At 45.7% G+C, this 144,179-nt stretch overlaps 3 protein-coding genes across 3 annotated transcripts; all 3 read right to left on the bottom strand.

Annotated features, from left to right (window-relative positions):
• Nucleotides 1–38,987: 38,987 nt before the first annotated feature.
• Lpcat2 (lysophosphatidylcholine acyltransferase 2) lies at nt 38,988–97,989 on the bottom strand. The gene is made up of 14 exons (XM_026392279.2): nt 97,736–97,989; nt 91,073–91,212; nt 87,556–87,773; nt 86,037–86,149; nt 83,843–83,903; nt 82,893–82,951; nt 80,027–80,061; nt 77,926–77,980; nt 71,023–71,105; nt 68,365–68,490; nt 66,544–66,697; nt 46,740–46,838; nt 42,530–42,665; nt 38,988–39,527 (listed from the first exon to the last, which is right to left on the bottom strand). Exons 1-14 carry the CDS (start codon nt 97,904–97,906, stop codon nt 39,343–39,345), a joined length of 1,635 nt encoding a protein of 544 aa, XP_026248064.2. The 5' UTR covers nt 97,907–97,989; the 3' UTR covers nt 38,988–39,342.
• On the bottom strand, nt 53,368–54,126 carry Capns2 (calpain small subunit 2). The gene has a single exon (XM_026392278.2). It carries the CDS (start codon nt 54,124–54,126, stop codon nt 53,368–53,370), a length of 759 nt encoding a protein of 252 aa, XP_026248063.2.
• Nucleotides 97,990–102,755: 4,766 nt separating the features above from the next.
• On the bottom strand, nt 102,756–126,985 carry Mmp2 (matrix metallopeptidase 2). Its single transcript, XM_026392280.2, has 13 exons — nt 126,525–126,985; nt 123,526–123,752; nt 122,548–122,696; nt 121,478–121,606; nt 121,073–121,246; nt 118,194–118,367; nt 117,351–117,524; nt 115,602–115,757; nt 114,061–114,202; nt 110,084–110,220; nt 108,785–108,944; nt 105,047–105,156; nt 102,756–103,618 (listed from the first exon to the last, which is right to left on the bottom strand). Exons 1-13 carry the CDS (start codon nt 126,675–126,677, stop codon nt 103,515–103,517), a joined length of 1,989 nt encoding a protein of 662 aa, XP_026248065.2. The 5' UTR covers nt 126,678–126,985; the 3' UTR covers nt 102,756–103,514.
• Nucleotides 126,986–144,179: the final 17,194 nt, after the last annotated feature.

Here is a 144,179-nt window from a genome sequence, read left to right as displayed (position 1 = left end):
TTTTTTTTTTTTTTTTTTTTTTTTTGCTGTTGAATCGATTGTGTTAGAATGAAGCCAGAAGTTGGGGGCGATGCTGAGTTCGGGGGACCCACCGAGGCCGCTTGTCCAGTTTCCCAAGTTATGACAAGGCTTCCACTCGGCAGCCCACCTCGGTGACCTATATTTTAATGTGCACTATTAGATTATTGCTAATGAGACATCTTAGGGATAAAAGAATTATGCTCGCTGCCCAGGCTATGGCAAAAGTACAATTGAATTAAAGGCTGAAATCGTTTAGGACTCTGAGAGACAACCTGTCCCCCAGGCTGGGCCCGAATGGAGATATTAAGCTTTGGAAATTACACAGGAAAAATAAGTATAATTGATCTAAGGTAACTTCACTCGTCTAAATTAAATAATGTGATTGTTAGAGGCAGAAAGGCTCGGGATGAGGAGCCGGACGGAAAAGGCCCACTATCTGCAAACAAAGTTACAAGCCAAAGCCCTGGGGAATTGACTTTTCCCTGCTGCGCTGAACACCCTCCTGAGGCTTCTGAGGGTTCACTTGGGCACCAGCAGGAAATGCACCCAGTCTGACAGCCACAGGATCGGAGGTCGCCCGGGACCCCGACCACCACCTCATCTTCCTCTTCCTCTGCCCAAGCCAGCTCATGCCCCAGGCTGGGTTGGCACAGCTCATGCCTGTCTGTGTTAGGATGGAAGGAATAAGGAACAGGTAGAAAGCAGACCACAGGAAGGACAAGGAGGGAAGATATCACTTCAGAAGTTCCGCACTCTGATCCAGGCCTATGACTCCTTAAGCCAGTCTCTTTCCCAGGCCTAAGACTCCGGAATCCTGGGAAATCTATGACTCTACGTGAGCACAGTCAAATAGCACGCCCTCCCAGACAAATAGGTAGTAAAGAGAGAGATGATGATGATGAGGAGGAGGAGGAGGAGGAGGAGTGTGTGTGTGTGTGTGTGTGTATATATTTTTTTTTTTTGTACTGGGAATTGAACTCAGGGCCACTCAACCTGAGCCACATCCCCATCCCTATTTTGTATTTTATTTGCAGACAGGGTCTCGCTGAGTTGCTGAGTGCCTTGCCCTTGCTGAGGCTGGCTTTGAACTCACGATCCTCCTGCCTCAGCCTCCTGAGCCTCTAACAATCACATTATTTCATTTAGATGAGTGAAGTTACCTTAGATCAATTACACTTATTTTCTCTGTGTAATTTCCAAAGCATGCACCACCGTCTCCAGAAAGAGAAAGATAATATTTTGAAAAACTTAGTATAAGTTAGGGGCCTCTCTAGCACTATCTACTGATAAAATGACAGAGACCAGGTCTACCCAAGAATCCAGAGATTGACCAGACCACCAGACTGCTGTTGTTCCTACATAGCTTCCTGAACCTACCTCCCACCTGATTTCCCTTAAAAGCAAGGCTGGGAATCCCCCACATGCACCTCTGGCTCTCCAGGGGGCCCACCTCCTCCCTGGAGTGCATCTCCCTTGCTTTCTCTTGGAGTGCATCTCTCTCTCGAGATGGCCCACATTTCTCTCGAGCGTGTACAAGTTTTCTTCAAAAAATCTCTGTCCATGCCTCTGAGTGGTGCCTGCTGAAATGCTTTTCCATCATGCTCGCCCAGGATGCTGCTGGTCTTGAGTCGAGTTCCCCCTTCTCTTCTAAGAACTCCTGGGACCTCTTTTTCCATGACACACCAATCTGCGTCCTGCCCAGGGTCAATGCCATCCCACTTCCCTGGAGCAACGTCCCCCTCTCCCGTGCCATCAATTGTCATTGAACCACTATGCGCAGGGTGTCCACCTAAGGCCAGCTCTTGAGAGAAGACAGTGCCGCTCTCAGAGCTGTGCGAGACTCCAGCTCCATCTCGGAGGAGCTCCTTTCTCTGGGCCCAGTGTGCACCCCACTCTTCCTTTCTGCCTCTGTCTGGGTTCTTCAAGGACGATGTTGACCTGATGTGGTTGGTCAAATGGCGGACGCTGGCCTCAGACGTCTCCCAGGCCAGACCTCGGCCTGCACAGCTGTGAGGGCTGAGATTTCTCACCTCCTGCACGTGTGCCTCCATCCCCACACTCCCCGTCGCCCCTGGCCTCTGTCTGTCCTGCCTCTGGGCACCTTAGCCAGTTGCCTGTAAGGTAAGGTGTGGGGGCTCCCCAGCTGCTCTTACCCTGCCCCCAGACATGGCTGCTCTAATGCCTCCAAGCCATGGTTAAGCCTTTCAACCCTGGCTCTCTCCTGACTGCCATCCAACTAGAACATCTAGATACAAGAGATTCCCTTTCTCCCTCCATCCTCACCTTTCCCTCCCTCCCTCCCTCCCTCCCTCCCTTCCTTCCTTCCTTCCTTCCATCCTTCCTCCCTCCTTCCCTTCCTTCCCACAAGTATCACCCTACTATGTGACAGTATCCTCTACTATGTGACAGTATCCTCTACTATGTGACAGTATCCTCTACTATGTGACAGGAACAATTCTGTAAGGGAGGACTACAGTGGCAAAAGAGCTGAGGTCCCTCCCTAAACTTGGAAGAAAAGTCTAGAAATAAGCAAACAGATATAAAAGAAGTATTAGTAAGTGCTTTGAAGGAAACACCTAGGTGGCCGGTTGGACCCGGAGAGCTGGGCTGCTCTGGGATGTCACTTCAAGGGCTCTGAGTTGAAAGACAGTGGGACTCAGCCCTGCAGGGAGCCAGGAAGGACAGACCTAGGCAGAGGGGGCGGGGCGTGGGCTGGGGGAGGGAGAGCAGCCAGAGGGGCAGGGCGGTCCCAGGGTGTGGGCACAGGGATCCCTGTGCCGGGAAGAGGCAGGCAGTGTGCCCGACTTGAGGCATCCTTTGGCCACTCTGGTGGTGGCTTTCCCTCTCCACGCAATGAGAAGGCCCTCGAGGGCCCTGAGTGGCTGGTTCAGTTTGCATTTTAAAGGGTCTGCTGCCTTCAGGCAGCTGGGGCCCAGACAGGGGGCTCCGGAGTCTCCCGGGAAAGAAGAGGAGGAGGAAAGAGAGGAGGAAGATGGGCAGGAAATAGAGGGTGCTTCTCATGACATTCTAGAGCCCACTGCCCAAGGACAGTCTGGGGACATTGTTCTGATTCTGCAAGTTTATAAAGAAATACACAAAAGCCAAATGAACATGCTCCACGTTTTTTCTTTTCGGAAGTGCTTGCCCCTGCTCCTCCACTCCTGCCTGGAAGCCCTCCTGGGGCCTCTCTGAGTTTCAGGTGGACACACAGGGTCCATCTGGGGGCTGCAGGTCCCTTGATCAGTCTGTGAACAGAACACAAGTAGCCACTGCTGTTGAGCACACCCCAAAACTCACTCTGTAAAACAAAACAAAACAAAACAAAAACAAAGTTCCTTTGAGGGTGTAGAACAGGAGAAGCTCTTCCTCAAGATCCAGTTACTCACCTGGAGAGACTTTACATATTGATTCCAGGGGCGATGATTTCTAAAGCAGAAGCGCAAGATCCGGGTTTCCCAGGACCGACTTCTTTTTGTGTGAACTCAGCAGAGAAGGTGACGTGACTGTGGCACCCCTCCACCTCCCCCATGGCTCTTGGCCCAGGATCCACTCTTTGGGCCTCAGTTTTCCCTTCTATGTAAATGGGTGAAGGATCTCAGCGTCCACTTCTGTCCTGATTCCCCATGTTCTTTCCAAGAGGGGCAGACGGAATGACGGACTTACTGGTCCTGGGACAGGGGGTGATGGGGACCACTTTGAGCAAATGGTGAGCCCCTCCCTTGCCCCTCCAGTTGGGTCCTGGCAGGAAGCAGGTGAGAGAGGAGGGCCAGGGGCGAGGGAATCGGCTCCCACCAGGGACTCCCTCTCCACTGTGAGTAATTACATTCTCCTGGCTTCTCCCGTTGTCTTGGGCACCTGGGGTCTTTGCAAAGCATTTATTACTTTCCAATTCTCTGATTTCCTGTTCTTTATTTTTTTAAAAATTTCTTCTTTGTTAAATTTTTTTTCTATTACTTTCAGACTTTGAAATGAGTGCAGTGACTCAGATGTCCCACCTGCCCATTCCAACAGAAGCTCGGCTTGGACATGAACGCTTCCAGGGCAGCCACACGTCAACCCCTGTCCATTCCCAGCCTGTGCCTCTGAGGACTGTGATTCTGGATCCTTCCATTGACCATGTCCCTCTGTTGAGAGCTCCCAATTCCCATTTCCACAGTAAAAAGAGAAATCTGAAGTTTCTGAACATTTTCTCTTTTTTAAAATTTTTTATTGGTGCATTATAGTTGAACATATTGATGGGATCTATTGTTTCTAATTCATACGTGCTCACAATATAACAGTGTCACTCTCTGACATTCCGCCAGCCTCCCGCCCAACCCTGGGTCCTTCCTCTGCTGATCTTCCTTTGATTTTAGGAGATCCACCCCCACCTTTGTCTTCTTTGTCCCTCTGTAGCTTCCACACAGGAGAGAAAACAGTGGACACTTATCCTTCTGAGTTTGACTTAATGACACTCAACATGATGGTCTCTAGTCCCATCCGTTTTCCTGCAAATGCCATTATTTCCTTTTCCTTTATGGCCGAATAAAACCCCATTATGGATATATACACCATATTTTTAAAATCCATTGATCTGTGGATGGATCCCTAGGCCAGTTCCGTCGATTGGCTATGGTGAATTGCGCTGCTATAAACAATGTGTGCATGTATCACTGCAGGAAGATGACGTCAGTTCTTCAGGGTGAATACCGAGGAGTGAGCATTTGCATATATCTATATGATCATGACCACAGATAAAGCAGGTGACTGAACATCACAAGTTGTTGCTATTAAGATAAACCACAAAATTCCTGGGGTGGAAGGGACTTCAGAATTCATCCAAAGCAGCCCTTCTCTCCATGGCCAAAGAGTGGTCATTTACCATGTTCTTGAATGTCTCCAAAGACAGAGCGCTTGCTGCTCCTGAAGGAACCGATTGCGCCCTTAGACGTGTGAGATTGTTAGCAAGTTCTCCAGGTCTTTCTCCCTCCAGAGTCTACTTTCTGGTCCCAGGTTTAGCAAGGCCTTGGATCTCCCCACAAAGAAAAGTTTTGATCCCTACCCTGCGGATACCTGGAGATGAGAAGAACTGCTCCCTCCCCATCAGCTCCACCCCCTGCCTGTGTTTTCTGCTCTCTGGGACCCGCTGCTTCTAGGGATGTCTTAATAAGACACTGGTTCCAAACCAGAGCTCCTGCCATTGCCTTTGGAATTCAGCAGCTGCCAGGGCCATCAAGGCTAATTGCTGAGGAGGCCACGGGGACACATTTCGTCTTGCCTCAGCCACTCACTTCCTGGGGTCTCCTGGATCTGCTTTGCATGGACTGCGATCCCGGGAAATGCGAACATCTGCGTCCCTTCACCGCCTTGAGAGATGTGCCTCTTCTCTCTCACCAGGGACAGCCCATCAGCCTTGGGGATCACTGGGGAAGGTGCCTGGGAGTCCCTAAGGCAGCTGTGGCATGGCCCAGCCAGATGTTCAGGGTGGATTGCGGAAGGAGTTACCTCTGTTCCAGGGAATCACCAGCCAGCGCCTGCGGCCAACTGGAGCCCGCTTCCTGTTGTATCTGGTCTGCTCGCTGCTGGGCACGTCAGGAAGATCGACATCAAATGCCAAGTTTCTGGCTTCTCCCAAAGCATCAGAAGTCCTGCCTGGAGCCTGAGTTTGGAAAGAGCCTGAGTCTTTCCCGTCGACCCTGGACTTCTTACTCCTGCCTGCCTCTGGGTGTTTGAGACCTTGCACCCACTGCCCTTGACACTTCTCCCACTTTGCATCCCACTTCCCTGAGAAACTTAGCACTTGGCCCTTCCGTGAGCATCCGGGACTTTCCACGCCACCCACTTAGCCATGGCTGGCCGTCCACCTGAGCTCCGACCTACTTGAGTAGGAGCCGCTGTTTCATGAAGTTCCTGCTCCTGGCCTCTCCCTGCCTTTGCACATGCCCCTCTGTCTCCTGAGGCACCCTCTCCTGCCCACCACTTTCTTGTCTGCTAAACAAACATCCCTCCCGCATCACCAGCTTCCTGTCCTTCCTCAGGGAACAGGGCTGACCTTTCCTGCCTTGGGCTGCCCCATAGCAATGTTTTTTCTATCTCTTTCTTTCTTGTTGGCTTTTGCATCTTTTCCACAGAAGATAAGAAGAAGCAAAGCTCCCGCTGAGAGCAGGGGTTGCTATCTAGTTAGGGATCTCCGATCTACACAGGCAAAACAAGAAAAGCATCTGATAAAACAATCTCTGTTAAAGGGACTCTTAAAGGACTTTGGGGTTTCCATGTGGGCTCACGTTCATGGTGACCTTTAGGTAAAGGACAGAGGTAAAATTGGGAGGCAAATGATAAAAAAGTGAGACCGGCTGGACAAACCAGAACTGGACACTAGAGTGACCACTTGGGAGGGGACATTGCACCTCTTGTGGCTGGGCTCCGTGTTGGGAGCTTGTGCAGCTAGATTGGGGCTGGCCCAGCTCAGTGCACCCTGAGGCTGAAAAGCCTGGCCCTAGTGACCCTAGTGACCTGGACAGAATGCACTGAGTTCTCTCCAGGGCCCAGCCCAGGATCTGAGACAGCTACACTTTGGGGCCCAGAACAACTTTGAAAACTTAAGCCCCAGGGTATCCAGGGGGTTCTGAGTCACAGACAGTTTCTCCACTGTCACAGGCTAGACTCCAGCCAGAGACTGGGGACAAGCTCAAACGGATCAGTGGTCTCTTCGTGTTGGTAGAGGAGGAAAGGGGTCCCCTGAAACCACAGCCTTCACCACTTTGGGGGAGCAGTAGTTCTGAGCCCAGGCTGGAGTTGGCATTGCTGCCTCCCCGTGACCCACCTCTGTTCTAAGAGGGAAGACTTTGGTCTTATTTCTAAATCTTACAGACATCAAGCAAGTCCTTACCCTTTGTTTGGGGAGTGAACCCGTGAAAACTTCAAATGCAGATACAAATGAGCATATCTTGACCAGATCTTGCCCAGTAGAAGGACCGTTTTCCCCAAAAATATGGAAGAAGAGAAGCTGCTGCTTTTGAAACATGTTTTCTTCCTTTGATCTTCCCTCCCTCCCTCCTTGTCCTTCTTTCTTTCTTTCTTTCTTTCTTTCCTTCTTTCTCTTTCTTCCGTTCTCTCTTTCATTTGCCTACCATGGATCATAACCTTAGAAAATATCTCTCCCATACAGCCTCTTGTTAGTCCGTTCACTCTTGCTATAGCAAAATACCTGAGGCTTGATACTTCGTTTAGAAATGAGGTGTACTCAGTTTACTTTTGGAGACTGGACATTCAAGATCCGCTGGCCCCATCTGTTCTGTCTCTGGGGAGGGCCTCCTGGTGGCTTCATGGAAGGAGCCTTGGTAGCAGGTCAAGGTCTTCCTGAGGTGGCTCCGTCGCTTTGAGGCACAGGCTAGTGGAGAAGCTCTTCCTGATTTATCTGAAGCTGGGGTACCTGAGCCGTAGAGGGCGGGGTGATGCGGGTGATGACTGAGGAGGGTTTGGGGTTTGATCAGAGCAAGAGGAAGCCTGAAGAACAAAATCTTGATCATCCGGAAAATATGGGCAGAAATAGGCACCTCCTTCCTCCTGGTCAAAACCCCGGACAGAGGTCAAAGTCATGAGCGGCGGGTTCTCCCAGGGTCTGCGTTCTTCACTGTGGAGAACGTGAAAGCTCTTCGTCTGTGGGGTCAAGGCTGGAGCTGTCCACCTGGCCGCGAGCCTCCTTCAGGTCAGGCCCGGCATGGTTTCCAGGTGCTTCTCTCCCCTTCCGCCTGCCCACGGCCCTCATCCCGCCGAGCTGGTCCTCCCGACCCCCCACCAGGCCCAGGCTGGCTCTGCCACCAAAAGTCTTTCTCCTCTGCTTGGAGGATCCCACTTCCTCAGGTCTCAGTCCCGTGCCTCTGCCCAACAGACTGGATGAGAAGCCCTGGCACGTGTCCCCATGGCACTCGGGAATTCTAGTCCCAGGCTCATCCACGTGTCATTAGGGCCAGATCACCACACACTCCCGGCTGCCAGCCCCCGTCTCTGGGCTTGACTGTCCGCTGGGCGTTCAGGTGTGACCAGAGGTGGTACTAAACAGGAGGACGGAGTAGGGATGGACGCCCTGGGTTACCTGGTCCACCTGCACCTTGCCCAGTTGCCCCGAGACAGCAGGGGCACTCACTTCTCCAGGATCCTGAGGACCTGGAGGGCCATGGCTGAAGCTGGTTGCTCTGTTTGGAAATAAAACACTTACTAAAAGTCTGCGCGATCCCTCAGGCTGTTAGAACAGAGCACCACGAGCCAGCGGCTTCAAACAATGGCAATGTGTTCCAGAGGCCAAAAGTCTGAAATCAAGGTGTTGGCAGGCCATGCGCCTCCGAGACCTGTAGGTGAGCCCTTCCTGGCCTCCTCCAGCCTCTAGGTGGAAGGAAATCTTGGGTTTTCTTTGGCTCATGGCTGCGCTGCTCCAATCTCGCCCTCCATCACCACGTGGCCATTTCATGCCTGTGTGGACCTGCGTCAGGATTTCTCTTTTGATGAAGGCTCCTCTTATGTGACACAAATAGAATCCTTATTTCCAAATAAGGTCCCTTTCCTGAGGTGCTGGGGGTTAGGACTTCAACATCACTTTTTGGAGGATACATTTTCACCCAGACCCAGGACCAGGATCTCTTTCGCTTCCAGCTATCGCTGTCTCCTAGCCGATGGCCAAAGGTGGACCTCAACAACAAAAATCATCCAAGCTGTTGCCACGAACGGACCAAGGCCAGCAGGGCCCCCAGACCCTTCCGGTCCACCCAGAGGTCCATTAAGGGAGGGCTTGACGTGCCGTCCGTGCCATCTGCTAATCCTGTTTACCGTGCCAGCTCGACTCTGGCCAGGATGCCCTAGTACACCAGACCTCCTGGTCCCGGGGGCTGAAAGAGGCTGGGCAGAATCGTTTCAGGGTGCCACATTCTCTTCCCCCCTTAAGGAAGAGTCACTGGTTCAAGTTGTTCCAAGTGTGAGCCAGAAGCTGTCTGGTAGCTCCTCCTGAGCTCAGCTGAAGGACCCTTGACTCGGATGATGTCCTCAGGTGTGGTCACTTCTCACCGGACCCAGCTTCAGCCTGAGACCCCATCCCTTCTGTTCAAGTCATACTGTGACATTTAATTTTTCTAATAGACTAGTTGTGAGGTGCAGGGCAACAAGTTGATTCCTATTGCATTGGATAGATTCGTGGATAAGCCAAACGCTAAAATTTAGGTTTGCTTTGTAACTCAAGGGGAAAAATCCTAACTGGTTCAATTCAAGCTCTAGAAAATGAGCTCGATCCCCCACTCCCCCACCACCAGCCCCGGTTTGGAGCTAGAACTTGCTTCACTGAAGTATTCGTGTGCCCAAGATTCAACAGCATATGATTTTCAGACTCCTTAGGATTTGTCAGTAGGATGCTGAGCACCTAGAACATGGTAAGCACCCAGTACGCCCCACCCCACCCACTGTCCACACTGCATTAGGGCTATCATTTGACTATCCCAAGATCAATCCGAGGGCCTTCCTTTGTTCCTTTTCTCTGTGGCTGCCGGTTGGAGTTGGGTGAATGAGCACCCATCTCTCCCAGTCTCCTGGTCTCTCCTCTGCTCCTCTCCACACATCTATAAAATGGGTATTCCAACCCAGGCAAGGTCGCCTCTGAGCCCAGAGACCCTCGGGAGAAAACTATCACATTATTTCCAAAGCTTAGACAAGGATGTCGGCTTTAAAGGAGAGATTTCACCACGGTGAAGGGTGCTCACACCCTCCGCTTTTCTCTCATCGTCTCTTCATTCTCCTCTGTTTCTGATTCTCTGTTTTGTAAGCTGGCTGTGTGTGCGTGCACATGCGTGCACGCGCGCACACACACACACACAAACACACACACATACACACACGCTTGATCTCAAATAACACTCATGAAATTTCAGTAGCGTATGTGGAAAAAGTCATATCCCCCATACAGATGGGGAAACTGAGTCCCAGGGAGGGAAGGAGAGGATGAATCAGTGGGTGAACGCAGGGACCAGCACCTCCGGGTCCTGGGCTTTTCTCTGCATCCTGGTCTGCTTAGAGGAAGCCGAGCAGAGGTGCAGTGGGATGGGGGACAGCACAGCTGGGGACCCACTTGCAGCCCTTTTGGGTGCAACCCTACTTCCCAATGTGCACCACGTCCTGGCCCCAAGCCTGGTGATCAGGCTCTCTGGGATAAACAAGGCTTTTCCTCCTCCCCCAGAACACTCCTCTCCCCTCTCTGACCCTTGGTGCTAGCCCCACCCGGGGAGCCTGGCGTCACCGAAGTCAGGGCGCTGGGCTGGTGACCTCCGCAGGAACTCATCCATAAACGTGCAGACAATGGCTCAGGAAGTGCAGCCCTTTGAAGGGCCCACGGGACTGGACTGGGGGCTCCTTTACAGTCAGATGGCCCCTTCTCCCCTCCTGAGGGCTTCAGAGCCCTGACCGACCTCAGCTCTCGGGTCTCTCCGAGGCCCTGCGGTGGGTAAACCATGGTCATCATTTCCTTTGAGAGATGTAGAAACAGACTCAAGTGGCTCTGTGGTGGCTGCTGCTGACCTAGGAATTAGGGACTTGGCCTCCTCAGCCAGCTGTCTCTGGGGCTGTGGAACCTCTGTCCCCATAGTTGGGACCCAACAATCACTCTGTCTCACTGGGCTTCGGTTTCCTCATTTGAAGAAGCTATTGCTTCTCGTGAGACACGTGAGGATCCAGAAAGGTCAACCTCTTTCCAATGGCACTTTGAGAACCGTTCAAACAAAACAGAATGAAGCCAACTTTTGGCCCCATTATTCCAATGACCCAGTAAGTTAATGCATGAAAGAAGACAAAGCCCAGGTGTATTCCTAGCTATTTTGAATGAGCCTGAGCTTGCCCATAAAATCCTTCTCCTCTGAGGAGCAGGGACCGTAGAACTGAGCAGAGGACCCACTATTTGTTTCCCTCTCTTCTGAGTCACTCCTGGGTGGTGTTTAAATATTCCACAACTGCTCTCTTTGCCAAGCTTGTCAATGAGGTCCTCAAGGTGGGCATTACAAGAGGGACTCAGTCCTGGTAGTTTCAAAGGCAGCCTGCCCCAAGATTGGCTTTCTATTTCTGTACCATTTAAACAAACAGCCAAGTTGACATCGGGGAAAGTGACAACATCATTTTTCCTTAACTATTTTTAGTGTTTTGTCTTTCCGCAGTTTTTATGATAAAATATTTGGTTACTGATTTGTACAGACCGTGGGTAGGTAAGTTGAGGCCTACAGATTGACAGAATTTGGATAAGAAGGACATGTAATCTGTAAAGACAAAATCAATGTAGCGTAATAGGGTTGATGGATTGTGGAATAAATGTTATATTTTGTTGCAGTGTATTAATCAGTTCTTCCTTACTATGACAAACTACCTGAGAAAATCAACTTACAAGAAAAAAAATTTTATTTTGGTCATGTTACAGAAATTTCAGTCCATGGCTGCTTGACTCTGTTGTTGCTTTTGGGCCTGGGGTGAGTAGCACATCATGACAGAGGCTCATGACAGAGGAAAACAATATACCCCACGGTGGCCAGGAAACAGAGTGAGTGTCAGAAAGGGGCCAGGCTGCATCCCAATAGTGCCAAACTGAGGACCAAGCCTTTAACCAAGGGTCTTTGAGGGGAACTCCATAGCCAAACTCTAACAATCAGGTGGAATCTATTTCCTGAGAAAACACCTATTTTCAGAGAAATCAGCTACACCAGAAATTTCTTATAGCCTTCCATACTTTTCTATCTTCGTTTTATTGGAGCTTTGACGGGTCGTCTGCTTTTCTCCTGCTTGTGAATTTGAAAGTAATTCTGAGTAAAATGAAAAATGATTTCGACCCCATCCATGCTGTTCACAGGGCCTGTGTTAATGACTTAAAAGAAATGGAGGCAACTTCTCCTTCTCCTTCTCCTTCTTCTTTTATTTTTCTAAAAGTTACACTAAGCACAGAGACATTTTGCTCCAACAATCTCAACTTAAATAGAGCACCCTCCAGCTCGAAGTACCAACAAAGCAGATTATGGAGTCCAAGAAATCTAGAAAAATTTTCAAGTTTTTTTATTGACAAAAACTTTATGTATATAGGTGTATAAAATGAATTTAGGGGGAATTTTTACCATGGAGAAATGGATTGAAATTTTGTAGTAGGAATTCAAACAAGTCCTCAGCAAGGGGTCCTGGCCTCTCTCAACTCCAGCTCCCTAAATTTATCTTTCTTTGGGGCCCATATCATGTGCAACGATTTAGGAAGCTACCTCACTTTTGGAGACTGAGCTCCTACAGTAAGCCCCAGCCAACCAGACCCAAAGGGAACCACTCATGATACACACCGTGGCACCAAACTAAAACCTTAAGGAAGTAAAGACATCCTCAAACAGATCAGTGCTTCCTCAAAACAGGAGATTCACAGCAACCAATCCAAAGGGGCCCAGACGACCCAGGTTGGCATATTAGTGAAGTTCCCTCTACTTTAATCCTTACAAAGAGAGTTACCTGAAGAAACCTGATATTAACCAATCATTTTATTTTTATATTATTCTGTTTCCTTATTCCTGCTCAATCTACCATATAAACACCAACTTCTGTGGTGCCCAAGAGAATGTCTTTCTGTTTTTGTTTTTAATAGACAGGGTGCTGCTGCCTGATTCATGAGTCATTAAGAAAAACCAGTTAGAGATTTGAAGTCAGGTTGTTGAAATCTTTCCTTTCAATAGAAATGAAGAAAGACTTAAAAATCAAGACATTAAATGACCAGATGAAGTAGCTAGAAAAACTGTAAGCAAATGAAAACCCAAACCGGAAGAAATATAGCACAAACAGCACAAATCAATGGGAAAGGGAAAATAAGCAACAGTTATAACTAACAAAGGCAAAAGTTTCATTGAAATAACAAAATGAATAAAGCTATTGATTTTACCTCTTAACAAAAAAATATTCATTAATAAAAACCTGATAAGACCAACAGAGAATGGGAAAACAGATTGCCAACGTTAGGAATAAAAGGCGATCGCTAAGACTACACAGAAATCAAAAGGATAAAATCGGAATATTAATGAACATCGTTGCAATAAATTCAACCTCTTAGATGAAACTGACAAATTCCTTGAGAAACATGACATATTAAGTTAAAAATACTAACATCACCAGATATTAATGAGACTTTAGAGCAATCAGTGATCTTATCCACGACTGATGGGAACATGCCTCAATATGGCTACTTTGGGGAAAAGTTTGGCAGTTTCTTATAAAACAAAACCTACAGCTACTCCATACCCAGCAATTCTGCTTCTCGATATTTGTTAAATTCATGAATATTCAGAGCATGTTTATTTATCATGGTAAAAATTCAGAACAATGTAACCATCTCTCATCAGGAGAATGGATGAACAACTTGAAGTTTACTTGTGGCGTGCTACTCTGCAATAGAGGTATTCATCACTGTGCACGAATCCCACACATCATGCAAAAGAAGCTGGACGACAAAGAGGATCTTTATGTGTCTAATGTATTACTTTATAATTTCATTGATATGAATTTCTAAAACAGGCAAAGTTGATCTGTGGTGATAGACATTAAAACAGTGGTTCTCTCTGTGGTGATGGGGACTGTGGAATGCAAAGGGACTTGAGGGAAATTGTGGGGGTGTGGTTCTGTAATGTCCACAGCCCACTTAGGCTAGGGCGGCATGATCGAGGGCCAAGAGACCAGAGAAGACCCCTGGGGATGGGGGATGAGATAGGAGGCTTACTGAGAAATGCTCACTGGGGGGATCCCTGGGTAACAGGCTGGACAGGTATTTCACCAGAAAGTCCAGTGGCGATGGACTGGAGAGGTCCGCCTCCATTTCACACAGTGCCTCCATGCCGCCATGATGCTTTGTCCAGGGGCAGTAGGGGGAGCACTTCTGCCTCCTTGATGTTCTGATCTGCACCATAGGGGGGCTTTGTAGGTTAGGTTTCAGAAGCAGCACCAGCCAGGCTGGCTTGGTCCCCCCCAAGGATGTCAGCCTGCATGTAAGAAAGTAGGTGTCCACAGATGGCCCTCACTCGCCCTGATTCCCAGCACACAGTGTCCTTCATGATCATGTGCGTCTGGACATTCCGTCCCAGACTCCCTCTCACTGTTCCCTTAAGTTGGCTGGAAATTTGAGAACAGAAAAGGGCATTTTAGAACATAGTGTTTCATGGTCCTCCTGGTCTTCAAGGAGGACACAAGTTTACATGAGTGCGTCCCGCTAGAGTTGTACATTTCAGTGACTAGAAACTTCTACTTAAAAGAACTATAAAATGAACAAAAAAGCATGAGCAAACTTTTCATTCAGGGTCAAATTTTATAGCATTCCCCTTTGTCTTCATATTTCTATTTCCTAAGTTCATGCTTAAAAACCTTTTATTAACCACCCCGCCACAACGTTGTTTTTCGAGACTTAAAGCTGTGTTAAAAATGTTTTCTCTATTGAGTGTGTTGAATCGAATGTATCATAAATTTTTTACTAATATCAAATATGAAGGTAAACTTTCATTGGAAATGTGTCTTTTAATGAGATGGTCAGGATTTCTTTCTAATCAACTCACCTATCTCTTCATGAGCATCCCTTATTGCTAAAAAAAAGACTGAAGGCCCCTCATCAATAAATATATTTTTATTCATATAGATGTAAACCCTGAACAAAATATTTCCTTGTGTAAGAGATGGGAATGGAAGGATGTGTTGTAGGAAAAAAAATTAATAACTACCAAATTATTTGCCAAAAAATCATGCCGTGATCTACTATTTGTAATGACCTACCAGCTACCAAGTTTGTCTGTTCTCCTTTAATTTTATTGGAAAGAATCAGAACAATATAATTCACACACACACACAAAAATTGTTCCTTTGTTCCATGCCTAGGAAATTCTTATGCCCCAAGGTAAGGTATGATCTTAGGCTTCAGGGTAGTTGTGAGGTGTGCTTCTTTTTCTATAAAGAATTCACAGGAGACATAAATGTGAAAAGGGTCTTTCTTTGAGACCCCCTGAAAGCAAGGCAGATTAATTTTAAGAGGTCACACTCTCCCTTATCTCTCTTCCCCAACCAAGCTAGATTTCTGCTGGCTTCATGGCTAAGGCTTGCTTTTTCCTGAATAATTTTGTTCAACCTCAAGAAATGCTCTTCTCCACTCTGGCGGGTATGCATTTCTCCTGCCTCACAGCACAGAGGACACTTCCTCACTTGGCATCAGGCACAGATCCCTTTTTACATCTTAGTACAAAGTGCATCTTATTTTTTTTTTAAATTCATCATTATTTATCATTACAGGTTGAGTATCCTTGATGCAAAATGCTTGGGAAAGAAGTGTTTCTGGATGCTGGATCTTTTTTTTTTTTTTTTTCAGATTTTGAAATATTTGCACATTATACATAATCAGATCTCTTAGGGACGGGGACCTCAGTCTAAATGCCACATTTGTTTATGCCAAATTAACCCAAAGGTAATTTTATCCAATAGCTTTAGTAAGCCTGCATTGTGACTGTGACCCATGACGTGAGATCAGGTGGGAAATTTCCTACCTGTGGCAGTGTCCCCATCCCCTGTTGAATGCCGGCCCTGACTTCCCTGGTCCCTCCTCAGGTGGGCTGGTGGAGACCGGCTGGGCCTAAGGTGGCTGCCATAAGAGAACAGACACCTCTGACTGCGTCCTGATAAAACACAGGGACATTCTTCCTCTTCCTTAGCCTGTCCCCGCCCCACCCCTTCTCTTATCCTGAATCTGTGACCTCCTGGCCCCCACCTGGTGGGAAGAGGATTGGCTAGTTCTTGGCCAAGAACCTCCCTCCCTCACTGCCCAACCGGTGCTCAGTCTCCTTCCTGGTCCCACAGTCCTGAGAGGGGACAAAGGACCCAGCCTTTGGGGCCTTGGTAACAGCCCATGGTGGGTGGTCGAAGAGCTTCCCATTTTGGAGAATTTGGGACTTCAAGTTTTGGGGTTAGGGATGCTCATTCTGCACTGCTTTTTAGGCACCCCCCTTCTCCACTGGCCTCCGTCCTGTGAGGCCCTTGTCACCATGGACTTCAAATACTCGTTGAATGAACGGCTGAAAGTGAATGAAGGAGGTCAGAAGAGCCTGTCCAACATCTCCCCCATCCTTCCACAATTCCCTCTGTGACTACGAGTCCTGTGGCTTTATAATAAAGCTTTACATCTGATGTGGCAAGTGGCCCCGAATCATGCACTTGCAATGAATGTGGTCGCTGTTTTTCCATAATCTCTGCGATGTGTAGCACTTTTCAATTCCATAGATACTTTATAATCATGTTTTTAGACTAAGCTGATCAGTAGAACACACACACACATACACACACACACACACACACACACATCACAGAGGGAGCTTTATTGTAATTGCCCGCCATTTATAACATACCGAGGAGGAATTCCCATGTATGTCATATGAGGTCAGCTTGTAAATTTAATGATCTCCCTACTTTTTCCTCCTAGCTTTTACTGAATGTGTTTTAATTGTGTTTCATCATTTTCTCAATAAAATTATTGTAAACGTGTTTTAGATGTACTCTTTCTTTTAAACATTTCATTTCCCAGTGGTTGACTGCAAGTGTATACAGAAGTCATTCACGGACAGTAGGCTTGCTAACTCGTGTTGTTTCGAATAGTTTGTCTGTAGATTCCCTTAACCTTTGTTTATGCCTTTTTTTTTTATTGTTGGTCGTTCAAAACATTACATAGTTCTTAATACATCATATTTCACAGTTTGATTCAAGTGGGTTATGAACTCTCAATTTTACCCCGTATACAGATCGCTGTATCACATCAGTTTCCCTTCCATTGATTGACAAATTGCCTTTCTAGTGTCTGATGTATTCTGCTGTCTGTCCTATTCTCTACTATCCCCCCTCCCCTCCCCTCCCCTCCCCTTTTCTCTCTCTACCCCTTCTACTGTAAATCATTTCTTCCATTTGTATTATCTTGTCTTACCCCTCCTTTCCTCTTATATGTCATTTTGTATAACCCTGCCTTTTATTTCTCTTCTCTCGTTCCTACGTTTTCTTGTCTCCCTGTGCTTGTTAAGATCCCCATTGCAATAGTGACTGGGAATAAGGGGAGTAGGTTTTTGTCCTTTCTGATTTTAGAGGAATATTGTCATAATTGATTTTTGCTAGAAGTTTCTGGGAGATCATCAAGTCAGTTTTTTTCTATCCTTACGTGGTCATAACTAGGTGAAGGATTTCATAAAATATCTTTTTCTGAATCTATTGTGATTGCTGTGGTTTAGATAAGTGGCCCCCAAAGGCCCGTGTGTTGAAGGCTTGATCCCAGTCATGGCACTGCTGGGAGGGAGTAGATACGTTAGGAGGTTGGACCTAGTCGAAGGAAGTTAGGTCAGGTGGGGATGGCCTAGAAGCAGATATTGGGACCCTGATCCTTCCTCTTTCCCTGTTTTTGCTTCTGAGGCACAGTAAAGTGAGCAACTTTCTCCACCACATGGGCCTTGACATGTGCCTCAAGTGCCACAGGCCCAAAAGCAATGGGCAGCAAACTGTGGAACCTTTAAAACCGTGAACCACAATAAACCTTTTCTCTTTCAAGTTTATTTTCTCAGGTATTTTGTAACAGTAATGAAAAGCTAACTAACACAGTGATGATACTATGGTCTTGCTTTCTAATGTTTATTGAACATTATTATGGGCATAATAATGAGCCCCTAGATTTCTATTTCCTATTTCCTGGAACCATTGAATATGCACGTCACATGGCAAAGGGGAATTAAGATGGCAGGTAAAATTAAGACATGAATCAGCTGGTATCCTGGGTTACTCAAGTGGACCCTTGAAAGCAGAAAAATCAGAGAAAAGAATTTAGAATGATATGATGTGAGAACAATTTGATCATCTTTGAAATCTTTAAAGATGGAGAAAGGGAGCCATGAGCCAAGGACTGCAGGTAGCCCTGAGAAGATGCAAAAGGTGACGAAATACATTCTCTTCTAAATCCTCTAGAAGGGAAAAAACGCAGCCTTGCTGATACCTTGACTTTAGCCCAGTGAGACCCAGTAACCTCCACTATTAGATCAATGGGTGTTATTTTAGTCACTAAGCTTGTGAGAATCTGCTATAGATACCACTACAAACTAATATAGCATTCATTTAATTACACAAAATATTATTTTCTAATATTAAATCTTCCTTTAAATTCTGGATGAATTCAACATGACCATAAATTAATTTTTATCATACAATTTTGAATTGGATTTAAATCTATATTCACAAATAAAACAAAATAATTATTTGTTATTATTGCCTTATTGGGTTTTGGTATCAAGGTTATATTCCTATCTATTACAATATAATATTAGAATTATCTACTTACTGAATATTTAATATTTGTAACACCACCTGTGTTCTTTTTTAGAGTTGGTTTTTGAGAGTTGGTTTTTGAGAGTTCAGGAGGTTGGTTTTGACTACTGATTGAATTTCTATAATGATCATGGAATTATTCAGGATTTTTCTTTCTTCTTTTTAAAATATTTTTATTTTTAATTGATACAGTATAATTATATATAGTTGTGAAATACAGTGTGATATTTTAATATATGTATACACTGTATCTCCTTTAGCTTTTTCTTAAAAATATTCATTTGGTCTGAATTTTCAAATATATTGATAGAATGTGTCTCACTGTGTTTCCTTATGATTTTTAAAAATTTCTTCTCAGTATGAGGTTAGTATTTGTATTCCTAAAGTGGTTTTTCTGTTTGTTGATTTTTTCCCAAACGTTTTAAACAACTGATTTTTTAATTTGGAGATAACCATAGACTTGCAAGTAGTTGTAAGAAAAACACAGGGAGATCCTCTGTATGCTTTATCAGTTTTCCCCATGCTAATGTGATGGGAAGTTACAGCACAAATCACAGCCAGGATAACTCATCGACACGAGGAAGAGGCATCAAGGGGAGGACTCTCCCTGATGCTGCTTACATCTGCTGTGCTGTCCTTCTACCCCCCTTAGACTCTGAAGCCACCAATCCATTCTCTAGGTCCACCATTTGTCATTCAAGATTATTGCACACATGAAATCATCCGTGTGAAAGTTTGGGGACTGGTTTTTTTCACTTAGCATATACTTCCCTGGAGATTTACCTGGACTGTTAAATGTATCAATCGTTGGTTCCTTCTTCCTCCATGGCGCGGAGGTATTGACGGACAGCTGCGGTGTTTCCAGGCTTGTTACACAGGCCCATAATCCCAGTGGCTCAGGAGGCTGAGGCAGGAGGATCACGAGTTATTATGAATTAAGCTGCTGTAAACATGTATAGGTCTTTATGTGAACAGAAGATTTCATTTCCCTAGGATAAATGCTCAGAGATAAATGCTTGGTCATAGAGTAGTTAATGTTTCTTTCTTTCTTTCTTCTTCTTCTTCTTCTTCTTCTTTTTTTTTTTAAATCTGCTAGGCTGTTCTCTGTGGCAGCTAGACAATTTTACATTCACACCACCAGCATTGTACGCATGATCTAGTTTCTCCACATCCTGGTCGGTATTTGGTGTGGTCACTTATTTTTATTCTAGCCATTCTGATAGACATGTAGTGGTGTCTCATTATGTTTTAATTTGCATTTTCCTGATGATTAATAATGTTGAATATCTTCTCATGTGCTTATTCATCATCTGTTATATCCTCTGCGGTAAAGAATCTGACTAGATCTTTTGCACATTTTCTAATTGGATCCTTTCACTTTTACTGTTTGTTTTTGAGAGTTCTTTATGTATTCTAGACACTACTTTTTGTAGTATTGATTTGCAAGTATTTTCTCCCAATGTGTAGCTTATCTTTTCAATTCTTAATGAGGTCTTTCACAGAGCAAAGTATTTTAATTTGGATGATGTCCGATGAATCCATTTTTGTTTTATGAGATCATGCTTGTCTTCTCGTGTGTGTAAATTTAAACACTCTTTACCTACTCTTAGGACCTGCCATGGTTTGGTTGCTATTCATCCCACAAAGATGGATGTGGGCATCCTGGTCCCCAGCATGGTGAGGTTAAGGGATGGCAAGACCTTTAAGGGGTGGGGCCTGCTGGGGAGGTTGCAGGTCATTTACTTGCCATCAGAAAGGACTGACGCGCTCTGGGACTCCAGTTCCTCTTGGACTTCCTGTCTTGGATGTGAACTCTCTTCCCGACTTGTGCTCCCTCCACGATGCCGTCTGCCGTGAGGTGAGACGGCCAGGGCTCTGTTACCTGAGCTACCAATGTACTGTTGGGACTTTCAGCCTCCAAAACTGTAAGCTAAATAAATCCATTTCTTTCTAAATATCCCACTGCAAGGATCTAATTATAGTAACAGAAAACAGACAAATATGAAATGAGATGCCCAGACGTTCTTTTGAACACTGCTCCACATGTGTGTGTCTGCGAGGGTATTTCTAGATGAGATTAACATTTGAGTCTGTAGAATAAGTAAAGCAGATTGCCTGCTTTAAGTGTGGGGACCCTATCCAGCCTGTTGAAGGACTGAAGAAAACAAGAAAACTGAACCTGTGCCCGAGAAGAAGAAACTTCCTCTTGGCTGGTTGGAACATTGGTTTTCTTTCTTTTTTTTTTTTTTTTCCTATTCTTGCCTTCAGACTTGATCTGAAACATTGGCTGTACCAAAGTCTCCAAACTGCAGATTATGGGACCTGTCAGGTTTCATAATTATATGAGCTGGTTCTTTATAAAAAATCTCTATCTACCTATTACCTATCTATTTGTCTATCAATCATCTATTGTCATCTATCATCTGTCATCTATCATCTGTCTCATCATCTCTCTCTCTCTCTCTCTCTCTCTCTCTTTCTCTCTCTGTCTTTAGAATCGACTAACATTTTGACACTGGAAAGATTTTAAAGAATTTTAAGGATGAGTTTTCTGAAATTATATCTGGGTTTCCGAAATTGACTTTCTGATGTGGTGGCATTTATGATGGTAATGACTATGTTTTCAGTGATAAACAGAGCATGTAGAGTTCACAGCTTGATCTAGAAATGGGTATATTGAAATGTCAACACTGAATATCGATAAGAAGCAAGGATCTGGGTGACTGTGTACGTGATACTTTAGATGATTTTTCCCAAACTGACAAATGGAGCTGGTCAAAGGATGGAAAGCAGAAGATGATCCCAGAGATTTGCAATCCTGGCTCCATCAACATATAAATGACCTAAAAACTTACGTGTGTGTGCTGAAAGAGACCCGTATCTCATGTAGCTGCAGGACCGAGACTTCTGAAAATTGAACACAGAGTCTTATCCTGCAACTTGGGGAATGACATCACAAGTTGAACTCCCACCTTTGTGGAGTGTCTACTGTTAAGGTGACTGGGAAGGAATGGGGTCCTAAAAGTTAGAATAGGGACATGTGGAAAAACCCCACCAAAGGGGGACATTTGACCCCTAAATTCTGGTACCTTGCCAAAAATTTATACTGTAAATCTTTCTCCCAATCTTCTCCACAAGGGCTTTTTTTTTTTTTTTTTTTTTATCAGAGTAACTGCATTGTGGAAAAGTGACAGACCTATAGAGGATGACTGGGACATTGGCTCTGAAATGAAAATAATTTTAGAAGACTCAGAACATCACTGGGGTTCACTCGTCAGAATAGAGCATAATCCCAGCAGCTCAGGAGGCTGAGGCAGGAGGATCACGAGTTCCAAGCCAGCCTCAGCAAAAGTGAGGCACTGAGCAACTCAGGGAGACCCTGTCTCTAAATAAAATTCAAAATAGGGCTGGGGGTGTGGCTCCGTGGTTATGTATCCCTGTGTTCAATCCCTGGTACCAATAAAAAAGAATAGAGGCTTATGGAGATCAGGTGATCAGTAGTGAGGTTTAGTTCAGTTCCATCTCCCAGGGGTCCAGTGAGTCCCCGAGCCTAGCCTGTGGGACGATTCTAGAGTGCATGGTCTGAACAGAGGTATCGGCACTGGTAGAAACCTTGCATTGGTTCCCTGAAGTGTGGAGTGAGAGCGGGCATGGTGAGAAAGGCCAGCGGCTGCCACGGGGAGAATGACCTCTACCTAGGACAAGAGTGAACCCCAAGCAAGATTGCGTTCCTGGAGGAACTGCGGAGGTCAGTATCACCGTGAAGGTCTTGAGAGATGCAGGGGTGGGGATTCCCACCACATCTCCTGTCAACCCACCTTTTGGGCCTGATACAGAAGAGTGACGTATTGGAGAAGGACAGCCGACGATGGTGTCATTAACCAGGTGGTAACCCGCGTGGCATCTTCTAGACCAGGTGTGATCCCTTGAGCAAATGATCACTGTCACCCATGCCTTGTACACAGCTACGGCTCTGACACATGCTTTTTCCCTGTTAGTAAGAAGTCTGCTTTCAGATGGCAAAGCAGGCAGCTTCTCGGTCCTACCTCAGGCATAAGTCACAGTTTAGTTTCCAGGGATCCTTAGCACCTTTCCCTTACCTAAGGTATCATCATATGGATCATTACATTGGTGATATTATCCTGATTGGACGCACTGAGTAAGAAGATGCTACTCTCGTAAACTCATTTGTAAGAATTGTACGTCGGAGGTAGGAAATAAATCCGACCCAAAAATTCAGGGACCTTTTACCCCAGTGAAATTTCCAGGTGTCTAGTGGTGTGTGGGGCATATAAAAATATCACTTCTGGGGTGGGAATAAGTTGTTGTATCTCCCCTACCACCAAGAAAGAGGCTCAACGCTTAGTGGGCCTCAGCGGATTTGTAGGAAGCCTTCTTTATTTGGCTGTGTTCCGCCAGCCTTATCTACCAAGATAATTGAGAAGCTGCTAGTTTTGTGTGGAGCCCAGAACAAGAGAAGGTTCTGGATAGGTCCAGGCAACTGTGCAAGTAGCTGTAACACATAGGCCAAGTGGCCTAGATGGTCCCATGACTTGAGTGGCACTGATAGATAGGGATGTTGGCTGGGGTTGGTGGCAGGGATGGGTAGACCACGGCACATACCTTAGGGTTTTGGAGCAAAGACTGCTGTCCTCTGTGGTGACTACTTTTCTTCTGAGAAATAGCTTTTGGCTTCTACTATGCCTCAGTAGAGACTGAATGCTTAACCATGAGCCATAAAATCACCACGTAACCTAAGCCGCTCACCATGAACTGGGTGTTGCTGGACTCCCCACTCCACAATGTTAGGTGAATACAGCAGCAGTTCATCAAGTGGAAGGGCTGTAGGTGGAATCGGGCTCCAGTAGGACCTGAAGACACAAGTAAGGTACAAAACGAGGCCCACATGCCCCTGGTACCCACCCCAGCTACACTGTCCTCCCTTTCCAGTCTGCACTTCTAGCCTCATGGGGGGGTTCCCTAGGGTCAGTGGACAGAGAGAGAGATTCAGACCTGGCTTATGGTCCTGTGTGATCCGCAGGCACCACCTCACAGTGCCAGCCATGGCACTACTGCCCCTTTCTGGAAATGCAGGAAGGATGGTGGTGGGGAAAATTCTTCACAATGGGCAGGACTTTGAGCCGTGCACTGGATTATTTTGTTTTGACCAGACATGTGATTATAGACCATTCCCAGACTGTGGCCCATGCTTTGTCTGGATGATGGTCAGGGACTTGGAAGAAACACAATTGGAATACCAGTCACAAGGAAAACTGGGAAAGAAGTTTGTGGTTAGATCCCTCTGAACAGGCCAAATATGTGAAGGTGTCTGTGTCCCATGTGATTGCACACTGGAGAGAGAGCTCAGCAGAGGAGTGTTTTAATCATCAAGTGGGTAGGATGGCCATTTGTGGATCACAGTTAACCACTAGACCAGCCATTCCTGACGTTGTCCAGAGGGCTCATGGATAAAGTGGCCGGTTGGCAGGAAACACCTGGGCTTACCAGTATGAACTTCCACTCACCCAGGACAGTCTGGCTATATCCCATCTGCTAACAGGTGACAAACATTTCGTCTCCAGCATGGCTAATTCGCAAGGTGATCAACCTGGTGAAGGTTTTTTAAAGTGTGTCGCCCATGTCCCCAGTGGGCAACAGAGTCAGGGTCACCCCACATGAACTGGGCTGGCAACAAAAAGACCACACAAATACAAAATACCTTTTTGGGGGGTCAGGGACAGTTCTTCGACCTCAGGGGTCAGCTCCACACTGGGCAGTACTGGAAAGAGCAAGAGAGCGAGCACACACACACACACACACACACACACACACACAACACACACACCCAGACCCTATTTACTGGGAAGAAGACATTCAATAGAATATTCCATCCCAATAAGGCAAGGGGTAGGATTTCAAGGGTGGAGTCTTGCTTGGAGATGTCCTGTGGTCAGCAGATTGACTGACATCTTGGCAAGTCACACCCATCTCAGGTGCAGTGTGGGATCACAGGCAAAGTGAGAGGAAAGGCACATTTGCATTGCACATCCCAAACAGCAGACCAGTCCCCTCAGGCACTCAAATGTGCATAGCTCACGCACGCAGCCCGTGGATGGCTCCGACAACAGTTGGATGGCCACCATCATGGAAGGGGAAACGTTGTTCTTACTGATGGGCACACGTGACTCTAGATACAGAACTAATATCTGTGGGTTTACACGTTTCCTGATCAACCTCCATAGTAATCCACACGATACTGCTTTGGATCAAGAAAATTCACTTTAGAGAGAACAAAGTGCGGTGAAGGGCACATTCAGCATTCATAATAATGTCCATCACATTCCACCCTCACTTCTAACCACAAACCCCTCCCTTCCCCTCCCACCCCTCTGCCCTATCTAGAGTTCGTCTATTCCTCCCATGCTCCCCCTCTCTACCCCACTCACTATGAACCAGCCTCCTTATATCACAGAAAACATTCAGCATTTGTTTTTTTGGGATTGGCTGACTTCACTTAGCATTATCTTCTCTAACTCCATCCATTTAGCTCCAAGTGCCATAATTTTATTCTCTTTTATTGCTGAGTAATATTCCATTGTGTATATATGCCACATTCTTTTACCCATTCATCTACTGAAGGGCATCTAGGTTGGTTCCACAGGTTAGCTATTGTGAATTGTGCTGCTATAAACATTGATGTGGCTGGGTCCCTGTAGTATGCTGTTTTTAGGTCCTTTGGGTCCTTTGGGTAAAGACTGGGGAGTGGGATAGCTGGGTCAAATGATGGTTCCATTTCCCAATTTTCCAAGAAATTTTCATAGTGCTTTCCAGATTGGTTGCACCAATTTGCAGTCCCACCAGCAATGTATGAGTGTGCCTTTTCCCCACATCCTCGCCAACACTTATTGTTGTTTGTCTTCATAATAGCTGCCATTCTGACTGGAGTGAGATGAAATCTTAGAGTGGTTTTGATTTGCATTTCTCTAATTGCTAGAGCTGATGAACAGTTTTTCATATATTTGTTCATTGATTGTATATCTTCTGAGAAGTGTCTGTTCAGGTCCTTGGCCCATTTATTGATTGGGTTATTTGTTTCTTCAGTGCTTAGCTTTTTGAGTTCTTTATATACCCTAGAGATTAGTGCTCTATCTGATGTGTGAGGGGTAAAGATTTGCTCCCAAGATGTAGGCTCTCTATTCACCTCATATATTGTTTCTTCTGCTGAGAAGAAACTTTTTAGTTTGAGTCCATCCCATTTATTGATTCTTGGTTTTAATTCTTGCACCACAGGGTCTTATTAAGGAAGTTGGGGCCTAATCCCACATGTTGGAGATTAGGGCCTACTTTTTCTTCTATTAGACCCAGGGTCTCTGGTTTTATTCCTAGGTCCTTGATCCACTTTGAGTTGAGTTTTGTGCATGGTGAGAGATAGAGGCTTAATTTCATTTTGTTGCATATGGATTTCCAGTTATCCCAGCACCATTTGTTGAAGAGGCTAATTTTTCTCCAATGCATGTTTTTGGCACCTTTGTCTAATATAAGTACTTTACCAACTGAACTACATCCCCAGCCCCTATCATTTGTTTTAATTCCTTTATAAAGTGACATTTCTTTCTTGCTGCTTGTCAGATTTTTCCTTTGTCTTTAGAGACAGAAGTTTGACTGTTATTTGTCTTGATATGTTTTTATCTTATCTGAGGTTCACTAAGCTTCTTGAATCTGTAGGTCTATGTCTTTTTCAAATTTGAAAAGTTTTCAGTCATTACATCTTTGAGTATTTTTATAAGCTCACTTTCTCCTTTCCTTCGTAGTCTCAATATTATACTGTTTGCTGTAGTCCACGTGTGTCTAATTAGATGACTCCTATTGCTCTATCCTCCCATTCAGTAATTTTTCCCTCAGTCCTTTCCTTTCTGCTCTTGCCTAAGCTTTAAATTTTGGCCATTTTATTTGTTTTTTAATCTCTGACATTTGTTTGGTTCTTCTTTAGATCTTCTACTTTCTAAAACTTTTTGCTGAGACTTTCTATTTTTTTTTATTTGTTTCAAATACATTTTTAACTGCTCACTGAAGCATTTTTGTGATGGCTAGTTTAAACTATTTTCCAAGTAATTCTAACATCTTTGTCAGCTCAGTGTTTACATGTATTTTCTTTCTTTATTCAGTTTAACAATTTCCTGTTCTTGGGATGATGAGTGATTTTCAATTAAAATTTGTCTTTTGTTTCATTCATTTCTGCTCTTTATTAATTTTCTGATTTACTTGATTCTCTGTTCTTTCTCAATTTGGATGCATATCTTCTTATTATTTTGCCTTCTCTTTTTTTTTTTTAATAGTAAGTCCCTCCAGCTATTGGATAAGTATATCCCATAAATTTAATTATTTCCAAGTATGATTTTTTTCTCTGCCACATGTATTGTTTTGATGTGTTTAAAATTTAATTGTATTTTTCCCCTAAATATCTCCTATTGAATCCAACTTGACTACATTTTGGCCAGAGTCTTGCTTTATGCTCAAGAGGTCAAATTTCATAAATGTCCTACATAGCCTTTAATTGTGCATGCTGTTATATATGTCCGTTTAACTCATACATTCTTTAGTTGACTTGTTCTAATATTTTACAATCTCACTAGTTTCCATGTCTGCTCTATCTATTACTGAAACATTAAACACTTCCTTTGTAATTATGGATTTATTATTTTTTTTCCTGACAATTACCATTTTTTTTCTTTTCACACATTTGATGTCATATCATTTGGTGGCTGTATGTTTAGCATTGTTAAGGGCTGATTTGAAAATTAAGTCTGGATGACCCTATTCTGCTTGGACAACTTATCCTGTGCAGAACTGGCCTCTTTCCTCATGAGCCCACTTGCCTAGAAGCTGACACCCCACCCACTTGCACCCTGACTGACCACAGTGTCTTTCAACTGTGAAGCTAATGGGAGCTTGCCTCCTGTGTCAGTACAAAAGGTGCGAATTTCTGAGACTTGGTCCTTTTCCACTTTATGAAATATGTCTTATGATTGTACTTGCCTCTCCTGCCCCCCTTCTTTGTGTTTTTTTTTTTCTGTTTTTAAGCTGCTCCCCACCAGCGTTCAGTGTCATGGGCCACAGAACTGTCTTCTTTCTTTTCTGGCCAGAATCAATCCTTGGTCTTTGCTTCAGAATGACCAGGAGTTGTATTTGGGATTTTGGAATAGCATCTTAACAGCATTACTACGTTTTCATAGAAAGAATAATTTTTATTATAATATAAGGGCTCTGTCCCTCTAGTGTTTTCCTATTAAAGATTTGTTTTAATATAAATACAACAGTTTCCTTTTGTCCAGTATTAGCATGGTATATCCTTCTAACCTGTGATATTCAACCATTCTTATAACTGTTGCAATCTGTATAACATTGGGTTATTAGCTTTAGCCACCTTGATTATTTCTTGTAATTTAAAAGTTTACTCTATCTATGTTAATCTCATTATTGGCTAATTTGATTCATTTTTACCATTTTTTGATGTGTATGTGATATTTATCCTTTCACCACATTTATCTCTTTTATGCCTTCTAATTTGCTTAATTTTAAAATTCTCACAACACTTTGCATATTTTACCTGCCATTTCTATTCTTTGAGTGTTTCCTTTAATATCTGATATGGACAATTAATAAAATCTAACGTAACCCGTATCTCAAACCTTCTCCTGTCCAAGATCTCAACACTGATCATTCCCTTCTCTGCGTAAATGTTTGGGATGTGGAGAACTTCAGTTTTCCTTTTGATGGATAGCCAGTTGCTGCCTCCACCTGCTTCTCCTCCTCTTTCTTTAAAGTTAACATTTTTTTTTTAAAAAAAAGATTTATCCACCTGTCTACCATATCATATGCTTACTGTTCATGTTCTTCTGAGTTCGTTTCCCTTTCTCTTCAAGTATATACTTTAGAGGTTTCTTGAAGAAATTCTGTATGTGACAAATTCTGCTTTCATTTATTTGAAAATAACTATTCCTAATCCTTTTAAATAGAGCTTAGTAGGTGTGTTAGCTTTTCATTACTGGGATCAAAATAAACAACAACAACAACAACAACAAAAACAGCTTAGAAGAGAAAAATGTTATTTTGTGGGGCTCGTGGCTTCAGAGGTTCGGTCCATGGTTGCCAATTCTGTACTCTGGCCCCAAGGCAAGGCCGAACATCATGGTGGAAGAGGGTGATGGAAGAGAGCTCTCACCTTATGGAGGTCAGCAAGCAGAGAGAGAGAAGGGGAAGGGGCTGCAGGACAGATGAACTAAGGCATGACCCAGTGACCCACCTCCTGTGGCCACACCGCACCTGCCTACAGCTTACCAGTCAGTTAAGATAGACGGACTGGTTGGGGTACAGCTCTCCCCAGCTCATCATTTCACCTCTGAATGTCCCTGCATTTGGAGAACACTCATGTCCAAGCTAGAACAATAGGACACACAATTCTACACTAACAATTATTTTCTCTCAGCCATTCGAAGACACTATTCCAGCCTTCCTGATTCTGCGGTTGCTGCTGACAAGTCTTTCAATGCTGTTCACAAGCCTCTCTCATGGTAAGGAATGTGTCTGCCTCAGGATGCTTTCAGGAGCTTTGTCTTTTGTTTTCTGCAATCCGTGATTTTGAATTGAGATTTGAATTTCATTCTGTAAGATATCCTTGGGGTCCACTAAGGAACACAAGGGGTTCATATCTATCCACGGTAGATATCATTGCCTAGTAGCTCTTCACATAGAACCTTTCTCTCATTCTCACTACTCTCCCCTCCAATCCCAACTCCATGTGTGCCAGCTATTTTTATTCTTTTCCTTCCTTTTCACATTTTCTCTTTGCCTCCAAATCCTTCTTTCTAGTTTCTTTACATCTATTATCAGTTTCCTGATTCCTTTTATAGTTGTATCAGTATTTAGAGTTTTACTTATTTATTTAGTGTAACATATTGTATTTTCCTAAAAACTCTGTTTCTAGAAGTTTCTTTAAATATAGCTGGTGTTCTATGGTAATATGTTAGTTGCTCATATTTTTCATCTTGTATTTCCTTAAAAAAATTTGAAGTCTTATTTCCAATTTTACAGTCAATAATTACAAAATCCAAAGATACTGAGGTCTTTTCCTGTTTTTGATTTATGTGGATTCTTGCCTTATTTCCTTGCATGTTCTGTAATTTTAGAGCTTTGGTTTGGCTGGGCTGTCCTCGGTCATCCTACACAAGTTAGGTTGAAGATCTGTCCCTCCAGAGAAGACCTACATTTGCTTCCGTCATGTATCCCAGTGAATTTCTTAATTCTCAGTTTAGGGTTTCACAGACAATGCCAATAGTCTAGATTTCAAACCTCAAATATGCATGAGGCTAGGTCTGTTTTAAAATTGTGCGTGAGTGTGTTTGATTTCACGCACATGTGCAGGCACATGTGTGTACGTGGAGGTAGATGGAGTAATTGGTACTGGCCCGGCTCTCCTGCCATAGCATACCATTCGAATGGACAAGATACACGAAAGGACTATTGTTAGACTCTGGGCAAAGGCAATACCAGATTGTCATCCTTAAGAGAGAAAAGAAATGCGGTGAGAAAATGTCTGCGGTGGAGCTCTGTCTAGAGAATTTTCTGGACTGTTTTCTGGGGTGGAAGGGCCCACAGAGAAGTGTCACTTAGCTAAGCAGACAGAGATGGAGGCTGGGGAGGCTGGGGAGGCTGCCCTGGTTGAAGTGTGGGGTGTGCTGTTAGATAAAGAGCTCCAGAAACCTGCACAGGATCCCTTTGAGCTTGGTGGACTACTCCTATGGACTGAACCCCTAAGCCCTCCTCCCTAAAATCATATGTTGAAACCCTAACATCCAGCTGACTGTCTTTGGAGATGGGGTATCTAGGAGGGTCATTAGGGCTAACTGAGGTCATAAGGGTAGGGCCCCATGCAACAGGGCTGCTGTCCTCATGAGGAGGGGAAGGACACCTGAGTGTCCTGGTGCTCCTGATGCACTTGCTCTGTCCCTCTCTCTTCCTGCACATAAAGAGAAGCCACGTGAGAACATAATGCAAAGGCAGAGAGGCTTCATCAGAACTATGAGAAAATAAGTTCTTCCTGTTGAGCCATCCGGCCTCAGCAGATAAATATAAATACTAAGCTGCAAAGGCTGAAGGCAAGCCTTCCTGAGACCAGACGAAGGACACCTACTGGGGAAAGAAAAGCCACAGAGGTAGCTGTTAGCCAAGTAGCAACAGAGCTCACCAGGTGGGGCCGGGTTGCACTTCTGAGTAGACAGAGTGGAGAGACCTCGCTAAGTACTTAGGACTTCAAAAGAGACCCAGAAAGTCCACACTTTGGGAATAAGGCTAATCTAATCTTACAGTAAGGTACTCTACAGATGCTTTCTTACAACAGTTTAAATCAAACGGTAGAAGAATCAGACTGATCAGCATATTAACTATGTGGATGAACAAAACTCAACGCCCTGTAAGGATCACAGCCAAACATGGACACCCAGTAGACAGCATCTATAATGTCCCGGATACAACGTGAAATCATTCCTTTGTTCCAGGTGACAAAGGAACTGTGACTCATGAGTAGGAGAACAATCAGCTAATAGAAATAAAACCAGGAGAGAGAGAGAGAGAGAGAGAGAGAGAGAGAGAGAGAGAGAGAGAGAGAGAGAGAGAGATAAAATAAAATAGGAAGCAAGGGCTTTGAAACTATTATTATAAATATATCCAGAAATGGGAGAAATCTGTGAACATAATGAGGAAACATTAGCCAAACAGAAACTATAAAAATAACCAAATGAAAATTCTAGAAGTAAGAAATATAGTATTGGAAGGGCAACACTTACAGTGCAGAAGAAACCATCAGTGACATTGAAAAAAAAGAGTAACAGAAATTACAGAAACTGAAGCACACAGAGAAAGAAAGTTAGGGAAAAAATGGTCAGAGACTCCGTGTGTTAGCTTTCTTTCTGTTGTTGTGTCAAAATACCCAAGAAAATCAATTTAAAGGAGGCCAGGGAGTCAAGGGCAGCCTCCAGGGTCCTAGATTCCTTCCACGAGGCCCTGTCTCCTCCCACAGCACACAGGCTGGGGACCGAGCCTTGACCACATGAGCTTCTGGGGCACATTTAATATCCAAACCATAACATTCAGTGACCTGTGCGACAATCCAGGTGGTTTAAGTTTGTATAATTAGAGGAGATAAATGAGAAATATTAAGGGCAGAAAAACATTATTAAAACAAATGAAAACTGAAGTTTTCTGTATTTGATGGAAATTCTAAATCTAAAGATTCAAAAAGTTTGATAGGGGATAACAAAGGAGATCACACCAAGGCAAGCCATAAGAAATTTCCTAAAGCCAGCAACCAAGAAAGAAGGTTAAAAGTAACCTGGCAATAAAGTTATCTACGAGAATGATGAAAAGAATCCTTGTTAATTTCTCCTGTGGGCAGATAAGGGAGAAGGCACTGGAAACTTTTAATTCCTCAAGGGCTGTGGGTGAATAATTATGAATTTTAAAAGAAACCTAAAAATAAAGCCAATCTGGAATTATCCAGCACCAAATTCTTCAGAAGATAAAAATAAAAACATTTTTGGACAAAAGAAAGCTGAGAGAATTCATTTTCAGCAGGTTTATGCTCGGAGAATGGTTCAAGGAAGCTTTTCATGCTGAAGAAAAATAATGGAAAAGTGGAATTACACAAAAAGAAGTGTGCCAGAACAGAAAATATGTACATTCTTCTTTTTTTTTTCTCTCAACTTTTTAATTCTCTTAAGGGTAACTGACAGTTTAGCACAAAAATGATAAAAGTGTCTCTTGGGACACAGAGGGAATGTCTGACAACAGCCCAAATAATGGGGTAGGATAAAATCAAAGTACATTGTTGTCAGGTTCACACACTATAAGTAAAAAAAAAAAAAAAAAAGACTATTATTATTTGAAAATAAATTTTATTAAAATAAAATAAAACCATTGAAACTAAACAAATGAATCATTAAAATAAACAAAGTAAATAAGCCAAAAGAAAATATAAAATGATACCACTCTTAAAAATTAATCCAAAAGAAATAGAAAAAGAGAAGGAAAATTCCAGGCATAGATACAACTAATAGAAAACAGAGAGCAAGAGAGTAGACTCAAACCCAACCACGTCAAACTACATTAGATGTGAGTTGGAGAGAAGATGCTCCCATTCAAACACAAAAGCTCTCAGAGAGGATTTAAAAACTCAGCATCTGGGACTGGGGATATAGCTCAGTTGGTAGAGTGCCTGCCTCGCATGCACAAGGCCCTGGGTTCAATCCCCAGCACCACAAACAAATAACACAACAACAACAAACTCAGGACTCAAATGGGCCACAAAATATCCATTTGAGATGTATATTGCAAATAAAGATACAGACAGGTGAAAAGTACAAGAATAGAAAAAGACAAATCATGCCAACCGTAATCATAACAAAGTTGACATGGTTGGCATGACTATGAGTCATATGAATATCAAAAATAATAATAAGAGAATTAGATAAGAGAGTTAACTAGTCAAGATTACATAAAAAAAATAAAGTGATTATAAACCCAATGACAGAGCATCAGAGCAGCTGACGGCTGATAAAACCACAGCACAGTTTGAAACTTCATATTCCTGTGTCCATAATGCTGAACAAGTGGACCAGAGAATTATTAAGAAAATACCAAACTCACATAGCACCATCAACCAACTGCCATCTGTATTTATAGATCACGACATTCAGTAATTGCAGAATACACGTTCTTTTCAAGTGCACACACTCACCAGGATGTAACACAAATGGACTAGAAAGAGAGGGTTAAAATTAAAAAAAAAAAAAAAAAAAAAAAAAAAAAAAACTGAAATGGAAAAAAATGAATCAGAGGTTTCTGCTCATTCTAGAACTCAGGCCAAGACAGAAAAACTCCCTCATTGTCTTTCTTTGCCAGAAGACAGATCTCTCCAGTTCAGGTTTCTCCACTGCTAGCTGAACCCCGTTCAGTGTCTGCTTTTCTCCTCTGAGATCTCAGTTCCAAGCCCCCACCTGATATAAAAACCTCATCTTTTGTCTCCCATGGCCACAAGACACCAACCTGTGTTACTGAGGTTGACAAATGGCTACAAGACAACTAGCCTTTACATAGTTTTTGGCTTTCAATTATTTAACAATATTTTTTTCTTTTTAGTTGCCAATGGACCTTTATTTTATTTATGTACGTGTGGTGCTGAGGATCGAACCCAGTGCCCCACACATGCTAGGGGAGCGCCTGCCACTAAGCCCCAGCCCCAGCCCTCAAATTTTCTTTTTGTGAGGAGCATTTCCCTCCATATCTTGTAGACTCATCTGTGCCTTTCAAAATAATGCCTGAGATATTTTGTTGACCATTCTAAGGGTTTTGTGGCCAGAGGGCTCTCTGATTATCTAGTTTACTTCTTTCTGGAACTGAAATAAAACCTGACATATAATTCTTTAGTTATTTGATGGGTTCAAATTACATTGGCCTAATCAAAAGTTCCCTCATTTAGAGCCAGACAGCACTGGGTTTGAATTCCAGCCCTGGTATTCTCCCATTATGTAATTCTGAAAAAGGAATAAGACTTCTCTGGGCTTTGATTTATAAGAGTTTTAGAAATCATAACTCCAGGTTTTCAAGTTTGCTGTAAAGATTTTCTCTATACTTACAGCATAGGACACACAAGAAGCAGAAGCAATGATGCTATCATTCATTCATTCATCAAATATTGAGTGCTCACTATGTATTGGGGAACCTTTTACGTACAAGGATGTAATAACTTAAGTTTGCATGCAACCGGAAAATAATTCCAGATAATTTTAAGTACAATAACAAGAAAGGTAATAGGATTGAGAATGTCTGTAGAAACACAGTAGGCTTTCTGATCCATGATGGGTAATTCCTATTTGATGATATGACATTTGATTTAAAATCTGCAGATGAAAATGTTCTAAAATTAGACAGTAGTGATTGTTAAATAAATACACTAAATTATATACTATAAATGGGCAAATTATATTCCAATAAAGCTACTACATAAAAATGAAAGAAGAGAAAGTGGGGTGAAAATCTTGGGGAAAGAGCATGCCTGCTGAGGAACAGAAGAATAGACTGAGGCTGGAATTGGGCTTAGCCAATTTGAGAGAAAGAAAGATCTGATGTTGGGAGTTCCGTGATGGGGATTTTGAAAAGCAGCCGAGATCTAGTCTGCAAGCTGAAGCCTGACCATACAGGGCTTTGTAGGCTATGGCGAGTATCTGGATGTTATCCAAGTAGCAATGGATAGGCTTTGGGGGTTAAAAAAAAAAAAAACCTGACTGGAGAAGAGATACCTGGATTATGCTCTGGAATGGTCATTGTGCTTTCTCCAAGACAAGAGAATTGATGAGAGGGGGAAAATTAGAAGCAGCAAATGAAGATATTCCCCAACAGCTGAAGATGAAGGACCTCACTGCAATTTTGACTTTGTCCTCAGCCCTCAAATTCTACTTTATTGATTACACACTTATTCTGAAAGCAGAGGTGTGACTAAAAAAGCCAGGACAGGAAGGGACCATTCATGCTGCACCACAAGGAAGACGATTAGCGTAGTATCCTGAAGTTCACCTTCCTTTGGATTCAGAGTGACCTGGACTTTATCCTAATGGGAAGGTCACAGGATCTTCAGCTGACCTTGCCTGGGCCACAGAGGGTCAGGAGTGTCACCCTCACTGGACTGTGGTTTTTCAGTCTTGTTCCCATCTCCACCGCTGTTCTCAGAACCCTCTGAACCACCTCTGCTCTCTTCCATTTAAGAACCAAGTCAACATTCGATATCTGGAACCCTTAAGTAAGAAAATACTTGGCAGATGTAAATCCATAAATTCTATAAAGCATGCTGCTTTATAAACTTGGTTAACAGTATTGCCTCTGGAATCAGGCAAAAATTGGTTTAATTCTAAGCTCTTCCATTCAATGAATGACCTAGGAACAGTTCTAAATTTTGTCAAATAAAATCAGGGAGAAAAATATCTATGCTTCACTGAGTGTTCAAGTGAGTTGTTTCTGTAAATCACTTAGCACAATGAGTGATACAGAGCGAGTGCTTCAAATGGTAGCTATTATTACAGTTTGTGTTACTTTTACAAGGGGAAAATAAATATTATAAAAAGATAAAATCTGCTTACCTTTAATCCCTTCATGAAGTTTAAATCATCATACTCTATGTAATCTAGGATAATTCATTTTTTCCTGTAATAAAATTCATTTAAAATAAATTTTAACAATTACAAAATCTTTAGTAGATTATCTTAACATTGACAAAGTATAAATAAGTCACTTAGCAAACTATTTCTAATTGTGAATTACTATGGAGTATTGACTTGTATGTTTTTAATACTCCCAAAATGAAAATCTAACTCCTGTATTCAGTATTAGATGAATGTTACATACAGTTACATATACATATATGTACATGTGTTATAGATTTCCGAAGAAATATTAGGTATTTTTAAGATTTACTTTAGAATTTTTAAAATTTATAAAGAATATGACATTAAAGAATTCTATAGATTTCTAAAATTAATTTTAGAATTTATTTTATTTATTAATTCTAAAATTTATTTTGGAATTTTAAAGATTTTAAAGAATTTTGATTACATTGAAGTTATTGTACAAGTAAAAAAGAGGACATTATTCAGCACATACAATGTTATTTTGAGAATGCAAGAACATCAAGACAGAGGTGAGATAAAATATGCTAAATGTATAATAACAATTGATTTAAGGTGGTAGAAATAAATGTGATTTTTTTGTTTATTCTTTTCTCCACTTTTTCTCTTTTCTAACATGCATTGATTCTTTTCTAGTAACGATAAGAAAATGATGCAGCTAATATTGCAAAAACCAACAAGCTGAGTATCAAAATGCAATGGAAATAAATGGTTAGAATATGTGGATATCCACACAGATACTTGGGAACTGTTCTGGGAGAGAATGGTTACCTAGACCCAAGACTTACATTAAATGGGATAAAAAGGACCAGGACTCTTCCAAGTTTTCTACCAGAGCTTGTGATATGTGTAATGAATATGTATCAAGAACTCTGGGAGCACCTTCATCCCATCAAGCAGTAACAGAGCATTTAATTAATATGCCGATGTAATGATTCAACAAAAACAAATAAGAAAGTTTATCCAAGTGAGTAGGAAAGAGAAAAAGCCCAAGATTGTAAGCAAGTTCTCTTCCTAAGGAATGGTATCTTAAGTATGTTTTGATCTTCTTTGCTGATTGCTATACAAAACACAAATATCCAAGGACCTTTGTAGTAGAGAGCCCATCGATCCCAATAATTACCTTCAACTAACCACCTTGCATTTGAAGAGTCTGAAGAGGAGGGTTCCTGAGTCTGGGAACCGCATGCAGAGAGCAGAGCTGAGCCTTCTGAAAGGGAGGCAGTCCCCTCCCTCAGAGGAACCACCAGGGACTGGCACATGCCGTCTCCAAAAGGCCAAAAGTCAAAAAGGAAGTTTAAACATGCATAATACAAGCACCCTTGTCTGTAAGTCTCCAAAGTCATTATCTTTCAATAGAACTGTTTGGACTGAAATTTTTCTGATTTATAGATTTTAGGGCCTAGTATTTCTCTCTTCAAAGAAAGCACAGGGCATTTCATGCTGCATAATTGTCACCCTGGCATTAAAGTATATTCACAAGTATTCCTTACATCCTAACCTTGCACCAAAGACAGCTTAGTAATAAATGGCTTTTAAGTAATACCAGTATAATTAAAAAAAAAAAAAACTTCACATAATGGTCATGCCTTACCTTTCTGCAAAAAATTTGGCATAAAATCTATGACAATTATGCAGTGAAATACCCTCCCCCAATTAGTATATAAAACCAGAGCATTTAACAGATTTAATAAACTTAATTCTTCACTTTAAATCTTAAGAGGAGAAAAGTGTTTCTGGAAGAAGTCACTGTTAAGAGGGACACAAGGAGAGGCCTGTCCAGTTGTGATGACTGCTGACCACAGCCTGTGTTGGGGCACATCCAACCCCTGCAAAGCCAAGTTCTGTATGAATAATAAGGATTGCTTCTTGGGGGTAATGAGTTTTTACCACGTCTGACATTTCATGAAGTTAAAATGCAAATAAAATGACTCATCAACTCCTCCAAGTGCAAACACATCTCACACATGATATTAAGAAGCATAGTACATGGCGGCAAAACGGCAAAGTCAAGAATGTTTACTGTGGCAAGTTGGTTTATTCAGCAACAGAATCATAAAATAGAAACATTACATTCAAAAGTGGAAGTAATGAGCATAAACCATTATTTTAAAACAGGAAAATGATAGGATCATTTTTAAAAGCCCTACAGAAAGAAAGCCTTTAATTTATAATGCTATTCTTTAATGATTAATAAAAATTAGGTGTTTTTTTCCATGACAACATATCATGGTACCTGAGTATTACATACATTCATCACATATGACAGACACTATTAAAATTATTTAGTAATTATTTCACCTAAGTAATTGTTTCCACTCACCTTAACATCTTTTCTAAATGCTTTCAACATACAAGAAGTAAATAATTACATTTACTTATAGATGAAATTTTCTGGTGTTCAGTTACCCAAGTACATATTTACCCATCAATTTAGAAAACTAACTGCTTACTATGTAAAAACTAGTTTAAAATCGTGATACTTGATCAAATATAATCTCTGACATTCTCATGATACTTCTCAGCTTCAAAAATGACTTTTACAAAATAGCTTGGGGGGTGAATCATTAATACATTCTGAAACATAGCCAAAACAAAGAGCTTGGTGTCAAAGGCTGAATTCAGAATAAGAACAAACTATTTATGTACATTATTTTAATAAATTGGTCTTTGTTCAAAATCTCAAACATAAGTGATACTAGCAATATGCATACATGAGACCTAATACAAATGGCACTTCAGGGAAATTATTGCTTAACCTGGAGGAGAAATGTGACCACTGGATTCCTGCCTGGGGCATAAACTGTGGTTTTGCATTAATAAAGTAGGTTTTTCAATTCTCTGGCATTTAGTGACACTTTGGAAGCTTCCTGCTTTCCATGTAGATATTTCAGACAAGCTCTAAAATTGGAGAAGACACTTAACAAATAAAACTCCTTCTTGGATGATAAAATATATTAATTCTATTATCACATAAATAGAACCAATCTGATTTATTTATCAGACAAGTGCTACCTTCTGAACCATCCAATCCAAATTAAATTCAACTCTGTGACAAACAATTCATTTTCTCATTAGACAATCAATGTTCCCTTCAATCACAGCGATTCCCACCTAGCCTCTGGCCACAGCAGTCAGCTTTCAAACAAGTCCTAACCCGTAGATCACGTAAAAAGATATGATTTCCTTAGAAGTGGGTTGAAAGAAATCTGCAACAGAGATGCGTGTTAAAGAGAAAATGAGCCCTCCCTCCCCATAGTCCGTGATCCAAGAAACGAAATTTAGATGAAAAAATGAATCTGTGGAGTGCAAAGATACAACATTTTGCCATGCTTCTCAGACTCTTCTTATTTTCAGAAAAGAAAGGAATTAGAGAAACACAGTATTACTGGTTTTTAGAGGAAAGTGGATTAAACAGTGTTTGTATTTTTTAAAACTCTTTCCAGTGTTGATTATTGCTGACCAGTAACTAGGATTGCCAGTGTATTCATTTGATTACGCTAATGAAACTGGAAAATCCATAAAAATATACAGTATTTATCACTGGCAAACAAACCAGTAAAGCATAATATAACAAAGAAGAGAAGGAATGCCACTTCATATCTGCTAGTTAATAAAAGCATTTTTAGTAAGAAATCTTATCATGTGTATAAAAAAGCTTCCCATTTTAAATATCATTCCTCACATGCCCATTGGAAATACTATCAATAAATGCTTTTATACTTTCAATATTCTTCATGGGGTGCTGCTTTCAGTCATCTTTTTTGTCCGAAGTCCTATCTTCATGATCTTCAGGACAGACTTTATTACTTGCAACCGAGGCAGCTGTGTGGACTTCCCTGGGCAGTGAGTACACATGGCTTGTCTGGAGGTCTAAGTACGTTGTAAATATCTTAGCATATTCTGGATGTCTTAAGGCAAAACGTTTGAATTCCTCTGGAAGAGGAGGAAAGAAAATCCAATCAATTGGGTGAACCTTCTTTCGATAGGATGTAGATTAACAAAGGACTTTAATCATACAGTTGGAAAACTCTGTCGCTCCACTCGCACACATGGCTCAGGGGAATATAATTTATCCATCGCTTTGGAAGACAGTTTCCCATTCGCTACTCAACGTGAAGATGCACGTACTCTGTGATGCATTAATTATATTCTTAGATACACTGCCCAGAGAAATCTGTGCAAATGGTGTTCTTGGGGACATGTAGGAGAATGTTCATAGCAACATTATTCATAATAGGTAAAAAAATGGAAATAACTCAAAGGTCTATCAACAGCAGAAACTGATAAATTTTATGTTCATGGAACATAATAAATATTATACAGCAATGATGAATAGCCATGTGACAAAAACATGTGGGTGAATCTTAAAAGGGTAATACTGATTGAAAAAAGCCAGATACAAAAGAATACATATTGTAAGAGTCCATTTATATGAAGTTCAAAAAACGTAGACAAGACTAAAATACAGTATTTAAAGAAGCACACATCTGTGGTGCAATGGTAAAGCAGGGCAGAGACTTCCTGTCTGTTGACTCCCTATGATGCCCAGGCTGATCTCAGGCTCCCAACTCAGGCCATTCTCCTCCCTTGGCCTTCTGAGGAGCAGAGACTATGGGTGCTCAGTGCCCAGCTCAGAGATGCCCCCCTCCTTTTTCTTCTTTTTAGCACTGGGGATTGAACCCAGGGGCACTCAACCACTGAGCCACATCGCCAGCTCTTTTTATGTTGTATTTAGAGACAGGGTCTTGCTACGTTGCTGAGGCTGGCTTTGAACTCTTGATCCTCCTACCTCGACCTCCTGTGCCACTGCGCCCTTTAAAGTCTGGGCGACAGGCCCCTCCTTTACAAGTGAGGAAGGGGTTGTGGTTGGGAAGGGGCACATAGGGTTCTGGGATTCTGGAAAAGCTCTATTTCTTGATCAGAATGGTAATTACGTGGGTGTTTGCTTTATAAAACTTCATTTTGTTCTATGTTTTATTTCATTTTCTGTATTTTGAGTAATAAAAATGATTTTTATAACTTTTAAACTATTTCTTTCAGTAATAATATTTTTTCGAATTGTTACCCAGGATTTTTTATTATTAGTGGTTTTGAAAGCTATTTTAGCCCTTAACTCTGGTATAGAAAGATCAATCTTGAAAAGCTGAGCCCTGGCTTATCATTGACAACGGCTTGGAAGGCATATGGAATAAGACCTCTGAGGAGTGGAGTTTTTTTCTCTTTTTTATCAAGTGTTTTAGATTTAAGAGCTGATACAGAGGTGTAGAAGGCTTACTGAGGTAACTACCAGGATTTGAATCTTAAGACTCTACTGAGCTAGGGTTTCGTAAAATACAATTTTGCCCTCGAGTTTGAAGTTTCTCTACCCTATTCGATGTGAGTCTATTTTGCTGATGGAGAAGAGGACTAAGTGACTTTCAGGGTACCCGAGCTTGACAGTGGATTTACAGAAAGAACTTCAATTTAAGACTTGAACTAAAGTTCAAAAGATTAAGATCATCTGTTGGGACATCAGTGGCCTTAAAGAGGATCTCATTTCCAGTTGGCTAGGCGGAATTTGGGTTTTGACTAATGGAAAACCAAAAAGAGTTTAAGGGATCACATTCATGACACATGTCAATATCTATTTTTAAAATGAAATGATCAAGTACCTCAAACATTCCTAAAAAAACTAGACTTGTACAATATTGGGGAAAGAGACATTCTGTGTATTCTGAAAAGAAAAAAAAAATGACTGAACTTCATAAAACAAAGCATACTTCCCTAAAAGGACAAATCATTTTTAGTATTATTTTCTTTTGAAATACTTATGCTGAATAGTTTTTCAAAATTTGGTAATTCAGAGTAATAAAGGATTTTACTTGTGAAAGGAAAACAACCACAGAATTAGTATCCACGGGTTTCTGAAGTTTCACCCTGGTACATAGACTCCCCCCATTTCATCCTTTCTGTGTTTTTAATGCACTCAATAGGTTAAGGGCCCTAGGCACTTAATTACCTAAAAGGAAATGTGGGGCAGCCCAAAGAACAGTAGTTAAAAGCCGGGTATGAGCTGCTTTCGCATCCCAGGGAGTCAGCAAGCTGAACTCTGAGCATCCTAGGGGAGGTAATGAAGTAATTAAGGAGCCCCTCTGGCCTGAGGGGGAGACTGGGGAAGATAAGCCAGCCAGACTCTCTGGCCACATCAAACTCTCAGGCCACATCAAAGCCGGGGCAGGAATGCAAACGCCAGGGGAGCTAGCTCCCTGTCCTTCAGCCCTCCCTGCATGGCCTTGTGGACCTGGGCCATCGGGAGAAGGCACAGGCATCCACCACAGGCCTTCCTCCATGATGCTCCCTCCCGCACAGGGGCTGCAAAAGAGGTGCGTGAGATACGAATGTGCAGGCTCACACAAGCTGCTGTGTCAACATCAACGACCGAGGTGTAGCTCCTATCATTGTTGGTCCCTCGGTCCACACCCTCTACTGGGGATGTAGTTACAACCAGCTTCATGAATGTGTTCAGGGTCGTCATGCCAGGCTGATGGCTACCACATGCAGCAGATCTGAGAGGCACCAAGGTACAGTCAATAGTGCAGGCTCTAAGGCCAAACTACCTTGGGTTTTGAATCCAGGCTCTGATGTTCTTTGGCTTGATGATCTTAGAAAATTTACTTATATTCTTTGTCCTCAGTCAAATAAAAGTAATTAAGAACGCTGATTAAACAGGCTTGCTGTGAAGATTAATTGAGTGAATGTATAGAGAATGGTCACAAGATGCCCAGTGGTCAGTAATCGGGTATTGCTTCTGCTGTCACACCACCACCTCCACCACCATCGTGGTCACGGTTATTGCTACTATTAATCTATAAGTTAAGGGAAACGCTGCCGTCTGAGCCCCGGTTCACGGTCTAGACACCCTCCGTGTAAACCAGGAGCTCCCACTGCCTACTCACCATAGGAAACAGAGTCTCCTTGGGCAATCTCCTTGAAGAGACCCGAAACATCTAGGTTGGGCAGCCCCAGGGAAGCCTGGAGAATGGTAGAAAACTCTTCCTTTGTTATATAGCCATCCTCATCAATATCAAAGAGCTGGAGGAAAAATAAAATAAAATATAAGACTTTGCTCCTTGAGCCCTCGAGGTATGGAATGATCTTAGAAAATAAACTCTTAATAATTCAAACATTCACGGTGCCCGGGCAAGATATATGAATGAAGAAAGTTTGGGCTCAGCTACTCCGACACTTATAGTTTAGTAGTAGAAAGAACCAGAATTAAAATAGAGGCACGGGGACATGTGAATCCTGTGGGGAACCTGATGAATCCACCCAAAGAGGCCCAAGAAGGCTTCCAGAGGAGTTGATATTAGAGCCAAGTCTCAGAACATGAGGAGATGTCCCCAGAAGATGTCAGGAATGGCAGGCGACTGCCTGGGGCTCAAGTCAAGGGCCCGAGAGGCAGATCGAGATCATGGTAGACACAAAGCATGTCACCTAATCCTGCAGACGATGATGGAGGGCAGGTGAACGGAAGGCAGTCTTGGAAGTGGGGTGTGGCAGGAGGTGAGTGAGGCTACAGACAAGAAAACCAATTAAGTTTGGGGTAGACATGCAGGAAAGGCAGGAGCGGCAGAGCTGAGAAGCAGCAGAGACAGGACCTGCGGAAGAGGTGTGCAGACGGAGAGGAAGGCTCCAAAGACGGCTGAGGCGCTCTAGGCGGGCAAGTGGGCGAACGCAGGTTATGTGACCCCAGAGAGGGAACGCAGAAGAGCAAGGAGCCAGCGAGATCAAGAGCTGGACCTGGGCAGGTTAAATTTGAGCCAGTGGAGCCAGAAGTAAATGAGGGATTCGGATATTGCTTTAGGAGACTGGTGAGGCGAGAGCTATGAATTCAGGTGAGAACTGAAGCCGTGGGCGTGTCCGCGAACATGCAGTTAGGCAAAGCCCTGGGACAGCAGCAGGCGAGGTGTGTGAAGAGCAGAGAGACAGACGGAGAAGCATTGGAAGGAGACCAGGAAGAAGAGTGCATACCCTGAACGCACAGGGAGGGTTTTCATGCTGGGGAAAGAGGTTCTGATGGTGGTAACGGCCACCAGAGAAAAGTGCCATAGAAAGATCAAGCAGGAGGTAAAAAGGTCTGCTCGGATTTGGTGACTTCAGTCCAGTTTCAGGGAACTGGAAGCCACGTGGTCCTGGGAATCAAGGGATGGACAGAAGAGCAAAGGCAGCTGGTATGACCGCATCTTTTAAGAAATTAGCAGTAAAGGGTGGAGATAACTAGATAGCAGCCAGGCACAGAGGGAGGCTGTCTTCAGGAACGTATGAAGAACGTATCATGGGTGGAGGGAAAAGGCAGCCGAACGGGAGAGGCTGAAGGTCAGGAATAAAAGGGGACAACCGAGAAGCAATTCACATCCCAAGGTCTCCTAAGACTTCAGTGGGGCCAGCACCGACTCTTCACAGGTGCTGACCAGAAGTTTGCAGATCACTGTGCATGTGTTAGCTCTTAACCGGCCGCCACAGTCCACGTTCCGTGAGGGCCACTGTGAGTCCCAGCTTACAGAAGGGAGAGTGGGAGCCCAAGACACTTAGGCACCTTTGCTCAAGTCACACAACTTGTAAGTGGCAGAGCTGGCTTCAAATCCAGGCAGCTAACGTCTAGAGTTCCTGCTGTGGAGGTCTCTACTTCTGGTTAAAAATAAGATCAAAACCAGAGAAAATCAGAAAAAAAATATGGTATGAAAATTATAAAAGAACAACAGGCTCACAGCGAGTAGTGTTTTAATCATTCACACACATTGGGCGGGGGCATAACTTCTTGTCCCCAGAGCAGAAAGCACTGGATTATAGGTCATTTCCCACCACTCAGCTCTTGACCAGGCAGGAGATGGTTGGAAAGTGAGAAGTGAATCAGGCCTGAAGAGCCCAGGTCCTTATGCACTTTGGACTTGGGACGGTAACTGGGGGATGCAGTGGCCGCACCGCCCCTCATCAGCGCTGGTGCTTCTTCAAAGCCTTCCACTCCTGAGCAATCCCCACAACCTCTCTCCACAGCCCCGGCCCTGCCACATGGTGGCCCTCCCTTCTGCGCAGGCTCCCTTCACCTCCTCTGCCTCTCCCACACCTACCCCAGGTCCCTCCCTCACCATGGCTCCAGCGTCTCCCTCTCCAGTTCCCAGACTGATGGGAAACCCGCGATCTGTGCCCTGGTGGAAAGTCTGACACCCTGGTTTCCTCTGGGGGAATGGAACCCCCCACCACTGTACAGAACCCTGCAGGACTCTGCATCCAAACCTCCCAACTCTCCCACCAAACATGTGGCCCAAGGCCATTCAGACCCTCCCTGGAGGATGAAGTATGAACTGAGCTGCAGCTTGTTCACTTTAATTATGGGGGCGCCCAAGGGAGGGTTCCCCAGGGCCCGCAGCAGGGATAGTTGCTGGTGCCCAGCTCTGAGCTCCCTTTGTCCACTCCCTGGCCCTACAACTAATGCCACTGTGGTGTCGGCCAGTCTCTCTGTCACTCACACACGAAAAACTCCACTAATATTTTATCTCTAAAGGTCACTGTGAAGGTGAAGTAAGGTAAAAGACAGTAGTTACTGCGGAGGCAGCCCAGGAGAGGAATGGGGAAGGGTCTTATGCATAAAAGGATCCTGCTAACCGAGAAACAGGAGTATGTAAAAACATCTCCCAAACAACCACACCTGAAAACAAAGGTTAAAGAAGGTTAAAAAAAGAAAAAGAAAAAAAAAAAAACAATGTGAAGCATGACCCCTCCTTACTGGAAAAAAGAGCTAACTATAGCTCTGAATCTTCCTTTCTTCCCTCCCCCACCCCCAAACCAAAGTCTAGGCTGGACAAAATTCTCACGACTTCTTTAAAAACAGTAATTACTGTACTTAAGGGTCAAATTTTCTATCAGGTCTTTCATTGGTAAACCAAAGGTGACTCTTTGCCCAGCTAGACTTATAATTACACATACAATCCCATAACAGAAACAGAACTCTCTGGATTGGAATAAGTTAGTTATGTGTGTAATGTTAGGGTTTGATGATGCATAAGTCTGTAAAAGCTGAAGGTTTTAAACTTTTTCTGAAGTTCTGGCCCTTGCCTTATGACCATCTGCTAAGAATCAACCACTTAGGTTGGTCATAGGCCTTGCAGTTAACTGAGTTTAAACCAGCACAGGATAAACAGTAAGCTCAGGGAAGCTGTTATCAATGATGGAGCACAAGAAATTCCTGAGGTTTTCCCTGGGGGCCTCCAAGACAGGAGAAAGAGCTCTGGGTGGCACAGCTCTGCCAGGAGTCACCGTGGGACAGCCTTCTCAGAGATAGAAAGAGAAGAGCAGAAAATGGTCAGAGAAGGTCCACAGCAAAAAGCAAAGAGCATGCGCGAGTGTCCATGCCCACAGCTTGGCCAGCCAGGAGGGAGACGGAGACTGTGCTTCACTCACGAGGGGATCACACGAGATTGGGACCCGCAGGAAACATCATGTGCAAATACAAACAGCTGAAGCACCTTCACTCTCACAACGAAACACACCTCTCCGTTTCTACTCCTGAGTGGAAAATGAAGTCTGGGTCCCCACGATTCATACTTTCATCAAGTCCTTCTGGGGGCCAGGGACATGGATTTTACTTATTTGCTCCCAGTTAGATCCCTTGCCTCCATGAAAATAATGTGCTAAGACAGGAAGGTGGGAACGTGGAGATTCAGGAGGGTGTCCACCTGACATCTCGACAGCAATGTGAAGTCCACCTCAGATGCCACTTAACATATTTCTGACATACAGAATGAGAAAATAAGGGCAGGTTGGAATTTTCCAGATGGTGAATCAGGATGACTAGTGACAAATGGTATTTATGAGCCTCACTTGATGGCTTCAAAATGGAAAGGCAGAAAAGAAATAATCTTTAAAGTTAATGTGTTAAATCGCCCATTCTTCCACCTAGATGTTGTTTCCTAGCTGCTTCCATTTTTGCTTAAACGGATGAATACTTGTGTTTTCTTTATTCTCAGGAGCAACTGACTTAATCACATTATTCTCCTGTAGATGTCACAGTAGATCTATAAACTCGCAGGACAGATTCACTGATTTTCAGATAATACACTTAGCGTCAACACTTGTTGACCAAGGTGCTATCAGTGGGGTTGACAGTACCTTAAATGCCACCTGGATGATCTCCTCTGTGTTGGCCGGGTGACACAAGACGGCCAGGCCAATCACGTACTCTCTGAAGTCGATGGTGCCATCATGGTTCTGTGAAAGGACGGAGGAAATCGATTAGGCAGGTCACTGTTGAATTACTGCTAATCACGTCACACGGTGAAATTGAAATATTCCACACATCATCATGGTGCCCTGAGCCTGTCTGGAGGAAAGTGCTCACTTGGGTGGAATGACAAGCACATGGCCCCGTCATTCCCAATTCAGAAGAAAATTGCATTTCCTATTTATCAATAAATATAAGTATTTTATTAATGAGGCCATTTACTGTGGCCCTCCAGCATCCAGTGTGGGTTCCCAGCTCAGTCTCACCTTGACAGGATCCCTGTGGAGGCAAGGTCTAGGACTGCCACACTTAGTGTGAACAAAGCATTAATTTCACCATTACAGGTGCCACTTTCAGGATGGCCAGCACCAAAGGGTCACCAAAGGGTGTTATGGGTTACTGAGCAATCTGCCACATCGAGAAAATGGGAAGGGAAGGAAAAGGTAAATGAGGCCTGAGTAGAGGCTATATTCTTCCTCTCCTTCTGCTTTAATTTGCAGTAAACCATCAGCAACTGGAACAAACTTGGGCAAACTGGAAGACACGGTTCAATAGCCCCTTGGGAGAATTAGGTCCCAGAAGATCCTGTGTTTCCAAGCCAATAAAAATGAGCTGTAACTAGTAATGATACACCCCAGAGGGCAGCTCATGATAGCAACATAAAAGAATTGCTCATTCTATTCCAGGCTGTGTGAACACACAATCTTCCTTACACTTTCACCTGGACAGGAACTCGGAGAGGGTGAGGACAGAAGAGAAAGCTCAAGACAAAGACAAAGAAAAGAGGCAGAAACCGAGGGAGGACAGACAGGAGAGAGACTGGAGAAGGAAGAGGGCTAAGAGAGAAAGGGAAAATGAGCAAGAGAGAAACCTAGAGAGAGGGAGCGAGAAGAGGGGAGAGAGAAAGAACCCTTCAACAAGTGCAGGGATTATGTTTCCAGGTATTAGAATCATTTTGGCAGCAAAACCTTTAAGTAATAAATTCTCAGAAACACTGTGAGCCAGTAACAACAGGGCTAGAGCCATACTGCATTTGGTAGGTTAATAAATGACGTTTGGCAATGACAAGAAGGTGATGTTGGACTGTGACTAGGTATCTGCGCTCCAATCAAGAGCTCCTTAATGGCAAGGACTGTGTTCTTTGTGTGGCAGTGTATTTCCATTGCCTAGCACACAGACAGTTGCTAAAATTAAAAAAAAAAAAATTACTTTTTTCTCATCTGTCCTTACCTACCACTCTGAGCTCAGAACTTCACTTTAAAACGTATGGCAAGCATTCTTCACCGGGGTTTCATTAATGAACTTGGGAAAGGAGGAAGATGAGGAGCATCTGAAAAGGTGTATGCACATGTTTTTTAAATATGTATTTTTTTAGTTGTAGGTGGACACAATCCCTTTATTTTATTTTTATGTGGTGCTGAGGATCGAACCCAGCGCCTCTCGTGTGCCAGGTGAGTGCACTACCACTGAGCCCCAGCCCCAGCCACAGCCCTGTGTGTACATTTTTCTTAGGGAAAAATCTGGTAGCTTTCATAAGGTTCTCAAAATAACTAAGGCTCAAAATGTCAACAATTGCTTTCACCATATTGCTTTATCTTACTGCAGGGTGGAAACGAAAAGGAATGATAATTTAATTTCACTTTCCTACTAGAGAAGATAGAAACAGAGGTTTCAAGATTTCCCTAAAGTAACAGGGTTTATTCCCAAGATGAAAACTCGGGTCATGTGACTGCCATATTTGTCTGGAAGGTAGACAAGTAGGGAGCTGTCTTTTTTTTTTCTTTTCTTTAATCAAGTTTATTGAGGTATCTTTTACATTCAGTAAAATGCATCCATTTTATGTGGGTCCTCTGATTGACACATGGTGCCCCCTGGCAGCCACCAATCAATACTAACATTACATCGCCTGTGAAGTTTCAGGAGGTGGTTCTAGGGAACATAATTTCCTTCTAGGGCCACCACCCTTCAATTTTTTCCGTGCACCATGGAGGGCTGTTTTTAAGGAGTCTTAGAGATTGAGGGGCTGACCAAGTCATAGCCATATAGCTGAAAGCTTTCAGTGGCTCTTCCCACTAATCAAAACAGAAGTCTTACCTAGAAGTTCTGAAGAATAGATCTAAAAATGATGTATGAACGATTAAATTACAATAACAGATTGCCTGCAGGATTGGAAATACTCCTTTGAATTTACTTTGTACCTCTCTTGTGAGATATCTAAATTTTACCCACACTCCCAAACCTGATGCATAACAGAGGTCAAGAATAGGAACTCACTCTGTGAGGGAGAAGGGGAACAATAATAGGTCCTCGCTATTACCATGAGTCACAGAACAAGGTAAAATTCTAGACTCTTAGTTTTCACTATCAGTCTCTTATTTATGAGTAGTTTTGACTGACAAAATTATATTAAGGTAGACCCTTGACTTAGTCACATTAAAAAGTCTATGGAAGTTTTCTTTCTAGTAATGTTCAGGGAAAAAAAAAACAAGCATGTAAATTATTCTAAGGGATTATCTTACTGTATTAATAAAATAATACATTGCAAAGGTTCTAAATTCATTATAAAATTTGGAACTGGAAGGAATCTTACAAATCATCCAATTTCTTCATTTTTACTAATAAAAAAACCCCTGAGATATATATTTCTCTTCAGGTTACAAAACTCACTATTGCTCTAACTGCAACTATAATTTAGGTAGTCTGAATGCCAGTCATTCAAAATAAAGCAAGTGGCTTGATAAAATATATTTAAAAACAGATAAAAAATTAATAGCAACATATACTGATTTTTATACTTATGAATCAGTTTCATGACACAAATTAATTCATAAATCTATGGCTCTGTCTTTTAAATACTTACCAAGTTCCCTGGGAAGAATTATAAACTTAATAAAAACATCTAGACTTGAAAATCTTTCAGGGCCATATTTCAAAGAAAGAGACCAGCTATTTGGAGGCAGTCCCTAACCCATCTATAATTTGTCCCAACCTGTGGCTCAGGTACAACGCAGAGTTGGAACGAAGGAGTTACTTTGAGTCATTGCAAAAAGATGTGTGACAAAGCTCCAGGATGTGGGCCTCATCCCCTTCCTTCAGGTCAACAAGATCAGATCAGAAATGCCCGTGTGTCACTGTGAGCCCCTTGCCACCCAGCTCCTTCTATCTGCTTAGCTTCCAGAGCCAGAGGAAGGTTCTAGGCTGCTTGTTCATTTACCGCCCATTCAAGGAGTAAATGGCCTGATTCTCAAGTTTCAATTCTCTAACGTTATTTCACAGTTGGACTTATTCAACGTTTTATTCATATGGGATAAGATAATCTTTATAACTTTTTAAGTCTAGCAATATTTAAGGCTATGTTTGGTATACATTTGGCAATGAAAACCTCCAAAGAATGGGGACTATTTTCTTTTTATTGTGTTTTTATAACTGATATAAAATTGTGTCTGCATATAGAAATAATCAATGTTCTCAAAGTAAGTTTAAATGTTTATATAAAACAGATTTTACTAGCCAGCAGCCAACAAAAGTCTTCAAGTTGCTGAAGGTAAACTACAATTCAAAGGAATGGTATCATTAAAATACAGTAAATTCTCAGTTATCCAAAGAATCAGAGAAGAGAAGTCTGTTTACTGGGATTGAGTCTGTTTCTACCACACAGATAAGTGTGTCACCAATTTTCTTGAAATTAAATATTTTTTATTTACTTAGCACTAAAGCAAAACACTTTTAAAAAGTAATTCTGGAAGTTCTTCAAGATCAATACACATTAACATCAGTACCTTGCAGTTGCTTCCACAAATATTTTTTACGTCCCCATTCTGAGTATTTGTGCAATGCTGATAAGATTTCTGACTGAGATTGCTTTGTTAGTCAGCTTTCCAAAACACAGGCAGTGCTCCTCAAAAATATTTAAAAAGTGACCTTGAGGATGACGTAGGAAATTTAAATGTTTTTGAAAGTTTGCGGCTCTTAACCACAAAGCTCCCTGATCCTTTCCCTGCTTTATGGGGTTGAAGAATTTAGTGGATTACATCAAGACGAAGTTATTGTTTTCAAAATCACAAGGGATATTTTGAAATTGAAAGTATAAATGGTACAACTTCACGTATTTTATCACTAGTTTCAATTTACTACATTGATTAATATTATAAATTTTAAAATAATGGAATACCCCAAAGACCTGCGTCTTAGGCTATAGTAGTCTTCCATATAGAAATGGACAAATTTTTAAAACACTGTCAATTAATACTTCTTCTAACATTGAAAATATATTACTCCAAAACATAAAAGATTAAATGAAAACTAAGAAATTCAATCACTTAGGTTTGGACTGAAATTTTTAGTAGCCATGCTGGTGACTACATACAAATTTATACAAATTTTACCCAAACTTAGAAAGAACAGAAGATACACTGGGGTTACTTCAGGATGCTTTCTCATCTGCATGCTGGAGAATCATAGGCAATCCCTCAACTTGAGGAAGAGGGGAAATAACACCACCACTAATGTGAGATGATTGTCTTACCTTTTAATAAAGCAGTTACAATGATGTTTGAAGCAAAAATTTAACTACACATTGTCCTTCCCACAATCATCATGTGGGAAAATTCAATTAAAAACTTGAAATATTTTGAGTCCTTAGAAGACATCTTGGCAGCCTTTTCCTTTCCTGGCTGCTCCAGACCTGACATATTCCTGGCTTCTTCTTGAATATTAATGTGTGGTTGCTGGCAGCAGCTTCGTGCTTATATAACCACACCTGGTCTGAGTAGCTTACCAGACCAAGTTGAGTTATAAGTCCCTTGAGGAAAGTGGACGTGCTCTTTGTGCTTGGCTCAGCTCAAAATTACATGTGTGTGGTGTTTCATAAATATTAAATGATGGTGATGATGGTGAGCACCCAGGCCCAACGCCAATCTCTCTCAATTTCTCTGGGGATTTCTAATAGGCCAGTTACATCACTGCAACAGTTACAACTTTCTTCTTAATGAGTCAAAGGAGGAAAGAAGAATTTATTTTCCGACTCAGGAGGACCCTGCGAAGAAGCCTGGGATAGAGGGAATGCATTAAAAAACAGAGCAGCAGAAGGGATGGGAACCCATTCAACAGCAGCCAGGGGAGCTGAGCACTTGCTAATGCAGGCTCTCTTGCTGAGCAGGCTCACCAGGGGATCCTGGATTCTGCATTCTCCACTCTAACAGCCTGTGTCAAAGTTATAAAACCAAACTAAGGGTCATGCTCAAGAAAGGCACAATTATCTCACTTCCTGGGTGGCAGTTTGTCAGCATCCTATCTTCCTTCTCCTGGACGTAGGCAACACTGACTTTCCTGGTTGGCCTGTTTTGGCTGAGAAAGATTTGAAAACTACAGGAGACAGCATACTACAAGTAGCAGTTAGGGCTGTCAATCTTAGCTGCTCCTCAGAATCCCCAGGGGGGCTTTCAGAATATCCATCTGCATGCCCCACCTCTAAAGAGACTACTTTAAGGTATTTGGAGTGGGGCTCGGGCATTCGTATTCCTAAAGACCTCTCTAGATGAATCTAACTTTCAGCCAGGGCTGGGAACCACTGCAACATTTGTTCTCTATATTGCTTCATATTCCATTTAGCTAATTACTATTTGTTTTCTTTGTTAGTTTCCCCCGCTGCCTACAGTTTTAAGATAAGCAAAAGAATTTTCCTTGCTCTAAGGTAAGGCAAGACATGACAAGATCAACCAGGCACGCCTAACTTTGCATGATGTACATTTAAGAGTGATCATTTTGATTCATTAAGGCAACTGAAGACATTTTTGAACTATGGGCATATCCTTTTATTCCTCAATGCCCATGACTTTTTAAAAAATATATATTAAAATAACCCTAAATTGCTGTTTCTTTTACTAGAAAATAGAACTAAAGAATTCTAGAATTTTAGCATCATGTAAAAAAAAAATCTACCTTACATAAAATCCCTTAATTTCACATTTCTGAACCTGTTTCTATACAATTAAATAGGGTTCCTGGAAAGTACCTTTTATTTTTGTACATAATGAAAAGACCAGATGTGAAATTATGAGAAAAACAGATTTTAAACTTCTCTCCTTCCATTTTTAAAAGAAAATATACCTCTGGAGTGCTCTGTTAATTTATTTCAGGATTAAAAAGAATTTCATTATTAACAACAGTCACAACAAGGACAAAGTTCCAAATGGCTGGAATTCATTCGCCCAGTAAGCAACCATGCCTTAAATTCCACTCCACTAGAACTCCCCCACTACCTCCCCACTACCTACATACATCTACGATCACCTGCTATCTCCCGGGCTGATATACAAACCACTGAGCAGTTTTCATTAAAAAAATCTATTTTAATTAAGGAGCTAAGGGTAGCCCATTATCAGAAATGCGCAGGGCTCCTGAGAGGGCTCCACCAGAAGTGACAGCTGTTGGGCAGGGTCACAGCAAGCGTGGACAGAGTGGCAGGACCTTCAGCAGTCCTGTCCTTCAGGGAGCCTCCTGGCTTCTCTGCCCACTTCAGGAATACATGGTCAGCTGCAGCCATTCTTGGATGGACACCTGAATCAGGCCATCTGCATCTCTGTCCAGGGACTTGAAGGCACGGAACATGGCGTCCAGGCGGACCAGGCAGCAGATGAAGTCGTTGAAGTCCATGCCCCCGTCCTCGTCGACGTACCGGCGGACGATCATCTGGTAAAGCTGTTCGTTCAGCTGGAAGCCCGCTGCCTGCAGAGCTTCCCGCAGCTGGGAGCTCCCCAGAGACCCGGAACCGTCCCTGACGTACTGCAGGTAGACGCACTGCCACTTCTTGATGTTGTTCCACAGATACTTGAACTCCTCGAAGCCCAGCTTCCCCGTGGTGTCGCTGTCCATGACAGACACGATGCTGCGGCAGGTGTCCAGGCTAAATCTGGCGGTGTTCAGATACTTGTGCTTAGCCAGGACTTTGTTGAGAATGTTCATCAGGTCAGTGGCACCCACCTCCATGTCGGGTCCAGCCAGCTGCGCAAACTGGTGCCGAAAACGCCTCACCTCCTCGCTCTCTGAGGCTTCCACGGTGGTGAAGTGCTGCTGGGTGGGCGGCGGCGGCTCCGGGGTATACTGAGCGGCAGCAGCCTCGCTGATCAGGTTCACAAGGCCCCCCACGATCCCGCCAAGGCTTCCTCCTCCTCCTCCTCCTCCTCCTCTTCTCTGGACACCTCCTCCAATGAGACCTCCAAGAGCTTCTCCAAGACCTCGATCGGCCCCTTCCAACAAGGCCTTTGCAAGAAACATGCTTTCAATTCAACAAGCAAAAGTGTAAAAATTTCAGCAGCTTTTATCTCCTCTACCTGGGAGACAGTATAGGGAGAGCAGGGGTGGAGCGCAGGTAGCTCAGGTGTGGGAGAACTGGCTTTTCAGACCTGCTCCACAGCACCACGCCTCCCCAAGGGAAGTCTCATCTCCACCTGAAGTTGCCTGATGCCACCAGGTCCTAGCACCTGCCATACTTTTAGAGGGTCTCAATAAAATTGTTTTTGACTCTTCCAGATAAATATTGATACATTATAGTATTGCCACACGAGAGTATTTTACAGGGAAAATGTAAAACTATACATTTCTACCTGCCATTGCTTTCTGAGTTCTTTTTCTCAGCACCTGAAAGGCGGCATGCATTTTCCCAGGAGGAGAAGGTAAAGGACTCAAAGAAATCATCAATTTCTTTTTCTAAGGGATATTTGTTATAAGGGGAGTGTCAAAGAATTATTGAGCATTGGAAAGATACTTACCAACACCCTGACTAGAGCAAAGATTTTCAAAGTCCAATGTTCTTAAGAAAAACCTGGAAGAGGGTTTTTAAAATGCCAGGTGCCCAGGTCCCACCCTCAGACATTCTGATTCTGGAGCCCTGCTTGGGCGGGGTCCATGATTATTTGGGGATATTTAAAAAGTATATCATTTATACAGAAAAACATACAAACTGTAACTGTACGGCTCAAAGAGTTCCATTGACGGTACATATCTGTGTCACAGCACCCAGATCCAGAAATGAACCTCACCAGCACCCCAGAAAAAGCTTCTTTCTTCAAAACTTCTTTCTTCTTATTCACCTCTGCCAAGGTAACTGATATCCTGACATCTAGCACCATAAATTAATTTTTGCATCTTAATGAAATAATATAGTATATACTTTTCATCTTCAATTCACTCCTCCTCTCATCCTAATTCTACCTCCTGTCTCTATGAATTTGACTACTCTGTATGGCTTATAAAAGTGGAAGTATGTAGCATCTGTGTCCTCTTTGTGACAGGTTTACTCCACTTAATGTCTCTGATGCTCACCCATGCTGTAGTATGTCTCAGGATGTCATTCCTTCCTGGGGATGAACGATATCCCATTGTGTGAACTTGCCAAGCTCTGTCTTTCCATTCATCCGCTGGTGGACACGTGGGCTGCTTCCCTCTTTTGGCTATGGTGAAGAATGCAACTAAGAACATGGGTGTACGAACACCTGTTTAAGTCCCCAATGTCAATTCTTTTGGGTATGTGCCTAGAAGTGGAGTTGCTAGAGGATATGATAATTCTATTTTTATCATTCTGGGGAACTCCCATACTATTTCCCACGTTGGCTGCAACATTCTGTCTCCCCCCAGAAGCTTGATGTTGAACATCTTTTCTCCTGCTTACTAGACATTCGTTTTATCTTCTTTGGAGAAATGTCTATTCAAATCCTTCGAACATTTTTAAATTTTTTTCTTTGAATTATTATTATTGTTGAATTATAAAAATTCTTTAATATTGTGGGTACTGATTTCTGATCAAATATATGATTTATAAATATTTTCTCCCATTCTGTGGGTTACCTTTCTGCTCTGTTGTTCTTAGATGCGTAAAAGTTTTAAATTTTGATGTGGCCTTTTGTTGTCTGTGCTGTTGTTGGTAATATATCCAAAAATCATTGAGAAATCCAGGGTCATGAAACTTTTACCATCTGTTTTCATCTAAGAGATTTATGGTGTCAGTTCTTTTGATTCATTTTGGGTTAATCCGTGTAACAGTGTGTTTTAGTCAGTTTTTGTGTGTGTGTGTGTGTGTTGTTGTTGTTATTGCTGTGACCAAAAGACCTCACAAAAACAATGTAGAGGAGGAAAAGTTGACTTTGGCTCACGGTTTCTGAGGTCTCAGTCCTTAAATAGCTGACTCCATTGCTCTGGGCCCCAGGTGAAGCAAAACATCAGGTAGAGGGCATGGAGGAGAAGAGCAATTCTAGACATGGCAACCAGGAAGCAGAGAGAGCTCTGCTCATCAGGGACAAGATAAAGCCCTAAGGGCACTTCCCTAATGATACACTTCTCCAACCACGCCCCACCTGCCTGCATTACTGACCACTAATTATTATCATTGGATTAATACACTGATCAGATTAAGGCTCTCACAACCTATTCATTTCACCTCTAAACTTTCTTGCATTTTCTCACACATGAGTTTTTTGGGGATGCCTCATATCTAAACCATAATGTGGTATAAGGTAACTTCATTATTTTGCACATGGATACAGTTGTTGAAGCTCCATTTGTTGAAGACTGTCCTTTCCGCATTGAACAGTTTTTGTACCCTTGTTGAAAATCACTCTATCACATATACAAGGGTTTATTTCTGGGATTTCTATTCTATGTTATTGGTTTATATGTCTCTCCTTATGCTTGGACTATTTTGATTACTATAGATTTGTAGTAATATAGTTTTGATATCAGGAACTGTGAGACCTCCAACCTTGTTCTTCTTTTCAAGATTGTTTTGGTTATTTCTAGATAACTTGAGCTGTAATATGCATTTTATAATTGGTTTTTCTATTTATTTTTCTTTAAGCGCTTCTCCTCCTGTTTCTCCAGTTTCCTGCCTGAACCACTGCTTTCTTCATGACGTCCAGATTCTTCCGTGGAATCTCTCCAGTCTCACAGAAGGACAGCGCTGCTCCTCCACTTGTCCTTGAAGCTTCTCCCCCAATACACTCATGGGAACATAGAGAAACACTCGATCTGTGAGGTGATACTGCATTTGTTTTCCAGGTACAGGAGATACAGCCTTTGTTCCCGGCAGCTGCTGGGCCAATGAAGGTGGAGTGGAAAAGGAGTCCCTATTTTGGTGTGTTACTCCTGGGCTCTGGAAATTGGTCCCTTTGCTGGGCCCTGGGAATCACTCAGACACCAGGACTGTGGTTTTTCTATTTCTGTCAAAAAAAAAAAATCATTGCTGGAATTCTGTTTGGGTAATACTGGCATCTTAAAATATTAAGTCTTCTAACTCATGAACATGAAACGTCTTCCCATTTATTTGTCTTTAATTTCTTTTAGCAATGCTTTGTAGTTCTCAGTGTACAGGTCTTTTAACTTCTTAGGTTTATTCCTAAATATTTTATTGTTTTTGATGTTACAATAATGAAATTGTTTTCTTAATTTCCTTCTCATATTGTTCATTGTTAGTGTATAGAAATGCAACTGTTTTTATGTAGTGATTTTATATCCTGCAACTTTGCTAATTCATTTCTCAGCTCTAACTTTTGTGTGGAATCTATGAGGTTTCTTCAAATACAATCATGCCACCTGTGAACATGGATAATTTTGCTTCCTCCTTTCTAATTCACATGGCTTTTATTCCTTTTCCTTGTCTAATTGTGTTGGCTATGATTTCTACACTATCTTGAATAGAAAAGGAGAAAGTGGATTTAGTAGTCTTGTTCCTTGTCTCAGAAGAAATACTTTTGATCTTTCTCATGCTGAGTCTGACATTGTCTGTGGGATTTTCATATATGGCATTTATTATGTTGAGGAACATTTTTTTCTATTCCTAATATGTTGAGTATTTTTATACTGAAAGGTATGGGATCCTGTCAAATGAGTTTTCTGCATCAGTGAGAAGATAACGTAACAATGTGATTTCCCCCACTTCCTTCTCATAATGTTACGTATTACATGGGTTGATCTTTACATATTGAACCATTCTTGCATTCTAAGAGTAAATCCTACTTAATCATGGCGTACAATTCTTTTAATATGTTACTGATTCTGTCTGCCAGTATTTTGTTGAGGATTTTTTATATCAATAGTCATATGGAACACTGGTCTATAGTTTTCTTGTAGTATCTTTCTAGACTACGTTATCAGGGTAATGCTGGCCTCACAGAATGAGTGAAGGGATCTGGCCCCTAGCTTTTCTTTTGGGGGAAGTTTTTGACTACTGATTCAGTATCCTTTCTAGTTTTACAGGTCTTTTCAGACTTTTTTTTTTTCCTTCAGGTTTCGGTCATACTAGATTGTGTACTTCTAGGAATTTGTCAGTCTCATCTAAGTTATCCAATTTGGTAGCATATAGTTGTTCACAGCACTTGCTTATAATCCTTTTTATTTCTATAAAAATTGATATTATGTTTCCTCTTCTATTTCTGATTTTTTGGCTTGCTTCCATACTTGGATGCTTTCTTCAACATTACATGTGAGATTTGATTTTCTATTTTTAATTAGCATCTTCAGAAGTCAGTCTGTAACAGAAAATCCCATGCATACTTTGAGAAACCCTAACTTTGATATTAGGTAGAGTCAGAGTTCTAGTCTTCCAAGTATTCAAAAATTGTATTCGTGAAATCACGAACTTACAGACTAAACTATTGTAGCACTTTGGGTCTTAATTTCAAGTCTGCAAAATGATGATAATAGCATCTCCCCTGCTTACTTCAAAGTAATTCAAAAGAGACTTTTACATATCTATGAATATGTCACAGTGAAACCCCAACATTCTCTATAAGTACTATGCACCAATAAAAAAAATTAAATCTGATTTATTATATCAGGTCTTAGATCCAGTGCTTAGGATACAAATGCAAATACAACAGCATTTCTGTGCTCAAGGACCACGTAGATCCACAGGGACTAGTTGTAGTTATAAGCTGATGACCATGTTCACATTTCTACTATTAATACTAATCTCCTACATTTGTATAAAATATGTTTTGGTATCTAGGTTTCATAAAATTCCTCTTAAAATCATAAAAGTATTCCAGATGAGAAAAAAAGAAAACAGAAAAGTTAAGCAAGTATACATTTTCAAGATCATTCGTCTAATGCATTGTAAATTAATTTTTAAGCCATACAGTGCTAGAACTGAGTAATGATGAGTCCTGCTATTATTTGGGAAAGAATAGTAGCTAGGGGACATTGCTATCTTTAGGACATGGGAGAATATCATGCCTCCTTCTGGTATAGCCCGTGGTTTAAATAAAACTCTCCAATGACTAGTTTTATTTTTCATGGGTACAATGAAATGAACTCTGTGAACACCAACAGACAAATGTCTTCCTTAACCACAAAGAAAAGTACCACAAAAAGACTGCCTGGCTTTTAGGATTCACAGAGGCCATCTGGCCTCGGACGGATTTAAATGCATGCACAGAAGCTTCCCTCAGAGGAAACTGAATGGGCTTTGTTTTGTAATATTGCAAATTAACTTGATAGCATCCACTATCATACAATGTGCTTCCTTATGCCCACCTGAAGTGGGTTTTTTTTGCTACAATTTAAATTCAGTCCCTCTTATTTATTTTCTGTGAAGAAGGAGGACATTTGGTTAACAGTTTCTCATAAGCCATCAGAGAATAAAAGTCAGGTATTAGATTAACAAGCTTTTTCTTCTCTGGACTATCTAATCCCCTAAGGCTATTTATTAGAACATTAATAACAACCAGAGTTCCATCTTGGAGGGAACTCTACGGATCATCCTTGGAGAAAAAGGGTACAAGAAGAGACCACACCTAATGGAGAATTTCACGCAAATTTGTGAAGGAAGAGTTATTGAACTTTAAACAATGACGTGAATGTTATCAAGGACATTATTCACAGTAGCCTAAAGTGGAGACAACCTGAGTGTCTACCAACTGTCCAATGGATAAACAAAACAGAACACATCCATATCAAGGGATACTATTCAGCAATAAATTAGAATGAATTCTTGATACATGTTACATAGATGAACCTCAAACATTATGCTAAGTGAAAGAGGGGCTATAGCTCAGTGGTAGAGCTTACCTAGCATGTACAAAGCCCTGGTTCAATTCTCAGTACCATAAAAGAGAAAAATAAATAAATGGAAAGAAAAAAACAAACCCAAGACACCATATATTGTAAGATCTCATTTACATGAAATAGCCAGGAAAGAAAGGCAAGATTATAGAAAGATAGATTATAGAAATTAATAAAAAGTAGATTAATGGTTGCCTACGGCTGGAAGATAAGTAGTTGACAGGAATTTACAGTTAATGCCACAAGGAGTCATACTGAGTTGATGAAAATGTTCTAACACTGATCGTTGGTGATAGCTACACAACTTGGTAAACGCATTTTTTAAAAAATCATTGCATTATATACTTGAAGTAAGGAAATTCTATGGTATGTAAAATATGCTTCGAGGAAGTTTTGTTTTAAGTCAATGCTAACAGCATACATCCCCCTTCCTGGGCTAGCAAATGAAGAGGATGAGCACTGTGCTCCCAAGGCTCCTCTAGCTCTCGAGTTCTACGAGTCTAGATTTCCAGCGACAGCAGTGGCCTTCTCTTACATTCAGTTAAGGGTCCTTTTGGTCCCCGAGCCTTTCCAGGCTACATATCAACTTAATCATTCTGAACCTTGAGTCTGGTTCCATCAATTTTGAAGACAAGCGTATTTACCCTTATTCCCACTTTGACACACTGACTGTTTTTCCAAAGAATTCCTGATCTCAACCCATCAAGTAGGTGGCTCCTTCAAACAGTTCCAAGAAGGGAGAAAAGAACCTGGTTTAGACTAACAGAAGGACCTACGACTCTGAGTTTGGGTCAAACCTCTCGATCAAGTGGGAATTTCACCTCCCTGCAATGTGATCAAGACCAGACTCTCCTAATTTGTTGATAAGAATGTCACATTGGATGAAATCAAAAGCCTTTCTAGAATCCATATAGATAATATCTATTTTTCCCTTATCATTTTGGACTGTCACTTTGTCATCAGAGGAAATTAGATGGGTCTGACGCAACCCATTCTTTACAGAGCTCTGTTCTTTACTTCCTTAAGGTCTTGAGGGAGGCCAATCATTGATCATCTGCTTTAGTTCAAAAGTCAAGATTGAGTTTTTTGCAGACTCCTTCACTTCCTCTGTTCATCTCCCTGCTATACAGGCATTGAAAAGACAAAAGTAAAGTACACGATTCTCAGGTCTAAACACATATTTCTAGTACAACAGCCCTCAGACAGAGAAAATAGAGTGATGGGCTGATGGCAGTCAAGTCAACCTGAGAACTGAAGAGAAAAGGGCTCAGATATATAGAATGACTTGGCTTTCAGGATGACTGAATAGAAAAGTTCACCTGTTCCACCCAGAAAATCATAGCCTTTACTAAAACAAATTATATAATATGAATTAGAGTGGGTTTCACAATGCAAGTCCTGGCAAACTGAGATCAGAATCAAGATGCGTTCTCATGTGAACTATTTAATACTGTATAACTTATCAAATCTGAACTGCAAATTTAAATGATAGAGATTTTACAGTTTATTTTCAATCACTAAAGCCACCTAGGTATCCTGCCCCAACTTTCAGCATGAGAAAAAAACCTGTAGGAGACAACACCCTCCCTCCCGAACAGGAAGGGGCAGAGGGGACGCCTGTTATTACTGGCACTCCAGACTGACACTTGAACTGATACCAAGAACAGGACAGGCAGGAAGAACTTGGGATAAAGAAACATTCATTCCACATAATGAAACAGTAACAAAAGATTTACAGAAGTTTACAATAGCCCCAAAGCCTGGGTTGCCAAAGTGCTAAAGTAGACACAAACTTTTCCTGTCTAATATATAAGCAAAGCACACTGCAATGCCAGAAGCAGCGAGCGAGTATGTACTAGCTAGCAGAAACAAGAAACCTCATGGCACTGGTCCAACTGTTTTTACAGAATGGCAATAATAACCGTCTAAATTTTACTAGGCAACGTTCTATTATATCCTAAGAGGACTGGAAAAAACAAGGGACAGTGGCTCAGACTACAGCTGAGGAACTGAAAATGGATCTTCCCCCTTCTTTTCCTCTCATTTGTGAAGATGAAGGATATACCACTAGTTAGAGTTGTGGGAGGATATTAACAAGAGGAACACAGATTAGTCCAGATTAAGATTCCCAGTGATCTGCTTTCAATCCAATGTGAGGATCCCACAGGTTAACAGTGGTCACTGTAAGAACGGACTGGCATCCTTCAATCCATTCCTTAAACCTGCCAGCATGCTTTGTTTGCATTGGCTTAGGTGATACTCAGGGATCAGCAAATTACAGCTGTTGGCCAGATCCAGACTGGTGCCATTTTTGGAGATAAAGTTTTACTGGGGTGCAGTTATGCCCATTTGTCTGTGCACTGTTTATGGCCGCCTTCATACCTCAGTGGCAGAGATGAATATCTGCAACAGAGACCTTATGGCCTGCAGAGTCAAAAATATTTTGCTTCCAAAATACTTAGCTGACTCTGGAATATAGCTTGAAATATAGGTTGTGAGCAGGGAGCATGCACGCTGTTGTGGCATGGTGTCAGGTGGAACATCAAGCTGGACACATCCTGAGATGGAGGGTGGAAGGCGTGCTAGTAGCAAGAAGTCAGACAGCATGGTGTGTTGGCAAACTCACAACACAATTACGTTCTCACTGAAATATTTGAGGGCTATCTCATAGTACACGAGATGCTGTTGTGAGGGCAGCATACGGGTCTACTCAACTGCACAGTTTAAGAAGAACAAAATGAATGACACAGACACTTTTATAACTGTTAAAATGACTGCTTTGTAATTGCTTCTCATTTAGACTGTATTATTTCTTAATCTCATTAAATGCTTTTAAGTCCCGTCCTCGAGTGTGCTAGCAAAATATGTGGTACTTAATTTGAATTAGGAATATGAAGACACTGAGAGAAGGTGGTGATTTTAAACCATTTTCCAGTCCTCAACTCTGACGAATCCCTAATTAGCCTCTGATCTGGAGTGTTCAATACATATTCATGAAGATAAAGATGCTAACTTGAACCTAAAGATAAAAAGATTTGTTTTTTGTTTTGTTTGTTTTGTTTTCCAAAGAGATTGAATCTTTCTAAGGAAACTATCCCAAACTAGTAAACTCTGCTCTGCTTTGGATCATGAATGCCATATTTTTGTTGGACCTTCAAACGGTCTGTCACCAAATATTTGGGATTCTAAAGAACATGCTAGAAGGATCTAATAACATATTTTTAAGGACAAACTAAGGCAGAAACCATTTTGAAGTTTTTGTAGACTAGCCAAGAACACAGTGAGAAGAGTGAGGGAATGATGGAGAGAGAACCAGATCCCTTCTCCATCCCCCAAATATGAACCACACCTGTAACAGACTTGGGAAAGACTGAGAAAGGAAAATAAAGAGGTGGGGGGAGTGGAGAGGAAGGCGATATAATGGGAAGGGGGTGAGGGAGGGGCTTTGGGAGTTTGGCACTGCAAGAAGTTACAGCTGCTGGAGAGCGACAGGAACTCGGCCCTGTCTCTCCTGGACCCCAGCCCTGGTAAGCACTGAATGCAGCCAGATAGGCTACTCCTACAGAAACCACCACGGAGCGCCCCAGCCTCCTTGCTCTTCCCATCGAATGTTCCTCAGCGAGGTCCCTTTAACAGACTGAACAAAGGAGACAGGTGGAAGCAGGTATGTGCCCAAGGCGTGGCAACACTGCATAGCTCAGCTTCTCAAAACAGAGAGAACTTCACAGGCACAGACATGCAGGTGTGCGAAACAGGGGGAGCGGGAGGGAGAAACAAGAGCCTGAGTCATTATTCTCCCTGATCTTCCAGTAGGTTGAAGATCCACAAGAAAAGCATTTTCTAGACCAGCTTAAGGTTCATCTCTGGGGCTACATCACATCATTTAAAGAAGTGAAGAAAAATCAGTTATAGGGCCGGGGATGTGGCTCAAGCGGTATCGCGCTCGCCTGGCATGCGTGCGGCCCGGGTTCGATCCTCAGCACCACATACCAACAAAGATGTTGTGTCCGCCGAGAACTAAAAAATAAATATTAAAAAATTCTCTCTCTCTTTAAAAAATATAATAAAAAAGAAAACTCAGTTATAAATGGTATCAGAGCCTACGGAAGCAGCCACAGAGAAGCACGACTGACCAGTGGGCTACACTGCTCAAGGGTCTCCAAGCGCCTGGGTCAGCTGACTGCTCCAGTTCAAAGTGAGCCAATGTTTTAATGCTCGCTTTGTGCCCCTCCCCACTCCCAGATCTTCCTAAAATTAACAGTGCCATAGAAACAGTGGGGCTGTTGATAGGTTATCATCCACCATCAGGAGTCAGAACTAGTGTCCTAACAATTCTGTGACTGCAAACTATGATAGTTTGACACCTCGAGGACAGGGCAACCTCTACAGATACTGTGTTTAATGTCGATTTTAAATCCCAGTGAGCACAGTGTCTAAGATGTGCTATAAACTCCTCCTCTGTCCCTGTTTAGGGTCCCTCTCATTCCCCCCATCACCACCGTCCTGACCTTATTTGTATGTCCCTGCCATATTCCTTCCTGACACCAGATTCATACAGAGAAATGCCATTTCAAATTGCATGGGGTCTACAGCCATCATGGTAGCTGCCACATAAATCTTGTAAAAAGACAAGAAAATATACAAGGAAAAAGTATCTCTAATTTCCCAGTTTACAAAGTTAAATCCAATGATATCCTTCTCCTTTCCCCTAAATCTTCATTACTCTTTATAGTCACACTGTAGCATCGAAACATGGTCATTTCATGAGGGAGAACAAATTATTTGTATGCTGTGAGCAAGCAATGAAGTCAGGCCCACGTCCTACATTAGAAGGAGGTTGCTCAAGAGTACCACGGTAAAGAATCATTCATCTGTGAGATCACAGAATAAGTCATTAGGCACACTGGCGTACTCTATGAAACAAAAATACCCTGTCCTATCTGTCATCAAGTTATAATTTCTTTGCAAAGTACCTTTATCTGGTAGTTAATACAGGGACTTCCAGTACCAGCCAAAATGGAATAAGCCCAGTTTAGCCTCTCTCTCCCAATTACAACGAGAATCACTGAACAAAAGTACAAAAAGTAACTACCTCTGCCCAAGCCACCCCAGCAGCAGGACTGGTGAGGAAATTCAAAACTTGGAGAATAATCAGTAAGGATGTGAAACCATGGAGATCAAAGACAGGAGGACATCTTTAAATTGTTAGAAGAACGGTCAAGTTGGAATTCTACCTACAACACAAATGTCCCTTAGGAACAATTGTAAAACAGTCATATACTGAGAAGGAAAAATAAAGAGCTCATACTCCTAGATATTTACCCAAATGAAATTAAATTAAAGTCAACATTTATATAAAAACCTATACACAAACATTTAGATTATATCTGTATTCATCATTTCCCATGACTAGACACAAAGCAAATGTTCTGCAACAGAGGAACAGATAAACTATGGTACATCCATACAATGGAATATTACTCAGTAATAAAAGGGGAGAAACTATTCAGACATACAACACTCTGACTGAATCTTAAATGCATTATGCTAAGTGAAAGGAGACAGACTCAAAAGACCCTAATAGTGTATGATTCCATTTATAGGGCATCTGGAAAATGTAAAACTACAGGGACGAGAGCTAATTAGTGATCGACAAGCATTACAGGTGGGGCCAAAGCTTGTCTACAAATGAGTAGATAACTACAATGGGATTATTATTTTTTTTGGGGGGGCGGGGTATAACTGTTATGTATTTTAAACATAATGGTAGTTACCTGCCTCTATGCATTTGTTAGAACTCAGAGAATTATAACCCAAAGAGTGCATTTTACTACTGATTTTATATGCTAGAAAACAACTAAAAAGCAGGGAGTTTAAAATCTTGATATATTTTCTAGGAAATTTTTTGACAATTCAATTGCATGTACTAATTACATGTACTTAAAATTAACAAGCAGCCAAGAGTTTAACTAAAACTTTTGTTACAAAATTGAAACCTTTGTTACAAAGCATCATCCAAAAATAAAATCAATTTGATCTTCACATAGTTTTGGATAAATCCAGAAACTCTCAAGACAGAACACTATCACATGAGATTGATATGTAAATTTAGATATAAACTTTAAAATTCTTGACAATTATATAAACTTTTCCATTTCCATATTACAAATGTGGCTATATGGTCACAATATTTATTTATCACCCGGTATTTAAAATAAATAGACAATATCATAAATGTTGCACACATACATTATTATTATTGTTGTTGCTAGGAAAAATTAAATCATGTAATTAAACCACAAGCTCAGCCTTGATTCTTTTTTTTTTTTTCTTTTTTGGTACTGGGGATTGAACTCAGGGGCACAACTACTGAGCCACATCCCCAGCCCTACTTTGTATTGTATTTAGAGACAGGGTCTCACTGAGTTGCTTAGGGCCTTGCTTTTGCTGAGGCTGGCTTTGAACTCTCCTTCCTCCTGCCTCAGGCTCCCAAGCCACTGGGATTACAGGCATATGCCACCACGGCTGGTGTTCAGCTTTGACTCTTCTAACACTGGTCTAAAGTACTCTGAATACCTGCCATATTCCTCATGCTCTGTAGAAACTGGTAGAATAAAATAAGATTGAATTTTAACATACCCTGTCAAAGAGAGCAAAAAGTTGTCTCAAGACATCGGAAACAGGTAATTTTAAATACTCAGCAAATTCTTCAATTCCAATTCTTCCACCTTTTGAGGAACGTGCAATGGACGCATATTCATCCAGATGCTTACGGATGCCATCCCAATCCAATCTAAACAAGAAATAAAAAGGTTACTACTTCTTTTCAGTTGACATGGACATTTTATAGACAGTTCTAGTCATTTGACTGAGGGAAAAATATTTTATGTATTAAATATGAATCTGATACATTTTTTTCAAAGGAAATCAAATGGGAGAATCAAATGGGTATTTAAAAGTGTGTGTTGAAAAGAAATAAAACAGTGTGTTGGAGATTAAGAAAAATCAAAAAATACAAATACATGTTGTACATTAGGCAAGCATTTAGTTTTTAAAAGCATATCTGTATAACTCAAAATACACTAAATATCTGACAGAGAAAAAGTAAAGACAAACAATGGGGTGGAACAATAAATGACTTATGAGAAGAAAATCAAAAAGCAAATTTTAACCTCAACATTATTAGCACGTCAATCGTATTTACTGAGTTTTTACGAAAGGTTATAATTCTTGTTTCAAGGAAATTCCAGGATGATAATGAAATTGTATTTCAGAAAATGTTGTGAGAAGGAGATTTGGTAGACTAGAACTTCCTCAAATGTGAGAAATTCTCAGGGTGATAAAAATACTGGAAAATATACAGAAGCTTACCTCACATCCTGCCTTTGCCTTGTAGAACTCAACATGTAGCCTAATGCATATTTACAAATCCAATTTCAGTGACTGGCTACATTTATCAAATCGAGGGAACATTGTGAACATAATAACAAAACATTTTGTTATCTAGAAGGTATTTTTCTATATCTATATACATTTGCTATATCACTGTTTAAATGTTTTATTTTAATATTGAGCTTTGATATACTAACAGGTTCTGCAGCTCCTTCCTAGGGAGGATGCCAAGGTCTAGTTGTACAAATTCCTAACAGGGTCAAGAACAGGATGAATTGAACATGAGAGGGTTTGAGGGTTACACCTTTCATACCAGATAGCTCCAAGGGAAGGTTCTAAATGGTTTAAATTAGATCACAAAAATACAAATTTTTTAAAGGTGCCTTTTAAAAAAGTAATAATAACAAAGACCCAGAAGAGAAGAAAAAAGTTGACCTAGGCAAAGTATTGAATATTCAATGATGGTCAGAATTTCCATTACACAGGTCAATTTATGTTCCCCATGGGAAGTACTGACTACCATATGCCAGTACCACCTAATGATGCTGTCCTCCCTGTAAGCAGAGGGCAAGACTGAGCAACTGTTCTGAGATATTTGAGTAGAGAGGCAATTTGTCTGGATTCATGCTTACTATCTTTTGGTTTCTTCCTGGGACTGGTGAACAGATCTCCAGAAGGTTTTTTTTTCTTTTCTTTTTTTTTTTTTGCATTTGGATCCAGGGCTTCATATACGCTAGGCCAACCCTCCACCACTGAGCTGCATTCCCAGTCCTTTTTAAATATTATTTTGAGGCAGGGTCTCACTTACGTTGGCAAGGCTGGTCTCAAACTTATGATCTTCCTGCCTTTGCATCCCAAGTAACTGGGATTACAGGTGAAGCTAACTATTTTTGAAAAAACAAACCTAGGTGAACAAAATAGTCGTTAAATTTACGACCCTGGCTTTCCTGACAAACAACATCTGGTCCTAGAACTGGCATCAATAAAGGAAAAGAAAATAAGCACACAGGATTTCAGATCCCTTTTGGACACCTTTATGAAAGTACAATAATTTTAAAATGTACTTACTTTAATTTCCGGCTAATTTTAGTAAATTCCACCAACCCGGCTTCCATGGGCAATGTTAGCTGTCCTGCTGAAATCATCAATCTGCAGTCTTCATAGGTATGATCTGTCACGGGTATCCCCAGAGCTCTAGAAGCATCAAGAATAAAACTGAAATTCAATTTTTTTTAAATAGGAATGATTTTTCATCAGCTCTGAACTGTTCAACAAATAATAGCAAAAGGAAAAGTATTTACTACTTTTTAGGCCAGTAGCTGTGGCTTTCTTTGCCAAAGAGACATACTTTTCTACTTCTTTAAAGACTTAACTGGGGCCCCTAAAATGTTAGGTCTGCATGCTTCTGTCCATATAGCTGATAATTTCTGTTTTGTTGTCTTGAGTTTCACGGAAAGCAATCAGAAGACTTACGTCCAAGTTTTTCGGGAATCCTTTACTAACTGTGAACTTTCTGACAATTAACCCAAGCTTCATTTTTCTTGGCTGCACATAGGAACAATTACTATCCAGGTTTAAGGACAAAATAAGAATGCTAGTAGAGACACTGCTGGAACAGATAAACGGCATCTGTGTGCACTGGACATGGACCGTCCATCTAAACCCTCAGCATCTGTGCTTCTTCATCCTTCATAACTAGAGGTCACCTTCTTCCTGAAAGCAATCTTCTAAATTACTGAAGCAAATTGATACTAAGATGGTATTTCTTGCAGACCTCACCTCCCTTTCCTCAAAGGAAACCAGAACTCCTCTCTACCTCACCGCTGCTCAATGAGACTGAGGCTGACGGCAGTGAGGTGGATCAGAAAAGATGTGTATTAGTGAGAACTGCAAAGCACACCGAGTACAAGAAGAAAGGCTGTCCACACATGGTAATCATTTCCTGAAGCTTCTTCTTCACTAAAATTTTATCTGCAAATATTTAATGAAAATCATAGGATTATGTCTTCAATTTTACTTGACTTTGTTAAATCACTGCTAGGAAGACTGACTGACTGAATGAGTGCAATTAGAATAAAGCAGTTTTTTCTCTATACATAGTTTTTCTGGGCTGTTTTTGATTAACACATATTTTGGTGTAAGAATACTTAAAAGGAAAAATACAAATGTTAAATATTTCAGGAATTATAATAATAAACAGTACAGCATAATAATGAAAAGGTGGGGTTTGGGGAACAGGAATGTGGATGTGAGTTGCAGCCCAGGCACTACCTATGATTTGGGGTGACTGACTGTTCCCGGAGTTCACGTCCTCTCTCCCTCACGGGTGGCTGAGAGGTGACGCCAGGCAAGGGAAGGTTCCAGCACAGTGCTTGGTGACCCTCTGCCACCACCACTGCAGCCCCCCCACACCTCACCTGCTCTGCTCCTTTCCACTTGCAGATGCTCTTACCTCCTCCTTTCCTGCCCAGTCTCACAGCAAACAAAGCCAGGAGACGGGCACTTCCCACAAGGGGAAGGAACTTTGGGGAGGACTTTGTGCAGCTGATGGAGGTTTTTCTTACTCTTTAAATAAGCCCCTTATACCCTGCCTCCTCACAAATTAAGAAAAAGCTGCCTAAACAAATCCCTTCTCTACTTTGGGGCACATTTTGGGGAAGCCAAAATATCTGGTATAAATTATCTAAATTCCCTGTACTTGTTTTGTAACTTTTGGACAGAAACTGGTATGAAAACATCAGAAACAAAATACAGAAAAGCAAATTTCGTAGCTGGTTTAGAAATTAGATAAAATAAGAATTCTTAAGTACACCTAGAAACAAAAAAAATTTTTGATATACATTTGTTCTATTTTGAATATAAAATTATTATTCTGCTATAAAACATTAAGATATGTATGTGTACATATGTCAGAATTAAGATTATGTATGCATATATATTATATATATATATATATCTCAATCAGAATAATCAGGCTATAAGGCCAATTTCAGCTATATTCCGAGTTCCTGTTGAATTCTTACTAAAGAGAAAAAAATACTGCAGGTCTGTTAGCTCCAAACCTCCTACTGGTGACTGAGGGAGGTGGTGCCTGGGCAGGGGTGCACATCTGGAGGGCCAAGGCTGCCTGGGTGGTGTAGCAAAACACATGCTTTCATTACAAGACGGGGTGATTTATCTAATTAGAATACCAGCCAGCTAAAACACCCTTAAGTGCAGGAAAATATATGCCTATGTTTTACAGTCTCTAAATCCTAAATTTATAGCCATTCCTTCACAAGAGTAACCTTTTTCCTTTTCTGTGCATCTTTTCAAACCTTTGCAAACTTCCCCTTCGTGGTGCTCACAGCCCTGATGACTCTGAAACCCTCAGGGGTGGGCAGCTGCAGGAGAGCTGAGGGGAGGGGTGGGGTGCTCAGCAGGAGCTGCGAAGCCACCTCCAGGTGCTGCCTGCAGTGACGGGCCAGCTGGGGAGAATCCACCTGTGGACAGTGCCGATTGGTCTCCTCTGGCTGTGCTACCCTGGTCTTGCAGGTAAAGACTCACTTCCATTAGTTTGAGGCTGAAGCTGGGGAAAATACATACATCCCTGGGCTTACATACCAAAGTGAGCTGGAGACTGAGGCCCTCAGTGGGGGTGGGGGAGGAATTTGAAAGCTATGTTAAATGACATTTACCAATGATTTTCAAATTATTTACTGCTTGAAATCTTATACAGACACTTACTCTGCCATTAAATTGCGGACTCTATTGGCAAAAAGGACAGGATCGTTTTTTTCTGCATCACTTGGTACTTGAACAGGCATAAACTGAAAGACAAATACAACTTCCATAAAAATCCTTAGGCCTGAGACATTTCAAATGATAAGTAAATTAATTTATAAACATCAGTGAGTAAGTCAACCAATAACAGCTGCCATCCATTAAGCACCTACTGTGTGCTGGGTACTTTACATTAGGGTCTTTATATGATTAGCTCTCTCACCAATTCCCTGGGGCCAGCCATACCATTTTCATTTGATGATGAATAATGGGACTTGAAGGGGTTAAGTAATATAGCCACGGCCACAGATAAATGGCAGGGCCATGGTGTGAAAAAAAGAGAAAGTTTTGTATAAGGAGATGCCACTTCTTCCAGATTGTCCTGTTCTCAAATCTCGTTAATCATGTTGAAGATTATGGGCACTGGTGACTCAGAGATGCTTAAGCAAGACAAGACCAGGTCCCTAGTTTTGAGCAATAACTTCAGCGGTATAGAGAGGAGGCACCCAAGAAGAAGAGGAGGAGAGCAGGGGAAGGCTGGAGGCCCCCCCAGTGATCCATGCAAGGCCTGCACCCTGGAATGCGGGAAGCAGAGCACGGCTGGGTGCAAGGCACCTTTTTTTTTTTTATATTCCATATACATTTTGAATCTTTTTATTACAGTTGACTTGTTTTATGAAATATTTTAAGTATAGAAAAGCAGATGGCAACAGACCTTTACAGATAAAACTAAAGTTCCCTATTTATTATTTTCTTCTTTTTTTTCCATATTTGTATTGGTGTATTATAATGGTATATAATGATGCAATTCATTATGCACACTATAGAACAATATAAGATCAACCGTCGAGGACTTACAGAAGCACATGCTATATGTCATTTTACTTTTCAAATTCATTTTACTAATTTGTCCAAAGGAGAGGGGCACGGTGCACAGAGAGCCCTCCGCCGCCCTCTGCTCTGTGGGCCTGGAACAGTCCTGTAGTCTTCCAGGGCCTCAGGCCCCTCCCCCGTCAGTGAGACTCTCTGACCAGATGATCTAAGGTCCTTTCCTTAGCTTTCAACAGACCATCCAGTTATTGTTCAAGGTGGAAAAATAAACTAAGCCACCAGAGGTCCCCCTATCACTTAAGTATCCAGAACAACAAACTCAACGAATAAACGGGACAAAAAATCCCCCCCCCATCCTGATAGTGAACATTTTTCTATTTGCTTTAGTAGGAAGCTCAAGGAAGGAGAAAGTTGGTTGAAAATCAATGCTCATAAAATCTCCTGCAAAACGGTATAAGGAAGAAAGTTTTCAATGCCAAATAATTCTTCATTTTTTAAAAAAGCCAAGTGACTATTTATAATGTACTTGATTTATAGGTCATAAAAGCACACACTGAAAACCCTGAAAAATAAATGGCTGCTACACTGTTAACCCAACACCATACTGCGAACTGCGGGTTTGGTTTCTATGCGTGCAGGCAATATTTTCCATAAAATGATTTTTAATTACTCTCATATTGGCAAGGTATTTTATTTTTTGAGGAAATACATTCCAACTGGAGTATAAAATAACTAAAAGCCTGGGTTGGACCCTCTTGGGCCCTGAGGGCACCATGCCTCCTGAGAAGCAATTCAGTGGCAATTCTTATAAAGAGTCCCCTCTCCTAGGATAAAATCTGGCCCTCCAGACTACATTTCCATTTTGTACCAAGTCATTCAAGATTCATAGAGTGAACACACACCCCTTATTTGGAGAGGAAGATTAGCCAAAAAGAGGGGAACCTTATTGCTGCTACCTGGTATGGCCCTTAGTGCACAGTTAAATAAGTACCCCAGGACTGCGGGACCCCAACTTTCCCTTCCTCCTCCATCTTCTCTCATCATGCTCAGTACTCACACTGATGGCCCATGGGACATCTTATCACAGAGTCACTTCATCTAGCACTTTTCTCAATTCCACCTCAGCCATGGAAGCAAACGAGACCCTCACCTCTTCCCCAGTCAGCGTCCCCATGGGCCACGAGCACTGCTTCTCCCCTCATCTGGTCCCGCACAGACTGCGACAATGTCATGGTCACACCAGGCCCTACTCACCCCTCCTTACCCGCCCCCTCTGGCAACATCTGCCTGGGCATGGGAGTCAGGCACTTCCTAGAGCCTCTCTGTCACCTGGACACGCTCACTTCTGCCCACCTACAGAGACCACCGCAGACCCCCTGGATCCCGCCTCTCCCTCCTGTTAGAGACGGGGGAGGGAAGCTAAAGGAGGTCACACCTGCTGCTGCTGCTGCCTCTCAGGTTGCAATCCCACCTTGACCTCACCCTCCCTGGCCAGCAGCAGGCCACTTCCGCCTTCTGAAAGACGATGGTCTCTGGGAACTTCTATTCCCTTTGCTACTGCACCTGAGACGGCTCCCCCGCCCCCACACCCCCGTAACTGTACCACCCTTCCCAAGTGAGGACCAGACTAGCTGACACATTTCCCACAGTAACACCCCTAGATCATGCTTTTGGCCCCATAGTCCCCCACCTCCTCTTGGGCCTTAAACAGCACAAGATATTTACAGCTCCCACTAACCAGAGCCAGGCCTGGACATCAGTGCTCAGAAAACTCGTTTATTCAGTGTGTCTTGACCACATCAAGCACATTCCTCTCTGCTAAATAAAGGACGAGCGGGAACAGGCAGACCGATGAGCGATGACACTGTTCAATCTTTTCTTTTTTCTTCTATTAGAAAAGAATTTAGATCAATCTTAACAAATGTGTGGTTCTAATTCTTCCTGTGATTTTTCTTTAAGTCTTCAAAGACAGAAAATGCAAAAGAAGGAAGATATTTATGAATAATTTGATGCTTCTTCCCCCAAAGAAGAGAGAGATCCATCCAGATGAGAAGGGAAATAAAAGCTAACAGGCACTGAACACTTGCCACACGCAGCACATAAGAAACCTTATTAAGTCCCCACACCCTACAGAAAGATGCTCCTGTAACCACGGTCCAGAGAGAACACAGGCTCAGGGAGGTTGAAGTAATTTTCTTGAACACAAAACAGGCAGGCAATAACAGAACCGGAACAGAACTGCCAGCTAATAAATACTCTATTTACAATGCTCCATTCTCTACTAGTATTCATGCATTTTAACCAAGTGCAGAAGAAATTAGCTTGGTTAGAACAGTATTATTGGGGTGGGGAAGGTGGCAGGAAGTGTGCAGTTGTAAGATGGAAGTTGTCTAAAAGGTTTATTTTAGATTCAAAATTACAAATAATTTTTAGTATATCTGGTTATTTTGATAAGTCTACAGCAACCCAGTGACTCACCCAGATTTCTACTCCTGTGAGCTCTACTCAAGTGCCTCATAGAGATGTAACTTTTTAAGGAAATCTTTGATACTGTATTTTTATTGCACCTTTTCTGTGTTTAGATTTGCAAGTACTTAGCACTGTTAAACCACCCACTGTGTTCAGCAAAGGAACATGCAACACAAGTCTGTGGTGAGCATGCACCAGCCAATATATTCCCCATCTCTCAGGAGTGTAGTAGGCTCCCATCTAGGTCTGTGCAAGTGCACTCTATGATGTTTGCACGTGGACAAAACCGCCCAACAACACCTTCCTCAGAGTGTGTCCTCATTGTTGAGGGAGAGACACAACTGTTTTGACCTTCCTTATGTAACTGGCTCTTTGAAGACTAAAAAAGTGACATATAGGGCTGGGAATGTGTCTCAGAGGTAGGATGCTTGCCTAGCATGCCCAAGGCCCTGGGTTCAATCTCAGCACTATACTCTTACACAAAAATAAATAAAATAAACAGCTGGACACAGTGGCACATGCCTATAATCCCGCAGCTCAGGAGGCTGAGGCAGGGGGATCTCGAGTTCAAAGCCAGATTAAGCAACTCAGTGAGACCCTGTCTCTAAATAAAATACAAAATAGGGCTGGGTGTGTGGATCAGTGGTTGAATGCCTTTGAGTTTAATCCCTTATACCCCAAAAAATAAAAAATAAAATAAAATAAATAGAAAAAGGAAAAAAGTGAGTTATCTGTATAGGTGCTGACCATAACACTCATTATTAACTACAGTCCTTTCCTAAATCAGATATGCTTTTCAAATGAGAAAAGAATTCCTTTGTAATACTGAAGGCAATGAATTGCTCAGCAGGATTTTAGGCCTAATGCCAGCCACTATAAGCCCACTAAGAGCTTTGTAAAGGAATTTTGCAAAGCCAAATATGTCTACATGCTGACAGATAAATCATTTTAATGCATGTGTAATACACTGAGTGGCTTCTAACATACTTTGAATGCATCCTGAGATACAGCCCATAAGGAAGTCAAGCTTGCATTCAGAAACTGGCTGGTGGCCCCACGGTCTGACTTACCACCAACCCTCTCTTGTCAAGTCCTCTAGGAGGCTCTTAATTTCTGCCATATTTTGCAATGCTTCTTGCTGGCTAACTTATTCCCAATGCCCTGATAAACACTTGGCTTACAGGCACAGAGAACACACGTGGCCGAGAGGTGGCTGCTTGATGAGGTGATCACTTTTCCACTTTGCAATGTCACTATTCAAAGGGTAATTTTCAGTGAATCATTTCACAGTCCTCATTGCTCAAGGATGCCCAGGACGGTTCCACAGAGCATGAGGTTTGGAACTTACCTTTTTAATATCCAAGAGTCAATAAAATAATATCTTTTCCAAAAAAAAAAAATCTCTCTGTTAGTGAAGCAGAGAGGGATGGAGAAAAGGATAAGAAAATTCCCTGTCTATTATATTCACTAGATTTCAAACAAGTGAAGAGTTTGGTAATCATCATTCCTGACTAGAGACGTGTGAAACTAAAGGACACGGCCGTCGATATTCTGAGATGTCCTGTGACTCACAAAATTAAGAGTGACTAGAAGAGCTCTTTAATAATCCTCTCAAAGTTCACTGTACAAGCCACAAACCTAAGACTATCTTCTGGAGTATATACACCTTGAATTAGATTTATCTAGTATTCAAGAAGTTCTAAGTGTGTGTCTAAAACAGTAACAAGGATTTCAGTCACTTTTAAAGTAAAAGAGAAAAGAGGGGAGCACTCCCAACCACCAAGACACTGAAACGGGAACAAAAAGAACAGAGACCTCAAACCAACCTCTATGTGGGAGGCTCAAGTTCTGCCTCCACAGGAGGGGTGGAAAAGATGGACCTCAGCGGCAGGGCCCAGCTGCTCACAGCCTGAGCCGGGGCGTGGACAGACTCAGGGACTGAAGGGCTGCTCAGATACACTTTTTAGTTATATCTGAACAGTGGGGAATTTAAATATTCAGATATCATAAAGTAATTGGAGTTGCCGGGTGAAAGGCAGCATTGTAAACATAATTACATAATAATTAAAAGAAGATGACTAAAGTGAAGTCCCTAAACGCCCACCCTCTCACCCCGCACCACAATTCAAATACATCAAATCCCCACTGAGTCAACTGTTTTCAACCGGCTGAAAGCCATTTTGTTCCTGAAGTTACAGAACAAAGGGTATATTCTTTTCTTTGGCCAGAAAATATTATCTAAACAGGTCTCCGAAGCAGCTGGAGAATGCAAATATTGTCATTTTAAGAAGAAAGAAAGCAAGCCATGACACAGAAAGGAAATGTGGTAATAGCAGTCAGGGCAAAAATGAGGAATTTACATACCTCTGTTGTAATGTAGTTTGACCGCTGACACTTGTGCGGAACAAAGGGGTACAGTTCTCGTGCACTTCCACATCTGTTGCTAGGTCTCGTTTTAGCTGGAGAGCGGTCAATTTGGAGGAAAGGACAGAGGTGTGTGTGTGTGTGTGTGTGTGTGTGTGTGTGTGTGTGTGAGAGAGAGAGAGAGAGAGAGAGAGAGAGTGATATCTTTCACATTTGCAGAGAAGACAGCATGGCTGTTTTAACTACAGGCTTTATTGTTTTTTTAGAAAAGGAGAACTGGACTAGACTACCTGAGCAGCTACTGCAAAAGAAAGATCTGTGCTCAGGATGACTAGGGATTGTATGATCTAGGGCTTCCTGAAATACACTTTCAGGTGATATCCAGAGAAAAATGGCTTCTGTGGTCCAATATTTCAAAGGCCCTAAAAAGTACTGAGAAAAGAGACCTAATCCATTTTGTTTACCCTGGTACTTCCTGAAGGGCACAGAGCTCTGGATGCGGGTCTGTGGAATTCAATTCATAACAGGTCTATTTTACTTTGTTGGCTGGTTTAGCCACTCAGCCATTTAGAAGTTGTCAGTAATTCCAGATGACATAGGAGAGCAAATTATATTTCAGAATGAGTTTAACTTCAGTGAAATGTTCCTTGAGATTTGCATGTTGCTTGCCTTCCTTGAAACTGTCAGTTTTGTTTCACATCATTTGTTTTAAAACCAGCTCAGCATCTTAGCATGACCAAAAAACATAGCACCAGCTCTTGGATGTTTCTAGAAGAAAGCAACAACTAATCCGTGCCCTTCAGAGCTGTTTCCCTAACATGACTCTAGGGGTTCAGTTTGACAATATGGATTTATATACACAATTTATAAGATACCAGGGCTTTTTTTTTTTTTTTTTTGGCCCTGGAGATTGAAGTAGGGGTGCTTTACTACTGAGCTTCATTCTCCACCTTTTTTTTTTTTTTTTTTTTTTTTTTGAAGCAGGGCCTGGCTAAGTTGCTGAGGCTGGACTCAAACTTGCAATGATGCTCCTACCTCAGTTTCCTGAGTTGCTGAGATTATAGGTGGGCACCACTATGGCCAGAAAGACAGAGATTATTTTAAAGGTGGTAAAACTTCACATCTGGTCTCTCCAGACTAGAAATTCAAAACTAAAGGAAAAGCCAAATCTCAAGTTCCAAGGTTATATTTTGAATGACTTACCTCGATTTCCACCTTTGTGAAGGGCTGGCAGAAAGTCAGCACACAGAGCTGGATGCTGAAAAGAAAAAAAGAGAGGGCTATATCTTCATGTAGCAGCTAATGTTACTCCACAGACTTACTCTACACACCAACGCCACCAAAGCACACTTAATTAACATGCAAATATATGTATGTATGTGTGTGTGTGTGTGTATATACATATATTTACTATAATGCTATAAGTGCATATAAATGCTACACCACAGGTAAAATACTTCTTGGACTGAGACAACCGTTTTAAAGCTAAAATACCAAATGCCATACCAAATATGCATTTGTGAGTCAGAACCACAGCTCAGCAGTGTAAACCCCCAATTTGAAGTTTCCTTGACAACAAGGACTCAAAGGCCTAAGCTGCTAGAGAAGCTATCCAAAGGCACATTTTTTAGGGAAGCTCCTGAGTATAGCACTGTTTCTTGAAAGAGGTTAGCTAGCTGTTCAAAGACAATTTTTGGAACCCCTGGGAAAGATTTCTGTGGGATGCTTTTAGTTTAGCCTCATTAGTCAGTTGATCCAGAAATCAGGCAGAGTGGATTAGACTATACGTTTAACAAAATGACCAATCAACCCTTTTCTGCTAGAAAGGAATTTAAATACTGTTTATTTGTAAAAATTACTTGAAGAGACATACTTGAGGAAGTGATGGGTCAAACAAGGACTTCAGTTAAAACAAGAAATTTCGGAAGTAAATTAACCACTTCCATTAAATATGTTATCGTTTGGGGACAGGGTCTCAAAATGTAGCATTTGGAAAACACAAAATTGTGCTTTTTAAAGATTTTGTTTGTTTATAAGTCCTAAGAAATCCCTGATTCTTCAAGTATCTTTTTTCACGGTTTCCTGTATTCACTCTCTTGTTTTCTTTTTTCCTTTATCACATCTTCCCAGGTTAGAAGACTAGATTAAGCCACTCTATTTTCTAGCCCATTCCCTCTGCAGAAAGCAATTTATGTGATTCATGTCAGCTTGAGCTGTTATGTAACCCACACCCCCCAAAAAAGCCATACTGACCACACCATGAACCCCGAGTCACTATCTCTATAGGGAACTAAATTTGGAAAGGCCCGAAAGATGACACACATCAGGAAGTATACATATGTACGCACCCGATTTTTAGGAACATCTATTTCTAAAATGTTCGTGGCACTACTTGTTTCTCCTAATTCTCTCTTGCATAAAAGCTAGGAACCAGCTACTCAAAATCATGGTGGCATGAAGTCTAAAGAATAAACAGATTTCTTACAGAGTAGAGGACAATGCACTGTCTACACACCCCTTACGGAAGCATAATAGGAACGTAATTGTTTCACATGTGCGAAGGGTTATTCCACTGACCCATTCGTCTCATTAAAGTGTATTATTTCAAAGAATCTGGCAGAGTCCTTGAAGGCAAATGATGATTTCCTTTTTATTATTTCTGAGTGGTCATCACCTATCAGACTTTACAAGGGGAACTAAACAAAAGATCTTGAAGGAAAGTGCGGTTCTACAGGTTCTGTTCTTTTTCAAGGCCCATTTTTAGCTTGGTTCATAGTGAAACTGTTGCTGTCCTCACTCAAGTGCTTAGAGAAACTGCTGATCCCTGCACTTTCAAAATCCAAGAACGGAACTGAAATCCCAGCGAGCTGGTTTCTCAACTTACATCAAACACATCCCAGCTATCGCAGGACGTGCAACTAATGTGATCTGAACTGCTTAAAACAGGGTGGTAAAGTCTCCACGCAGACCCTAGAGGATGCTCAATCTGCAATGGAAATGAAAGTGCGAAACTCAAGCTAAATATGATGGAAACTGGTCACTGCAAAGCTCCTTACAAAAACTTGAGGAAACAGAAAAATAAGAAAATAAAAACCTTGAGGCCCATTGGAACACTGGCGAGAATTCTCCACATGGGAGAGACCAAGGGTTACTGGGCGAAGTCATGATGTGCTCTGCAGACATCAGGTACTTAAGACTCTGGTTCAAATCTTTATTTATTTTTTTAAAGAAGAAATAAATGATCTTTTATTTTCTTCCCTGAAGTAAAATGTATTTAAGCTAATCACAGACAGAGATGACTTACAATGTATATCCTTGCCATGTCCAGGTCACAGTATCCTACAATGACAAAAGTATTCAAGCAGTTATTTCAGAAGGAAAATATCGAATAAAATAAAGACCTCATCTTTTTTTTATGATGAACATTTTTATGTAATTTAAAAAAATTTATATATGACAGCAGAATGCATTACACTTCTTATTATACATATAGAGCACAATTTTTCATATTTCTGGTTGAAAGACTTAATTTTTTTTAAAAAAATTAGTTATAGATGTCACAATACCTTTATTTATTTACTTACTTATTTTATGTGGTGCTGAGGGTTGAACCCTCACACATATGAGGAAAGTGCTCTACCACTGAGCTACAACCCCAGGCCCAAAGACCTCATTTTAATATTGGGATTCATGTATACTTTTCCTGAAATTAAAAATAATGCATTGAAAAATGAAACAAGCACATTATTATTAAAAGTGGTGAACTGACCTATGAAATCTTAGAATATGTATCTACATAGCAAAATACCCATCTTCCTATGTCACTATGGATCTTTTTGTGGAAAAAATTATTCTGAATTTTTACAAAAACTAGTACACATGCTTAGCTATTTTCTCCCAATATGAACATATCTAGAAAATGAATTTTCTTACAATAAACAGAATACAATTTATTTACAATAAACAGTTCAAAAAAAAGGAAGGGGTTATTTGGGAGAAAAGATTAAAGTAATGCATATTGAAAGAATTTGAGTATACAGAAAAAAATTCAACCTATAAACAGAGGTGCAACGAGCAAAAATTTGATGATTCTAATTTTGTTTTTTTATTTTAATTTTGTTCATTTTAATTTCATTTTTCCAAGGTTGAGAAAAGAGCCACTGAATAGAAAGATGGATTGATGGAGAACTGTTAATCTTTTTTAATATTCTTTTTGTAATTGACTCTTATTAGTTATACATAACATTAGGATTCATTTTGACATAATTATAAAAGTATGGAATATAATTTGCTCTAATTCAGTCCCCAGTATTTTCCCTTTCCCTCCCCTCCTCCTTCCCTTGTTCCCTCCCCTCTACTAATCTTTCTGCTTTTTTACTTTTAGGGATTTTTCCAGTTCGTGTCTTGTGGATAGACATGATGGTGAGACTCACTGTGGTATATTCACATATGCACCCGGGAAGGTTGGGTCAGATTCACTCCACTCTCGTTCCCTTGCCTCGTCCCTTCTCCTGCCTCCTCAATCCCTGTCACCTACTCCACTGATCTTTCTTCTATTTTGATGGTATCCCCTATTTCCCTTTCTTTCTCCTTCCCCCACTACCCCCCTGCCATCTTGAACTACCTCTCACATATGAGAGAACATTTGACCTTTGAGTATCTGAATCTGGCTTACTCCACTTAGCATGACCATCCCCAGTTCCATCCATTCACCAGCAAATGCCCTAATTTCATTCTTTCTTAAGGCTGAGTTATACATTTTCTTTATCCATCCATCCATTAAAATGCAGCTAGGTTGGCTCCATAGCTTGCTGTTGTGAACTGTGCTGCTATAAATTTTGATGAGGCTGTACCCTATAGTATGCTGATTTTAGATCTTTTGGATACATACCAAGGAGTGGGATAGCTAGGTCATATGGTGATTCCATTCTCAGTTTTTTGAGAAATCTCATATTGCTTTCCAGAGTGACTGTACTAATTTGCAGTTCCACCAATAATATATGAGTGTACCTTCCCCCCACATTCTTGCCAATACATTATTATTTGTATTCTTGATAACTGCCATTCTGAACGGAGTGAGATGGAATCACAATGCAGTTTTGATTGGTATTGTGAATATTTTTTCATATATTTGTTGGCAAATTGTATTTCTTCTTTTGACACATGTCTGTTTAGTTCTTTTTAAAATTTATTCATTTTTTAAATTTTAGGGGAGGCAGTACCGGGGATTGAACTCAGGGGCACTCGACCACCAAGCCATATCCCCAGCCCTATTCTGTATTTTTTATTTAGAGACAGGGTCTCACTGAGTTGCTTAAGCACCTTGCTTTTGGTTAGGCTGGCTTTGAACTTGAGATCCTGCCTCAGCCTCCTGAGCTGATGGGATTATAGGTGTGCACCACTGAGCCCAGCATGTGTTTAGTTCTTTGGCCAGTTTACTAATTGCGTTATTTATTTGTTTGTATTTTTGAGGTTAAGTTTTTGGAGAATTCTCAATCTTAAATAGCATAGATAACTAACAGTTATCTCCTGCTTTTTATATAAATTCTCTAGCAAACAAAGTCCTCTCAGAACCAAAGCATTCCCCCCCCCAAAGTCTTTGGGAAACAGTGGCACGATCTACATCCAGAGAACAACAACATACCCAGCTGTGTGAAAACAGCATTTCCTGAGCTAACTCTGGACTTTGAACAGGGTGTTAAGTGCTTTCATATATTTCCTTATTTTATCAAGCTACCAGCCACGGGTCACACAGCTCACAAGTACTGAGACAGTAATTAAAGATCAAGCTTCTCTCAAATTTATCCTGCTGTATCAACCCTTCTCCATCAGTAATGACCTCTAAATCAAGAAAAGTCTCCTTCTAGGCTTAATTAAAATTACAAAGTTCCACTATCCTGTCCAGTGAGACCCTACATCTGGGACTTAATCAGACAGTGACAACAGAGGCTAAGAAATGTCTTCCTGAAGCTTCATAATAATAAAACAATACTTAATATTGGTATCAACAATGTGCCTATCTTGAAAACCAGCCACGGCAAGCAGAATAAACCTGCTGATTCCTTCACCATTCATCTATTCTTTTCCTTATTCACACAGGAAAAGGGGTCTGAGAGAGGAGTGCTGTTTGGAATATTTAAATTGCTCCCACAGAAGAACCCTGTGCTTACCAGCTTGTTGGGGTATCTGAGGAGGATGGGCTGCACGGGGACTCCCGGAATGAAGGCTCCTGGAACCACAATGAAATGCTGTCATATGGTTTCCATAGGAATAAAAATGTTACAATAAGAAAAAAATCAACTATAAATGCTATAAGTACGCTGATGGCTTACAAGTACAGATCACAGAATCTATTGCATGTGTTGGCAAATGCCTAGTGTTTACCAAAATGAGGAGTTTTTTAAAATTATGAATCAGTCAAGCAAATATTTAATCCTGTGCTGAAGGCATTTACATATTTCGTTCCTTATTTGTGAGCATTTCCCAAATACCTATTATTCAACAAGATTTGTTTACAAAGCAGTAATGACAAAATCAAGATGAAGAGAAATAAGAATATCTAGATAAAGATAAAGACAACTCCTTGAAGTGAAAACTACCACAGTTGCCAGAAGTGAGCTATCACTTCAGCGATGTGCATTCGAGCAGCCAGACAAAACCGTTAAAAAAAGGTCAAGAGTTATGCTCAGGACCACCTGCCCCGTATTCAAAAGGGAGTGAATCACGGAGGGCATCTGAAAAGCCAGAATAAAACAGGGACTCCACTTCACATCAGAGGACTCTGGGGATATGCAAGTGTTCCTTGGAGAAAAAGAAAATTATCTACAGTTTGTGTGTATAGACACACACACACACACACTCACACACACACACACACACTCACACACTCACACACACACTCACACACACACTCACACAGACCCTATAAGGAAGAAGAGGTTATGATACCAAAAGAGAAAGTGAAGGAGTTAAGTTCTGTGGAATCACATTAAATACTTTTTATCAGATAAAAGGAAATGCTCAGAGCAATCTAAAGCATTACTTTGTGTATTGCTATCTATAATCATTTGAGAAATCTTCCACACTACTTTGTTATAATACATAAATTAATTTATCTCACCTGGTTTAAAAGTAATCAAACAGGAGCGATTAGTACAAGTACCTTCTGGGAAAACTAGTATCTTGGGAGAAAAGGAATAGATTTAATATTTCAGTCTAATGAATAGATTACCTCTTATTCGCTTTCTTATGACTTCACAAACAGCTGCGAACGCTTCGAAAACAAAAATGAAATAAAAAGCTAACACTTGATTCTACTGAAAGCTCGAACCAGATTATTCAATGTTCTTCTAAGAGAAATACAGTTTGGCCATTTAGGTTCTTAGAAAATGAATTTAAGCTTTGAATGGAGAATATGCTTAATTTACAAACATACTACATTTTTCTGAATCATGTTTTTACCAATGATCTGAATAAATTTAAAAGAAATACGGAGGCTGTAAGTCTTGGTCAAAGTATACACTAGGCAAAGCATATTAAATTCCCTCCTCTCAGCTACACATCCTTACCCAAATAACCACCTACTTTGTCTCGGTTTTCCCATTAAATGATGTTCACTCCCACCAGAGTTCATAGAGGTCCTGAGGACAAAGTAGAAAATGGCTTCCTGCTGACCTGAGTAGCCGATGGATGGAATACAACTTGTTATCTGTTTTTTGAGGATGTGTTTTAGCTTTTAATGTATCTCTTTATGTTTTCCATGTGGAGAACAAGAAGTATGATTAGTTCCTCCATTAACCGACTAGATGGCAGCTTGGTTTCCTGAAGCTTTTAAAATTTAGTTATGAGCCAAGTGCTAAGAACATCAAATACAAGTAAAATTCTTGCACTCGATGCAGTTAGTAATATGTATTTTATAACAGAGAGGGAAAAGATTATTGAGTTAAATTGCTATAATTATAGGTTATTTCTAAAATAAAAATTATTATACATGCGGTGTGATTCCATCCTCCAAACTAAAAAATGGGTTTCCTATGAAAGATATAATGTTGTATTCAGTGGAAATTCTACAGCTCCGTCACTAACTAGGAGCAGCCATGGAATGAACCATAAAACCTCAGAGCTGGAAGGGGCATTAGGTCACCCAGCAACAGTAATGTTGGAATGTTTTCTACAATAACCCCATCCGCCCACTCCCGCCCTGGAATAGCGGTTGCTCAGCCAATGCCAGAAAATAGTTCTAGAGATCCCAAAGCAAGACTATTCTTCCTCTGGACAGAAAGAAAGTTCTTCCTCAAAACAACCAAAATGAGGTGAAATCTACCTTTCACCTCCCACCTACTTATTGCAGATATACTTTTTGATCCAAAGAGAAAAATCAAACTCTAATTACAAATGCTATTCTTCTCAATCACTGTTAAATCGTTCCTCAGAAGCCTTGGTTTCTAAAGCCTCCTGGTCAGCCACACTCCTTTGGTACTTTAGCATCTGCATGTCCTCTGCAGGACCATCAGTGTGCTAGAGGTCACCTGTTGTCATCTGGACAAAGATCAAGGGACATTACCATGCAATAAATACTGCCCTCCCTAATCCTCAGCCAGCACTGTGAGGAAGGGCTGCAGAGATGGTGAGGGCTGACCAAGCCTTATGGGTGATTTTGATACACCTTGTGAACTGAGAAGCACCACCTAAATATACTTCAGAAAAGATGAAAGAGCTGGCGGGGCGCGGTGGTGCACACCTGTAATCCCAGTGACTCTGGAGGCTGAGGCAGGAGAATCACGAGTTCAAAGCCAGCCTCAGTAAAAGTGAGGCACTCAGCAACTCAGTGAGACCCTGTCTCTAAATAAAATACAAAACAGGGCTGGGGATGTGGCTCAGTGGTTGAGTGCCCCTGAATTCAATTCCTAGTACCCCAAAAAAGAAAAGATGAAAGATCTGCACCATTTTTTCAGTGAACCCAACATACTGTTGAATAGAATGGGGCTTTGGAATTTCATACTCTAAATTATACGATATAGTCATATTAATTCATGGTGATTAAATTCAGAGATAGAAAAATCACGTTTTATGATGGGGAAGTAGAAATTGGCTGAAGAGTCTGGCAGATAACAGGGATAACACAGTGAAGTCCATGAAGGAGCTCACGCAGAGGAGGACTTCTGATTACTCACTAGTTCATCCACTCTGCTTCCATCTTGCTGAGACACCTGGTGTGGGTGTCCACAGATGTCAGCATCTGTGGATCCACACAAGAAAGTCTACAGATGGGGAGTCAACTCAACATGGCTAAATGACCACTGACTGCCTTTTACCTGGGGCCATTCCCCTCCGGAGGTCGCTCGCTTTACTATTTCATTTATTGTGTTCTTTCGGGAATCCGGATCCACACGGGACACCAACACTGGCTGCACAGCCCGTAAGAGACCTTTAAGATGAACAAAAAATCCAACCAAGCATTTTTTTGACTAAAGCCAGCATAGCAATAGTATAGGATAAAACATAAGACAAATTTTATGCAAAACTAAAATGATAGCAAAGAAAAAACTAAAAAATACTGCAAAGTTTATTAGAACTTAGTTTCTAGTTTCAAAAAGAGAGGTGGACCGTTATGTCTAAAAAGATCTCATGGGCTGGGGCTGTGGCTCAGTGGCAGAGCACTTGCCTAGCAGGTGTGAGGCACTGGGTTCAATTCTCAGCACCACATAAAAAATAAATAAATAAAATAAAGGAATTCTGCCCATCTACAACAAAAAAAACATTTTTTTTTTTTACAAATTTCATTAATGTAACAGAAGTACGTGGAGAGCAGATAATATGAAAAGAGGCAAATACAATTTTTCCCCCCAGTGGTCTTCTGCCTCGACAGACATTAAACCTTTGGAATATTCAAGATTGTCGTGTTGAATTTTAGGAATATTTTGAAAAATGATCATCTAAATTCACAGTGCACATAAGTAGAAGGCAACTTTACACATTTTACTGAAATTTTCAAAAAGTCAGTGTTCTCGACAGCTTCCAACCACACGCAAAATAAGCCTCCATTTAGCAAAAGCTCATTGCTACACACTTTCCAGGAAGATCAAAACACATTACATAAAGCACGGTGGCTACAGTCAAGAAACAAAGTGCCTGGGCTGAAGGACACAGCTTCTAGGACTGCTGCCACTTCTGCAGAGCACAGGGGCCACCTGCACCCCCTCTCCCTTGTCACCTGAGAGAGAATCCTGGACCACTGGGAGCTGTGACTTGGAGACTGATTCCTTAGGGAGGGACCAAAGTATCTGATGGAAAAACACTTCACTTGCTTCATTATTTCTTACGGCAGGAAGCGCTGACTGTTCCTCACCATGATTTTCAGAGGTCTCTCATGGAGTCTCCCAGGGTAACCAGGAAGAAAACAAGAGTTTGGAGAAAAGACTCCGTACGCCTATCAGCCTAACACCCTGAACAGAAATTCATGAAAAAGCACATAAACTGTGCATTGGTTCAATTCTCTCTCAAATAACTAACTAAATAAAACAAAACAAAAAACAAGAATCAGCATGTCCAGTATTTGAACACTGGTCTTCCCCAGCCATAAATAAGAACAAGACAGGATTATATGATAATAAAAATAGGTATTAAAAAGAATGATGAGGCTATAGATTAATAAAGTCTAGCTTTTTTTCATAAATTCATTCTTTCCATATAGGACTTAATTATAAGAAGAAGAAATATGTTGAAATATTTTAAAGTTTTTTAAAAAAATTTATCAAAAAAACCCCAATATGATTATTTTAATTTCAAGCATAAGCATGAAAATATTTCATCTGTTACCTCTCAAGTACTTACTGCCAATCATAGGGATCTGGACAGTTTCATACCGAGACACCAACGAAGGCAGTCCAGACACAATACAGGCAATCCCATCAAAGAAGGACGAATGAGGGGCGACAACAAAAATGGGTGCTTCCAAAGCGCTGGCAGCCTTTCCTTTCACACTCACTTTAAATCCCATGGAAAAGTAGAGGGCGTAACCCAGATACCTCAAAACCAAATGAGTAAGTGTCCTTTGAAAATAAACGCAGAAAAGACATAATTAGCTTTGCTGATCGAAGTTAAGCAGCCTGGCTTCACTCTAAAATACAAGAAAAAAAACCGTGTCAAAGAATTGCATTTTAAAATATAAGCTCGGGAGACGAATAGCTAACACTTACAGGGAACTCTTACTGTAGGTGCCAGTCACTATCCTTGGCCTAATCTATTGAAAAGTAGGTATTATTTGTTTCTATCCCAATTTTACAGGTGACAATAGTGAGGCATGGAGAAGTAATTTGCCCCAGGATATGTAGCTATTAAATCTCTCCATTACTCTGTGACTATAAAGTGATAAAAATGAATTTTAGCTGGGTGAGGCAACACACAACTGTAATCCCAGCGTCTTGGGAGGCTGAGGCAGGAGGAACATAAGTTGGAGGTTAGCCTCAGAAACTTACCTAGACCCTAAGCAACTTCATGAGATCCTGTCTCAAAATTAAAAAAAATAAATAAAAACTGAGGAAGAATCTCAGTGGTAAAGTATACCTGGGTTTAATCCCTACTGCAAAAAAAATAAATAAAATTTATTTTTAATTAACACATGTTCCCCACTGAGACAACCAAATCAGTACTGCCCTTCAAAAGTAGCCAACTTAGGAATCTCTATTTGTGTCATGAAATTGCTGCCATCTCCTCAACACTTTTAGACCCGTCACCTGAATTTGTCCTCAGAATTACTTTAGGAGTAATTCTTAGAAGCAAATCTCATCTGCATTGCTTAGCCCTTTGACATCATCATGAATCTTCAGAAGCAGGGGCTGGGGACACAGCTCGTGACAGAGTGCTTGCTGAAGTGCTGGAAGGCCCTGGCTTTGCTCCCCAGCAACCCCCATGCTTCAGGAAATAAATTTGTATCTTGAAAACAACTTCAGAAATGAATTTACCATCTTACTTCCATGGACCAGAGAGGCACCTAAGGGATTCCAGAAATCTAGTTGTTTACTTTTTAAAATTAGCCATTGGAGACTAATTTTCATTAAAATCCTGCCTGGGCCCATGGTGGACACCCAAGACAGGTAAAAGAAATCTCCGACTTGATAAGCTTGCCGGAGGAGGAAAGCCAAGCAGATTCCCAGGAGCACAAACACAGACTGGAGATTTTTGTAAATGAATTAAGCATACAGCTTTTCACGAGAAGTAAAATAAAATATGCACAGTTGTCCCTTGGTATCCATGGGCAACCCTTGTGGATAAAAAGTCTTCAAATGCTCATGCCTTTTAAATAATATGGTGTATAATAATATCTGTGTATAACCTTGACTTTAAATTGCCTCAGCCTATTTGTAAGATCTAATCCGTGTAATTGCTACGTGAATAGGTAGTAAACTGCATTGTATAGGGAATAATAACAAGTAAAAGAGTCAGCACTTGTTCAGTACAGATGTGTTTTTCCGATATCTTTGATCCACAGTTGGTTGAATCTGCAGATGTGGAGGGGTGACTGCATACTGCTTGCAAGGTATCTAAGGAGAGCAATCAAAAATGGGCTTCTGACCTACGCCAACTTTCTGGTGATAATACAGTGAGGAATTATCAGCAGCTAGCCTCTGGGGAAGTCTGTGACTTTTATTTCTTAGCAAGAAGTGAGACACAGAAAACCAAAGTACTTTTCCAAAGAGCTCCAGAAATAACACAGCTCTCCTCTTCCCCTTTAGTTTGGACAGGAAATCTCTATTCACACATGGGTATGAAGTGCACCCCTTCACCAACTTTCAAACATTTCCAAGTATTCCTATTCAGCGCCATTAGACACTGACATTTAAATGTTTTAAACATTAAAGTCTGAGGCCACATAGTAACTTCAACATTGCCTGTTTGAGGGGAGTTAGTGAAAACTATTTTCACAGAGAAAGGTAAAACTTTATTTTCTACTATTTTTTATATTTTCTTTCTGGATTCTGAAGGCTACTTCTCCCATCCTCCTAGGCTTACATAAGCCACTAACAATAGAAACCAAAGAGATAATCTGAAAAAAAAAATTGGAGAATCATGAGAAACGTCCCTTGAAGTGTTGTCTTCTCCTGCACAACCTTGAATTATGACACAGAACATCATGATCTGCCAGCACGGGGTCCATCTCCACTTCAAACCAGCCTCGTGTTTGCTATTGACATTAGTTCACTAGAACATGCACTGAACAGAAAACTGCACATCCTTAAAAGTTTCTAGAACAGTATTTCTCAAAATTTTTGGAGGACGTATCCACATTTGAGATTTGGATTAAGGAACATATCCTTGTGTGATGGGGAAGGAAAATCAGTGCAAAATTTCAAGAGAGCTCGCTAGTGTCCTAAAACAGATCTATGGATTTGGAATCCACATCAGGAAGCCCCATATTGATGACACACAGGTGGCGACCATTTGGCTCTGCCCAACACAAATGAACGTTCATCAGCAGCTTCATTCATTAGGATTAGTCTGTTCTCTGATGCCAACCTAACTGTGGCAGAATGGAAGTCTAACATAAAATGTTAACATCTGGAAGAGTTAGACTGCATTAATGATTAAGCTGTATTAATGATAATCACTAAAGAAATTAAGGAAAAATAATATAATTGATACACTTATATGTCCCTGCAGAAAGCATTTTGTTACTGTGGGGAGACCAAAGCAATTGTGAAAATAGGAAAAGCAAAATATAGCAAACTATTTTACAGTTTCAATATTTGCAGGTATACTGGTGCTGGGGTTGTGGCTCAGGTGGTAGAGTGCTCACCTGCACATGTAAGGCACTGGGTTTGATCCTCAGCACTGTATAAAAATTAAAAATAAAGAAATATATGCAGGTATACTGATTGACTATCAGAAACAGGGATCTCTCTCTCTTTCTCTCTTTTTGTACCAGGGATTGAGCTCAGGAGCGCTTAATCACTAAGCCACATCATCCCCAGTACCACCCAGGCCCTTTTTTTCCCCATTTTATTTACAGACAGGATTTCATTAAGTAGCTTAGGGCCTTTGTAAATTGCTGAGGCTAGCTTTAAACTTGCAATCCTCCTGCCTCAGCCTCCCAAACCACTGGGATTACAGCATGTGCCACTAGGATTATCATTTTGGCAATAATTCAGAAAACAAAGTTTTTTAACATAAGAAAATTATAACGTCAACAGATGATTAACAGAAATGTGTTTGGGCAGTAATTTCTACATAAATTAAGGTCCGTTTTATCAAAGAAATGAATTATTAAATTTGGGTAAGTTAAATAAAAATACTCATCAGTGATTTTTTTGTCATCTGGATCTACCTGATATCTGGACTACGTGTTTCTTACCGTCTCCAGTCGGTCACTGGGTAAGTCGGCTTCTCGGGACAGCAAGCTATGAAAGCGGCGGCAAATGGCCAAGATAATAAGAAAAGCAATCCAATCAAAATGAGCCGAAGTGGGAGCAGGACGATTCCAAGAAGGAAAGCCTGAAAGTCAAAGTGGATAAAAACAGATCGAATGACGTCATTTTAACATGTTGCTATGGAGCTGAAACACGCAATAGGAGAGCTTAACGCTATTCATGCATCTACCCACCGATGAACTGGGTACTGTGCTGCCCACATGAGAATGTAAGAACAGAGAAGAACAAGCCATGGCGTTTGACCTCACAAAGCCAATCATGTACTGAAGAAATAGTGATGAAAACCTGAAGAAAGCTTGATCTGTACACTGACCAGAGTGAATAGAGAGGCTGAGGGGACAGAGAAAGGAGTGTCTGGTTTGGCAGTCAGGGAAAGCTTCCTGGAGGAGGTGCTGAATGGTCTTGCAAGACAAGCAAGTACTAGCAAGATAAGAGGGAGAAAGTGTTATCTGACAGCTACAGGTTGAAGGAAGAATGTGAATGGAGGCACCAGAGTACGAGAAAGTGAGTGTGCTATTGAATATGCCTGCCGGCCCTAACAATAAGGAGATCGAGGAGGAGAAAATAAAAGAAAAAATAAGTAATGCAAATAAGAACAGCAAATCATACATGAATGCTTCCTACAGGCTCGGGCTATAAACACTGGCATGTAGTAATTCATTTAACTGCAATCTGATGTCAAAGACAGAAGTGGTACAGAGGGTTAAATTAAATTACTTAATAAGATCATATAGTTAGTAAATGGCAGAACCAGGATCTGAACCCAGTTTGGTGGCCTTTGCTTATACCACACTGCCTTTCAAGGGAAATAAATTCTCCTTAGGTATAATGCACTGTCTTTTTTTTCACATAAAAAATTACACTATCTAACAGTGCCTCTTTCTATCTCTACTAGCTCTTATGTCATCAAATAACTTATAAAAAATGCAAAAAGTATTCTGGTTACCGGATCTCTGCCAAGCTATTTGAGTGCATGTGTATGTCTGGTTCAAACATACATAAAAGAAAAAGGTCAGGTCTTCACTGTGTAATTCAGTGACCCTGATCTTGATCGGCATGTACTCATGTAATTGCCACCCAAGTCAACACATGGAACATACCTACCACTCTGGAAAGCCAGCTTGTGCCTCTTCCAGTCCCTGCCTATGCTCTTGGGCAACAGAGGATGAATTTCTGTCACCACAGCTTAGACTGATGTATTGTTGAATGTCACACAAATGGAATCATGTGACGTAACCTTATATGGCATTCTCCCTCCACTTAACATATTTCTTGGTTCAACTCTGTTTTGCATAACAATAATTCATTCTTTTGGACTGCAGAGTATTATCCCACTGTATAACCCTTTGATGATCTGTTCACTGATAAAGCCACTGTGAACACTCTGATACACACCTTTCTGTAAATATATGTCTTCAGTTTTCTAGGAGTGGAATTGCTGAGCCATAGATGTTAATTAACTTTATAAGGAACTAACAGTTTTCCAAAGTAGTTGTATCATTTTAAAGTATCACTGGCAGTGTGTGAGAATTACATTGCTGTATATCCTGGCCAATCATTGTTGTTAGTAGTTATTTGAAAAATCAACTTGTTAAGGGACAATTTATATAAAATAAAAGACATCTCTTTTAAACTCTATATATTATGAGTTTATCAAGGGCATAGACCTATGAGTATGAATTAATATAATCTATTCATTCATCTATCCTTCTGTCGACACCCAACTGTCTAATTAGTGTTATTTTGAAATAAATCTTGAAATCAGGTTGTATGTGACATACAACTTTTTCTGCTTCAACATTTTTTGGGGAGTAAGGTGCTCTAGATCCTTTACACTTCCACATAAATTTCAGAATTAATTTATCAGCTTGCCAGACAAAATCAAATCTGTTAGGATTTTTATTGGGATTTCAATAAATCTATAGACAAATCTGGAAGGAACTGTCCTCTTAATAACATTGGTTCTGACGGTTCATAAACATGATTTATTTTTCCACTTACATGAGTCTTCATTAATTTCTTACAGCAATATTTTGTTGTTTTCAGTGTAGTAGTCTTACAAGGTCTTGGTTAAAAGCATTAAGTATGTAAGGTCATTTTATTGTTATTATTGTTATTGTTATTATACATGCGATTATTTAATTTCATTTTACAACTGTATCCTCGTAAGGTATAGACATAAAATTGATTTTAAGTTCTGATCTTATTTCCTATGACCTAGCCAACTTGATTTATTAGTTCTAGTGGTTAGTTGTTTTGTAGATTCCTTAGAAAAGTTCTTCATACACAACCATGTGCTCATCTCTGAATAAAGACAGGTGTACACTTTTCTTTCTGGTCTATATGCTTTCTTTACTTTTTCTTGTCTTATTGCACTGACTAGCATCCCTAGTTCAGTGCTGAATAGAAATGGTGAACAAGATAATTGCCTTGTTCCCAACCTTTGGGGAAACCATTATATTAACAGGAAGTACTTCATAAATATCCTGTATCAGGTTAAAAGTTTCCTTTTATTCCTCCTTTATTGAGAACATTTTTTATTATCATCAGTGGGTGTTGAATTTTATCAAGTGAGCAACAAAATTTCTGTATCTGAGAAGATCATAGATTTTTACTATATCTTCTGCTAACAAGGTAAATTACACTGAAATTGAAATTTTGGTATGTTAAATTAACCTTGGATTACTGAGACAAATCAAACTTGGAATATATGTGATATATTATACTTCCCAAATATTTTTGTATCTGACCTGATTTTGTTAAGAGATCTTATATCTAAAACCATGAAAGATATTGGTCTATAATTTTCTTGTAATATCTTTTTCAGATTTTGGTACTGAGGTGATGCTAACCACATAAAACTTGTTGGGAAGTATTCCACCCTTCTCTACTTTCTGAAAGAACTTGTGTAAGTGTTTTATTGTGCTCTTAAAAGTCTGACAGAATTTATAAAGTGAAATAATCTTGGCAAGGAGTTTTCTTTAAATGTGTGTGTGTAATTCAAATTCTTTCATAAAGATCTAGTCATATTTTCTAGTTCTTCTCTTCATTTTGTTGTACTGGATGGATTCTCGTCCTTTCCTACATGTTTCAAGTTTTGATAATAATCTCTTAATAGTCATTTAATCTGTAATGAAATATGTTTTTTTCATTCCTGATACTGGTAATTTGTATTTTCGCATTTATCCGTCTTGGTGGGGATATAACAATTTTCTTAACTTATTCTATTTTATTAGTATACCAACCAAACATTTGATTTAGTTGACTTTCTTTGTGGTTTGCTTTCAATTTCATCTCTTGTATTCATGTTCTTGCTTTGAGTTACTTCTTGTGTAATTTATCATCCTCCTAGCTTCTGGAAGTGAGAACTTAAAATCATTACTTTTAAAACTGTAATTTTATTTAAATCTGTTCATTTACCTTTATACATTGCTTTCCCTGAAACCCATAATTTTGGTATTTTGGATTTTCATTTTCTATTTAGCTTAAAACATTTTAAAATTTTCATTGGTGATTTCTTTTTTGACCCAGGAACTCTTTTAAAAGTGTTCGGTTCGATGTCTAAATATGTGGGCAGCTGTAATGTTAAACAAGTGCCTCTGATGGTTTTTCAAAACACACTGAGAAAAGGCTGTGCTGGATGAGCCCCACTGCAGGTCCAAAGAAGCCTTGCAAATGTAGTCATGCAGGCAGCCACCAGCCAGGGCAGATGATGACATTTCTCTGGGAATGGTTCTCTAATGGAGTCCCAACCTTATTCTTTTCCCTGTAACCACCACAGGGGAGGCAGGGTTACCGTGTGTGATCAGCTTCTTTAACCCTCTAGTTTTTCCTTCCTTCCAGAACCCCTGAAGGCTCTTGTGCAAATACAGTTTAGGGATTTGCTGAGAATGTAGGAGTAATTTACATGCCAATTAAGGGGCTCCTTCCTCTCTAGCTTCCTCCTTTCTGGTACTTCCTTCCTCAATTTCCAGTCACTCTGACTGCCATGAACTCTGTTCTCTGTCCTCTCTCACAAAAGACCTATAAGACTGAAGCTTTCTACCAATCCCTCCCATGGTATCAAGAGAGAATCCTGGGGGAAAAAAGAGGGGACACAGGGAAATTTCACACAGTATAGGAACAAATCTCCTCCAGCTTCTGTCTTTTTTTTTTTCCTCCAGTGTACCTTCATATAGTTTCTTATAGTCTGATCAGGACTAATCATTGTAATCTATGAGAAGATTTGTCCAGTTTAAGCTACTACTACTCCACCATCCCTGGGACCAGAACTAACCCTGTTAAATTTCTTCACCTGAAAAACTGACTTATGAATACAGTAAAACTTAGCTATCATTCTATTTTCTGTAAGATAAATTATGAATAAGCAAGACATGGAGGAGCTCCAGAACTATTACTAGGAGAGATCTTGTTTGGCCTTTATTGCACTAACACATGGAATTATATATTTTGTACTTGTTTTTTTAACTTTCTCAGTGAAACGTAAGCGTTAGATGAGCAGGCCCTATTTCTGTAACTCACTGCTATATCCTCAGATATTAGTACTGCACCTAGTAGAGGCATTCAACAAATATTTTTGGTCTGAATGAATGGCCCCCAAATTACAACCAAAAACTCATTTCAATTCTGCTCTCAATTGAGGACATAAAAAGGAAGCTACTTTTTTTTCCATGCCACAAAATAACAAACTCTTAAGTAGTCAAAAAATGGACCAGGGATGAAATTAAGCCCTATAATGAGTTCCAAAAGTGACAACAGTTCTTAAGTAAGACACTAGTCATCATTCATTGTCTGATTTGAATCTGAGTGAATCCTCTTAAGTATTAATTTGTCATTCTTGAATGAAAGTATGTCCATCCTTTAAAATAAATAATACAGACAACACTGTTCTCAGTCATTACTCTTTACTGGCTAAGGTTGTGGCTCAGTGGTTAAGTGTCTCCGGGTTCAATCTCCCACACCAAAAAAATTAAATAAAAATAAAAATAATTTTTTTCATCTTTACTCAGAACGTTCAAGCCATTCCAACATCTTTGGTATCATTCATCAAGAGAGATTTAAAAAATTTAATAATCAGACCATGTTCAACTCATTCAATCTAAGCAAATTTTAATAATATATATAATTTATAGACAACTAATAGCATAATGATCAATATTAAGATCAGCATACATTACGTCACTTAATTCTAACCTTCCTTTGAGGTTTATTATTTCAATTTAATAAAAGAGTAGTTCAGGGAGATTAAGTGACTTGGCCAAGTCACAAATACTGAAGTCTTCTAAGACTAGTGCCTCTCAATCTATCACAGCTCTTATAAGAGTCCTTTCAAAGCATTCTAAACAGTCACAGACCAGGTGATTAAAAACAGACAACAACAACAACACCACACACCAAAATTAGTAATCTACTGTAGGTGCTATACAAATATTTATAAGTATGTCACATTGAATCTTGCTCCAAAATAGGAAGCCAACAGGTGAACATACTTTCCATTTACATATGACTGATCTGACTAAATTTAATCCTGAATGGTCAATATATTTAGAAGTGCTACAGCCATGTCAAGCTACCAAAGGAACATCTGTCCATTTAAAGACACAGCTCAACTTTTCAAACTAGTTTCTTTACAAGGAGGTATTACTATGACTCTTCCTTTCTCTTCCTCTCTCATACTCTTTTCAACCAGACATCTACCTCCCATTATCCTACCATCCCATACTGCTTAGCTCAGCACTAAACTTGCCCTCACTGGACAGCACAATAGTCTCAGCTGTGCATACAAAAAGAATTCAAAATTACACTCCTTCGATTCAAAATTACACTCCTTCGATCCAAAATAATGAAATCTGTGAGACAGACAGGGAAAGAAAATAAAAATAAAAAAATTGTTCCCCTGCAGGACACACAGGACAAGTATATCTTGCAGAGTCTATCTTACTCTTCAATCAATAATTTCATCAAGAGGAAGTCCAAAAAGGGAGACTGCGTAAAAGCAGTCCTTTTCAGATAAGGGAAGGAAAGCAAACTTCCTTTGTGGGAACAGCTACTTTTAACAGTGGCTCCCCCTCATCCTCGAATCTAGGAAAAGTGTTTGGGCGAAAGCTGATGGAAGATGGGAAACCCTCAAACGCCCTAAACGGATACGTCTAATAAGTCACCCCTCTTTCTCGAGTCTGAATTTCTAGCCAGGATGTCCCAGCTCAGCTAGATCATTCCAGCCTTACCTGTTCTACCTCCACACCTGTTCTAACTCCCAGCCTTCTCCCTCCTTACTCATCCCAAGGCAAAAGGAAAAAAAAAAAAAAACAACCTCCCCCAAGCCCACTCTCCCGAGGTAGGTCTGCCTCCACCTCCTCCCGGGACTCAAGTCCAATCCAGCCGGATCGCCCAGCTCGGGCAAGGTGGGTCTCCGCCTGCTCAGCCTCTTGGCCTCCAGAGGCTCCTCTCAGACCTGCCTCCTCCGCACCTGCGCTTCTCCCGCCCCCAGCGTCCTCCACCCCCAGACCCGCGGCCCTCGGACGCCCCCGGGGGCTGCCCCCTTTCCCGCAGGCCGCGCCCTCGGTCACCCGCGCCCCGCCGCTCACCTGCAGCAGCCTGGCCGTGCCGAGCCCCGTCTGCTGCACGAAGGGGTTGGGCACCGGCGGCGGGATGAAGGACGCCTGGCGGGGCACCATGGGCGGCCGATGCTCTGCGGCCCCGACGCCCGAGCCTGGCACGGTGGCCGCCACCGCCGCCGCCTCGGAGCACCGGTTCATGGCCGAGCTGGGCGTGGGACCCGAGCGCAGAGAAGGAAGCCGAGCGCGCGGGCCAGCGCCCCAGCCCAGACCCAGCCGCAGCCCCTCAGGAGTCCCAGCCCGAGGCGCCGCTCGGGGCCCTCTGCGCACGCGCCAAAATTACCTAGGCGCCGGCTGCCCCGCCCCTGGGCTGTGGCCCCGCCTCCCTTAGGTACCTGGCTCCTCCCCTTCAGTAATCTAGCCCCGCCCCTCGGAGATGACTGCTTTCTTTCAGCCAGATGACTGTGAAGGGTAGCTTTGTAACCTTAATGCTCCAACCAGGGACACTTGAGGCGGAGTTCTCTGCTTTAGGGTCAGGCAAATCTGGGGTTTCACTTTGTCTTAGTGTTCTGGCCATGAGCTGTGTTCCTGATCCTCACTGCCTCCTGTAAATCCAACAATGAGGAGCAACACCTTCCCCTGGGCTGTTCCAGCAAGTGAACTGAAATCACTAGGGTGCTTAGCTCTTGTGTAAACCAGTTTGAGTTCCAAGTTTCTAGGCTAATATAGACATTCATACCAGGGAAGGAAAATGCTCCTCATAAATCTTATGGAATGACTGGGGAATGGTTCCCCAGAGGATGTAACGGAGCTGCTGCTAGAAAAGGCAAAAACAAGTTGACTTCCACTGTAGATGAGGAACCTGACTGAGAAAAAGGGAACGATTTGGGTGTGGCTCCATTTCAACCTGAGGAAGTACAGGGGCCTGTCTGGATCTTGATGGGTGAGGGCCTGGGGACACAGGGGTTGTTCCAGGACCTGAGACCAATGGATTGATCTCCGATCGGCTAGAGTGAAAGAATGAAGATGGCTCTTCTGGGTCTCTTATTTTTCCAAATAAATTTCATGATTGCTTTTTCTATTTCTATGAAGAATGTCATTGGCATTTTAATAGAAATTGCATTAAATATGTATAATGCTTTTGGGAGTAGGGCCACTTTGACAATATTAATTCTGCCTATCCAGGAACATGGGAGATCTTTTCACCTTCTGAGGTTTTCTTCAATTTCTTTCTTTGGGGTTCTATAGTTTTCATTGTAGAGGTCTTTCACCTCTTTTGTTAGATTGATTCCCAGGTATTTTATTTTATTTGAGGCTATTGTGGATGGGGTAGTTTTTTTCTGATTTCTCTTTCAGTGGATTCATTACTAATATATAGGAATGCATTTGATTTATAGCTGTTGATGTTATATCCTGCTCTTTCTTTGCTGAATTCACTTATTAGTGAATAAGAAGTTTTCTGGTGGAATTTTTTGGGTCTTCTAGATATTGAATCATGTCATCAGCAAATAGTGATAGTTTGAGTTCTTCTTTACCTATTTGTATTCCTTTAATTTCTTTCTTCTGTCTAAATGCTCTGGCTAGAAGTGATAAAAAAGAATAGAAGTGGTAAAAAAGGATATCCTTGCCTTGTTCCAGTTTTTAGAGGGAATGCTGTCAATTTTTCTCCATTTAGAATGATGCTGGCCTTGGGGTTAGCATAAATAACTTTTACAATGTTGAGGTATGTTCCTACTATCCCTAGTTTTTCTAGTGTTTTAAACATGAAAGTGTACTGTATTTTGTTAAACACTTTTTTCTGCATCTATTGAGATGATGATATGATTCTTGTTTTTACATCTATTAATATGATGAATTACATTTATTGATTTCCATATGTTGAACCAACCCTACATCCCTGGGATGAATCCCACTTGATCATGGTGCACTATCTTTTTGATGTGTTTTTGTATTTGATTTGCCAGAATTTTATTGAGAACTTTTGCATCTATGTTCATCAGGAATATTGGTCTGCAGTTTTCTTTTCTTGATGTATCTTTGTCTGGTTTGGGTATCAGAGTGATATTAGCCTCATAGAATAAGTTGGAAGGGTTCCCTCCTTTTCTATTTCATGGAATACTTTGAGGTGTACTGGTGTTAATTCTTCTTCGAAAGTCTTATAGAACTTGGCTGAGAGCTATAGAAACAAAAACAGCATGGTATTGGCACCAAAATGAACTTATAGACAAATGGGACAGAATAGGGGACACAGAGAATAACCCACATAGATACGGTTGTCTCATACTAGACAAAGGTGCCAAAAACATTCACTGGAGAAAAGATAGTCTCTTCAACAAATGGTGCTGGCAAAACTGGAAATTCATATGTAGCAAAATGAAATTAAACCTCTCTCTCTCACCCTGCACAAAAATCAACTCAAAGTAGATCAAAGACTTATGCACTAGAAGAGAGACCCTGTGCCTAATAGGAGAAAAAATAGGCCCAAATCTTCACCATGTAAGCCTAGGATCTGACTTCCTTAACAAAACCCCTAAAACACAAGAAGTAAAGTCAAGGATCAATAAATGGGATGGATTCAAACTAAAAAGCTTCTTATCAGCAAAGCAAACAATCAATAATGTGAGAAGAGAGCCTACAGATTAGGAGAAAATCTTTACCACTTGCACCTCTGATAAGGCATTAATCATTAAGATATATAAAGAACTCAAAAAAACTTAACACCAAAAAAAAATAACCCAATCAATAAATAGGCTAAAGAATTGAACAGACACTTCACAGAAGAAATACAATCAGTTGACAAATATATGAAAAAGTGTTCAACATGTCTGGCAATTAGAACAATGCAAATCAAAACTACACTAAAATTTCATCTCAATCCAGTCAGAATGGCAATAATCAAGAATATAGGCAACAATAAATGTTGGCAAGGATGTGGGGGAAAAGGCACACTCATACATTGCTGGTGGGACTGCAATTTGGTGCAACCACTATAGAAAGCAGTATGGAGATTCCTCAGAAAACTTGGAATGGAACCACCATTTGACCCAGCTATTCCATGCCTCGGCTTATACCCAAAGGACTTAAAATCAGCATACTACAGTAATATATCCACGTCAGTGTTTATAGCAGCTCAATTCACAATAGCCAAACTTTGGAACCAACCTAGTGTTTTTCAATAGATGAATGGATAAAGAAAATGTGGTATATATATTCAATGGAATATTACTCAGCTTTAGAGGAGAATGGAATTATGGCATTTGCCAGTAAATGGATGGAGTTGGAGACTATCATGCTAAGTGAAATAAGCCAATCCCAGAAAACCAAAGGCCGAATGTCTTCTCCAATATGCAGATGCTAATACACAACAAGGGGGACGGGGCACTAGAGAAGAATAGAGTTACCTTAGATTAGGTAGAGGGAAGTGAAGGGAGGGGAGGGGAGAGGATGTGGGGATAGGAAAGGTAGTAGAATGAAACAGACATTATTACTGTATGTAATTATGTGACTACATGACCAATGTGATTCCACTACATGTACACTCAGAAAAATGAGAAATTATATCCCATCTCTGTATGATATATCAAAGTGCATAAATGCATTCTACTGTCATGTATAACTAATTAAGACAAATTTAAAAAATAAAAAAAAAAAGAATGAAGATGGCAAACCACTTATCCCTACTGATAAACTCTGCTTGCAGCAGGCAAGGAACCAGGAAAAAAATCAGTCTGGGCATTGGTATAGCTCCTCCTCTAAATGTATCCACTTTTGAATCTCAGAATCATGTAACCCTATCAGAGAGCTGTGCAGCCTTGAGTTAGTCATTTAACCTCTCTGAGCTCCTTGCCTCATCAAAGGGATTAATTCCTGCCCCCATAGGATTATAGTAAGGATTAAATCAGGTGTAATGTTCATAGAAAACCACTCAAGAAATGGCTTGTTGAGGATCAGCTGAAATTTCTCTCCATGTAACAGAGATCCTGAATAGCAGTGTCTTAGAGTTATGATGTAAGCTTCCCAGGCTAGGTGGTCTTCAGGTAGGACTTCCTAATACCTTCAATGGCTGCATATGCTGGGGCTCTTTAGTCAGATACCTGCAGAAAGTGTGTCTGTTTGGGGGCGATCAAGAACACAAATCAGTAGGCAGGCTTTGATAAAAGAAAAGCTCACTTTCGGTCCACTGAGGTCACCCCCGAGCTGTCCTGAGCACTGCTCAGCTGTTTCCCCACCAGCCCAACCAGGAAAGGCCTGAAGGCATCAGACTATCAGACTATCAGACAGCTGGAGCTGGCAGGCACCTCTGAAAAGAATCCAGGCCTCGGTTGCTGTTTGGCAGCAGCTGGGGGACTTCTGTAGGAGGAGAGCAGGGGCGGGTAGCCTGGCCAGAAGGCGGAATGAGCTCACCTGGTTCTGACCACAGCATCTGTGTTCAGAAAGCAAGCACGTTACTGTCCTTCAGGGTGACCGCGGAAGGTCTTGTGGGGTAGGTGGAGGGCCAGGTCGCTGTTGGAGATTCTGGGCTGAGGGTCAAGTTCCTCTCTAGGTCATCCTCTGGCCTTGCCTCCATTCTGTTACCTGACAGCTACAGGACCCTGGGCAGACCACTTGGCTCTGGCCCTAGTTTCAACTCGTTAAAATAGTCTCTCCCTCTTGAGATGGTTGCAAAGGGCAAATTAAATGATGCGTGTAGAGTATCTGGCAGGCAGCAGGTTGCTAATGAAGCAGGGTGACATGGCTGCTGCTCACTGTCAGCGCCAGCATTGGGACAGGTATCACTATTAAGAAACAGACCGAGAGAGAAAACCGACCCCGGAGCCTCAGGTATCATTCAGCCTGCAGCAGGGTGGAGAGCTTTGCGCATGCGCATCAGATACCCCCAGCCCCGCCCACCCAGAGGTTGGCTCCCGCGGTTTCTTTTGGCAGCTTTGATGTCGCCGGCAAGCACCATCCCTACCCCTCCTGGGGCACACTGGCTCTTTTTCAGTTTCCTCTTCTGGCTTGGGCTGCAGCCCCCTCTGGGGGCTGAGAAAGCAGACGGCGACACGGCCACTCATTTGGTGTCTTTATTTATACTGGTCACCACTTCCCATGGGGAACTGTTGAAAGGGGAGGCAGAGGGGCGGAGCGGGAAGCCAAGGCTGGGTTGGCCTCCATCCAGTGGAGGCTGCGGGTGGGGAGGGCTGACCTGAATGGGCCAGCAGCGCTGGGTGGGCTGGCATGTGTCACTCAGTGACTTCAGACCACCTGAGCCCTTGTATCCGGGAATGCCATAAGGTGGAAATAAAAAATCACAAGAACAAAGTGCACACAAAGCAAACTGCTGATGTAGGGAAGGTTCGAAGGCAGCCGGCAGTGAGAAGCCAGGTGTCTAGGGTGGCCACCTGGCCACATCCCTACCCCCACGGCCCCATGCCAGGCTGTCAGGCCGCCAGTGCCCTCTGAAGACAGTCTCTGTTGGATCTGAGGCTGCTGGGAGCCACAGACGTTTGTGGGGGGAGAAGAGCCCAAAGTGAGGCAGCACCAGGTCAGCCCAAGGCAAGGCTGCATGGACAGTATCAGGGCATCTCTCTGGGGGGGCTCTGAGGGGTGTGAGACTCCAGGGAAGGGACACTGGGAGGGGTACAATCCAGCACCTTTCTTTGGGCAAGGATGAAGGCTCTCTCTGGACTCTTAAATTACCAGGTGAGGATGAGAATGCTGATTAGCCACAGAGCTGAGGGCCTGGGCACAGGCCCCTCGGTCCCTCCCTGGTGCTCGGGCCCCGTGTGTGGAAGGGACCCCCAGGAAGGGCCTGCGGAGCCTGAGCAACTCAGCAGCCCAGCCAGTCGGATTTGATGCTTCCAACCTTCACGCTCTTCAGACTTTGGTTCTCCAGCTTCAGGTAATAAGCACCCTTGAAGAAATAGCTGTGACCTGGGACAGAGAGGGAAAAGAGACTGTGACCACCCATCCTGAAATTCTGGCACTCCCAGAGGATCCCTGGGAACTGGAATGTCTGCCTGGCACAGGGAAGAAGGCTTTGAGCCAGAGAAAACCCTTCTGGGGCCGAAGGAAGGGAAATGCCTATGGGAGTAAGGTCTATGATGGGGACAGAGACACCAACCTCTTAGAGCTTGAGATGGATCAAATTAGATAATATGCTGTTAGGAATAGTGTGAGAACTCCCCTTGGCACAAGCATCCAACCAAGCACTTTCCTACACCCGAAGAGGGCAACCAGGAAGCGTCCAGCCCTCCCAGGCCCACAGATGGCTTTTATTCGGCTCACACGAGCTTCTTTGTTTTTATCTTTCATTCTGAGTAAGTTGCCAATATGTAAACATCTGGAAATGTCACAGGAATATAGACTTCTGGCTTCTTTCTAAAATAACTAGAATATCTAAGAACATGAGATCTCAATCTGTGCAGGCTGACCACTGTCAGAAGCTGCAAAGCAACTGGGCCCTCCTGCACACTCGCTGGTTCACTACAGACCTCACTGCTCCCTACTGTCTCTGCCTCCTCATCTCACCTGTGCTGTGTGGCCCATCCAGGCTTCAGAATCTGTCAACTCCCTCTCAGATATATGATCCTACTTACTTTGTTTCAAACTCTAGCACACAGTAGGTGCTCAACAGATGTTCAGTTGAAGATAATCCTTAGCCTCACACCTGACCGCACATTTAGCCTTGCACCTGATGGTACAGTCCTTCGACTTGCTCACGTAGGACCTCTGGCCCCTGGAGTTCAGAGCTCTGTGCTGAGCATATAGTAGGGACTCCAAAGGATCTTGAGGAATTGAGTGGAAATTCCTCTCCAAAGCCAACTGGAACTCATTTCCAGGGCCCTAGAGAGCTCACAGGGAGCTTTCTCAGGATCCAGCTTTCAATTCTCAGTTCTGTCCCTTGCTGATGATGCTGGTTCTATCTGGCTCAGCAAAGGAACGAACAGAGAGCCTGGCAGAGTTGGCCTTGTCCCCAGTGGAGCGCCCTTCTGCTGATGGGAGGCAATCGCAGGCCTCTTGCAAAACCCCAAAGGGCCTGGGCCAAGCCCCAGAATGAATCCAGGGCACCAGGCCATGTTGCTGGCCCCCTCAGGCCTCTCCCCCTGCCCCCACCCTGGCTGGAGGCCCTGCAGCTGTGTGAGGGGCCTTTTTAGGTCTCACTGCCTGGAGCCTGGCTGGGGGAACAGAGGTCAGGGGTCTGGACGCCTTCCCAGCACTGGGCTGAAGGGGCTGGTTTGTTTCCTGGGGCCCAGCATGCCGGCCCTGCACAATGAAGGAGTGTGTGCTGGAGCGGAATGGGGGCCCCCCCGGCTGGGGGTGGGGAGTCCTCGAAAGCGGACAGAGGCCTGGGGAGCTCACCACCGCCCTGCAGGTCCACAACGGCGTCCAGGTTGTCCGAGATGGCGTTCCAAGCATCGGCGATGAGCTTGGGAAAGCCGGGATCCATTTTCTTCTTTACCTCATTGTATCTGTCAGGAAAGAGAACGAGACCCGGTGGACCAGTAGGCCTCTCTGAAGGCCACTCCCCGAGATCTGAAAGGGAGAGAGGACCCAGAGGATGGCTCCTGACGGGGCCTGGGAAACCCTGCCTGGCCCTTCCAAGAGGCACCCAGAAAGAGGGCAAGTGCCAAGATCTGAAGTCCAACACCACCACTCGCTAAGGACATAAAAACAATCTTGTGATCGCTGCCACACAGGCCTGCAAAGTGTCTGCCTGTCCCTGAGCCTCGGACTTGGTAGGTGTCTGGGAAATGTTAGTCCCTTACAAATCCCTGCCGCAGTCTGAGGAGCACTGGCCCGGGGCCCATGGAAGGGGACCCGCCCCATCATCCTGTCACTATGTAGTTTGAACAAATTGCCGCTGCCTCATCTGCCAGGTGGTGATGACAACCCATGTCCTGGGAGACAACAGTGGCCGGGAGAGAGGGTGAGGCTACAATGCAAGGTGGCTAGGCCTGTTAGTCACAGGGCGGACCGCATGCCACCTCCGTCCCACCTGCAGCTGTCGGTGCGTACTTACTCAGGGCCCCGCCTTTAATTCAGGTAAATACCTGGAGCCTTAGCTGGCTGGCTCTTCTCCCTGATTCTGTCTTTTTAAATTTTTTGGAAAACTTTTTAGATGTTGCGGTCATTTTGACTTCTTTGTTTCTCCACCCTCTCTCAATCTGTTCATTACACTCTAAATATTTAACTAGCTCCCACTCTAGGCCTGTGGGTATCTCAGTCAACAAGGTCAAGTTGTCTCTCAAGGAGAAAATCTTCTAGACTCCTCTGTGTTTGAGTCCCATCCTGGAGGGAGCCACGCTGTCCTCTGTGGAGCTCTGAGTCAGTTCCTCTCTTCTCATGGCCAGCTCCCCTGGGGTCCCAACTTCTCCTCTCGATCGCTCCCTATGACAGGGCCCATCCCCCTCAGCCCATCCCCCCAGAACTGCCAGCATTCCAGCCCCATCATGGACCTTCCCTCTTGCAAGACCTACTTCTTCAGGACTTGGGTTACCAAAACCAAGCTCCCTAGCTCAAATCCCAGCACTCCCCGCTGCCACCCCTCCAGGGACCCCTCCAGTGACATCGCCAGGGGTTATGATGGCTCCAAGGCGTGTGGCCCATGCTTGAACTTGCCCTCATTTCTCTCATTCTTCCCCAGCAAACGGGAAGAGCAGGAGTCGACCCCACTGTATAGATGAGGAAACCGAGGCTGAGAGAAGTGAACCCATTTCTTCTCCTCCAGGAAGAACACAGTGGGATGGCCTGCCATGTTGGCTTGGAAGGGGACTCTGTGTCTTCCCTTTTCCCCTCTGCGCCTGCCATCTTGAACAGTGCTGCTCATGGGCTGGCACCCTGCCTGGAGAGGTTTCACGGGTGGTCCTCCTCTGCAGCGTAGAGCAGGTATGAGGATATTTGTGTTCCAGCTTCCTAACCTGTGCGTCTTCGACCTTCTTGAGCGTCGTAAGCGTGGGGCTGAAAATTGCGCTTACCTAAAATGAGAAATGCGGGTGCCATGCCCAGCTTCAGGCCAGGGCTGGGCACTAGCCCATAAGGACGGACACCATCATTTGCCTCCAGTGTATTCCAGTCACTTTCACTCTGTTGTAAGCTCCGCGAGGACAGGAGGTGAATATTCCCTGAACACTGCCTCCCGGCACCTCACTAAGTGCCTGGCACATAGAAGAGGTTGCATATATATCTGTGGGCTCAGAAGAAGCTTCACAGTATTCTGGAAGCTGCTTCTCACCTTCCATCACTCAGGGGATCTCTTTCCGTCTCCAGTAAGTTCTGCCTCTGCAATCTCAAGCTCATCAATGACCTCTTCTGGGAGAGATGTGTCCTTTGGAAGCCCAGCCCAGGGCCTCTGAGCAGCCCTTGGGCTCCATCCCTTCCACAGAGAGCTCAGGGAGCTACCTGGGTGGTGCCGGTGGTCCACCTTGGCCCCTGGCTTTAGGAGGAGGTGGGTTTGATATGGAGAAGGCCTGGGAGGCAGATAACTTTGCCTGGAAACCCAGCCGGGCACTGCCACAGCCTGTGAGTCAGTGTGTGTGCATGCACACTCTCGCTCACATGGGAACACATCTCTTCTCGTGTGTGTCTCCACGAGGGGTGACTGTGAAAGTCCTTCCAACACTTGCCAGGAAGACTGCAGGGCTTCCCGATTCCAAGATTCCTGTTTGTGTGATCCTGTGCCTCTCGCCATCCAGTTCTCAGATCTGAGACGCGCGGAGCACCTGTGCAGCTGGGATGCCACTCATAGCAGCAGGTGGGTGTGGCTGGGAGTGTCCCAGGGCCTGTGGGCGGAAGGCCCACTCTGTGGCTTCCTGGCTGACTGTTTTCCTTTTGAGGCCTGAGATATCAATCAGCTTAGGTCGCTAAGTGTCTTAGCATTCCACCCGGACGCTGGCAGGCTGGGGACATAAGCAGCTTTTAAATCAGGGCAGCTGGGGCAGGGAAGGGGGCCTTGGAGGAAGCAGGATTGTTTGGGGGTTGGCAGATAACATGTCCCTCTGAGGAGCTCCTGGGTAGGAGCCAGATGTAGTGACAGCCACAGAAGAATGGGCCACTAGGGGGGACAGGATGGAAAGTCACCCCCATAACCTTCATGCACCAGTCTGGCCTTCCTAAATGACCAAATGAACCAGAAGTCACAGCGGAGAAAGCAAGGGGAGGGCAGAGAGTAGAAGCCGCCACCCTGGCTCTGTCCTGGTGTATCCATGGAGAAGCAACTTCCAGCTTATTTCTTTGGGCCTCAGTTGTTAAGTGTCAACAATTGTCATCAAACTCCTAAGACCTGGGCTGCCTCTTGCCAACCAGTCCTGGGCATGGGGATGTCCAGCTCCTTAGTCCTGATAGTGGCCTCTCAGAACTGGACCCTTCTCTTCAAATGACCTGGAGCAGAGACAGAGCCACCTGCCTCCAAACTGTTCCCCTGCCAGTCGGCTCCCACAGCCACTGGGCCCAGGGTGGACACTCCAGAGAGTTCCTGCTGCTTCTGCAGGTTCCACTGTGGATCCTGGCTCCTGTGAGCAGCGGCTGCCTTTGCATGTCCCCTCTGCCACCCCTGTACTCTTGTGCCCACCTCTTGAGACTCCACTACATCAGGGGCAATGTAGACGAACTAGTATGGTCTCTGGGAGAGCCAGGGTTCGAAGCTTCACCTGTCACCACATGGCAATGGGACTTTAAGCTAGGTGTTTAGCCTTTCTGCAAAATTTCCTCATCTGCAAAATGGGAATAATATCAATCAGTGTCCCCCAGAGCCCCTAGAACAGTGTGGGGCACACAGTGTTGACAGGAGCAGCTGTTGTCTTCATTTTATTCCCTCCTTCAGTGAGTCATCCGAAGAGACGGGCTCCAGACTAGACTCGAACCCAAGTAGAAGGCAGCTACGAAGGCCAGGAGACTCTGACCAGCGTCATGCCAACCATGTGCACAAGGATGCTTCACTCCTTGGTGACTTCTAAGAAGGGATGCAGCCCTGGCAGGTCAGAGGCCAGAGAGGGGCATTCACGGCCCACTGACCTCTGAACTTGACCCGGAGGCATCGAGCCACAGTGTCTTCTCCCACGCAGTCAGCTGCACTTCTCCCCTACCCACAGCCTCCCTTACCTCCAGAATTTGTCTCCAGCAAAGATGTAAGTCTTCTTGTTCTTGCTCCAGTTGAAGGCGGCGTCCACTTTCTGCACATCAGGGGGCAATCCCAGGCTGGTCAGCGGCTTGGGGTAGCCTCGCTCCAGGGTGCTGGCAGAATAGACCCAGTACTCATTCCCTGGGGTGGAAGAGAGGGTACGTTGGTGGCTGGTGCCAAGTCCCCCAGGCCAGGCTGTCCCTCCCATCATCTGTCTGGCACGGGACCCCACGACAGCCATTTTCAGTGGGGGACAGCTTCTTGCTCACATAGGGGTTCAGCGCTGAAATTGGGCCCCACACACAGGGTTTTTGTAAGTCAATCACACAATAGAGAAAGTGTCAGGCTGAAAAGGTCAGTGTGAGTCGGTGGGCGAGATGGAGCCCACCGAGTGTCATGCCTGCCACAAAAAGGCACATGCCCTGACGGCCAGCAGCTGCCCTGCTCAGGACCCAGGGTTGCCGTGGATGGAGAGAGGAGTTGGCTGGGGGGAGAGAACAGCAACACATGGTCTTGGTGAGCCTCCCACACTCTAAAAAGCCTTTGCTGAGCCCCACCTCGGGCCAAAGCAGGGCCCCATTTGGTGGCCCCATCAGAGCCCGAACCTTATCCCCTGCTAGCAGCCTGGGGATCTGTTTCCCTGAGCAAAAAGGCAGAAGCTGCATTCCCAGAGCCCAGCAAAACCCAGGACATAGTACATGCTCAAATAAATATTGTAGGAACCAGGCTCCCCACACTTCAGCCGTGTGCACCGACCTGGAAGATTTTTCTACTTTCAGAGACTCCCTCATGCTGCTGTTTACTTATAATTTTTGCTTTCAGTGAATTCCACTGGAAATCTTTAAAAACAAATTTCTTTCAAGAACTTTAGGGGACTGCCTCAATGCCAGGTATCCAATATTCTATTCCTATACTAACTACTTCTGTTTTAAAAAACAAACAAACAACAAAAACAACAACAACGTGCAAGCTAAAAACGAAAACCAGCAGTTTCTAAAAATTCGAACTCAAGCACCCGCCTGCCAAAGGCTCAAAGAAAGATGTCAGAGAGACACACGGGCTCTAAAATGAGATTTCTTCCCTCTTGAAAAGGAAGCAGAAAGATTGAAAGATAATTCAAAGGAAAGGAGATGTTTCTATGGGGGTGAAGCTCTTTGGTGTCAGGTGACAGATGAATCCCACGCTCTGGGAAGCGTGGCTGAAAGAAGGAGCAGAGGCACACGCAGGCGCCCGGGGACTGAGGTCTGGGCAGAGGAGAGGGCCTGGGCCATCCCACACACCTGCGAAGAACACGGCCTTCTCCTCCTGCGGGGCCTCGTACACAGCGTCGATCTTTTCCGGGAGCTCAGGCCAGAAGGTGGCCACCAGCAGGGGCCCCATGGGCTTGTCACGTGGATTCACTGTCCGCCAGATGAACCTGGGGACAGGAAGAGGACACATCTTAGGAAACCACACCTCCAGTCACCCAGGAGCAGCTCTGGCCACATGGGCCTCCCCTGGCCCACCAGAAGCACCCCAGCAATGCTCCTATGATGCGACAGGGAGACAAGGTCAAAGGCAGGCTGGAGGAGGGGGGGGGTTGGTGGAGTCCCTCCACAAGGTGCTGGGGCTGGGAACAGCCCCTTGGCTCCCTGCCCCCACTTCCTCCGGGAAGCCTCCTCTGGCTACCTCGGCCGACACCGTGTTCTTCTTTTTTCTCAGCTTCTCAGAATCATCAGTTCTAAGAGTCTGGCGTAATTGTCTTATCTCTCCACCGAGTACCAAACACTTTACATGCCTTGTAAAATTTAATTCTGAAAAAGAGTCAGTCTGGTTTGCACACTTGATGGTCTACCCGGCATCTGCTATCTATTTCCCCATCACCCTTTCTCTGAAAACTCCCATGTATGCCCCACCCTTCTCCACCACCAGCAGCCCCCACTGCCTGTGACCCAGGCCCTATTCCAGGAGTAGATGCTGATTCGTCTAAGCCAATGGTCCTCAGAGTGTGGGCCCTGGGCCAGCAGCAGAAGTATCACCTGTGGATTTTTTAGAAATGCAAATTATTAAGTCCCCCCCCCCCATGAGATCTATAAAGCAGACTCTCTGGACTTGTGGCTGAGAATTTGCATTTCCGTAACCCTTCCAGATGATTTTAATGCACACCAAAGTTTGCATTACTGACTCAGCAGCTACCATGACTCATGTTGGCACAAGATAGAACAGATAACTTGTATCTTATCATCTCACTTCTAGATGTGGTGTGTGTGTGTGTGTGTGTGTGTGTGTGTGTATCTCCGCTGGATTTGGGGACCCTTTCACTCCAATTGCACTGGCACTGTTCTCTTAACCAGGGGAAGACCCAGCCTTGGGATAAAAGTCAATGTCAAGAGTGTCACTGCATCAATACCTCGAGTCAAGGACCCTCTTCTGCCCCTGGAAGCAGCCTTACCCCTGGACACTGTATCACATAAAAGCAATTTCTCTCCACTGGTTAAGCCCTCATGAGTTCCAACCTGAGTGGAGGGTAATTTGGTTCCTTGCAGCAAAGCCTCCTGGTACAGGAAGGTGTCATGACTCTTGTTTGGCCAATGAAGCTCAGAGAGGTTTTGGACTCTAAAAGCCAAGTTGAATCACCCTGCAGTACCATCTTCCTGCCCTCCCAGCGTCTAGCACTGATTTCTGCATATGTTCAGTGCGTAAGTATTTACTCATTAATTCAATGAGTCGCATCAAAGTCCTTTTGGAAGAAAGTGTGATGTGGCAGGTTGGGATGGCTCTGGCTGGGCCCCTGACCTCTGCAGCTGCTCAGGGCTTCCTGAGCAAGAGCCCCAGGCTAAGGGCACTGCAGGAGGGCAGGGTTCCCACTCACCTCTTCCCCATCCCACCAGGGGGCTGCAGGGTGGCCCTGGGGCCTGCTGATGCTTGATTCATCATTGCATTTTGGACCTCGGTTCTCTTTGCCTCTGCCATCTCCCTCCTGGTGAGGCAGGGAGGGAGGGCATCTGCACCCTGGCACCTGGCCCTGTGCCTGGAGCAGAGGAGGCTCTTCACAAGTTCACACTCCCTGTTCCTTCCTGTGTAAGTCAGGAGCTTTCACATGTCCGTGGAGAGACTTTGCAATTTTTTCTGTCTCTTGTAATAACCAACCCATCACCCCATCGCCACCCATCAGAATCCTGCTTCCCCTTAACGCCTGTTCAAAGGCTGGCTCCCCTGTGAAGCTTCCTAGGTCGTCCACAGAAGCATTTGCTAATGCCTCTGCAGTCTCGCTCCTTTCATTCTGTCGCATATGACTATCAGTTTTTTATGCCTTTGTTTCCCAAACCAGACTGGTGAGGCACAGGTTTAACGTGCATCAGAACTATTGCAGGACTTTGCTACCATGCAGATTCCAGGGGGGGGCCTGCCTTCAGAGGGTGCAGCCAAAGGGCTGGGGGCAGAAGCCCACCTTTTTAAAAAATAGTTTTGTGGATGCATAATGGTCTTTCAATAATTGCATATATTTAAAGCATAGAATTTGATAAGTTTGGAATTATGTTTACCCTGGGAGGCCATCACCATAATCAGAAGTAGAAATATATTGATCACCTTGTGCCCACTTAGCCTCGCATCTTTCCACAGTTGACCTCTGATCTGCCTTCTGTCACTGCAGGTTAGTTTGCATTTTCTAGAATTCTATATAAATGAGTTATATAGCATGTACTCTTTTTTTTTCGGGGGGGGCAGTTACTGGGGATTGAACTCAGGGGCACTCGACCACTGAGCCACATCCCCAGCCCTATTTTGTATTTGATTTAGAGACAGGGTCTCACTGAGTTGCTTAGCACCTCGCTTTTGCTGAGGCTGGCTTTGAACTCGCGATCCTCCTGCCTCGGCCTCCCGAACCGCTGGGATTACAGGTGTGCACCACCGCACCCGACTACAGCATCTACTCTTGCCTAGCTTTTTTTCACTCAGGATAATCACTTTGAGATTCATCCACACTGTCGTGGACATCACCTCTTGTTAATGGATTCTTTCTCATTTCTTTTAATTTCAATTAATTTCTAAGGAGTAATCCACTGTGTGGGTGTGGCACAATTTCAGACACCCACACATTTAGCACGCGTGCCCCAGGTGACTCTGGTGCAGGAGGCCTGTGAACCTCCTTTGAAGAGCACTCATCTAGACGTGGAGCAGGGCCTCTGTCCCCAGTGCAGTCCTTCCCCGCCCTCCAGCTACCAAAGCCTCCAGAGTAAATGGCATAACAGATGCCGAGTGATTAGTGGTCAGTAGTAATAGCTAATGTGACTGAATACACTCATTCCATGTCAGGCATGGTTCTAAGCACTAAGCCCACTGAATCCCTATGAGATATGTTGGAATATGATCATTTTATAGATGAAGAAACTGAGGTACAAAGAAGGTACTTAATTAAGTTGCTATGATTAGGCAGCCGGCATGTGGGAGGTCTAGAGTTCTAATGCCAGAGTTCATCATCACTTCACCCTACGAGTGGGTGAATAGATAGAGCCATCCATGGGCGGAAGGAGAGGGGATAAGGAGTAGGTGGCTGGCTGGAGGAGTGGGTGAATGCATAGATGGAGGAGTGCAGGTGAGTACGGGTGGGTGGACGGATGATGGAGAGCTAGATGGACCCTCTAGTGAGGACCTAGACACTGCTGGCCATCATCCAGGGCTGGAGGGCATTAGGACGATGCTCAGACCTTAGACAAGTGAGGGGGGCCTTTACACATAGCATGAGGGATCTGGTCCCTCTCTGCCACACCCAGAGCAATTAGGGCATTGGAGATCAAGGCCATTCAAGGAGGCCAAGGGTAGCCTGGCTTGATCTCAGTTCTCCCCTCCATTTTACTTTGGGATGACCCCGTACACGGCCATCCATGCAGCTTTGCCACCCATCCTTTAGAACAGACGTTGGGTGTGGCCAGGGGATTTACATCAGTGAAATATTCTCAGACATGATGTAAACGGAAGCTTTCCATGTCCTTGTGTGGTGGGATTTGGCCTCTTGCACCCTGTCATCTGCCATGAGTAGCCACTGACCCCAGAAGAACGAGTGACATACAGAGTCTACCTGACCCCCAACTGCACCTGGAAACCTAGACACCCAGGACACCCACAGAGCTGAGGGTGCCAGCTACGGATGTGCGTGTGGTGACACAAGGCAAAGACAGGTCATCCTGGGTCCTCAGTAAAGGATGGGGACACAAGAATAAAGGAAAGGGGCAGAGGACAGAGGGCAAGAGGGACTAGACCCTGCTCCTACACTCACCGGTCCTTGAAGAAGAAGATCTCACCACGGATCTGAGCGATGCCATCAAAGACAATGTCCTGTTTGCAGATCTCAGGAGTGACAGGTCCCAGTGTCGGGGTGGGGCCGGTACCAGTGTCAATGTCAGTGTCAGGGGAGACCCCTAGGGGTGGGAGGGACACCTGGATTTAGATTCTCCCCAGCTCCAAGGGCTGTCCCCAACAGGCTGGACCCTAAGGCTGCCCACGCATCTGGCTAAGGCTCAGAAAGAAATGTCCTCTAGTCTAGTGTTGGCCCAGGACTGAGAGGGGAGTGGAAAGAAACAAAGCTCACACACACCGTCAGTGCTCTCCGTTCACGTCACCTGAGTGGGTTCTCGCTGTGTCCCCAGGTGGGGGTCGTCCCTATTCCCAGTTCACAGATGGGGGAACAGGGGCCCAGGAAGGTAGAGACACGGGGCCGGAATTCAAACCTAAGGCTCAGGTTCTTAGGCCACCAAGAGTCAGGGCAGTCGGGGACTGCTGGGGTGTCCAGCAGCAGGGGTGTGGCCACTTCCTCCAGGGCAATGCCTTTACTCTCATGATAAGCAGCCACATTGGAGGACACTGAGTCCAGAGCGGTAAAGACTTGCTAGATCTCCTGCAGCTGGTCAATGACAGAGGCAGCTCGGGACCCTGCACCTCTGGGTCCAGATCTTAGGTTCTTTTCCAATTGGATGTTCCCCAGGCTTTTCCTCAAGCACCACTGCACAATTATGGCCTGGTCCAAATTTTATATACATATACATACATATTTATATATCTATATCCATATATATATATATATATTTTTTTTTTTTTTCCTCCCCAGTACCGGTGATTAAACTCAGGAGTGCTTAGCCACTGAGCCACATCCCCAGCCCCTTTTTATATTTTATTTAGAGACAGGGTCTCACTGAGTTGCTTATCGCCTCACTAAGTTGCTGAGGCTGGCTTTGAACTCAAGATCCTCCTGCCCCAGCCTCCCCAGACGCTGGGATTCCAGGTGTGCACCAAGGTCCACTATATTTTTAATTTCTTTTTGTAAAGAAATGCAGTGACTTTTTAAACTCTAGTTAAATTTACTGGGAGCAGATAATTAAAAATGAATCATTGATATCAGGGACTTGTGGTTATACTCCTATTAAATGAAATCATATTAAGAAGACTAGAAACTTCCACTCCTCTCTCATGAAGGTCTCTCCACGCAACGGGAAACTCCAACTTGTGGCCAACCAGCTCTCCTGGATTCTAACCCCCCCCCCCCCCGGGTGGCTTAAACCCGGGTGACCTGGGGCCTGAAAGTTTCCATTCTCAGGTCACAGTTTACTCAGAACACGGAAAGCCCTAGAAATAGGGAGTCGGAGGCGTCATGGGGAAGCACTGCTCTGACACTCGCCAGGACCAGGTCCCCACCGCTCCCGCCTCCAGCCCTTGTCCCCAACAGTCCTGGCCAGATGGGCCCTCCTGCTTCTCACACCCTGGGCCCCCTCCCGGATCACATGACTCCCCAGGTCCCCCCCAATCCCCCAAGCTGAGGGTTACCGTAGAGTTCCTGAATGCCCTTGATGTCGTCCTGCGACAGGCGGAAGTTCTTGGTGTAGGTGTAAATGGGGGCCATCAGGGCCCCAGGGTCCTGGGAGTGCTCCAGCCCCATGGCGTGGCCGAACTCGTGAGCTGCCACGAGGAACAGGCTGTACCCTGAGGGCCAAGGCAGGGAGAGAGGGACAAACCAGGAAAGATGAGACTCCAGTGAGACCCGGCCCAGCCAGGGGGACTGGGGCGGACATCCTCAGGGCGGGGCGGAGAGCCCTGGAAGCTGCACTACTGACTTCTCGTGTCCTCAGAAGGCCTCTTGCTTTTCAGTAGGGTCAGCCAAAGTCCCCATGGCCCGCTCCAGAGGGGGCTGCCGTGTCCTACAGAAGGGAAGCTTGAAGCACCTGCAAATCCCCTTTGTTAAAGTTCAAAGTCCCACGTGTTAAAAACTGTGCTTCCTGTCTCTTTGTGTCTCTTGAAAGAGGAGGAACAAAACCGGCTCCTAAACTAGGGTCTCCAGAGAGGTAGGAGAGGGGGGCTGCAGGGCCAGCCCGGGGCTCTCCTGCCCCAGGGAGAGCAGTGAGCGCCATTTCCACTTGGCCAGGCTCAGCAGACACGCCCTAGGTTGGGTTCACTGATATCCCCCCCAAAAGATATGCTTAGGTCTTAACCCTGGGAACCTGTGAAAGTGACCTTTTTTAGAAATAAGGTCTTTGCAAATCAGGTCACACAATATTAAGGTGACCAGACACCGGAGTGGAGTGGCCCTTGATGCAGTAGGGCCCACACCATGACAAGAAGAGAGACGGAGACAGCACGGAGCAGAGGGGAGAAGGCCACGTGATGAGGGAGCAGAGAGTGGAGGGGGCAGCCTTGGGGGACATGGCCCTACGGGCACCCTGGGTTTAGACTTCTAGCCTTCCAGAAGCATGAAAAAATCCACTTAGGTGGGTCGAAGTAGTATAGCCACTTTGTTGTGGCAGCCCAAGGAAACAAATTCAAAGTCACAGTCCAGGCAACGGAGAGGCCCACCCTCAGGTGCACAGCGGGTGAATCAGGCATGTCCACAGGCTGGTTTGGGCCAGCCTGTGGCCCTCGCCAAGCTCCCTCTCATTGTGAGGAAACAACATCAAGACACGCTGACTGAACCCAGACGGCCCTGGGCCAGCCCTCTCACTGGTCATCGTAGGCCCTGCAGCCTAGAGTGGACACAGGGCCCAAGCATACTGTTCCTCGGGGAGGCCCTGGGCTGTTCCTGGTCACTCTCTCACCCCCGCCTGAGGCCTGGAGGGTGGGGTTATCCCAGCTGGCTGTGTCCCCAGCACAGACGGGGACCACCATTCACAACCTGGCAGAGGACAGCTGATGGGTCAGGACTGTCTGGCGGCTCAGGGAGGGACTCCTTTTCCCTGCGGTCTGCTGCCCGCCCAGCCCCTGAGGCCTCTCCTGTCAGAGTGGGGATGTGTCCAGGGAGAATCGCCCTCTGGACTCCACATGCTGCGGCAGCCTCAGCCCTGGAGGTGTGGCCGAGGTGGCAGGCGAGGTCTGGAACCGAGGCCAGCTGGCGAGGGAGGGAGGGGGCGAGGGGCCCGGCCTGGGGGCTGCGTCTGCCCACCTGGGTGAGGGGCTGGGCAGGGTCTCTGCTCTAGGTGCAGGCCTGGGGTCTGTGTCCCTTACGGGGGCAGGTGGGTGTCTGGGGGCAGTGTCGATGCTGAGGTGTGCAGGGAATGTCCGTCTGCCCAGTGAAGGGCCTCCTACCTTGGTCGGGGCAGAAGCCCCACTTGCGGTCGTCGTCGTAGTTGGCCGAGGTGGCACACCACATCTTTCCGTCACTGCGGCCGGCGCTGGTGCAGCTCTCGTGCTTGTTGCCCAGGAAGGTGAAGGGGAAGACACAGGGGGCCCCTTCGGAATTCCCTCCAACAGTGGACATGGCTGTGGGCAAGGTGCAGGGTCCAGGTCACCAGGAGAGGACGGCATGATGCCCATGTCCACAGACCACGCCGAGACACCCCAGGCGCGGCAGCCAGCGCTCCCCCATCCCCCCACCAATCACCCTCTGCTGGGGAACACGTGCTGCCCCCAGGGGACCCAGGCCCGGGGAAGCTGAAACTTGGAGAGATTGAGAGCTTGGCCAGGGCAGGTCCTGCTAGGAAGCGGCCCAGGCTCCACCCCGGCTGCCAGATCCCGGAGCTGGCATGAGCTTCCTGGGGCTGTGAACCCAGGGGCAAGACACCAGGAGGCGGGGCAGGGCTCAGGGTCCCAACACACTCAACTGGAGAGCGACCCGCAGCAGAGTCCCACTGGGGAGGAGGGCAGGATGGAGGGGGGTGCTCCGTGGGACAGAGAGACTGAGGGGAAGCAGGCCAGGAGGGGCCGGGCGGACAGAGGCCGAAAGAAACACCCAACGTGACCGCTGGTGTCACCGATTTGGCTGAACTGTGGTGACATTTGGGTGACACCAATTCTGCTGGACTGCGTGAAGGCCTCACGTGGGCTCTGACTTCTGCCTCAGAGCCACCAAGGAGGTGGGAGTGGTCAGACGGGCTTCTGAGAGACAGCAGGGTGCTGGGCCCTGTGGGCAGGGGAGGCGGGGACACCCACCCGTCTCAGGGCAGAAGCCATACTTCTTGTCGCGGTCGTAGTCCTCGGTGGTGCCACACCAGCGGTAGCCGTCCGTGCGGCCCTCGGTGGTGCAGCTGTTGTAGGAGGTGCCCTGGAAGCGGAAGGGGAACTTGCAGGGCTGTCCGTTGGCGTTGCCACCCATGGTGAACAGGGCTGCGAGTGGGGGAGAGAGGGTGACTGAGAGAGAGTCCCCTGCCCGGGCACTCGCCGGCTGGCTGCCACCTGCCAGGTCACACCAGCGAAGTCGCTGTGTGGTTAAAATTCAAACATCTCCTCTGCTGACTGGTAAGGAGCCGCTTCTCCAAGCTCCTGGAGAGGCCCCCTGGCCCCCTGGCCCCCCTCGTCCCTGCCCTGGGACCTTGTGGACACCAGCCAGGAAACACATGGCACTTAGCAGGGCCTCCAGAACCCTTCCCCAGTCCTGAGTCACCATCCATTCTGCCTGGTCAACACCCACTCCAGGTGGACTGCTAAATATGCCACCCATAGAGGGCACGTCCCCATGAGTCTCTCCATCGGACAGACAGGGACACTGAGGCTCAGAGAACACTGGGTTCCAGAAGTGTTCCTGGTCACAGGAATCAGGACACGGATGGAGACTGACGACTCCCAGCACACTCATCTCCACTCCTCTCACACACCGTCACAGGCAGGGGTGACCCTATGTGGCTTCAACTCCTGTCAATCAGAGGCCCTCTCCTGGACAGTCCCTCTGTGGTCCCTGCAGGAGGGAGAGGAGGGTCAGGAGGAGGAGGCTCTGCCCTTGGGAACTTTTCAATACACCCTCCAGGCTCCCGCTCTGGCCTCCCCGGGGCAGCCCTGCTGGAGAGCTGGGGAAGAAGGTGGGATCCAGGATGTGGCCTCTCTCTCTCTCTCTCTTAGGTTCTTCTCCTGCTCCCCCGTCCCCTCCTCTGTCCCAAAGCTACGAAATGGTGTGTCTCTGGAATTGCCAACTAGCAAAACCACAAGTGCGTAACAAGGACCATCTGTGCACCACGGCGCCAGCGGTGACCTCACCAGGCCCAGTTAACTCCAGCATGGCCAGGAAGGAGCCAGGCCTCCTCCCACCACGGGACCCAGGACCCTGTCCTCTCTGTTCCACTGTCCCCTGAACAGGAGACACTGTCCCATCATGCTAGAAACCATGGCACCTCAGGAAGAGAAACAGAGTCCAGAAACTGGGGGCTTCCGATGGGGAAGGGTGAAGTGTTAACTTCAACTAGGTCCAGCCCCGGGCCTCTGCCACCCAGAAAGCCCTTGTCTCTGCTCAGATCCTCCCTCCTGGGTCCAGTCCCCAGTGAGGCGGGCGGGAAGCAGACACTGAGTCAGCAGTCAGGAGGGTCTGAGTAACAGGAACCCCAAACAGGCACGTGGTGCAGGCCCACACCTGGCCACAGACCAAGTCGACGGCTCGTGTCCAAGGCAGGGGAAACCCTCCCCAAATTATGAAATACAGCGGCTTCGCCTCCTCTTCTTGGGGACCCCCTGTTCCAATTAGAACAGCTGACTCAGGGAAGGTTAGTGTCACCTGCATGTCCCCCCAGGAAATATAAGATACAGAAAATGTCTTCTTTAACAGTTTCTGGCTTGTTATGGTCGATGGCTTGAGCGCTTACTTAATGCAGAGTTTAGCTTTGGTAATAAAGTGTAAACAGGAAGACAACTCGCCAGCTGTTTGCTTCTTCTGTCAAGATGGACGCTGTCCAGTGCAAGTCACAATGGGGACAGAGACACTCCTGGACATGTACAATGATAGCCCCAAATGATAAAGACACTTTATAGGAACTGAAGATACTTTATCAGATGGAGAAGAAGGTAGCATTTAGACCCCCCATTTTCAGATTTTTCTCCCATTTTCCCCAAATCTTCTGGGCTTTTGATCACGAGAATCATGGAGCATGCTGACTCCATCCAATATGGAAGACTATAGACTTTTTTTTTTATATAATTTATGATTGTAAGGTGTGTCAAGGATGGTTTTAGAAAGGATTGAGTCAATATCATTACCCTTTTTTTGATCCCACTCCTTCTTCAAAGATCTCTGAAAATGTTATTTCAAATGCTGACAAAAACACACCCAGAAATATCAAGTTCAGCTTGATGTCTTCGTCAAAACAGAGATAGAGGATGGACAACCCAGATGAACAGAAGGACAGAGTCCACAAGAACCAGACAGCGGACTGCTAGCCTGCATGCACACACACACACACACACACACACCCCGCAGCTCTGTCAGCGGGACCTGTGCAGGAACAGTGGTCGATAGTCCCAGGGTTACAGTCCCCAGCCACGTCAGGTTCCAGCTTGGTCAGAGACCTGCCTCCCATCCAACAGCGAGACTCTCTACCCGGCCCCAAGCCTCTTTCCACCCTTGGAGCCCTCAGCCCTGACTGGCCACGATAGTAGTTCTAACTTTGTTCTGGCGTATGTTAGAAAGAATCATCGACACACTAAACCAGCCACTTCACAAACAGTCATGCTAACCGTGGCCTTGAAACCCCTGCACTGACTGAACCAAACTGGGAAGGAAACCCAGTCTCAGGCCACCTAACGTCTCAGCCGACCACAGATCCCATACACGACAGTGGTCCATGGGGCCACAGCTCCTAGTGACATCGTCGCCATCGTAGCACAGGGAGGTACAGCTTACGATGTCACACAACAGTGGAATCGCCCAACAATGCACCTCATCACGGGACACCAGGCTATGATGAGAGAGACACAGCCATGGCTCAAGACGGGACGGCCCGGGCTGGGGTCCCGGGGGACCCTGGTTGACGGGCCTGTGGCGTTTGGAGATGGGGCCGTAGCAGGGAGCCCCCCAGGCTGGGGCCTGCGGTGGAGGGCGGGCTGCTCACCTTCGTGGGGGCAGAAGCCGTACTTGCCGTCCTTCTCGAAGTTGTAGGTGGTGGAGCACCAGAGGAAGCCGTCGCTGCGGCCCGCGTCCGTGCAGCTGGTGTACTCGCGGCCGTTGAAGAGGAAGGGGAACTTGCAGTACTCGCCGTCGGCGTTCCCGTACTTGACGCGGACCACTGGGGGTGACACGGGGCAGGGTGGGGGGTTCGACCTCCTGGACTTTCTTTGGACACCAGGCTTCCGAGTCCCTAGGGCTGTGACTTCCCTTCCCTTCCATCCGCCTGGTCCCACGGAAGCAGAGGGGAAGCCCCAGGTGGCCAGGGAAGCCATGGTCCTGTTGCCAGGTGACAGGAAGCTGCGGGGGACTGGCGAGGAGGCCTGGGGCAGGCCGAGGGCCACCATCTTACCTTGCCCTTCTCCCAGGGTCCACAGCTCGTCGTCGTCAAAGTGGGAGTCTCCCCCGACCCCCGTGCCCGGGGCGAAGGCGTGAGCCAGGAGCCCGTCCTTGCCGTCGAAGGGGTAGCCATCGCCATGCTCTGGAACACACGGGCCTCAGCTTCTGCTTGCCCCGTGGACCCGGGGGCCGTCCCTACCCACGTCGGCACTCCTGCACCATCTGCCATCTGTCCCCAGCCCCTGACCCACTGGGGTGACCCAAGGATGGTGAACACAGGGCGTGAACGGAGAGTCTGTGACCTCACTCTCACCGTCCTCCGGGCCACACGACCCCCTTCCGGGCACTGCCTGCCTTCGCTGACTGTGCCAACCCAAGGCCACCGCACCCACCACAGGCCTATAAAGCCACACCCATGTCCTCGCCACTGACTCTTGCTGTCCCCAGGGTCTACCCTCCTGTCCACACTGCCCTCTTCACGGTGTCCCTTCCTTCATGTCACATTGTCACCCACATTCACTGCACTCACCCCCGGGCCTGCCTTGCTACTGAGGTCTAGCCCTCCTAGCACGTCTACACTGACTTTGTGCCTGTCCCCTGGCCCCATTGCCGCACCGCCCACCTTCACGTCTATGTGCCGCCAGTGCCCACACCACCAGCCCGGCGGTGGCCTTGACCCCAGCTTCCAGCTGCTGACTCCCATGTCTACACTGCTCCAGTGTCTGACCTACTCTCCTATCCACAGCTCCTTACAGGGCCAACCGCCAGGATAGCCACTAGCCTCATGGGGACCTTGAACTCTTGAAATGGGACCTGTGTGGCCAAGAAACTGAATTGTCATAAAAAAAAAAAATGTCTTTAGTCATTTCAATTTAAATAGCCATGCGCACTCAGAGCTGCCCTTTGCTCAACAGAGCAGCCACTCAGGGCTTCCCCGGCTCCAGCACGTCCGTCCCCTGCGCTCCCGTGTCTACACCCGCTACTGCGACCTGAGTCACCCAGGATCCAGGGTTTCTCTGACGTCCATGCAGCCCCCTTGTCTCTACCCACCCCCCAGCCCCCGCCAGCCCCTCTTCTGCCTACCCCAGCGGCCGAAGTTGATCATGATGTCAGCCTCTCCGTCATGGATGCGAGAAAACCGGAGCGGGGTCACGGAGCTCCAGACCTGGAAGGCGCGTGCAAAGGCATCGTCCACCGTCTCCGGGTCCAGATCAGGAGTGTAGCCAATGATCCTGGAGGGGTGGACGGGCAGGTGAGCACGCAGGCGTGTGTGCGAAGGTGTGTGTATGTGAAGTGTGCTCGTGGGCAGGTGTGTGTGTCCATGAGCATGCAAGTGCATGCATGACCATAGAGGCTTCCCTCTGAGCTGTGTGATCTTAGGCAAGTTTTCTAACTTCTCTGTGCTTTATTCCTTTCCTTTGGGATGAAGGGATCTGGCACCAGAGCCCACACAGGAACACAGCCTTGCTACCCCAGAGCCCCTCCAATAAGAGTAACAACTAATACCTATTACACTCTTGCCACACGTCAGACTCTGGAAGACCTTTATTTATACTCCATCTAGCTTAGTCCCACAATTAACCCTATGAGGAAGAATTTTTAATGCCCCATTTTATGGAGTAGAAAACCAACATTTGGAGCCTCCAAAATTAAGAAGACCATCCTGGTGCAGTGGTGCACGCCTGTAATCCCAGTGGCTCGGGAGGCTGAGGCAGGAGGATGGTGAGTTCAAAGCCAGCCTCAGCAAAAGCAAGGCACTAAGCAACGCAGTGAGACCCTGTCTCTAAATACAGTACAAAATAGGGCTGGGGATGTGGCTCAGTGGTCGAGTGCTCCTGAGGTCAATCCCTGTTACTCCCCCCCCCCAAAAAAAAAAGCCCAACACCCCCTGGTTAGTGAGTGTGTGATCTGGGTCCAGGTCTGTCTGACTCCATTTACCAAGAGCCTTGCATGCAATCCCCCTGAGATGGTCAGCCCTGACTAAAGAGACCTCGTGGGTCCCCTGAGCGGAGAAAGCCAGGCCCAAGGACACCCTGTGTCCCCCAGCCCCTGCCCTGGCACCTGTAGGTGATCTGGTTCTTGTCCCACTTGGGCTTTCGGGGGAAGAAGTTGTAGTTGGCCACGTCGGGGTTGCCACAGCGCGGCTTCCGCATGGTCTCGATGGTGCTCTGGTCCAGCTCGCCTGTCTGGGGCAGCCCGAAGAACTTCTGCATCTTCTTCAGGGTGTCTTTCAGCACAAACAGGTTGCAACTCTCCTTAGGGCAGCCGTAGAAGGTGTTCAGGTATTGCTGGAGGAAATGAAGAGTCAGGGGAGAAGAAGCCACCGTCAGGTAGGTATCACTGACCAAATCAGGCTCCAGGGACCCGCCTCCAGCGCTGAACCAGAGCTGTCACTCACTTGCTGAGTGACATAACAGCGGTAGAAAGCACAGCCCCACTACTGTGCAGGGAGCTTCTATGTGCTCTAGCACTGAAGTCATTAAACATCGACACATTCAATGCTCACAGGAATTGCAGATATTATTATCCTCAGCATAAAGAGGGAAAAAATAAAGCACAGAGGAGAAAGTTGCCTGCAATCACACAGCTCAAAAATGGCAGATCTGGATTCAGGACCAAGCCATCTGACTCCAGAGCTCACAGTGGAGCAAAACCTTCCAGCACCTGTCCTTTACCCCTGTCATCTCAGCTAGCCACCTACAGCTGGTGACTTAGGGATTGTTCTCCTCCCTTTTCTTCACCAAGAGCTTCAAGGCTTATGAGTTTGAGCTCCAGCAGCAGACAGAACCTGGGTTCAAATCCTGGATCTGACATTTTCAAAAACAAAGTGGTCCTCTTCTTCAGTGGCTCTTGCCAAAGGAAACCCCAAACCAAGCAGGCCCCTGTAGAGGTTCAGGGACCAGCCGATTCATTTATCAAATGAATGCATGAGGGTGTCTATCATTTGCCACTCCTCAACTGCTGCTGGGGACAAGCCGATAAACAAGACAGGCATTTCTGGTCTCTAAAGTTCAAATCCCAGTGCAAGGTAGGGGAGGTGGGCTGATAGATCACACACAGATAAATGTGAAATTGGGTAAGTGCTAAGGGCCATGTTGGAGAGGTGAAAGGAGCCAGGAGATCTTACAACATGGCCCTAACCTCATTGTGAGTAGTCAGGAAAGGAGTAAAGAGAGTCTAACAACAATCACCGTAGGAGAGCAGCAAGGGTTACTGCTTACTGAGTGTTCACCAAGTGCCAGGTACCCTTGGAAGTGTCTACAGTGTCTACACCATGACTTCTCTTTTCACCCCGAGATGGGTACCATTATTACCCTTGGTTTGCAGGTGAAGAAACTGAGACTCTAGAAGTTAAATCAGCTGCTTAAGATTATCAGGCTATCCTGGTCCAGAGGTGCACGCCTGTAATCCCAGGCGCTGGGCAGGCTGAGGCAGGAGGATCTCCAATTCAAAGCCAGCCTCATCAAAAGGGAGGCACTAAGCAACTCAGTGAGACCCTGTCTCTAAATAAAACACAAAACAGGGCTGGGGATGGGGCTCAGTGGTCGAGCGCCCCTGAGTTCAATTCCCAGTACCCCCCCCCCCCAAAAAAAAGAAAAAAATGATTATCAGGGCATTTGGTTAATGTACTCCTTGACTTGAGGCCAGGGAGGCTAAGCCCAGAGCCCCTCTTCTTAAGCACTGCTCTGGGCAATCCAGACGTCTACTTGACGTGGAAGGTGTGAACTCAGAGACCACTGTCATGGTCCACAGTCCCACTCAGGCTAACCAATGGGGACAACACTATGCCAACCTGAAAAAAAGTAGACTTCTAAACATTTAAGATCTCCCACTGCACCCATCCAGGGGACAGACGGTGTGTGTGTGGGGGGGGTCAGGGGTGGAGTCACATCCTGAAGGTGCTTGGAGTGGGCAGAGGGCATTGGATTCCTGTTCTGCACAGATTGGGGCAGGGGCTGGCTGGAGGATAAGGGATTTCGAGGGTAACAGAGGCAACGGGGAGACAGATGTCCAGTGGTCCCTGAGTGGGCCACAGCCCGCGGTGCTTTCAGGGCGAAGGGAGATGCTTTCTGCTGCCTGGCCCAGGGCTTATGCAACGCTGAGGCCAGGATGCTCCGGGAGCCAAGAGCGTGCGCTCGCAAAACAACATCTGAGCCGCAGCTCGGGAGCTCCTCCAGGAGGGAGGCTCCTGGCCGCTCTCCGACCCCGGCAGGGCTCAGTCCGCCCCCGCCCCACGCGCCGGGCTCACCCGCGCCTGCCACTCCCTCCCCCCACCCCGCCCGCCCGGGCCGCCTGGTCCTCGCCTGGTCCTCGCCATCGGTCTCCTGACCCCTGGAGAAGTTCGAGGAAACTTTCCGTAGCTCACCCCTTGACCTTTCTGGCCAACTTGCCCAGTAAACCAGGCGAAAAAAGACGTGCCCGGTTTCCCTCCTGCCCCAGTTATGTGCCTAGGGGTCCCCTGGAGCCGAGCGGAGACCAAAGATCCCTCTCCAGAAGTGTGCCCAAGTTCCCAGGAGTTTGCGAAGCCCCACTCTGGTCATCCTCCTGTGTGCAAAAGTTCACGCAAATGATCCGCCAAAGCACCACCTTTCCAAAGTCCCCTGATTGCAAAAGGGACCTCTTAGGCTGTTTGCCAAAGGCCTACCAAGATGCTTGCCAAGGTTCTGATGCTGGCTCTCCAGAAGTGTCCAAGGGTGGTGTGGGAGGCCTGCCCCTACCCGCCCCCCAGACACCCAAGCACTCCTTATTTGCAAAAAGAGTCCTTTCCAAACCTTTGTCAAAGCACCCACCCGTCTCCCCCTGTCCCTCCGCCTGGATGTTGTCCTTACTGCCCCCCCACGCCCCCATGTGTCCTGAAGGTTGCCAAGTTGCTGCTCGGGGCGTGTCCACTCACAAAGCTCCGCACTGTTTACAAAGCCCAGCCCTCCCTCAGCTCGCCCAGGACCCCCGAGCTGCTTCTGGGACCCTCCCCCGCGCCCCTGACCCCCCACGGGGGAACCCCATCCTCTGCTTCCGAAGTTGGTCTAAACTTGGCTCCTGAGGCCAACGCGGCGACTCACCACCGCCAACTCTTTGTCCGTCTTGGGGGCGACATCGCCGGGGAACTTGATGATGGGGGACGGCGCGGCGGCGGCGCGGCCCAGCAGGCAGCCCAGGAGGCAGAGCGCCCGCAGCGGGCGGGCGAGCGCGACCCAGGCCCCTCGCGCCGGCATCCTTCAGCTCCCGGGCCCCACGCGTCGCCCGGGGGTCGCTGGCTCGGTGCGTGTGGCCGCGTCGCCGCGGGGCTGGAGCTCGCAGCTGCAGCGCAGTCCCGCGTGCAGGGGGCTCGCTGGCTGGGTCGCCTGGGCGTCGCGTGGCTCAGCCTCTCATGGTCCGGTGCCCGCGCCCTCAGCCCGCGCCGCGGCCCCTGGTCTCGCAGGTCCCGGTGGCCTCCCTTTTGTATGCTTAAAGCCCCAGAGGCCCGGCCTCCAGCCGCCGCCGGAGGGAAGTCTGGATTGCAGCGGAAACAAGGGAGGGCAGCGGCCAGATGTGGCCGGCTGGGCTGGGAGGGCTCTGGCGGCGCGGCTGGGGGAGGGGGCGCGCCGGGCCCGCCCCTCCGCCCCGCCCCCACTCCCTGGGCTTTTCTCTTTTTTTCCAGCCTCCTGTTACCCCAGGTCTAGGACTTGGCTACCAGGGCGACCTCCCCACCGGACAGCTCCAGAGCACAGCTGAGGACCCCCTGCCCATAAACATCTGGCGGGATGGCTCGGGGCCCTCGGTGTCCTGAGGTTGAAGGGCAACAAGGCTGGGGAGGACTGGAGGGAGGCCCGGCGGTCAGGACACCCTGCAGGCCCCTGCGGGCAGGGATGAGATGGAGCGGTCAGATGACCAGGGGCATTGAATGATGAGCAGATGTTTAGAGATTTCAGATGTTTAGAGAGGGAGGCCGAGGTGAGAGGGAAAGAGAGGGGATTCAGGTGGGAGGTCCCAGCTAGTCTCCTTCTCTCTCTCCCTCCCTGGCTCCCCCGCCCCCATTTTTCAGCCCCCCAACAGGTAAGTGCTGGCTTGGCCTCAGTCCTAGTGGTAGAGGCTACATAGACCTAGAGGAGCCAACACCCACAGTCTCCCAACATAGGTCCTCTCCCTCTCTCAGAGAAAGACAATTCAGTAGGTGACAACTGTGTGGGAACTCCAGCAGGCTGGGGTGTGCCTGACCTCAGCCCCTAAACTAGTTAAGACAGTCAGGGAAGGCTTCCTGGAGGAAGCAGCCCCTGAGCTGGCACCTGCATTGCTAAGGGGTGGGGGTGCTGCGTGGGACCGGGGGAGGTGTCTTCAGCAAGAGGTACAGAGAAGGACCTTCCCTCTATCTGAAGGGAGAGGAGATCTGGCTGGAATCCTTCAACCAGGACCAGACTGGGAAGAAGGGGGTGGCACTGGGGTCAGTCAGCAGGGACCAGTTGGAGGTCACCGGATGGAAGGGGGAGGGGGCTCTGCCATGAAGAGCGTGTTCTGGGACAGCCTCTGCAGCTTGGGTCTCAGGGGGCTTCCAACAAGCACAGGCTTGCCCGGCAGGCAGGGCTGCTGGCTGGCCAGAGTCCACCTTCAGGAGCCTCTGGGGAGGGACCTGTCCCCACAGGAGGAAGCAGCCAGTGAGCAGCTGGGGTTGTGGGGGACAGCAAGTCTAAGGTCAGCTGGGGAGGGGGATTGCTTCCAGCCCAGCCCCATTTGGCTGGCGTCCATGTCCTGCGGATAGCCCGAGAGCCAAGCGGGAGAGCCTGGTGCAGGCAGGGAAAATGGAAAAAGTTGTCTCACGAACCCAGGGGTTGCAGCCTCGCGGCCTGTGCGCTCAGCCCCAGCTGCATCTGGTTCTCTTTTCCCCCCCCCAAAAAGACTGGGGATTAAACCCAGGGCTTGGCACATGCCCTCGGCCACTGACCCGCATCCTCAGCCTCCAAATAGTATTTTGAAATTTGGAAGACTTTATGTTAAAAAAAATCAGGATTCCCGTTTTTCTTTTTAAAATGCCCCCCTCCCATCTGGCAATCCTGGGAGCCAGTTTCCACGGGGGAGTCGTCAGCGGCAGCAGAGCCGTGGCCCCCTCTTACAACAAGGTGGGGTCGGGTCTGCCGCAGTCCACACCGCTCTCTGTGGCTCTGCGCGTGACCCACTCCTCAGTTTTGCTCATGGCATTGCTCATGGGTGTGAGGTTCTGAGTGGCCTCTGGAAGTCCTGGAGCAGGTGCTTTGGGGCTCCTCTGGCGGGGACAGCTGGCTTTGACTGTATGGATTCCCTGCCTGGCTGGTGTGGGCATTCCCAGGGCACTGGTGTCCACTGAAGGTGCTTGGTGCCCATTTAGTGCTGCCAGAAGTCCAGAAGCCGCTCGCTGGAGAGAGACCTTGGTGCCCAGCGGAGCAGCGACAGAGCCCAGTGGCCTGGGAGAGCAGGGGCAGGATCAAGCGGTAATGCGTGTGGTATTGGGCGTGGCGCCCACTCCCTGTGGTCCCCTGGGGGTCTCTTCCCATGCCTGGTAACCCTGCGAGCCCCAAGTGGATGCGGCAAGGTCACAAAACTAGAGCAGCCAGATCCACTGCTGAGTTAACATGCGAAAAACAAATCTTACCTGATAAACCTCCGAGCTTGAGGGGTACATTTCCTACAGCCACGTCTTTCAGCCAATCCTAATATAGATGTAGAAGGGGCTGTGTGGCAGGTAGATTGTATCCCACAGAAAGATAAGGCTCAAGTCCCAGCCAGTGGTGCACACCTGTAATCCCCGTGTCTTGGGAGGCTGAGGCAAGAGGATGGCAAATTGGAGGCCAGCCTCAGTAACTTAGCAAGGCCCAGAACAACTTAGCAAGACTCTGTCTCATAATAAAAAAATAAAAAGGGCTGGGGATGTAGCTCTGGTAAAGGGCCCCTGGGTTCAATATATATGTATGCAGTGTGTGTGTGTGTGTGTGTGTGTGTGTGTGTGTATTCAAGTCTTAACGCCCACGAGTGTGTATCCTCCTAGGAAATAGGATCTTTGTAGATATAATGACATGGAGACCATACTGGATGCCGAATGGCATTACTGCCGTCATGGTGTCTTTATAACAGGGTGGAATTCCAGGCACAGAGACGCACAGGGAGAACCCCATGTGACCCCTGAGATCTGAGCAGTTCTGGTGAAAGACAAAGAGTGCTGAGGACCTCCAGAGGCTGGGAGAGGGAGGGAGGGTCTTCCTAGAGACTTCCCTGGGCTCTGGCCCTGCAGGTCCCTCGGCTTTGAACTTCCAGACTGCAGAACCATCAGAAAACAAAGGCAGTTGTTCTAAGCCACCTGCGACTCAGGGCTTTGTCACAGCCATCCCAGTCTCCAGTGAGGTTAGGACAGGATGTAGGGATTTCTCCAGCTAAGGCATGACTTTCCCTCCCCGTCCTCATCCGTCCATCTGGGAATTCCTTAAACAGCACGCCTCTGGGTGCCGAGGTTCAGCAGCGTTAGGATGACGCTGGGGTTTTTTGTGGGGAGAGGGGGTTTCAGGATTGAACTCAGGGGCACTCGACCACTGAGCCCCACCCCCAGCCCTGTTTGGTCTTTTATTTAGAGACAGGGTCTCCCTGAGTGGTTTAGCGCCTCGAGGCTGGCTTTGAACTTGCAATGATCCTCCTGCCTCAGCCTCCCGAGCTGCTGGGATCCCAGGTGGGCGACGGCGCCCAGCCTAGGATGGCGTTTTGCTGCAGAGACAGAGACAGCCCTGCAGGACACTCGCCCCGGACGACAGGGCTCTGGGGAGCGGGTGGCCACCAGCTTTCCGGAGCTGCCCCTTCATTTTCCTTTGGGGGACTTCGTCCCCCCCAACTCCAGGTCTGTGGGGTCCAGCTTCTCTCCTCCTGTCCCCACAGTGCTGTGCCGCCCAGGCCTGGTGATGATCCCGAGCTGGGCTGTGGGTTCACTGGAGCCAGAGGACGTGGGTTCCGGGGCCCTGGCTGGGCTTTGTGGGGGGCCCCTGCACGGGCAGGGTCCAGGCTTCCTGAGGTCGGAGCCACATCCAAGAGGGCAGAGCCAGGTAGTGGAGAGAGAGACAGACAGACAGACAGACGGACAGACACACTCCCGGGCTCCCGCCTGCCCACGGCCAGGAGCAGACCAGCTTGTCACCGTGTGATCCAGTGAGTCCCCTCCTTACAACTTGGGTTTTGTTGTGATTTTGCTTAAGCTGCTTGGATCGAGTTCCTGTCACTTAATCTTGACTGACGCCATGAGAAACGGTAGCTGCGGAGCCGGGTTCTGCCTCCGCGGTGGGCCCCAGGCCGTGGGTGGACCAGGACACGAGGCCCGCAGGAGGGGAGACCCTCCCGGGGCCACTGGGAGCCCCTGCTCCCCGTCCCTGGCCCGGGCCCTGGACTCCAGCCACCAGGAGCACCAAAGGTCACGGCTCAGAGCCTTTCACCGGCTTCGACTTCCTCAGGATAAAACCTGGAATTGTCCCCAGGAGCAGCACCACCTGCGGGGACCTGTGGCAGCCGCCAGATAACGTGTAGGGACCTTGGTGACAGAAGGACCACTCCAACGCCCAAGGTGACAGACAGGGATGATGCAAGAACAGGACCAGCAGCACAAGGCTGTCACCACCCCAGGCCTGGAGGGGACAGTCACTGGAACCAGGAAGGAGGGAGAGGAGCACGGAGCAGGGACCCTGGGGGAGGCGGATGGAAAGGTGCCCCCTCCTCCCCCCTCACCTCTCGCTGGTCCCCAGTGGCCGGACCCACCGGAGCCCAGACACAGGACCGCCTGGGCATGTGTCCAGGGCCAGGGCAGGTGGCGGCCCCCTGGGGACAGACAGAAGTGCCCTGCGGGGAGGACCCCAGCCGCCTGTCCAGCACACCCCCCTGCCCCCCTGAGCCTGGCCACGCGGCCCCACTTTGTCCTGAAGGACGGTGGCCCTGGTGACCGCCGTGATGGCAGCTGCTCGGCTGCTCTTTCAACAGTGGCGGGACCTTCAGGTCAGCCTCTGGCTTGCAGCCCTGGACATTCTACCTCCCGTCAGCCCGTAGCCAAGCGCAGCAGGACAGAGAGCTGCCCGGGCCCCCCCAGGTCCCCTCCACCTCTGCATCCACCCACCCAGCGCCCAGTGCTTCCTGGGCCGGCAGAGCGGGCCTTGGGGGTCTCGGCTCACACGCGCCTCCCCAGGGAAGCCCTCCCGGATTCACCTCTTGCCTTGGGGATTCACATCTTGTTTCCTTTCTGGCGGCGACAACTGTCTTACCACAATCTTGCCACCTTCTTCCTTCCTTATTGACTTCGTTGTTGATTGTCCCGGCTGGAAAGTCAGCCGCGTCCCCAGTACCTAAAACAGTCTCACATACAGCAGGTGCTCAATAAATATCCGTGGGCTCCATAAACGGTGGAATAAGTGAATGATTCTCCTCTAAAGGTGGGGAGGTGGGAGGCAGGCCCAGGAACTGCAGGTGGGCACGGCGGGGTAGTTCCCAGGGCACAAGGAAAGGGCGGAAGACGCTCTGCAGGCTCTGGCCTGGGCTGCCCAGGAGTCATTTGGGCCAACACAAAACTCTGGGGCTTCTTTGGTGAAAGTGCAGACTCCATCCCAGTCTGCTCCTTCTGTCACGGGGCGGTCAGGTGAGGACAGACAGCGTTAGACTCTGGGGAATCCCAGAGTAGACTCATTCATTTGTGATCAACAGCAGGAGAAATGTAGTGTTGACTCCAGGTGGGACTTCCCAACAGTGAAGAGAAGGAGGGAGGAGTGAGGTCTGTCAGGCAGCTGAGCCATCTGCTTCCCTAGACGACCTCAGGGAGACCGAGGACCCGCCAGTCTCCCTTTGATCTGGATGGGGTTGGATGGACCCAGAGACAGCCTGAAGATCCTGGCCAGGTTGGGAGGGACAGGCGGGCCCAGGCTGCAGGCAGAGGTGGGTCTGGGCACGTCAGGGAAGGCTAGCCAGTGTGGGGACCCCAGGGACCACAGAGATGGTGTCACTCAAGTTCCCGTGGAGTGGCTGCCAACATGGGAGGGGCAGAGCCTATGGCCCTGCCCGGGTCCCCAGTGCCTTGGAAATGGGAGTCCCGCAGCCAAGCGTCCCCTGCCCTCACTGCCCTCCACTCAGGGGCTTCCTGTGGCCCGTGTCCCTGTTCCCCAGATGTCCCCTTGACCAACCACCACCCTGAGCCTTGGCTCAGACTCACCTGCAGGGAGCCTCCTCCACCCCCACCCTTAGCTGCAGGCATGTGAGTGCCACCACGGCTTGCCGCAGTGACCTCACCTCATGGAGCCCAGGTGCTACTGTTGGGTCAGCCCCAGGAGGCCGGTCTGTGAGGGGGTGGCCCTGGTGACTTCACCTCACTGGGCTTTGCTTTTTTATTTGTCCAAACTCTTAATAACCGTGCCCCGGGGCTGTACTGGGGATCCATTTGTTTACTGAGCTGTTAGCACTGTTCCTCGTGTGCATGCAGTAGGTACTTAATAAGAGTTCACCACGGTCCCTCTGGTCATGTGTCCCCGGCAGGGTTCATCCAGGAGGCAGGTGTGTGCTGATGGTCTACCACGTGGCGCGCCTCTCTAGGAGACTCAGTCCCAGGACCCCTGTGGGCTGAGCTCTGGCGAGTCGGGGCTGGACGCCCGTCACCCTGAAATAGGACAGGGCCTCCCAGGTCCCGGGCTCCTTCCTTCCCGGGGCCAGGGATTCCCTGGGCAGGGAAGGGGCGTGTCCTTCTGAGCGCTGGGCTCCTAGGCGGGCTCCGCGCAGGCAGACGGCGCCATCTGGTGGTCACGATGGGACAGGCAGCCTCACGGCTCAGCGCCTCCTGGGTCAGACCGTTCTCTGGGGTTGTGACACCATCTAGTGGCGATCATGCGCAATGACACTCCCGTCCGCTTCAGCCTTGGCAACACCTGAGCAGGTTTTTAGAACTCCAGGCAGGACCCCTCCTCAGGGCGACAGAATCAGCATTGGGGGCGTGGGGGGAAATGCAGACACAGAACTTACATCACAAATACAATTCCCATTTTATTTTGATTCTAGGAAACTTTAAGAAGCACGGCCTCAAAGGGGCTTCTGCTGGGTTATCCCTGTCCCCGTGGGCAGGGACAGCATCTGCACCGTCCCTGGCTCTCAAAGCGCCTTGCTACCTGCTGCACCGTGGATCACCTTAACGGGGCAAGGGCGGGCTGGGGCTCACATTCCAATTTAAAATAAAGGAACCTGAGCTATCCCTGGGGGGACCGGCTTGGCCCCAGGTCATATGGAGCTCTTGTTTGTCACCTGTTTACTGCTGTGGGTTCCTTGGTTGCCTGTCCTTCATCCTGGTTGGAGTGCGGGTGAGGCTGGGCACCAGCCTCCATCTGGGACGAGACATGGACCCCTTATAGTAACAAGAGCTGAATCTGCTACGTGTGTCGCGATCCTGGCCCGTTCCAGGCGCTTTACGTGACCTGGTTCATCTGAGCCTCCAAACAGACCCCGAGGACATATTATGGAGGTGATTATCCCTTTACTCATGAGGAAACCAAGGCACAGAGAGGTTAAGAAACTCACTGAAGGTTACACAGCGATCATCGACCTAGGAAACCTTCTCCAGAGCCCATGGTCTTGGGCCTCTGTCACCCAGTGACCTAGGAATAGACAAGGTCAAGCTCTTGCACCTTGGACGACATCATGGTGGTCCCTCTGGACATCCTTGGCCAAGGCACCCTGTTCCTTGGGGTCTCTTGGTTCCCGTTTGTCTATTTGCCTGACAAATGAGTCTGAAGCCCCATCCTGGGGACTGCAAACACGGCCGAGGTCAGCTGTCATCGTTGCTTTCCTGACACACACTCAGTAGGAGATGAGATACACAGCAAGAAAACGAGGTGATTTTAGGCCGTTGGATCTTAGACCTGTGAAGGAGGGGACCTGGATCATGTGATGGGGGCAAGGCCAGGGTGGGTGGTCAGGGGAGCCTCTTGGGGGAGTCAACATTATATCTGAGTCCAAAAGATGGAAAGAGACCAGGGTGGTGTGATCAGGGAAGAGTGATACAGGGATGAGGAAATGGCAGGTGCAAAGGCCCCGGGGCAGGCACAGGCTTATTGTGTTGGAGGAACAGCAGGTAGACCAGGTGGCTGGAGAGAGTGGGTGAAGCCACTGTGGGCATCTGTGGGTCAGGTCACCACGGTCTGCCCCCTCCTCTGGGGTCTCCCTCCTTCCCGCTGAGGATGTGTGGCTGGGAAGGCAGCCCTGGGGACCTGCACACCCTCTTCATGGGCCAAGTGGGTCCTCCAAGTCTTCTCAGGCTTCCTTCCCCTGTGGCCCTGGAGGGACGGGTTCACGCGTGTCCCTCGTGGGGTTCTGTTGTGTAATGCAGAGGGAGCCGGCCGCCAGGGCTCGCTGTGGGCCTGGTGACCCGGTGCCCGCCCAGGCTGGCTGACTCCGCCTCCCCCCAGCCCCACCCGCGAAGCCCCTGGGGTCTGAATGAGCCGGAACCTTCTTCCGTTGCCTGCGCCCAGGGCCCCTCGGAGGCAGGGAGGCTGTGAGGCCAGGGAGCCAGAGCAGGCTGGCCGGCCCAGCAGGGACAGTGGGGTCCTCACCCTGCTCCTGTCCAGGTGGCACCCCGCCTGTGGGGAGGGGCCTCACCCGCAGTCCCTGGCCCAGGCCACCACCAGCAAGCAGTCGCCCCTCCCACCCCACCCCTGTAGACACCCGCAGAGAAGAGTCCAGTCAGAGGCAGGGGCGGAGGCCACCAGGACACCTGCGGGCCATGGCCAGGAGCTGAGGGCGGGGCTGGGGGCCAAGTTTGGGGGTGCGGAGAGCGTCCTGCCCTTGGATTCCGGGGCATCAGGGCCATCCTGCCGCAGCAGCCAGCTGGTGACCCTAATCCTCTCCAGCCACGAGCCTGGCCCTTGTTTTTCTAAGAATCCACTCAATCCCCTTTCCTGTAATTCCAGCAGGTCCTTCCCCCGGCCAGGACAGGCGGTGGCCACAGCCGCCCTCCTCCCTGTTGCCACCCGGGGCCTCGGCTCCTTCTCTTTAGTGACCCTGCTTGACCTCTGTCCAGTGCCCTCCCGTCACAGCCCTGACCTCACGACCTTCCACGGGTGCTGGGGCCGCGCTCTCCAAGTCTGGCCTCTCTGTGCGGCCCATCCCCGTTCTCGTCCAATCAGCTGCCTTCCCTGCTGGGTGACTGTCACAAAGCGGTTGTCAGAGGCCACAAACTCCGTCAGCACAGGAATCAGCCCCCACCGCAGAACCAGGAGGGGCTCCCGGGGAATCCTAGGCAAGTGCGAAAAAGGGTCTGGGGGCCTGGAGAAAGGCTGGGCTTCAGAGTGCACCTTCAGGGACCCCCTGGGCGTGTTCTCCAGTGGGCCAGCTGGAGGGAGGGAGGCCAGCCTCCCCGATGGGCCTCCAGGAGCCCAGGGGACACACCCAGGGCTGGTCACTGGCCTCTCTGTGGTGGGGTGGGGTGTGATGAGGGCAGAGGGTGTGATGGGGGCAGTTCTCCCCAGGCTCCTGCAGCCCAGGCCACAGGCCACAGGTGAGTGCCCAGCCCGGCCCGTGCAGGAGCCTGCAGTCAGCTGGGGATGATTGGCAGGTGTCGAGACCCCAAGATGAGCCTGAAGCTGAGGGGAGCCTGCCTGGTCAACTTTGGGCAGAGTGAGTACTGAGTTGGAGGAGGGGTCAGGAGGGCCACCCAGGGGTAGCACAACTCGGGGTCCCTGAAGGCCAAGCAGGGGAGGGTGCCCCAAGATGGCAGTGGCCTGGTCTGGCCAGTGTGGAAATAGGTGCCCTCAGACTTGGGAAAGGGCCCTGCTGGAGGGGCCGGAGCTCATGTCCAGCTGGAGCAGGTCTCCGACATGTGCTGGGTCCCCCGCGTCTGCCTGCAGGGGGCCATGCCTAAGTCACATGATGGCAAGGCCGTGGTGACAGTGAGAGTCACTGTCCCCAAGCCACAGATGAGGTCCCGGAGTGGGACACGTGGGGGCCAGGGACCGGCCACAGCAGCAGGCTCACTCTCCCAGGCCACAGAACGGCCAAGCCCCACGTTCTAAAGGGCGAGGTTCCAGGTGAGACGCGAGCCTCCTGCCTGCTCTTTGGTCACTCTGGTGGGTCGGACGCAGGTGGCCTCGGTTGGCGGGAGCTAAGCGGAGGTGGCCCCTGTTCACTTCCAGTTCACCCCGGGGCTGCCCACTCCCTGCCTCTCCCACCCAGCTCACTTCACACCCTGAGCTCACCTCCCTGGGGCCCTGGGGAGCCACAGCAGGTGGTTGAGCAGGTGGGGATTGGGCCCGATTTCTGTGTGAGCTGCTTCTCCCAAGAGCAGCCGCAAGATGAACCGGAAAAGGGTCCAGAGGGAGGCTGGGGTCTCGGCAGGAGGGCAGGACGCGCTGGTTTCCAGCTGCAGGGTTCGGGCCAGGCTCTCTGGTGGGAGGTTAGAAAGAGCCGTCACCGGTTGCTGTGGCTAGAAACTCTGATGCTCCCACTGCTGGCCGCCTTGGAGGCCGCATGGACCACAGGGGACATTTGACCAGCGTTCACTCATCCCTTCAGAAGACATCTGCCGAGCCAGGTGAAATTAGGGTCCTTATTTCACAGATGAGGAAACCGAGGTAACACAGGTGTAAAATAGCCTGGAGACATCCAGCAACTAGCGAGTGACTCCTGGTGGTACCAGGGGCGAAACATCATCAGGATTCCCCTCCTCTGTCCCACCCCAGCAAGTTGGCACTGAGCAATTTTTGTTGGACCAGAAATGGTGTTTACCAGGTCTCTGGTCCCTCTCTATTTTTGTGGGGTGGTAAAGGGAAATCAGCTTAGAGTTTTTTTTTTTTGTTTTGTTTTGTTTTTTTTTTTAAGCATGAATTGGTGAGTGTATCAGTTAGCTATTGCTGCCTAACAAGCAGCCCCAAGACACCGAGGCTTTAAACAGCAAGCATTGGTTTCTCACTAGTTCTCAGGCTGGCTGGCTGGGTCTGCTGATCGGGGCTGGCCTTGGCTGATGGGGCTGGGCTCTCTTTTTCTGCAGAACTGCAGGGTCAGCTGGGGGCGGGCTGGGCAAGGCAGGTCCTGCTGGGATGATGGGGCTGTGCTCCACGTGGGCTCTGCTCCAGCAGCAGGCCAGTGCGGGCTGGTCTTCATGGTGGAGGTGGCCTTCCAAGGGAGAGGGCGGAAGTCCCCTGAGGCTTGCTCAGGACACCAGGCACGTGTTCACTTCTGACCTTCAACAGGTCACATCAGATTCCGTGGGGGAGGGGCATGGACTGCCCTGCAAAATGGGAAGGAATTTAAGTCACATAATAAAGGATATGGATGAAGAAAGGGGTGGGGTTGGGGCTTCATATATATATATATAAAATCCATCTACCAAGTTACTACTATTGCCAGCTTCTTAACCCATTTCCATTATTCTCAATGGACTGAAGCCAGATGAATGAACAAATTTAGCCCAGGCACCTCTGTCTGGTCACAGCCTCATCAGGTCTCTGTCTCTCATATCTGTTAACCACTGGCTCCTGCTGGTGAGTTGGCCACCTCTTTCCACAGTTCCCCTGACTCATGCTCATTAGCCTTCTGTGGCTCCCTATGGCCTACAGGAGAAATCCAAGCTCCTTAGCTGGGCACCAAAAGCTCTTTACCATCCATCTTCCAGGCTCACCTCCTTCCTCTGCCTCATATCCTTCCCTCCTGCTCCCTCTCACACCCCCAAAGCCCTGTCACATGGTCTTAGACACAAACTCCTTCCTAAGGCTCCTTAGAGGCTGCCTACCTCACAGGCTCCGCCTCCTGCCTGGGGAAGCGTCTCCGTCCGGACTCAGCTCAACATCAGGGCTGCAAAGCCTCACTCGGCCCTTTTGGGCCTCCTCTGAACCAATACGATGAACCCTCTCTTGCCCTCCGTGTCTTTAAGGGAGCTGTGGGCACGGCCCTGTCACCCCAAGCAATGCCCCTGTGGACACACCGGCTGCCTACCACTCCCTTCACCAGAGAACCTGCAGGTCCCCGGTCAGTGAGGTCCCCCGGACTTCCCTGCAGGGGGCTGCCTCCACCTCTCACGACCTCAGGTTCACCGGGCAAGCCGCTGGATGACCTCTCTGAGCCTCAGTTCCCTGTGCTATAAAGAAGCTTGCCACCGGTCTCTCTCTCTCAGGATGTTGTCTGAGAGGCTTCACCGAGAGCGTGGAGAAGGCACTTCGCCCAGGACATAGTAGGTGCTTAATGAACAGTGGAGGAATGAACAAATTCAGCCCAGTCCCAGGTCTTTTGCAGCCTCAGTGCCTCCCAGGGCCCTGTTGGTGACGCTATTTCTGTCCTTCAGCCCATGTCCACGTCCCGCTCACTTGCAGGGATGGGGATGAGGGGAGAAACACCTACCCACAAAGTACTTGAAGTTATTGCTCTTGGGGGGATCAGAAACCAGAGATTAGCTGCCTGTCTCTGTCTCACAAACAAAATCATGCGGTGGCAGCTTTGGGTGCAAAAATACGACTCTTGTCAAAAGGATTATGCGTACTAAATCCAGCTAGAATACGCTGTGATCCTCTGTGCGTGCGCGCGCGCGTGCGCGTGGGTCTGTTTAAAGCAAAGCCTCAATAATCATACGTTTACAACTAATAAATTGGGTCCTTTAATTCCACTGCCATAAGCCTTTGAAATATAATCTCTCCTTTCAGACTTAGGGAACATGACTTTTTATAATTATAATTCTCCAGCGCACGTTACCACTTATAATTAAATTCACTTTTAAGAAATCTGAGGCTTTTTCTTTTTCTTTTTGGTGGATTATCTGTTCCTACGATGTCACGACGGCGAAATGAATGTATAATCTGTTGAATACACTGGGTTCGTTTTTTTGGAGAAGAAACGTACATTCCGCTGTTGATCAAAAGCCACGACTTCAGATAAGATGGACGAGGTCCACGGTTCCTCAGCCACAGGCTGAGACCGGGCAAAGCCAAACCTGTCTCTCCCACCCCCACCTCCCCGAGAGGGCAGCCAGCCCCGGGAGGGAGGAATGCATCTGTGACTTGAAAAGACACCAAAGTTAACTTACGGCCAGATTATCTGCTGGAGATGACACAGGGTTGTAAATTGTGCAGAAGCAATGGACTAAAGGCCCCCGGCTGATGATCCAAAAGCAGACCTGAAAAAAAGGCTCCCAGTCGGCTCCCATGTGCAGAAGGCACGTGCAGATGTGAAGCCAAAGACAGGGGAGAGATAAGCAGATGAGGAGACGGGAACCCTGCGGGCAGAGAGGCAGGAGAAGTGGGCGCTGTGGTCTCACGGTACCGCCTGCGCCTGGGGCTTGCATCCGGGTGGATGCCCATGAGCTAGTGTTGGGTCATTCAGTCCAAGGTCAAGGCTGCGTGCTCCTGAGCCGGCATGTTCCCTGCGTGGCCTCGGCAGAAGGAGGTGCTTCCTCAATAGCGATGGGGGATTTCTCCACCGGCAGCAAAGCCTTCCAGAGTGATTCCCTGGCTCCTGGCCCAGGAGATCTCAGCTTAAATGACATTTATTTTTTTCCCCCTCTAAGAAGGGCAACTTGAATAACGTGAGGATGTAGCATGAACTGGAGGGTCTGGGTGGGTTTTGGCAGAGGCATGAGAGCGGGCACTTCCCGCTCTTAGGACGATGAGCAGGAGTCAGAGGCCCCGGGGCTTCGTGGCTGTGTTAGTGGTTTCCAGGAGCCCAAGGTCGGGAGGGCTCAGGTGTGTGTCTCTGGGTGTCTGTGTGAACATGTGACCTCGAGCAAGGGTCTGAGTGTGTGTTTGTGCCTCTGTGTCTGTGCTTGCGTCTGCGTGAGGTGTGTCTGTGTCAGAGGGTGTGTGCATGTGCCTGTGTGTCTGTCCATAGGTGTGCGTCTTAGTCCAGTCGAGCTGCTATAACAAAACCACGTGCACCAGACTGCTTACAGCAGAGACTGATTTCTCACGGTTCTGGAGGCTGGAGCATCCGAGACCCAGGTGGGTGCAGATGTGGCGTCCAGCGAGGGCTGCTTTCTGGTTCGTACCCTGTGGCCTCTTACTGTGTCTACACGAGGTCTCTCTCCAACCTCTTTTCTCAGGGCAGCCGTTCGTCCACCTCCCAGAGGCCCTGTGTCTGGACCCCCTCCCCTCGGGAGCTGAGGTTTCAACGTATGAATCTGGGGGAGACACAACCCTCGGACCATCGTGGTCTGTGGGTGTGTGTATGTGTGTCTATCCGTATGTCTGTGTGTCTGTGTGTGTCTGGTGTCCGAGGGTGTATGAGTGTGTCTTTGCATCTGTGCCCGTGTTTCTCAGAATATGCCAGGTGTGTGCGTGTCTGGGGTCACGTGTGCCTGCGTGTGATTAAACACTGGAGGGGGAGGGGAAGAGGGCTGGACGTCCATTCTCTTCCCTGGTCTTCAATTCCCCATCAGTGAATGATGGTTTCCAGGTGCACCAGGCAATCTACTAAGGTTGCACCTACTGTGTGCAGTCTCTGGCCAGGCACTGGCCTGGGGCTGCAGAATTGAGAAGTAGCCTCCTCCGTGGGGCATAAGGGGCATCGGGGGGGATAGAGAGGCTGCGTCTTCTCAGGGTCCTCCATCAAGAGCAAGGGGGAGCCCAGGCAGCCACCTCTCTCGGAGAAGACAGGGGATATCGCTTTCCTAAGTTCTTCTTTAACTAAAGACACAAAATGTGGCAATTTTAGCAGTGACGGAGGCCCTTGGTGTAGGCAGGGCCCAGAGAGGAAGTAAGGGAGCAGATTCCAGCAGGTGAGCCTAGGGACAGCAGTAGCCAATCAGAGGTGTGTTGGCACCATGACCCTTGGACTAGGGCCTGACGCGGAGTCAAGAACCAGGGCAGAAATGATCACTCTGACGACTTACAGTCTCATAAAGATTTTCCAGCTTGTGCAGTGGGAGAAGAGAAGCCGGAGGAAGGGAAGGCACTAGCTCAAATTCACATGCACTGTACAGGCCGAGACAATAGAGTCTAAATGTAGAGTCTAAAGACCTTGACTTCTGATCCCTGGCCTCTACTTAAAAAGCACGTACACAGTACTATTTAGAACTCTGCCTGGCTGCCTCCCTGTCTAAAGTCAAGGATAGGAACAGAGTGGGGCTGAGGAGGAGACGGGAGGTGGTGTTAGGCTCATTCCTGCCTCTGTGGTGTAACCTGGTACCTGGAGTCACTAATGGATATCTAATGGGTGGATGGTGCACAGGTGGGCATATGGGACAGATGAATAAGTGGATGAGTAAACAGGATGGGTGAGTGGATGAATAGGAAGATAGATAGATGATGGATAGATGGATGATGGATGATGGATGAGTAAATGGATGGATGGAAGAATGAATAGGTGCATGGATGGCTATAGATGGCTGGCTGGCTGGCTGGCTGGATAGATGAAAGGATGAGTAGGTGGATGGATGGATGGTGGATGGATAGATGGATGGGTGGAAGAATGAATAGGCTGGATGGCTGGATGGATGGAAGGTAAGTAGGTAGATGGATGGTGGATGGATGGACGGTGGATGGTGGATGGATGGATGGATGGTGGATGGATGAATGAGTAGGTAAATGGATGAGTAGGTGGATGGATGGATGATGGGTGGATAGATGGATGGATGGAAGAATGAATAGGTAGATAGATTGCTGGATGGCTGGATGGAGGGAGGGATAAGTAGGTAGATGGATAGATGGTGGATGGGTAGATGATGGATGGATGGATGGATGGTGGATGGGTGGATGGATGGTGGATGGGTGGATGGATGGATGGATGGATGGTGGATGGGTGGATGGATGGTGGATGGATGGTGGATGGATGGTGGATGGATGGATAGATGGTGGATGGGTGGATGGATGGATGGATGGATGGATGGTGGATGGGTGGATGGATGGTGGATGGATAGAATGTGGATGGGTAGATGATGGATGGATGGATGGTGGATGGGTGGATGGATGGTGGATGGATGGTGGATGGATGGTGGATGGATGGATAGATGGTGGATGGGTGGATGGATGGATGGATGGATGGTGGATGGGTGGATGGATGGTGGATGGATGGTGGATGGATGATAGATGGGTGAATGGATGGATGGATGGATGGTGGATGGATGGATGGATGGTGGATGGGTGGATGGATGGTGGATGGATGGATGGATGGTGGATGGATGGTGGATGGATGGATGGATGGATGGTGGATGGATGATAGATGGGTGAATGGATGGATGGATGGATGGTGGATGGGTGGATGGATGGTGGATGGGTGGATGGATGGTGGATGGATGGTGGATGGATGGATGGTGGATGGATGGTGGATGGGTGGATGGATGGTGGATGGGTGGATGGATGGTGGATGGGTGGATGGATGGTGGATGGATGGTGGATGGATGGTGGATGGATGGTGGATGGATGGTGGATGGATGATAGATGGGTGAATGGATGGATGGATGGATGGTGGATGGGTGGATGGATGGTGGATGGGTGGATGGGTGGATGGGTGGATGGATGGGTGGATGGATGGTGGATGGATGGATGGATGGTGGATGGATGGATGGATGGATGGTGGATGGATGGATGGATGGGTGGATGGATGGGTGGATGGATGGTGGATGGATGGTGGATGGATGGATGGTGGATGGATGGATGGGTGGATGGATGGTGGATGGATGATAGATGGGTGAATGGATGGATGGATGGATGGTGGATGGGTGGATGGATGGTGGATGGGTGGATAGATGGATGGATGGATGGTGGATGGGTGGATGGATGGTGGATGGATGGTGGATGGTGGATGGGTGGATGGATGGTGGATGGATGATAGATGGGTGAATGGATGGATGGATGGATGGTGGATGGGTGGATGGATGGGTGGATGGATAGGTGGATGGATGGTGGATGGATGGATGGATGGATGGTGGATGGATGGTGGATGGGTGGATGGATGGTGGATGGATGGATGGATGGTGGATGGATGGTGGATGGGTGGATGGATGGATGGTGGATGGGTGGATGGATGGTGGATGGATGGTGGATGGATGGATGGATGGTGGATGGGTGGATGGATGGGTGGATGGATGGTGGATGGATGGTGGATGGGTGGATGGATGGTGGATGGATGGATGGATGGTGGATGGGTGGATGGATGGTGGATGGATGGATGGATGGTGGATGGGTGGATGGATGGTGGAGGATGGATGGATGGTGGATGGGTGGATGGATGGTGGATGGATGGATGGATGGTGGATGGATGGATGGATGGTGGATGGATGGATGGATGGGTGGATGGATGGGTGGATGGATGGGTGGATGGATGGATGGATGGTGGATGGTGGATGGTGGATGGATGGTGGAGGGATGGATGGATTGCAATCAAGAGAAGAGACAAGGCTGAGAGCTAACAGGACTCTCCAGGACTGAAGGCCAGTGTTCATCTCTGTGTTTATTTTTGCCCCAGGGCTCCCACAGGGTTTTAAATACTCAATAAGTCACCTGGATGAAACTAGATTTCACGTCTTAAACCTGCAAAAAACCAGAAGACCCATGACAGCAGGTTTGCATCCCACATGTAGACCGCCTTGAAGTCGAGTAAGAGCAGACTCTTCTGAAAGGAGGATTCCTAGTTCCCCGCAATCCCCACCACTCCCTATTGCCTTCACCTGCCTCCCATTCTCAATTTTGTTCCTGGTCTATCCCTCACCCCAGGTCTTGGTGTTCCCAGTTTCTGAATTAAAGGAAATCGTGTGTTGCTGGCTCTACTCTGAGTTCACTGGCCTGTGCCCAGCTGCTGTT

The sequence above is a fragment of the Urocitellus parryii genome, chromosome 15 (assembly GCF_045843805.1).
Source record: "Urocitellus parryii isolate mUroPar1 chromosome 15, mUroPar1.hap1, whole genome shotgun sequence".
Lineage (NCBI taxonomy): Eukaryota > Metazoa > Chordata > Mammalia > Rodentia > Sciuridae > Urocitellus > Urocitellus parryii.
The sequence above is the reverse complement of the archived record's forward strand: the minus strand, read 5'-3'. Positions and strand labels throughout refer to the sequence as shown.

Excerpts from the sequence above, each read along its gene's own strand:
- Capns2 (XM_026392278.2), bottom strand. The coding sequence starts at position 54,126 with ATGTTTCTTGCAAAGGCCTTGTTGGAAGGGGCCGATCGAGGTCTTGGA.
- Lpcat2 (XM_026392279.2), bottom strand. The coding sequence starts at position 97,906 with ATGAACCGGTGCTCCGAGGCGGCGGCGGTGGCGGCCACCGTGCCAGGC. Across the intron at positions 86,150-87,555 it reads CCAGATCCCTATGATTGGCA|GTCTCTTACGGGCTGTGCAG; the intron begins GTAAGTACTTGA and ends TTCATCTTAAAG. Across the intron at positions 82,952-83,842 it reads TTTGATTACTTTTAAACCAG|GAGCCTTCATTCCGGGAGTC; the intron begins GTGAGATAAATT and ends TTGTGGTTCCAG.
- Mmp2 (XM_026392280.2), bottom strand. The coding sequence starts at position 126,677 with ATGCCGGCGCGAGGGGCCTGGGTCGCGCTCGCCCGCCCGCTGCGGGCG. Across the intron at positions 122,697-123,525 it reads AAGAACCAGATCACCTACAG|GATCATTGGCTACACTCCTG; the intron begins GTGCCAGGGCAG and ends CCACCCCTCCAG. Across the intron at positions 121,247-121,477 it reads GACCCTGGGAGAAGGGCAAG|TGGTCCGCGTCAAGTACGGG; the intron begins GTAAGATGGTGG and ends TGTCACCCCCAG.